The sequence below is a fragment of the Pelodiscus sinensis genome, chromosome 1 (assembly GCF_049634645.1).
Source record: "Pelodiscus sinensis isolate JC-2024 chromosome 1, ASM4963464v1, whole genome shotgun sequence".
NCBI classification, from domain to species: domain Eukaryota; kingdom Metazoa; phylum Chordata; order Testudines; family Trionychidae; genus Pelodiscus; species Pelodiscus sinensis.
In genome coordinates this window covers 127,421,718-127,565,896 of record NC_134711.1, presented here as the reverse complement: position 1 = coordinate 127,565,896, position 144,179 = coordinate 127,421,718, and the positions used below count along the sequence as shown (strand labels likewise).

At 46.0% G+C, this 144,179-nt stretch overlaps 1 protein-coding gene and 1 long non-coding RNA gene across 4 annotated transcripts; one reads left to right on the top strand and one right to left on the bottom strand.

Annotated features, from left to right (window-relative positions):
- Positions 1 to 33,706: 33,706 nt before the first annotated feature.
- GALNT8 (polypeptide N-acetylgalactosaminyltransferase 8) lies at positions 33,707 to 111,346 on the bottom strand. 3 transcript variants are annotated; one of them, XM_075900813.1, is made up of 11 exons: positions 110,357 to 111,346; positions 72,262 to 72,574; positions 69,374 to 69,540; positions 64,699 to 64,882; positions 61,014 to 61,211; positions 59,001 to 59,115; positions 46,994 to 47,179; positions 45,987 to 46,124; positions 40,655 to 40,750; positions 37,628 to 37,795; positions 33,707 to 34,421 (listed from the first exon to the last, which is right to left on the bottom strand). In XM_075900813.1, the coding sequence occupies exons 1-11, from the start codon at positions 110,472 to 110,474 to the stop codon at positions 34,263 to 34,265; spliced, it is 1,842 nt and encodes a 613-aa protein (XP_075756928.1). In that variant the 5' UTR covers positions 110,475 to 111,346; the 3' UTR covers positions 33,707 to 34,262. The 3 variants fall into 3 exon arrangements, with proteins under 3 accessions (XP_075756928.1, XP_075756910.1, XP_006115536.2); XM_075900795.1 differs by lacking the exon at positions 110,357 to 111,346 and adding an exon at positions 81,856 to 82,581 and having other exon boundaries at positions 72,262 to 72,577; XM_006115474.4 differs by lacking the exon at positions 110,357 to 111,346 and adding an exon at positions 81,856 to 82,577 and having other exon boundaries at positions 33,709 to 34,421.
- A 5,439-nt stretch (positions 111,347 to 116,785) lies between these two features.
- On the top strand, positions 116,786 to 143,351 carry LOC142818804 (uncharacterized). The gene is made up of 3 exons (XR_012896454.1): positions 116,786 to 117,606; positions 136,953 to 137,146; positions 143,120 to 143,351. It is a non-coding gene; the product is annotated as an uncharacterized LOC142818804 (long non-coding RNA).
- The last annotated feature ends 828 nt before the right edge of the window (positions 143,352 to 144,179 follow it).

Sequence of the window (144,179 nt, the reverse complement as noted above, 5' to 3'; positions counted from 1 at the left end):
ACCTGGGAAAGAATTCTCTGTAGTAACTCAGAGCTCTCCCCATCTTGTGTCCCATTGCTGGCTGTTGGAGACACTTCCTAATAACAGTCCCACATGGACCTTCATCCTAATAGGCCATCTCAGACAATCACCTATAAAAATGTATCTTGCTGAGGTGAAAGCAAGATAGGAGTTTTGTGCCCACTGGGATTGTCCCAGAACTTCAATCTGACCATTAGAAACCTTTATCTGAACCTGCTCTGAGCCATCAAAAGCAGGTTACCTTCTGAGGGAGCATTAAGATGTTGTGACCTCATCTGGATGTCAGAAGTTTCAAGACATTACCTACTGATAAAACTGCTTATTCTATAGGGTCTGAATTGACTACCCACCAGGATGGACAGGTGATTGTGAAGAAGTTTAGTCCTGGGCATAGCCCAGCTCCTTTGAAATGTCACATTCAGTGAGAAGGTGAGGTCTCATAGTCTTAGCTGGATCTACATTTCATTCAGATTGAAGTGGGATCCCATTGGGACAGGAAGCTTTGGTCAGTTTTCATGGGAAAGGTGGACACTTTGGGGTCTCTCCTCCTTTTACATATCTCATCCCTTTGTGTCCCAGGGAGAAAAACCTTGGTATCAAATCCAAGGAAAGAGAAGAACCAGGTCTTTGCTCATTTTGGTGACCACTACATCTCAGATAGTCACAACTTTTGACTACCTTTTTATTGCGTTGAAGGAGCTGCACACCCAAGCAGACTAACAGCAAGCTGTGTTGGTGTAATACAAGAGGTGATATGGGCAGCACATGCAGCCTGAAGTAGAAAGAGGGCAAATAGGGAGCATTCCAGTACAGAGAAACAAGGGTTGTGGTAGACATGTGTCTGGTACATGTCATTCCATAACTGAGCTCTGAGGCTTTTACCTAGAGCCCTGCACACACACATACAAATACAACACAGAGCTGATTCCTTAACTAACAATATTTTGTGGGGTAGTAGATAATCCTCCAGGAATCAGGCCCATCCCATGAGAATCAGATCATTTACCCACCTAGCTGAACTGGAGCCTCCTACAGCCACATACTGCTCCACCTCCACAGCCTCTCACCAGGTTTCAATAACTAATGCTGAATGATCCTCAGAGGATTTGTAGAGATATTTAAATTCTGGCTGAATCCACTATGATCTGAGACCCCAGACCAAACAGGCCTTAACAAACAAACAAAAACCCAAACCAAAAAAACCTCCCACACACACAACTCACACTAATTAGGGCTAAATCCACTAGTAAAGCGTCACAGAAGAAGCATGTTCAGGAACCATGCACAAAGGCCTTACCTCAGGAACCAGTTCTGTACTCCTCAGCTCAACATTCTCCAAACAAAACCTCTGGGCCTGGCCAGCATTGTCTTTGGAAACAGGAGGGAAGGATCACCACCATCACTCAGTAGCTTCCCATCCCCATTCCCCTGCTGTTCAAATAGGTCAGGCCTAGGATGGAGTAAGGAGCATCCTTTCTTACAGCCAGGCTGTCCTGGGTATGAGCTCCTGGCTGACCCTTAAAGGCACGGGAAACTCTTTCATAGTCCTCAATCTGCCATTTAAAAAGTCTATCAACTGCTTTACTTGGAAACAAAAATCACAATAACTAATAGTGAAACATCTTTCCCGTGTTCAATAAACTACTGAAATAAGCCCTTTTCCGGAGAAATAAGAAATCCTCCGGAAAAGGGCTTATTTTCCGGAGAATCGCATCTAGACTGGCGCTTTTCTCCGGCTTATCTCCAAGCCGGAAAAAAGCGGCAGCCATGTAAATGCAAATGCCGCGTAGGATATTTAAATCCCCCGCGGATTTGCAATTCCGACTTGTCACATTAGCATCCCTTTTCCGGAAAGGGATGCCAATGTAGACGTAGCCTACCTGTAAGAAATATCAGTGTGAGGTGGAGTGCAGGGGGAGGGGGTTCAGGTGTGAGGAGGACACAGGAGTTATAGATGGGGATGGGGATGCAGGAGTCAAGGTTGGGGTATATGTGGAGGGGGCTCAGGGCAGAGGGCTGGGTAAGTGCAGGGGACAGGGTGCTGCAACTGCACTTACCCCAGTTGCTGAGTGTTTGGATTTTTTTCCTTTTTGCTGACTAGGGAGTGAAGCAAAGGGCACAGCCTGTGTCCTTCCTCCTCTGCCCTCCCCTGGGCATCTAGGAGCAACAGCAGGCTGTGAACTTTGCACTCACTCCCTTGCCAACAAAAAGGAAAAAAACCCCACTCAGCCACCAGGGTAAGTGTGGCTACAGGCCTCCTGGACAGCCCCTGAATTAGTGGTAGGAGTCATGTGGCTTGGGCAGTCCCAGACATCCACCTCCCCCATCACCCAGCCAGCTCCTCTAATCTGCCAGGATTATCCTTCCTTTGCACATTGCACAGAAAGCTGAATGTTTGATTTGCAACTGCAGAGGTTGTATTGACTTGTGTCTAACACCTGCTCTGTCCCATCTCCTGACCTAAAACACATGCAAACATGTCCGACATGCCTGGTTCTCCCCTGGGATCCTGCCCACAGAAAGGATAATGCTTTTTATGTTACCTCCGCAATGCCAGTTCTGCCCTGCTTTACACAACCAGTGGTGAAGCAATGAGACTGTCACTGGATTCTAAGTATGGAATTTTCAGGTGATACCATCATTTAATGATGTGATCATGTCTTTCCCCAGCACTTTGTGGGCTCTTCTGGCCGATAGCTCTGTGGAGAGGTCATGAAGGAGAATTATGAGAATTATATCTTGGGCTCAGATTTTGATTATTTTATTGGAGATTCTTAAGTCCCTCCTGTATGGGGCTTATGTAGTGGGAAGATCCCCTCGGTTTGATGGCTCAGGCCTGTTACTCTCCAGAATCTGTGTATAAGAAGCCATCCTCTCCCTCCTGTGCAGAGATCCAGTGCTAAAATTTAGTGATCAGGAAGAGTTGTCTGTGGATGCAGAAAACTCCTCATTGGTACTTGTGGTCTCGCCTATGGGCACATGCTGGTAGCCCAGAAATGGGACATAATGGCCCATTTCCCCAGTGCGGGTGGAGAATGAAGACTTGGAGAACACCACCCAGTACTTTGCTTTTCCAAAGTCTCTCTGGCAATAAGCTAACCTTGTTCCTGCTGCATGCTAATTTTCCTCTGCTGTCCCACATGGATAAATGAGCAGGTGCAGGGTCCTGTCTGGTGACTGTCTAATCATAAGAACATAAGAATATACTATCTCCAGGGACAACAGTAGTAGTGCAGGCTTCCTGCGGGATGGGGGGAAGTTCTGCAGCTGCGAGCCCGGTCCCAGAAGTGCACGGGCTGCTCTTCCCCCCCCCCCCCCAAAAAGCTGGTGCAATACCTAAAACTCTGGTCCATCACATGCTAGGTACTTTCTTCCCCTGCTATCTTCCTGTGCATGGCAGAAGGAGGGGAGAGGGAGTGGGAGTCTGGGACTGCTCCAGCTCTAACTGCTTGTGCAGCGCGTGCTGCTATGGGGAGCAGTGGAGCAAGGCATGCGCTGTCTGAGCAGTTGGAGCTGGTGTAGTCCTGTTGTGCTTAAAAGAAGCACTCGGGATCTTTTTCAGAGGGATAAGGCAACACGCCACTTTTATTGAACATATATATAGATTAATCAATACTTATCATATACATATGATATATATATATATATATATCACTCATGCACTCTCTCTTTCACACACACACAAGCACACTCCGTCTTGCTGTTGTTACCAACTAGTTGCTCTCCTTAACTTCACTGGCCAGGTGAGTTAGATGGGGGAGGGGTGGAGCCGGGCTTCTGCCAATCTGGATTGATGCTCGATGGTGACAAGACGAGACCTGGGGTCCTCTGCAAGACACCTCACTTTTATAGCAGCTTCCCTCTCATGCAAATCTATCCCAGATTCAAAATCTGGGTCTGTGTCCATTGGTCCTTTGTGCTGCTTCTCTCTGGGTGTTGTCCCGATGCTATTCAGAGAGGGTATTTTCCAAAGAAGGTGCTTGCTTCTAATCCCCAAGGCCATAAATATGTCTGCTCTTCTTTCTGGAGCCCACTTGACAAGTTTTATTGTCCTTGAGTCTGGCTTCCACCTCCTCTTCAACTGTTGTAGCTGTCTGGAGGTGCTTGGCTTCCAAGTCTTACTCATTCACACCTCATTCATTCAACAGGGCAATTGATTACAGAGTGGGGGGGAAGATCTTATTCTACGCCTAGCAAAAAGACATTTTTCTTCCACTTTAACTATATACAGTAAACTTCTGATAATCCGGCACCTTTAGGAACCAGGGGGTGCCAGAGTATCAGATATGCTGGACTACTGGAAGGGGGGGGTTATGAGGGGTCTGGGGTGGGGTGGGGGGATGCCACCCAAGACCCCTCATAGCCCCCCCTTCTGATAGTCCGGCTCTGCCCCTAGTCAGTTTCAGCAGCGGCTGAATCGGGGATACCTTGGACAGAGCAGCTGGGGTGCTGCTTGGTTGGTCCCACAGCTCCAAGGAGTGGCGCTACGGGGCCAACCTGGCAGCACCCTAGCTGCTCTGCTCCCGGCTTCCCCGATTCAGCTGCTGGTCAGTTTCAGCAGCAGCTGAATCGGGGAAGCCGGGCACAGAGGAGCTCCAATTGTCCGACTGCCTGCACTTCCGGCTTCCCAATGGCGCCAGACCATCAGGAGTGCCAGAGCATTGGATGCTGGACCAATGGAGTTTTACTGTACCCAGTTTTCTACACGTTTTCTATATAGGGTTCTAATACAAAATTACAAGGTTTTATGGATTCAGGTTCTAATACAAAGTTACAAGGTTGTATGGAATAATATACTTAATATATAGATTTATCCACAGTCTGGGACTTCCTCTCCCCACACTATCCTCCCTCCCCCACACAGGAAGGCAGCAGACATGTGACGGACCAGTGTTTCAGGTACTGCGCCGTTGTTTGGGGGATGGAGGAGCAGCCCATGCACTTCCTGGGCCTTGGTGTGCAGCTGCAGGATTGCCAGGTACCGGTGCCTCCCTCTTCCCTCCCCTCCCCCTACCCAGACCCCTACAAGTACCCTGTCCGCTGCCCCAGCACCCACTGGCACCCTGTACTCTGTCCCGGCACCCATTGGCACCCTGCCCCAGCACCCACCGGCACCTATTGACAACCTGCCTTGGCACCCATTGACATCCTGCCCCAGCACCCTGTCCCCTGCCCTCACCAGCACAGTTTGGGCCACATTAGTGAGGCTTGAGGGATTTGGAGGGGTTGTGTTTTTGTCTCTCACTTGTGTGGCCCCAAGTGACGTTTCTATAGGTCAGTGACCCCTGACTCAAAACAGGTTCCCCTCCCCTCGCATAAATAAAGACAATGCTGAAATCTTTTGTGTTTGACATAATATTGTATTTAAAAATGAAGCCTGGCCAACAAGCCCCCAGTTGGGGCCAAGCTCCCATCTGGCCACAGCATCATAACACTCCTGTACCCCCCATCCTGACCCCAAATCTGAGGCTGTCATACACTAGAACTCCCTGTCCTGAGCCTCTCACATCCCCAAACTCCTGCACCCCCACATCCTCAGTCTTCTGCCACACCACTCCTGCACCATCCACACACTGAAAATCTGTGTCCTAAGCCCAACATACTCCCAACCTCCCTGCCCTGAGCCCCTCACACATCCCAACCCAAACTTCTGCATCCTCACAGCCACAAGCCTGTAGCTTGCTCAGCACCCCAACCCTCCACCTGAGCCCAACACTCACCAGCCTGGAGCCCCCTTCCTGAGCCAGCATCCCCTTCTTCACATCCTCCTGCATCCAAATTCCCTCCCAGAGCTTGCACCTCTCACCCTTTCCCACACCTACACCCCTCATTCCCACCCCAGAGCCCTCACTTCCCATCTCAACTTAGTGAGGGTACAGCTAGACTGCAGGAGTTTATCTGGCAAACACACTCTTTTGCCAGCCTCAGTATTCCTAGATCCAACAGAAGGGGTTTTCCCAACATTTGGCCCCGTCTAGATGGAAAAATCTTTTCCAACAGAAGGATTGAAAAAAAGTGGCAGTGTAGCCATACCCTGAGAGTGTCTAAGGGCAATCCATAGGTAAAGCTGGAAGTAAAATCTGTGATTCAATCTGGCCCCAGTAAAGTTGACTGAGATCTCTGCCCCCGTTATGTTAATTTTTAATAAATCTTTGAATATTGGGGACATTCAGAGGCCTGGAAGAGTGATAGGGTCAAAGCATCCAATGCATCAGGGAAGGGCAGACAAATAACCAGTGGCAAATTTTTAAAGTGCTTGTACAGAAATGCTAGGAGTCTGACTAATAAGATGGGTGAACTAGAGTACTTCGTACTAAATGAGGCGATAGACATAATAGGCATCACTGAAACCTGGTGGAATGAGGAAAATCTGTGGGACACAATCATACCGGGATAAAAAATATATAGAAAGGATAGAGCAGGCCAGGTGGGTGGTGGAGTGGCACTGTATGTGAAAGATAATGTAGAATCAAATGAAATAAAAATATTCAGTGAATCAATATGTTCCATAGAATCGCTATGGATAGAAATTCCATGCTCCAATAATAAGAAATTAGCAGTAGGGATATATTACCGACCACCTGACCAGGACAGCGATACTGACATAGAAATGCTGAGTGAGATTAGAGAGGCTACCAAAATAAAGAACTCTATAATAATGGGGGATTTTAATTACCCCCATATTGACTGGATACATGTCACCTCAGGAAGAGAAGCGGAGATAAAATTTCTCAATGGCTTAAACGACTGCTTCTTAGAGCAGCTAGTGCAGGAACCCATAAGGGGAGAGGCAATTCTCGATTTAGTCCTTAGTGGAGTGCAGGATCAGGTCCAGGATATAACCGTTACAGGACCGCTTGGGAATAGTGACCATAATATAATAACATTCAACATTCCTGTGGTGGGAAGAACACCTCAGCAGTCCAGCACCCTAGCATTTAAGGGGAATTACGCAAAAATGAGGAGGTTAGTTAAACAGAAATTAAAAGGCACAGTGACTAGAGCCAAATCCCTGAAAGCTGCATGGAAACTTTTTAAAGACACCATAATAGAGGCCCAACTTAAATGTATACCCCAAATTAAAAAACATAGCAAGAGACCTAATAAAGAGTCACCGTGGCTTAATCACCATGTAAAAGAAGCAGTGAGGGACAAAAAGGTATCTTTTAAGAAGTGGAAGTCCAATCCTAGTGAGATAAATAGAAAGGAACATAAACACTGTCAAATCAAGTGTAAATATGTAATAAGAAAAGCAAAAAAGATTTTGAGGAACAGCTAGCCAAAAACTCAAAAAGAAATAACAAAATGTTTTTTAAGTACATTAGAAGCAGGAAGCCTGCTAAAAAACCTGTGGGTCCCCTAGATGATCGAGCTATAAAAGGAGTAATCAAGGACGATAAAGCCATTGCGAAGAAACTAAATGATTTCTTTGCTTCAGTCTTCACGGCTGAGGACGTTGGGGAGATTCCTGAATCTGCACCGTCCTTTGTGGGTGATGAACTGTCCCGGATTGAAGTGTCATTAGAGGAGGTTTTGGAACAAATAGAAAAACTTAAAGTTAACAAATCTCCGGGACCGGATGGCATTCATCCAAGGGTTCTAAAAGAACTTAAATGGGAAATTGCTGAGCTATTATCTGTGGTTTGTAACCTATCCTTTAAATCGGCTTCCGTACCTAATGACTGGAAGGTAGCCAACGTGACACCAATATTTAAAAAGGGCTCTAGAGGCGATCCTGGCAATTACAGACCGGTAAGTCTAACTTCAGTACCGGGCAAATTAGTTGAAACAATAGTAAAGAATAAAATTGTGAAGCACGTAGAAGAACATAATTTGTTGGACAAAAGTCAACATGGTTTCTGTAAAGGGAAATCCTGTCTTACTAATCTGCTAGAGTTCTTTGAAGGGGTTAACAAACATGCGGACAAGGGGAATCCAGTAGATATAGTATACTTGGATTTTCAGAAAGCCTTTGACAAGGTTCCTCACCAAAGGCTCTTGTGTAAATTACATGGCCATGGGATAAGAGGGAAGGTCCTTTCTTGGACTGAGAACTGGTTAAAAGACAGGAAACAAAGGGTAGGAATAAATGGTAAATTTTCAGATTGGAGAGGGGTAACTAGTGGTGTACCCCAAGGGTCAGTCCTGGGACCAATCCTTTTCAACTTATTCATAAATGATCTGGAGAAAGGGGTAAGCAGTGAGGTAGTAAAGTTTGCAGATGATACCAAACTGTTTAGGATAGTCAAGACAGAAGCAGACTGTGAGGGTATGTCTACACTACCCTCCTAGTTCAAACTAGGAGGGTAATGTAGGCATACCGCACTTGCAAATGAAGCCCGGGATTTGAATTTCCTGGGCTTCATTTGCATAAGCGGGGAGCCGCCATTTTTAAAACCCCGCTGGTTCGAACCCCGTGCAGCGTGGCTACACGGGGCACAAACTAGGTAGTTCGAACTAGGCTTCCTAGTTTGAACTACCGTTACTCCTCATTTCACGAGGAGTAACGGTAGTTCGAACTAGGAAGCCTCGTTCGAACTACCTAGTTCGTGCCCCGTGTAGCCGCGCTGCACGGGGTTCAAACCAGCGGGGCTTTAAAATGGCGGCTCCCCGCTTATGCAAATGAAGCCCGGGAAATTCAAATCCCGGGCTTCATTTGCAAGTGCGGTATGCCTACATTACCCTCCTACTTCGAACTAGTGGGGTAGTGTAGACATACCCTGAGGGACCCCAAGAAGATCTCACCAAACTGAGTGACTGGGCAACAAAATGGCAAATGAAATTTAATGTGGCTAACTGTAAAGTAATGCACATCAGGAAAAATAACCCCAACTATACGTACATTATGATGGGGGCTAATTTGGCTACGACAAATCAGGAAAGAGATCTTGGAGTTATCATGGACAGTTCTCTGAAAACTTCCACACAGAGTGCAGCAGCGGTCAAAAAGGCAAATAGGATGCTAGGAATTATTAGGAAAGGGATAGAAAATAAGACCCAGAATATCTTACTGCCCCTGTATAAAACTATGGTACGCCCACATCTTGAATACTGTGTACAGATGTGGTCTCCTCACCTCAAAAAAGATATTTTGGCCTTGGAAAGGGCTCAGAAAAGGGCAACTAAAATGATTAGGGGTTTGGAACGGGTCCCATATGAGGAGAGGTTAAACGACTGGGACTTTTCAGTTTAGAAAAGAGGAAACTGAGGGGGGATATGATAGAGGTCTATAAAATCATGAGTGGTGTGGAGAGGGCTGATAAAGAAAAGTTATTTATTAGTTTCCATAATAGAAGAACTAGAGGACACCAAATGAAATTAATGGGTAGCAGGTTTAAAACTAATAAAAGAAAGTTCTTCTTCACACAGCATGTAGTCAACCTGTGGAACTCCTTGCCAGAGGAGGCTGTGAAGGCTAGGACTATAACAGAGTTTAAAGAGAAGCTAGATAAATTCATGGAGGTTAGGTCCATAAAAGGCTATTAGCCAGGGGATAAAATGGTGTCCTTGGCCTCTGTTTGTCAGAGGCTGGAGAGGGATGGCAGGAGACAAATCGCTTGATCATTGTCTTCGGTCCACCCACTCTGGGGCACCTGGTGCTGGCCACTGTCGGTAGACAGGATACTGGGCTAGATGGACCTTTGGTCTGACCCAGTACGGCCGTTCTTATGTTCTTATGTTCAATAGGCAAAAAAAAAAAATGGCTAGAAGGGTAACTTGGGTAGTTGGATGTAATGAACCTAATATCAATCATAGGGAAAATGGAAAAAAGGGTAGGGAATTCAGTTAAGAAGGAATTGAAAGATGGACATATAAAGTGCCAATCAATATGGTTTTCTGGAAAAATAGGTCCTGTTAAACAAACCAAATGTAATTCTTTGCTTAGATTACAAGTTTGATGAAGGCAAGTCTGTAGATGTAATAATCTTTGACTTTATAATGCATTTGATTTAGTACTACACTTTATTTGGATTTAAAAGCTAATACTACAATTGATCAGTGAGACACACATTACATGGATTTAGAATTGACTGCTAGCTCTTCAAAAGGGGATGGTTCTGGGGAGCAGGAGTTCTGCAAAGCCCTGATGCTCTTCAACATTTACATTAGTGATCAAGAAGTAAAGCTGAAATCACGGACGATGAAGTCTGCAGATGACAAAAATTGACGCAGCGACGACAGGACAGTCTTAGGGTATGTCTACACTACAAAGTTAATCGAACTAATGGACGTTAGTTCGAATTAACTTTCATAGGCGCTACACTAGTGCTCCGATAGTTCGAACTTAATTCGAACTAGCAGAACGCTTAGTTCGAACTAGGAAAACCTCATTTTACGAGGATTAAGCCTAGTTTGAACTAGCTAGTTCGAATTAAGGGGTGTGTAGCCCCTTAATTCGAACTAGTGGGAGGCTAGCCCTCCCCAGGTTTCCCTGGTGGCCACTCTGGCCAACACCAGGGAAACTCGTCTGCCCCCCCTCCCAGCCCCGGACCTCTTAAAGGGGCACGGGCTGGCTACGGTGCCCGTGCCAGGTGCAAGCCTGCCAGCACCCAGCCAGCAGACCCTGCACCTGGCACGGATCGAGCCACCCACCCGATGCTCCCCAGACCTACCCCTCTTCCCGGGACCAGGCTGGCGGCTCCCGGGTGCTTGCCTGGGACCGCAAGAGGCGGGCACCCGCCTAGGCTAGTGCAGACATCGTGGACCTCGTCCACGATCTCCTCACTAGGCACAGGAAAGTGGCCATCTAGGGCAGGAGAGCTGCCAGCCTGGCCACCCAGGAGCAGGTGTGCAAGAGAATCAAGGGGGTCCACTGAGACCCCTGACCCTGAGACCTGAGCTTACAATGGCCGTCCTGGGTCAGACCAAAGGTCCATCTAGCCCAGTAGCCTGTCTGCCAACAGCGGCCAACCCTAGGGATCCTGGAGGGGATGGACCGAAGACAGTGACCAAGCCATTTGTCTCGTGCCATCCCTCTCCAGCCTTCCACAAACCTTGGGCAGGGACACCACTCCTACCCCCTGGCTAATACCACTCCATGGACCCAACCTCCATCACTTTATCTCACTTCCCTTTAAACTCTGTTCTAGTTCTAGCCTTCACAGCCTCCTGCAGCAAGGAGTTCCACAGGTTGACTCTTTGCTTTGTGAAGAACAACTTCTGTTACTAGTTTGAAGCCTGCTACCCATTCCATTCCTTTGGTGTCCTCTAGTCCTTCTTTATGGGAACTAATGAAGAACTTTTCTGTATGCACCCTCTCCACCCAACTCCTGCTTTTATAGACCTCTATCCTGTCCCCCCTCTGTCTCCTCTTTTCTAAGCTGAAAAGTCCCAGTCTCTGTAGCCTCTCTTCATATGGGACCTGTTCCCAACCCCTGATCATTTTAGTTGCCCTCCCCTCTCCCAGCCTCTCTCTTCCCCTCTCCCACCTCCTTTTCCCAGTCTCCCCCAGTTTTGTTCAATAAAGACACATTCCATTTTGGAAGATACGTTATCTTTATTTTGTACATCAAGAAGTGGGGCTAGGGAAGGGTAAGTGGAAGGAGGTGAGGGAGGATTGGGGCACGAGCCCCCGATGGGGAGGACTGGGCTGGCTCTGCGGGCTTCTGGGGGTGGAAGCTCTCCTGCAGCCCCCCAATTGCCCCCTCTTCCCAGATGGCAGCCTGCGGCAAGTGCAGCCGGGCTGATGGCTGAGTGCTGTGATGTGCCCAGTGTGGGTAGTCCGGACACTCCAAGCCAGGACTGCTTTGCAAGCGGGGCACCCCTGAGAACTATCTGTCCGGGGTGGGGGTCGGGATCCTTTAAGCACAGCCCTCGGCTTGCCTGAGACAGCATCTCCACGCTCTAAGTCCTCCTCTGATGCCCTGCCGGCACTGCTTCCAGCCATTCTTAAGCCCGGTTCAGGGTCCACTTAACGTGGACATGCTAGTTTGAATTAGCAAAACGCTAATTCGAACTAGTTTTTTAGTCTGGATCCGTTAGTTTGAATTAACTAATTCGAACTAAGTTAGTTCGAATTAACATTGTAGTGTAGACATACCCATAGAGAGTTATCTAAATTGCATTGTAAGATAACAATGCAAAGTGCAAAATGCATTTTTTTTATTGTAGCCAAATGCATAGTTAGCCATCTAGGGAGAAAGACTGCAGGCCAAACCTTCAGATGAAAGATGCTGTCTTGAGAGGCAGTGACTTTGAAAAGGACTCAGGCACTGTGATAGATAATCAACTGAACATGAGTTCCCTTGCTATGCTATACGTGTAAAAGGATCCATGCAATGAGTACAGAAAAAGGGAGGTGATTTTTTTATCTTTGTATTCAGCACCAGTGAGGCCAGTCCTGGGGTATTATATGCTGGTGTCAGAATTTTAAAACAGATGTTGAAAAATTGAAGTGAGTGTAGAAGGGGGCCACAGAGATTATGTTCAAGGTCTGGAGAAAATGTCTTACAGGGAATCTTATAGAATTTGCTTAGTGTACCAAAAAGATCAAGAGGTAACTTGACTACAGTGTGTAAGTATCTTCACAGAAAGAAAATACTAAGTGCTAAAAGGCTCTCTGAGGCCATGTCTACTCTAGGTGATTATTTCGGTTTACTAAGTTTGACTTTTAGGCATCCGATTTTACAAATTCAAAGTTCCGTGTCCTCACTACGGGGAAGAATTGAATGTAGTCTGAGGCAGGCTCCGTTAATGTGGACGTGTTACCTCAGACTCAGAGGAAGCACTCTGGGGAGCTATGGGAGGCCAGTTAGTTCAAATTAGCGACACCAGAGCATCCACACTATCATTATTTCAGACTTACAAGTTTGGGAATAGTATTATTCCTCGTGAAAATCAGGACTGCAGAGTTCAAATTCTGTGGCCCCTTATTCCAGAACAATGGGCTCGCTAGTGTGGACACATTGCTTACAAATTCAACTTGGAGGACTAATTTAGGACTAAAGTCCTAGTGTAGATCAGGACTACTGGAGAGAAGTAGAACAAGAACCAACAAAGCCAGATAAATTCAAATGACAAATAAGGAACAAATTTTCAGTGTGAGGGTGACTAATCATTGGCATGAACAAGCTAAGGGAGATAGGAGTTGCTTCATTTTTTCAAATCCAGCAGGATGCCTTCCTCTAAGGTACATTTTAGCCAAACAAGATATTGGACTCTACACAAAGGTAATGGGATGGAATTATATGGCTTACGATATACAAGAGGTCAGATCAGATAAAGTAATGGTCCTTTCTAGCTTTATAAAGCTAGGAATCACCTGCTCACCATTTCCCCCCTTCATTTCTTTCCCTGCCTCCTTGAAGTCCGATATGGCTCTGTTTGTCAAGGATCTGATTCATAGTACTTTGCAATCAAGGGGAGTCTTTGCATTGACTTCAACTAACTTTGGATCAGAATTCTTCAGTTTATCCACTCTTGCTCCCCATCACCAATTGTCATAGGGAAAATTGTGCCTTTAGGCCAATTGTACTGTCCATGTATCTCAGTGAATCAGGCATTGTGGGCACATGAGCACAGAGATAAGAATGCTCATCTAAAAGCACACATCCAAAATATAGCAACTTTTAAGATCACAGTGGATTTTCCATTGTTGTTAAAAAGATATTGAAAACTTGAGTTAAAGAGATGATTTAGCTCAAGTAAATTATGTGTTTGAGACAAAAAACTATATTGGGTGAGGTTCTACAACCTGTGCTTTGCAGGTGATCAAAATCAATCATAATGGCCCCTTCTGGCTTTGCACCACATGAAAGCTAAAAACAAATGCTATGCCTAAGGAGAGCTGAGATTCCCAGCTTCCTACTTTAATATAAGCAGCAATTTATATCCACAGATGATTCATGATACATCACACTTTTAGCTACTTGTTAGTCCTATAGACAAAGCAAAAATACAGACCACCACAGGCCTATGATGCTTTCTGCCTCTGGATAGGACCACAGCTTGATTCTCGGAGATACGCCATTGTGCATGCAGAAGCGAGGAAGTATCTATATCCCAAGTCAAGAAAATAACAATTTAATTTTCTCAGGTGTTACTTGCATCACCTGTGTTAATGCCGATAATGTCATCCTCTCCATCCTAATTGAAAACACATGTCCTTAGTGATTCTCTCAGAGCCTCTCATGTGGTATTTAGATTCTATGTCTGCATTATATGGCAGGTAAAGGCATTTATTCATCTAGATGTTGGTTTAGAATCAGGCCTGGCTGAAAATCAGTCTCTCTCTTGCTTTGGGATCAGTTTTAACTTGTCATTTTCCATCTGTCCACATGATGTCTCCTGTTCTCTATAGCTGATGTTTTCTACCTCCTACTAACAACTGATTAGTTCTTTGTAAAACCTGCCAAAGTTAATGAAAAGAATCACTGGTTTTTAAACAAATGTAAGAGGAAAATTTGCTACTTAGTCTACTCAGAATCTCATATCAAAGTTTGTAGCACTACAATCTTCTTTTCCTACCTTTGTTAAACACAAAATTATCTTCCTGCTTGCATGAAAGACCCACACAAACGTGGAAACAAACTAATGAAAATAACTGTAAATTACTACACAAAGCACACTGGGAAAATAGATATACATATATTTTTCTGAAATCTCTTTTAGCTATGGTCATGTAGATAATTATTAACTTGGTCCACAATTAAGCCTCATAGAAAGTAAAAAGATATTAATAGGTGGTTACAAAAGTTCATAGGTATAACTTCTGAAAGCAGCATGGCAGTGACAATACAGACTTTCTCAGCCAACCTGCATCAGTCTTGGATGGCCCACTTTAGGTGGAAGGAATAGTTCATTCTTGCTATTGGTCTAGCTGGCCTTGCCACACAAGGGCCAGTTTGTGCCAGTCAGAAAACTGGGGCTGGAAAGAATCTTGGAGAAGTAATTTAGTCTACTTCCACCATCCGGAAGCATGATTAAAACATTCCTAATCAATGTTTGTCTAACCTACTTATAAACTTCAGTAACAGGAATTCAACAACTTTCCCAGGTGACCAGTTGGTTTCCTCGTGCCAGACTTTCTTGTCACTTTTCCTCTTAATGTGGTTGTGACGGAACAGGCCTGCACAGTGCGGAGGGCACCCCCCCCCGAACGGCGCTGTACGGCGAGATGCCGGGCGTCAGCCGGCTTTGTCCGGGTTGCTCGGCAGCCGTGCAGAACGCTCCGGCGTACAGCGCATCGGAAAACATCTGCCGGAGCCCGTGGGGGCGTGGGGCACGGCGCTGTGGCAACGGGAGGCCATCCGGGCGCGAGAGGCGGGGCCGCTGGGAAACGCTGGGGTCACGGCCCTGGCGCCAGATTGAAAATGGCCCAGCGGAGGAGAGACAAGGGGGGAGCGGAGGTGCTTGCCTCTGACGGAGGCTGGCAGCTGAAGGAGCGGTCAGTGGACCCATCCCTCGGTCCCCCTGAGTGGGCACCGAGTATCGACGGTGAGCGAACTGTTCGGGAAGGCCAGGTGCCAAGTGGCGCTGGCGTGAGAAGGGAAGGAAGCAGCCCAGGGCAGAGTCAGGAATTGACTGGTGGGCTGACTCATTAAGGGTTCACGCCCCGTCAGCTGGGTCGGGTCAAACTGAACCCGAACCCTTAGGGCCTTGGGCTGGGGCCCGTGAGAGTAGGTGGGCCCGGGCCCCCCTTCCCCTCCCGCCTTGCTAGGAAGTGGGAAACTGAAGACGAACGCGTCTGAGAGGAAACTAAAAGAAGTGGTTCATTGTTCTAGGGGAGTGAACCCGGGCGGGACGCTGCAGGGCGACCTGGGGCATCACAAAGTGGTGGAGAATGTGGGTACATAGGAGATCCCCGTTCCTGGCATAAGGGGTGAGAGAGGGAGAGAAAAAAAACAAAAAAACCCAGAAAGGTTTATCCTGCGGTTTTGTTTTACACGGTTGCTGGGACAGGGGGTACCCCTCCCTCCAGGGCGGATCGGACATGGATCCCGCACAGTTTATGAAATGGGTAAAGGAGACCCAAAGAGAAAACCAGCAACAGCAAACGCTGTTAATACAGCAATTAGCGGCCCAGCAGCAGGAGCAGCAAAAGCAGTTAATCCGCGAGGTGGCCAAGCAGATGAAGGCGCAGCAAGAAGAGTGGATAAGACACTTCCCACCCACGGTGTTTCCTCCCATGAGTCTAGTGAGCACAAAGGAGGAAGGACCCGCGATGGAGGGAGAAGTGCCGCGACTACCCATCCGACTGACAAAGATGGGCCCCGCCGATGACCCGGAAGCCTACCTGGCTACCTTTGAGAGGGTGGCGACCGTGGCCCGATGGCCAAAATCCCACTGGGCTATGCTACTGGCCCCATACTTAACGGGCCCAGCGCAGATGGCGTATCGGAGCTTGAGTGACCGGGAGGCCCTCCACTATTATAAGCTTAAGGAGGCCATACTAGACCAAATGGGCATCTCCCCAGAGACGCACCGTCAGAAGTTCCGGGGAGAACCGTATAGTCCCGACGCCCGCCCGAGGGTCATCGCCCAGAGGTTGAAGGAAGCAGCCTGGCGCTGGCTAGAACCCGAGCAACACACCGGACCCCAAGTGGCAGAACAAGTCGTCTTAGAATAATTCGTTAATATCTTGCCATCGGGCGGCCAGCACTGGGTACGCTGGCACCATTCCTCTACCCTTGCCGAAGCCGTGGACCTAATGATGGATTATGAGGTCGCCGAATGGGGAGACGGGAAGGACCGGGGAAAGAAACCTCCTCCCCACCCCCGCGCAGATCCAGGAAGGGGGGCGCGGGAAAAAGAAAACCCCGAAAAGGAGTGGCGGCGGAAATGGACGGGGCCATCTAGACCAGGAGGGCCACGGGAGGCTTCTTCGAGTATACCAGGACTGCAGGCTACCTCTTTGCGGGGGCAGGACCCGGTAACCCTGGCACGTGGGACATGTTTTCGCTGTGGCCAAGAGGGGCATTTCGTGAAGGACTGCCCCTATATGGATTGTTCCTACACCCAGACGTTGACCGGAACCGAGACAGTGCAAGACAACGGGCAAGGTAAGCTGCTGCGACCCATCGGGATAGGAGATAAAACCGTGATGGCGCTAGTGGACTCAGGCTGTAGCCAGACAATTATACGGGCAGACCTGGTCCCAGAGGGCTGCCCCAAGGGCCCGCCGGTGTGGGTACAATGCATTCATGGTGACATGCACCAGTATTTGACCACCTGGGTGCGAATTAGGGACGGAAATCTCCAGGAATGGTGCTATGTGGTCGTCGCCCCCAAACTAGTATACTCAGCCTTATTAGGACGAGATTGGGTAGGGTTTCGGAGAGCGCTAGATGCATGGAAAGGGGCCGAGGCTCTGGGTAAGACGGAGAGTATGGTGGGGGTCCGCAGGAAAGAAAACCAAGAAGGGAAACCCCCGACATTAGAACTTCTCGATGGCGACTTCCTGCAGGAGCAACAAGAGGACCCCTCCCTCAGGCACACCTGGAGTTCCGCACGAGATCCACAGGACGCGGAAGCCCCCTTGACCGAGGGGCCGATTGGCCCACATTTTGAGGTACACACCGATCCCTTGTACCGAGTGGAAAGGGGTCAGGAGGGGTACCCAGGAATCAAGCAATTGTTAGTAACAAGGCGGTATCGGCTTCGCCTCATGGAGCTGGCCCATGTCAACCCCTGGGCAGGGCATTTAGGGGCTGAAAAAACGGTACAGCGTATTATAAGGCATTTCTATTGGCCAGGAGTCTTTAGCGAAGTACAAGACTTTTGCGGGTCGTGCCCCGAGTGCCAAAAGATGGGGCCCCGGGGGGTGCCTAAAGCCCCCCTGGTCCCCCTACCGGTGGTGGGTGTACCCTTCGCGAGAATAGCCATGGACATTGTAGGACCGCTGGACAGATCAAGGACGGGAAATCAGTACATCCTAGTAGTAGTCGATTATGCGATGTGATACCCGGAGGCCGTGCCCCTCCAGAACGTGCATGCAACAACATTGGCCACCGAGCTCGTGAAGATTTTTTCCCGAATAGGGCTCCTGGAGGAAATCCTGATGGATCAGGGAACTAACTTTACCTCCAAACTAATGAACGAATTATGTAAGCTGTTAAAAATTAGACGGTTACGGACAGCAGTGTACCACCCGCAGACAAATGGGTTGGTAGAAGGTTTTAATAGAACACTAAAAGAAATGCTACGGAAATTTGTGGGCCGGGAGCCAAAAGATTGGGATGTATTATTACCCGCCCTCTTGTTCGCGGTACGAGAGGTACCTTAAGCCTCCACTGGCTTCTCCCCCTTTGAATTATTATTTGGGCGACACCGTCGGGGGATATTGGACATTATCCGGGAAGATTGGGAGGAACAGGGCACTAGAGTGAAGGGATCAACACAGTATATATTAGACCTCCGGGAAAAGTTACATAGGCTGGGGGAGTTCGCGAAGGAGAACCTGGCGCACGCACAGGAGAGGCAAGCCTGGTACTATAACCAGGGGTCTCGGTTGCGAGTCTTTGAGCCAGGGCAGCAAGCATTGGTACTGCTCCCTACCCCGGGCTCGAAGTTGGGACCCTTTGAAATCCAGAGGCGGATAGGCGAAGTGGATTATGAGGTGAAGTTGTCAGGCAAGCAAAAGGAGACCAAAGTGTACCATGTGAATCTGCTAAAAGCCTGGAAACAACGGGAAGCCTTCCTGGTAAACCCCTTGCCCCCCGATCCGGAGCTAGGTCCAGGGGAAATGCTGGGGGGCCACCCCAGGGCTTTCCCAACAGGAAACGAGCTGGACGAAGGCCAACAGAGGGAGTTGGAGGAGATGCTACAAACCTTCGCAGACGTCCTAACGGATGAACCAGGACAGACCACCCTTATTCACCATCATATCGAGACGGAACCGCGGAAAAGAATATGGGACCAGGTACGACCCGTGCCCTGGTGAATGTGGGATACAGTACACGAGAAACTGCAGAAGATGCTCCGCTGGGGGGTGGTGGAGGAATCCTTCAGTGAATGGCGTAGCCCCATAGTACTCGTCCCGAAGCCCGATGGGTCCACGCAATTTTGTATCGACTTTCGTAAGGTTAACGCTCTTTCGTGATTTGACGCGTATCCCATGCCCCGGGTAGACGAGCTGTTGGACCGACTAGGGGGGGCCCGTTACCTATCCACATTAGACCTCACCCGCGAGTATTGGCAGATCCCCTTGTCGCCAACCTCCCGGGAGAAAACGGCTTTTTCGACCCCTTTCGGACTATACCATTTTACGCGTATGCCTTTTGGATTACACGGAGCGACCACTACGTTCCAGTGCCTCATGGATCGAGTACTGAGGGAACAAGGATGGTGGGCGGCTGCATATATTGACGATATAGTTGTCTATAGCCAGACCTGGGAGGAACACCTGCAGAATGTGGAAGCTGTTCTGCGAGCCTTACGAGAGGCCGGACTCACAGTGAATCCTCGGAAATGCCGCTTTGGCAAAAAGGAGGTAGTCTACTTAGGGTATGTGGTGGGCCGGGGACAAATACGCCCCATGGTGGAAAAGATAGAAGCCCTGAGAAGCTACTCACCCCCAAAAACAAAAAAACAAATACGACAGTTCCTCGGACTGGCGGGGTACTACCGCCGGTTTGTCCCAAATTTCGCAACCATAGCCGTGCCTCTAACAGACCTGACCCGAGCCACGATGCCCCAGAAGGTGGACTGGACCCCGGAGTGTGAGGTAGCGTTCCAACGGCTGAAGGAAAGCCTTAGCCGGGACCCTATATTAGCTCAACCTGATTTTAATCGCCCTTTTTCCGTTCAAACAGACGCATCCAAGACGGGGATTGGTTCGGTATTGTCGCAGGGAGAAGGGAAAGACGAACACCTGGTGGTTTACATCAGCCGTAAGCTATTCCCGCGTGAATGCCGATACTCTACCATCGAAAAGGAAGCGCTCGCCGTAAAATGGGCACTAGACATGCTAAGGTACTACCTATTAGGAGACCGGTTTAGGGTAATCACCGACCACGCCCCCCTCTGCTGGATACAAACAATAAAGGACACAAATGCTCGGGTGATGAGATGGTATTTGGCCCTACAGCCGTACGCCTTTGAGGTGGCGCATAGGCCTGGCGCACAGCACCAAAATGCGGATTTTTTTTCGAGAAGATACGAGGCGGAGTTAGGGGAGGAGGGAGAGCAGTTAAAGGGGGAGGTGTGTGACGGGACAGGCCCGCACAGTGCGGAGGCGCCCCCCCTGAACGGTGCTGTACGACAAGATGCCGGGCGTCAGCCGGCTTTGTCCGGGCTGCTCGGCAGCCACGCAGAATGCTCTGGCGTATGACGCGTCTGAAGACGTCTGCCGGAGCCCATGGGGGCGTGGGGCATGGCGCTGCGGCAATGGGAGGCTGTCCGGGAGTGAGAGGCGGGGCCGCCGGGAGACGCTCGGGTCACGGCCCCGGCGCCAGATTGAAAATGGCCCGGCGGAGGAGAGACAAGGGGGGAGCGGAGGTGATTGCCTCTGACGGAGGCTGGCGGCTGAAGGAGCAGTCGGTGGACCCATCCCCCGGTCTCCCTGAGTGGGCACTGAGTATCGACGGTGAGCGAACCGTTCGGGAAGGCCAGGTGCCAACTGGCGCCGGCGTGGGAAGGGAAGGAAGCAGCCCAGAGCAGAGTCAGGAATTGACTGGTGGGCTGACTCATTAAGGGTTCACGGCCCATCAGCTGGGTCGGGTCAAACTGAACCCGAACCCTTAGGGCCCTGGGCTGAGGCCCGTGAGAGTGGGTGGGCCCGGGCCCCCCTTCCCCTCCCGCCTTGCTAGGGAGTGGGAAACTGAAGACGAACGCATCTGAGAGGAAACTAAAAGAAGTGGTTCATTGTTCTAGGGGAGTGAACCCGGGCGGGACACTGCGGGGCGACCTGGGGCATCACAGTGGTGTTATGGCTTTTTTCTTCTTCCTAGCTGTCATGTTGTTGCTGGTGGATCTGTAGAAATGTTGGCTTGGGGGCATGATTGGAACAGGTGGAATTAAGAACTTATAAGAAAGCATAAGGGTAAGAGAATAAGGCAAGTCTACGCTAAAAGCTTTTGCTGGTATAGTAATGTCAGGTAGGGACACAAATCATTTATAACAACGTTTCTTTACCAGAAAAAGCTTATACCTCTGAAGCTTAGTGTAGGACCCTCTACAGCCTGAGCTACAAAGCCAGCTGGCACTCAGCTTTGGCTGTAGAGCTCCCTTGTTCTTACCTCTCACTGTAAGTAGTCGAAGCACCACTACATGGGACAGTGAACTACACCTACCTGGTGCGTGGGACACATAAGCACTGCCAGATAACTACTTCATTTCCTAATTAAAATCAATATTTTTATATTCAAAAAGCTTCTTACATTAGTAACTGGTCATAGCATCTAATGGCCTGTCATTGTACGTTAAACATCTTACTATTCATAGAAGAATGGTGCCAGGAATCAGATACGGAGATGTTTGCATTTATATACAAAACATTTGCAAATAAATACTGCATAGGAAGTGTACACCACTATAAGTACTTGAGGGACAACAAAGGTTTTCACATTTAACAGTAAAGACGAGTTACAAGTAACCAATATTGTCTGTAAAACATTTCCCACACATAGATAAAGACGTTAGCACATGGGTGGACAATATCGTTTGACCGGAGGCCACTTCAGAAATTTTTGAAGTGGCCCTGGGCTGTTCTGGAAGGGGCAAGGCCTCTGGTGAAAGGGCAGGACCAGGACACTTCTGCCTGTTCCCCTGTCTGTAGGCCCTGATTGTCCTGGAGGCTTGGGAGTGGTAGGACCCCCATGGGCCAGATCAACCCGCTTGGTGGGCTGGATCTGGCCCGTGGAGGCCCTTTTGCCCACCCCTGCTATAGCATGTTTATAAAAGATCAGTTTCAATAGGGCTATGCGTAGAATTAATTCTTTGTGTATTTGAACTACTTTATCTTGCAAATAGGAGCCATTAAGGGGGTTCAATTTTACAACTGAAAGTACAGCTCTGATAATACATTGTAAAGATGACTCATTTTGAGGCTATTCTGAATAAAAAAATATTCTTACATTATTTTACAGTCTCCATGATCTTATAGACTTTGTCTTCGTTAGATAAAGATAACACCTTAATCAGAATGGTGTGTTGTATAGGACAGATGTTTCCTTTACTTTGATGAGATATTCTTTGGTTGATTGATTCCATAGCTCCTAGATTTACAAGCTGCCACGTACAGGACATTTACAACTTGTAGTTATAGATTCCTGTCAAATCCTTTATACTAGTTATGGGCAACCAAGCTTAAGAAGCTATGTCTACACAGCAGCATTATTTTGGAAAAACTAACATTATTGCAAAATGACATAGTGCACGTCTACACAGCAAGCCCATTAATTTGAAATAAATTTGAAATAACGTCTTCTTACTCCAACTCCCATAACCCTCATTGTATGAGGAGTAAGGGAAGTCAGGAGAAGAGTGCTCTCTTTTGAAATAACTGCTGCGTAGTCTGCGCCAAAAGTCAAAATAAGCTATTTTGACTTAAACTGGTGCAATTAGCGAAGCTGAAGTTGCATAGCTTATGTTGAGTTTAGCCCTGATGGGTAGACGTGCCCTGAGTGGCCCTCCTTCAACTCAGTGGGCTGCAGGATTGAAATCAGGCCTGTGCACTAACCATGACCCCAAGAATATGATTAAATCCATTGCACTTGATTTTCCTTCTTTTTCATGCCCTTTTCAATACAAAGAGATTCATTATTAGGGGTAAATTAAGTTGCCAGCAAAAGCGACATAAAAGAAGCAGAAGGTGCACATGGCTCTCACAACACTGTGTGTGACGAGCACACACCTTATACACATTTAAAGCGAGGGCATGTGCAACTTCTCATTTTGCTTGGGGCTGCTTGACCCTCCCCTCTGCTGCATTCCTTCCCTCAACCTCTCCCACTTTGCCTCTCTCCTGTCTCTTCCCCCATGTGTGTCCTATCACTACTCTTACTCTTCCCTCCCAGAGCCTGAACACCATGAATCAGATGATTCTAGCTCTGGGATGTACAAAGAGGAGCGAAGATGGGACATGAATCAGCTGATTTACAGCATTATGGAAGTTCTGGGAAGGAGGGGAAGGTGAAGGAAAGTACAGTGCTAAAAGGCATTTACTCATCTAGATGTTGGTTTAGAATCAGGCCTGGCTGAAAATCAGTCTCTCTCTTGCTTTGGGATCAGTTTTAACTTGTCATTTTCCATCTGTCCACATGATGTCGATTGTTCTCTATAGCTGATGTTTTCTACCTTCTACTAACAACTTAGTTGATTAGTTCTTTGTAAAACCTGCCAAAGTTTATGAAAAGAATCACTGGTTTTTAAACAAATGTAAGAGGAAAATTTGCTATTTAGTCTACTCAGAACCTCATGTCAAAGTTTGTAGCGCTACAGTCTTCTTTTCCTACCTCTGTTAAACACAAAATTATTTTCCTGCTTGCATGAAAGACCCACACAAACGTGGGAACAAAGTAATGAAAATAACTGTAAATTACTACACAAAGCACACTGGGAAAATAGATATACATATATTTTTCTGAAATCTCTTTTAGCTATGGTCATGTAGATAATTATTAACTTGGTCCACAATTAAGCCTCATAGATAGTAAAAAAGATATTAATAGGTGGTTACAAAAGTTCATAGGTATAACTTCTGAAAGCAGCATGGCAGTGACAATACAGACTTTCTCAGCCAACCTGCATCAGTCTTGGATGGCCCACTTTAGGTGGAAGGAATAGTTCATTCTTGCTATTGGTCTAGCTGGCCTTGCCACACAAGGGCCAGTTTGTGCCAGTCAGAAAACTGGGGCTGGAACGAATCTTGGAGAGATAATTTAGCCTACTTCCATCATCTGGAAGCATGATTAAAACATTCCTAATCAATGTTTGTCTAACCTACTTATAAACTTCAGTAACAGGAATTCAACAACTTTCCCAGGTGACCAGTTGGTTTCCTTGTGCCAGACTTTCTTGTCACTTTTCCTCTTAATGTGGTGTTATGGCTTTTTTCTTCTTCCTAGCTGTCATGTTCTTGCTGTAGAATAGTGATAGAAATGTAGCCGTGTTAGTCTGGGGTAGTTGAAGCAAAATGCAGGACAATGTAGCACTTTAAAGACTAACAAGATGGTTTATTAGATGATGAGCTTTCGTGGGCCAGACCCACTTCCTCAGATCAAATAGTGGAAGAAAGTAGTCACAACCATATATACCAAAGGATACAATTAAAAAAAGTGAACAAATATGAAAAGGACAAATCACATTGCAGAACAGAAGAGGGATGCGGGGGGGGGGGGGGGGGGGGGGGGGGAGGAGAAAGGAAGGTAAGTGTCTGTGAATTGATGATGTTAAAGGTAGGGAGAGTGGGATGTTTGTGAGTTAATGGTATTACAGGTGATAATTGGGGAAACTGTCTTGGTAATGGGTGAGATAGTTCAAATTCTTGTTAAGTCCTTGTTGGCAAGTGTCGAATTTTAACATGAATGACAGTTCAGAGGATTCCCTTTCAAGTGCAGATGTAAAAGGTCTTTGTAGCAGAATGCAGGTGGCTAAGTCATTTAGAGAGTGTCCTTTCTGGTTAAAGTGGCAAGAAACTGTTTTCTCTTTGTGATCCTGTCTAATATCTGTTTTGTGGGCATTAATCCTTTGGCGAAGTGTCTGAGATGTTTGTCCAATGTACATAGCAGACGGACACTTTCGGCACATGATAGCATAGATTATATTTCTGGATGCGCAGGAATATGTGTTCTTGATCTTATAACTCACTTGGTTAGGTCCAATAATGGTATCAGCAGAATGAATATGTGGACAAAGCTGGCAACGGGGTTTGTTGCAAGGGAAGGTACCAGGGTTGGTATTAGTGTGGTATGTCCTGTGGTGGTTGGTAAGAATCATCTTGAGGTTAGGTGGTTGTCTATAGGAGACAGTGGGTCTGTCTCCCAGAGCCTCTTTGAGTATGGTATCCTGTTCCAATATAGGCTGTAGTTTATTGATAATGTGTTGGACAGGTTTAAGTTGGGAGCTGTAGGTGATGACAAGTGGTGTTCTATTGTTGGTTTTCTTGGGTCTGTCTTGAAGTAGATGGTTTCTAGGTATTTGTCTGGCTCTTTCAATTTGCTTTTTTCTTTCTCTGGGTGGGTAGTTGAGATTTATAAATGCTTGGTAGAGATCCTGAAGCTTCTGGTCTCTGTCAGTGGGATTAGAGCAGATGCGGTTGTATCGAAGGGCTTGGCTATAGACGATGGATCGTGTGGTGTGTTCTGGATGGGAGCTGTATGCATGTAGGTAACTGTATGAGTCGGTGGGTTTTCTGTAGAGAGTGGTGTCTAATTTTCCATTGTTGATTTGTACGGTGGTGTTCAGGAAGTGGATCTCTCGTGTAGAATGGTCCAGGCTGAGGTTGATGGTGGGATGTAGGTTGTTGAAATCTCTGTGGAATATCTCCAGTGTTTCTTGGCCATGCGTCCAGATCATAAAGATGTCATCGATGTACCGTAGGTAGAGGAGGGGTGAAAGGGGACGGGAGTTGAGGAAACGTTGTTCTAGGTCAGCCATAAAGATGTTAGCATACTGTGGGGCCATGCGTGTACCCATGGCTGTGCCGCTGATCTGGAGGTATAAGTTGTTCTCAAACTGGAAATAATTATAAGATCAAGAACACATATTCCTGCGCATCCAGAAATATAATCTATGCTATCATGTGCCGAAAGTGTCCGTCTGCTATGTACATTGGACAAACATCTCAGACACTTCGCCAAAGGATTAATGCCCACAAAACAGATATCAGACAAGATCACAAAGAGAAAACAGTTTCTTGCCACTTTAACCAGAAAGGACACTCTCTAAATGACTTAGCCACCTGCATTCTGCTACAAAGACCTTTTACATCTGCACTTGAAAGGGAATCCTCTGAACTGTCATTCATGTTAAAATTCGACACTTGCCAACAAGGACTTAACAAGAATTTGAACTATCTCACCCATTACCAAGACAGTTTCCCCAATTATCACCTGTAATACCATTAACTCACAAACATCCCACTCTCCCTACCTTTAATATCATCAATTCACAGACACTTACCTTCCTTCCTCCCCCTCCCCCCCCCCCCGCATCCCCCTTCTGTTCTGCAATGTGATTTGTCCTTTTCATATTTGTTCACTTTTTTTAATTGTATCCTTTGGTATATATGGTTGTGACTACTTTCTTCCACTATTTGATCTGAGGAAGTGGGTCTGGCCCACGAAAGCTCATCATCTAATAAACCATCTTGTTAGTCTTTAAAGTGCTACATTGTCCTGCATTTTGCTTCATGTTGTTGCTGGTGGATCTGTAGAAATGTTGGCTTGGGGGCATGATTGGAACAGGTGGAATTAAGAACTTATAAGAAAGCATAAGGATAAGCGAATAAGGCAAGTCAACGCTAAAAGATTTTGCTGATATAGTAATGTCAGGTAGGGACACAAATCATTTATAACAACGTTTCTTTACCAGAAAAAGCTTATACTTCTGAAGCTTAGTGTAGGACCCTCTACAGCCTGAGCTACAAAGCCAGCTGGCACTCAGCTTTGGCTGTAGAATTCCCTTGTTCTTACCTCTCACTGTAAGTAGTCGAAGCACCACTACATGGGACAGTGAACTACACCTACCTGGTGCGTGGGACACATAAGCACTGCCAGATAACTACTTCATTTCCTAATTAAAATCAATATTTTTATATTCAAAAAGCTTCTTACATTAGTAACTGGTCATAGCATCTAATGGCCTGTCATTGTACGTTAAACATCTTACTATTCATAGAAGAATGGTGCCAGGAATCAGATACGGAGATGTTTGCGTTTATATACAAAACATTTGCAAATAAATACTGCATAGGAAGTGTACACCACTATAAGTACTTGAGGGACAACAAAGGTTTTCACATTTAACAGTAAAGACGAGTTACAAGTAACCAATATTGTCTGTAAAACATTTCCCACACATAGATAAAGACGTTAGCACATGGGTGGACAATATCGTTTGACCGGAGGCCACTTCAGAAATTTTTGAAGTGGCCCTGGGCTGTTCTGGATGGGGCAGGGCCTCTGGTGAAAGGGCAGGACCAGGACACTTCTGCCTGTTCCCCTGTCTGTAGGCCCTGATTGTCCTGGAGGCTTGGGAGTGGAGGACCCCCATGGGCCAGATCAACCCGCTTGGTGGGCTGGATCTGGCCCGTGGAGGCCCTTTTGCCCACCCCTGCTATAGCATGTTTATAAAAGATCAGTTTCAATAGGGCTATGCGTAGAATTAATTCTTTGTGTATTTGAACTACTTTATCTTGCAAATAGGAGCCATTAAGGGGGTTCAATTTTACAACTGAAAGTACAGCTCTGATAATACATTGTAAAGATGACTCATTTTGAGGCTATTCTGAATAAAAAAATATTCTTACATTATTTTACAGTCTCCATGATCTTATAGACTTTGTCTTCGTTAGATAAAGATAACACCTTAATCAGAATGGTGTGTTGTATAGGACAGATGTTTCCTTTACTTTGATGAGATATTCTTTGGTTGATTGATTCCATAGCTCCTAGATTTACAAGCTGCCACGTACAGGACATTTACAACTTGTAGTTATAGATTCCTGTCAAATCCTTTATACTAGTTATGGGCAACCAAGCTTAAGAAGCTATGTCTACACAGCAGCATTATTTTGGAAAAACTAACATTATTGCAAAATGACATAGTGCACGTCTACACAGCAAGTCCATTAATTTGAAATAAATTTGAAATAACGTCTTCTTACTCCAACTCCCATAACCCTCATTGTATGAGGAGTAAGGGAAGTCAGGAGAAGAGTGCTCTCTTTTGAAATAACTGCTGCGTAGACTGCGCCAAAAGTCAAAATAAGCTATTTTGACTTAAACTGGTGCAATTAGCGAAGCTGAAGTTGCATAGCTTATGTTGAGTTTAGCCCTGATGGGTAGACGTGCCCTGAGTGGCCCTCCTTCAACTCAGTGGGCTGCAGGATTGAAATCAGGCCTGTGCACTAACCATGACCCCAAGAATATGATTAAATCCATTGCACTTGATTTTCCTTCTTTTTCATGCCCTTTTCAATACAAAGAGATTCATTATTAGGGGTAAATTAAGTTGCCAGCAAAAGCGACATAAAAGAAGCAGAAGGTGCACATGGCTCTCACAACACTGTGTGTGACGAGCACACACCTTATACACATTTAAAGCGAGGGCATGTGCAACTTCTCATTTTGCTTGGGGCTGCTTGACCCTCCCCTCTGTTACATCCCTTCCCTCAACGCCCCCACTTTGCCTCTCCCTTTTCTCCTCCCCCATGTGTGTCCTATCACTACTCTTACTCTTCTCTCCCAGAGCCTGAACATCATGAATGAGATGATTCTAGCTCTGGGATGTACAAAGAGGAGCGAAGATGGGACATGAATCAGCTGATTTACAGCATTCTGGAAGTTCTGGGAAGAAGGAGAAGGTGAAGGAAAGTGCAGAGCTCCCTAACATGCGAGAGAAAAGGACAGAAGGGGGTTGCTGTAGCCCTCTGATGGGCTGCATGTGGCCTGTGGGTTGCCCCCCACTTCTCTATAATAAAGCATGAATCATAGTAACTATACCCATTTATATCTTTCAAAAGTAACATAAAAGAAAATAGAAACTATCATAGCAAAACGGAAGTTTTAAATGTAATAAATATGGTTTTGTGGTTATTCTGACACATTTGTTGCCTGTAGCCAGGAAATTGCAATTTGTTGAACATTTAGTTTAATTGAGTAAGCAACAAGGTCATAAGCATGTGAGCTATAGGTCATGTATATGAAAATAACTGTTTACTGCTAAAACTCAGTAAAAGCAGGCCAGTAGTAACCTAAAATTTTTTATAACCATTTTTGCATCAATACTGAGATTCCTGCCCTTTACCATGGAAATGCAAATCTAGTCACTGCTGCAGCGTGGATGTGCTGAAATCACATTCATTGTAATGGTGCTATGTCATATTGGCAATTCTCCAGTGGAGCACCCCTTTCAGCCAGGACATGACATTGCAAGAATTCTTCCAATATAGTGCTGCCTTTTGTATGTCATTCTGGTTCTGCAGTGTTATTGTCTTCTGAAGAATTTCAGCCAATTGGCCAGGTCATACTTACAATGCTGTTCCCTCCCAGCGCAACACAACTCCACCTAAATACCAAAAACAAATTCTTCTGCCCCACTTGTAATTGAGCCCTATCTCCCAGGGGTTTCTCCCGGGAGGCCCTCATCCCCAGAAGGTTCCACTGACTTCCCTCCTAGGAACTACTCTGCTTCCTGCCTCAGGGCCTCCCGCAGAAGCCTAACCAACTCCCTTTGGGTATGTCTACACTTCTACCCTAGTTCGGACTAGGGTGGCTAATGTAGTCATTCGAACTTGCAAATGAAGCCCGGGATTAAAATACCCCAGGCTTTATTTGCATCTTCCCGGGCACCACCATTTTTAAATGCCCTGTAGTTCGAACTCCCTGCCTGTGGCTACAAGCAGCACGGACTAGGTAGTTCGAATTAAAGCTCCTAATTTGAACTACCATTAAACCAAGGAGGGAAATCCTAGGATGTTTAAAGGTTGTTCGAATTATGAGCTTTAATTTGAACTACCTAGTCTGTGCCGCGTGTAGCTGCGGGCAGGGAGTTCTAACTATGGGTCATTTCAAAATGGCAGCGCCTGGGAACATGCAAATAAAGCCCAGGATATTTTAATCCCGGGCTTCATTTGTAAGTTCAAATGCCTACATTAGCCACCCTAGGGTACGTCTAGACTACATGCCTCTGTCGCCAGAGGCATGTAGATTAGGCTACCCGACAGAGTAAAATGAAGCGGCGATTTAAATAATCGCCGCTTCATTTAAATTTACATGGCTGCCGCGTTGAGCCGACAAACAGCTGATCAGCTGTTTGTCGGCTCAGCGCGATAGTCTGGACGCTCCCCTGCCGACATCAAAGGGAGTTGTCGACAACCCAGGTATGCCTCCTGGGATGAGGCATACCTGGGTTGTCGACAACTCCCTTTGATGTCGGCAGGGGAGCGTCCAGACTATCGCGCTGAGCCGACAAACAGCTGATCAGCTGTTTGTTGGCTCAACGCGGCAGCCATGTAAATTTAAATGAAGCGTCGATTATTTAAATCGCCGCTTCATTTTACTCTGTCGGGTAGCCTAATCTACATGCCTCTGGCGACAGAGGCATGTAGTCTAGACGTACCCCTAGTTCGAACTAGGGTGGCAGTGTAGACATACCCTTTGTTCTTATCACAGTTTCCTCCTGACACGGATTTCTCAAGCACTATTACTTTGAGCTCCGGGAGTTTTCATGTCTGACCTCATTAGCCCTGCCCTCTCTGGCTGCAAGGCAATTACTAGTTACGGCAGAGATCTAGCTAGATCCATTGCTCCCTAAAGGGGCCAGGCATACTACAACAGTGGAGTGTTGAAACATGGTCTATACCAGGGGTCTCCAAACTTTTCTGCCCGAGGGCCGCATTAACTATCAAACAGCAGTTCGGGGGCCGACTACACACTTGAGGTCCAAATAAAAAACAATCAAAAAATGGATGTTGTTTTAAATTATTGATTTAATATTATTTTATTCAGTTATTATTTAATAACACATTGATACACTACACATGAACACCTGTATTAGTGTGAATGGTGAAATTGTTTCCTGGATGCCAAAATAGCAGACATTTCTGGCTTTAGAAATCACTGTTTGAAATTGGGGGTGGTGCTTGTCCTAGTCCTGCAGGAGGGGCTCCAGAACGGGGAAACTGCTGAGAACTCATTTCCACCTGCGCAATGTGATGAAAATTGCAAGCAACATAATCCTGGCAATATGTTCAGCCTAAGACACTCACACTTGAAGAGATGTGATCGCTCTCCTATCATGCAGGGAATGAGGTGACAATTTGTAACATAGCCCCATGGAACAAGGGGCATGCATTTTAATGGGAAAAGCTGGTTTGAAAGCAGACACGTTATCACTTGGTAAAGGAAATTGGAAAGCAGTGCCCAATGCTCCCACAGACTGATATCCGGCAGGGCGGTGCTGCTCTGGGTTGTGGATGAGAGAGACCAGTCGTGGAAGGGAGAGGGATGTTTCTTCAGGGCGCACTGCAGGGACCAGGGCAGTGCGCTAGGCATGGCACAGCGTCACCCAGAGGCTGTGCCACAGCAACCAGACCGCCTCCTGCAATGGGCACCAGCTCCTCAGCCCCGCCCCCGGAGAAGTAGCCCCTCGCTCCTAGCCCCTGAGAAACCACCGTCGGGTTTCCTCCCCTCCGTCCAGCCTCCCGCGATCCTCTGCCGCCGGGTCTGATCCGGAGCCCGCCTTCGAGACCCCCCTTTTTCGCCCGCCCGGCCAAGCGGCACGCGGAGCCATCCCTGACCTGGGCTACCTGCTGTCCCGTGCGCGCGCTGGGGCCTCGCGCAGCCGCCTGCGAATCCGTTTCTCCCGCTGACACCAATGCTCGGACTCAAGCGCCTCAGGGATAATCTCGCCGGCATGCGGAAGAAGGCGGGGCCAGACAAAAAGGTCTCCACGGGCCGGATGAGAGGGCCTCGCGGGCCGCATCCGGCCCGCGGGCCGTAGTTTGGAGACCCCTGGTCTATACAAACAGGATTCCAGGCATGGAGACAGATCCACACGTACAGTAGGAAAATTATCCATTGCTGACCGGGTTGCAACTGATTAGGGTAACTGCAGCAAAGGCCAAATAGCATTCAACTATGATGGTTTAACCAGCTTTTACGTGTGTGGTTTCTGATATTCTGAATGCAACTTGTCCTTGGCTATGCTTGGTAATTAAACAACATGCAGCATCAACATAGTTGTCCCTATGGCTAACAGCTGGTATCTACAATTGACTTTTCTTCACATAAATGAAGTCCTACCGAGCTGGAACCATGATTCCTAAATGCAGACAAGGTTTCAGGTACAGAGAAGAGGCTACCAGGAGTTCAGTTGCTCTGCTGACCCTATGAAGTACTAGTCTCACTGGTCATTCATATGTGTGTGCCACTGTCTATGAACTGCTTTTCCCTGAAGCAGTTCAATTGTGCAACTGGTGTTTCTTATGGTTTACCATGGCATGGGGCAATATTAGCTCTCATATCCCCCATGTCCCACATTTATCATTGACTGTCTTGATTCCCAACCAAAGAGCTGACAAAACTTAATATGCAAATAATACATGTATTAATTAGGTGAAACTATGTAGTGTCAATCTATTACCCACAAGCAAAATTGATAAACTTAAGATAACTCAGCTGCTAATTCCCTGACTGCCTCTAGAATGTACAGCCCAGGTGACTAGAGTGTTGGCCTTATAAAACCTCCTGTTGTCAGGCAGATTAGCCAGTCACATGTCCTTTACATTTCCCGCCCTCCTGCTAAAAAAGCACCAAAATCAAAAAGGGCATTAAACCTGGGTCAAGAAGGCGACAAACATGGAGGCCAAATAACACATAAAACCCAAAATGGCCTGCTAGGTAATAAACTTTAAAAGCTAAACCTGAGTGAAGAAGGGGAACAAATACGGACGCTAAAACAACAATACATAATAGTCAAGATGGCCTACTAAGAAATAAACTTTTAAACCCAGAATTTTTCCCACATTACCCTTATTTAAATAAACTAACAATACAAGGGTAAGGGTGCTAAGGAGGCAAACATGCTACAAACTCAAACTTGGCATGAGCTGGAGTACATGGCATTAAATGAAGCTATTAATATAATAGACATGACAGAAACGGTGCATGGGGAATAATCAATGGGATGAGGTGATAGCAGGGTACAAAAGATATAGGAATGACAGATTGGGACTAGTTCATGCAAGCTAGGACGGGGGGGCTGGCACCCTCTATGAAAGACAGCATAATGTCAAATAAAGTAAAAATCTGAAATCACTCAAACTGTATCAAAGAATCTCGATGGATATAATTTCCATGCTTGAACAATAAGGCTGCGTCTAGACTGGCCGCTTGATTTTGCGCTAAAGCACTGACGTTCTACTGTCTGAAATCAGTGCTTCTTGCGCAAATGCCCATCCGGGCAAAAGCTCTTTTCTGGAAAAGTTTTTGCACAAGAGGGCCAGAGTAGACAGCTAAAAAGTGTTTTGCGCAAAAAAGCCCTGATGGCGAAAATGGCGATTGGGGCTTTCTTGCGCAAAACCGCGTCTAGATTGGCACGGACACTTTTCTGCAAAAAGTGCTTTTGCGGAAAAGCGTCCGTGCCAATCTAGACACTCTTTTTCGCAAATGTTTTTAACGGAAAACTTTTCCGTTAAAAGCATTTGCGGAAAATCATGCCAATCTAGACGTAACCTAAGAGCATAATATTCGGCATATACTGCTGACCACCTGATCAGGATGATCATATTGACTGTGAAAGGCTTAGGAAGATTAGAGAGGTTACAAAGCAGAAAACACAGTAATAATGGGGGAATTTAACTATTCTCACGGTGACTGAGTAGGCAGAGGGAGAGAGAGATAACATTTCTAGACACAATAAATGACTGCTTCTTGGAGCAGTTCATCCTGGAACCTGAAGAAAAGATGCAATTCTTGATTTAGTTATATGGATAGCGCAGAATTTGATGTAAGAGAGTAATATAGCTGAACTGATTGGTCATAGGGAACATAATGTAATTAAATGTAATATATTTGTAGGGGAGGGAATGATGAAGAAACCCACCACAGTAGCATTTAATTTCAGTTGAAATTTAATTTTTTCAGTTGTTCACCATGACAAACATTTGCATATGACAAACAAATACAAGCAGTAAGAATGATTAATACAAGAGGAATTACAGCTGACCCTAATCAAACAACAAATGTACAGCAGAAAATGAAGCAGTGTTGTGCTGTCCACTTGACTCACACCAAAAAGCCTAATTTGCCTGAAATCACCTCTGTTTATCAGGGGTGAGGGAATATGGTATCTACTTATTCAAATACATTTACTCGCCACCATAACCAAAGAGGGAGGCAACAGCATGAGGCCTCCATACCAATAATATGTTCCCCAAAAAGTTATAAAGTCTACCTGAGATAATCTCCATCGTTTAATGTACCTAGCAGCATAGAAAAAAATTCTGCACAACATTTTTTCAACAGAACTTTTATTCTTCTTTGGAAAACTCTGAAGAATATGTTTTCCTGGTGACTCCAATTTCCCCACTTCCTTGCATCAATACTTTGAAATAAATAAGCTAACTTGAGATTCCATCATCTCAGAGTACCTGTCTTGCCCCAGTCCTTAACTGTGTATTGAATATTCCATTTTTGTCCAGTGCAGTTCTGCATTACAAGCCTGTATGCTGAAGATGGATTATCCTTTACAATTTCGAGGCATCTCTTAGTTTTCTTGTTCATTACGGATGATCCCTGTAAAATGAAACAAGCACAAGCATGTTGCTGTCTATGTTTCAGAACTGAGTGCCTACACAGTAAACAATTATGTATGTGATGTGTTAGGTCAGTGAAAATGTTCTCTGCACACAGACAGAATACATTTTTGTCATTGAATTTAGCTTGACTGTGGTCAGAGGTTGGAAGTGACTGAGTGAACCAAAAGATGCAGCTTTAGAAGGTGGAAAGTTATTACCCTGGAGTGAAATTAGTATCAAGATACCAGTTAGAAATAAATTAGTAACAGAAAGAATACTTTGGTCTCATTTCGGTTGCTGGATTAGTGGGGAGGTGCTGCATGCAGCCCAGAGCCTGCTGACCAGGAGGTTAGATTCGGTGACCTAGGGATTCCTTCTGGGTCTTAAAAATCTGTGCCTCCATAAGTTAGCAAAGACAAGGACAAACCAGTGAGATACAAAAGAATGATCAAGTTATTCAAGTTTTCAAAGACTAGATGATATTTACAGATGTAGTCCCTATAAATTAATCTGAGATACAACATATACACCTCCAGTCTTTTCTGGTAAACAGAAGAGTCTTCATATGTACTGACAAAAAGGAACCTGTAAGCTATGTCTTGACTACAAAGAAAAGCAGAAAAAGATATGCAAATTGCAAACCTCAATTTGAGTATCTTTTTCTGCTTTTGTTTCGAAAGAGGCTTTTCCAAAATTTGGCACGTCTACACAGCACCAAATTTCGGAAAAACCTCCTTTTTCAACACATCCCCTCTTCCTCATAAAACGAGGTTTACAGGGATATTGAAAGAATGCGTCTACTTTTCCAAAATATTTTTTTGGAAAAGTGGACGCATTCCTTGGACACGGCATTGCTTTTCCGGGATACCTCTGGTATCCCGGAAAAGCTCTGCTGTCTAGACGTAGCCTTAAAAGGAAATATCTAAAGCCTATTAAAATACAGTTACCTTTTTTTGAGTTCAGATAAACCACTCAATAGCACATGTTGCACAAGCATCACCCTAACATCAAAGGGATGTATTTTCTCAAGGCGATACTAGAAAGGGAAATGTTTTGTATAGGGTGGGGTAGTATATAGAAGTAAATCTCAGAGATATCAATACACTGCCAAATCTTAAGGATTGATATACTCTGCTTCAATGGACTCCACTACGAAACTCAACTTTTTGTGTGTCCCAGGATAACCTAGTTAGCAAATGACTTATATGAACTAAGATGGGTCTGGCAGCTTTTCAAAAATATTTGTTCATAAGAACGTAAGAATGGCCATACTGGGTCAGACCAAAGGTCCATCCACCCCAGTACCCTGTCTGCCGACAGTGGCCAGTGCCAGGTGCACCAGAGCGAATGAGCCAAACAGGTAATCATCAAGCGATCTCTCTCCTGCTATCTATCTCCACCCACTGACAAACAGAGGCTAGGGACACCATTCCTTACCCATCTTGGCTAATAGGCATTAATGGATTTAACCTCCATGAATTTATCTAGCTCTTTTTAAAAACTGTGCTATAGTCCTAGCCTTCACAACCTCCTCAGGCAAGGAGTTCCACGGGTTGACTGTGCTCTTTGTGAAGAAGAACTTCCTTTTATTTGTTTTAAACCTGCTGCCCATTAATTTAATTTGGTGGCCTCTAGTTCTTATATTACGGGAACAAGTAAATAACTTTTCCTTATTCACTTTTTCTATACCGATAATGATTTTATATACCTCTATAATATCCCCCCCTTAGTCTCCTCTTTCCTAAACTGAAAAGTCCTAGTCTCTTTAATCTCTCTTCATATGGGACTCGTTCCAAACCCCTAATCATTACACAGTATTCAAGATGTGGGCGTATCATGGATTTATATAAAGGCAATAAGATACTCTCAGTCTTATTCTCTATCCATTTTTTAATGATTCCTAACATCCTGTTTGCTTTTTTGATTGCTGCTGCACACTGCATGGATGTCTTCAGAGAACTATCCATGATGACTCCAAGATCTCTTTCCTAATTAGTTGTAAATTAGCCCTCATCATATTGTATGTATAGTTGGGGTTATTTTTTCCAATGTGCATTACTTTACATTTATCCACATTACATTTCATTTCCATTTTGTTGCCCAATCACTTAGTTTTGTGAGATCTTTTTGAAGTTCTCACAAAGTTGGTCTTAACTATCTTGAGCAGTTTAGTATCATCTGCAAACTTTGCCACCTCACCGTTTACCCCTTTCTACAGATCATTTGCCTTTCAAAAGTATTTGTTCCCTACTTTAAATTGTCTCCAGCTGTGCTCACAGACCAGGTTAAGGACAACATAAATCTGTTGGAATCCCACCCTTCACTCCAGATCTGTAACGTTTCTGAGGTGGGTGATCCAGAATGTTTCAAAGCATTCTGTCCTGGGAGCAGCCTAATTTGGGGGATGGGTAGTAAGAGGCTGGCAACTAGTGGACAGCTGGTTGAGAACTTTGGGAAGCAAAGCCAGGTTGGACTGATTTCTGACTGGCCTCAAGTCCCTCTGCCAAGAACCTGTCAAACTCTCCAGCAGGCCCTTCTCTCTCTTCTCCATCTATGTTCTTATACCACCCATCACAGTGGTATCTGAATGTCTCTGACCAGATTCCCAAAGAAGCAGAAGGAGGCCATGTGACCAGACCTTGCGTCTTTCTAATGCCTGGAGGCCTGCTATCACTACGGTGTTTAAGGATTATACAAAATTAAGGAATTCAAATCCCAAATCAAAAGGCATTTTTTCTGGGTCAGAGGAGTGTGGCTTTATTTGGGTAGGGCTGTTTTGCCTTTCAAAGACTGTCAGTCCTGGGTGAAAGCTTTACCACATCACTCTGTACTGCGCACAATCAGCCCACTGTGATCTCCTCTGACAAGTAGTTCCACAGCCAAGCTCCTGCTGCTGAGAATGTCCAGACCCTATTGAGTGATGGTCAGAATCCAAGTCTGTCCTGCTGGGGTGACCCTAAGGAGGTGGGGTCTTCTTGAGAGATGGGAGGATAAAATGGAGTTTGAGATACACAGGTCCTGATCCATTTGATGTGGAGGACCTACTGTTCTCAATGACATCAGCGTGGTGCCTTAAATTGCAAGTGCAAATCCTACTGCTGGGGCTTCCCTGTGTGAAAATGTATCCTCTTGTGTGTAAAGCCTTTTAGGCTCCTGCTGGATGAAAGATGCCATTGAAACATAAGGACATAGACATTGACTTACCTGCTTAAAATCCCAGTGCATATTCAGTCCCTTTTTCACAGCCTCGTTACATTGCTCTATGAAGGGCAGGTCCCCCGTTCCAGAATCAGTTAGGCACCGATCTACTGTACTCTTTCGAGACCGTAGGCCTCCTATATATATTTCTCCAGTGCTGAGGTAAAACAAGTGCTGGAAGGGAACAATACATTGGAGTAAGTGAGCTAAGACTCTGACAAAATCCCAAAAAAGGGATTTGTAAAACTGACTAGCATTAGATACATGGGGCCAAATTCACTGTTGTCGTTTAAGTTAAACGAGGATGAATTTGACCCCTCCCCCCGCCTCCCAGGGTGCTTATGACACTACTCCTGCTCTCCTCTGTTCGTGCAAAACAGGTAGATTATAATGGTAGAACTGTAATCACTAGCTTCCTGCCTCAGGGCCAAATGAGAAGTGAAGAGTGAAGACTTCAGTCTGCATCACATTCAATCCTTCGCCTGTTGGCTGAAACTACCACCCGCAAGAACAATGACTGTCAATGTGTGGAGAGGAAGGGAGGTGGCCAGTAAGATCACTTCCCCATAAAGCTGGAAATGACTTAATGTATTTAAAAGCTTCAGAGGGGTAGCCAAGTTAGTCTGTAACTAGAAAAAGTTAAACAATGAATAGTCTAGCAGCACCTTGAAGACTAACAAACAATGTAGATGGAATCACGAGCTTACATGGGTACATCCCACTTCTTCAGATGACTGGACATTAAAAGTCCAGATCCAAGAATAAATAAGGGTATAATAAGGGTCCCTCCCCTTCCCTTATTTATTCTTGGATCTGAACTCTTAATACTTCAGTCATCGGAAGAAGTGGGTTTTGCCCACGAAAGCTCATGATACCATCTACATGTTTTGATAGTCTTTAAGGTGCTATTAGACCAGTGGTCTCCAACCTTTTCACACCCAAGATCACTTTTTAAATGACAGACCAAGCCAAGATCTACCACCCCGCCCCTTCCTTGAAGCCCCGCCCTCTCTATTCTCCTCCTCTCCATCACTTGCTATCCCCAATCCTTATACTGCTGCTTATTTTTTTATTATTATTATTATTCTGTAGGAAGAGGTTTTTCCAACATTTGGCCTGTCTACCCTGGACCAAATGTCAGAAAAAAACCCCTTCTTTTGGAAGCCACCTTATTCCTTGTGGAAAGAGGAATATAGGGGTGACCAAAAGAGCCTGTTTGCTCTTCCACTAAAAAAGTGGAAGAACAAACGCAACCCTGGATGCAGAAGAGTTTTTCTGGGATATCTCCAGAATCCTGAAAAACTCCTGCAGTCTAGCTGGACCCTTGCTGTGTTGAGACAGGATGTGTAGGCTCTGGGGTGGGAATGAGGGATTTGGGTGTGGGAAGGGGTGAGGTGTGCAAGCTCTGGGAGGAAATCTGGATGCAGGAGGAGGTGGAGAAGGGGACACTGGCTCGGGGAGGGGGCTCCAGGCCAGGCAGTGTTGGGATACTAAGCAAACCACAGGCTTGCAGATGTGAGGGTGCAGGAATCTGGGTTGGGGTATGTGAGGGGCTGAGGGCACGAGGTTCCAGTGTTTGATAGGCTCAGATCTAGGGTCTGGGGAAGGGGGAATGCAGGAGTGGTTGTGGCCAGATGGGGGCTTGGCCCCAATTGGGGGTTTATTGGCCAGACTTCATTTTTAAATAGAATACTATGTTAAACACAAAACGTTTCTGCATTGTCTTTATTTATGAGAATGGCAGGGAACCTGCCTTGAGTCAGGGGTCACTGACCCATAGAAAAGTCATTTGGGAGCAGGGGACACAGTACTGGGGAGGGGTGCTAGTGGGTTCTGGAGCAGGGAACAGGGTGCCAGTGGGGGCAGAGGAGAGGGGGCAGGGTGCCAGGACAGGTTTCTGCAGCAGAGGTCAGGGTGCTGGGGGGGACAGGTTTCTGTAGTAGGAGACAGGGTGCCAGAAGGAACTGGTTTCTGCAGGTGGGGCAGGGTGCCAGGGGACAAGTTTCTGCAGGGGAGAGCAGGTTTCTGCAGCGGGGTCGGGGGGGGGGGCAAGGGAGAGGGAACAGGGGGCCAGGAGGGCGGGACACAAGTTTGGGGCAGAGGAGAGGGAACAAGGTTGGGGGCAGGGAGTTCCCTACCCCAGCCACGGAGGGAAGCCTCCGACCCGCGCTCCCTCCGGACTGACCGCAGGGCAGCTGGGCTGGAGCGAAGAAAAGTGGCTGCCCAGCCAGCTGGCCATGGTGCTCAGCCAGGGTGCCATCAAGCTCCACATGGGCAGGCGCAGAGGGGAAGCTGCCCAATCAGCTGGAGTGTGGTTCAGCCTCCTCTGGGCTGAACGTCACAGCCAGCAGACCAGGCAGCTTCTCCTCTGCGCCAGCCCACGTGGAGCATGGTGCACCATGGCTGAGCGCCATGGCCAGCTGGCCGGGCAGCTGCTTCTCTTCCCTCCAGCCCGGCTGCCCTGCGCTTAGCCCAGGGAGGCTGCGCCTAGCTCCAGCTGTGAAAGCCACAGTCAGCTGGCTGGGGTGTTTCAGCCCTCCCAACCTCCCAGCTCCCACCATTCCTCGCAGCTACTCACCTGTGTTGTTGCTCAGTGAGTAGCTGCTCCTCAAATGAGGAAATCTAATGTAAACATACTGTGCAGGTGCGCAGTTCAGAGAGGGCTCAAGAGCTACTTTTAGAGCCCCTGAGATCTACCGGTAGCTCATGATCTACTGGTTGGTGACCACGGTATTAGACTATTCATTGTTTTTTAAGTTTTTTTAATGTATTTAGACCATGATGGAATCTGCTGTAACCTGCATTGCGCAGAAGGTCACATTAGATGGTCATGATGGCCTCTTCTGACCTTAAAGTCTCTGAGTCTACTGCCATTCATTTTTATGTGGAATATTATTTCTTTTACTTATATAATGAAATTTAGTTTTCTCTGCATGACAGTACATAAAGAACAATTTTAATTATCTAGTAAAGAATGCACAGCAAAGTCTAATAACAATTTCTAATTGCAGTGAAACAACATGTTTGTAATACCTGTGGAGAGTAAGCATGACAGCCATACATTATAGGAGTGTTTCCAGGGACTGGGCCTTGATCTATGCAAATGTTCTCATTCAGAGTGTTTTTCATCTACAAAGATAAATTAGGCATGTTAATGCATGGAATAACTACTACATCTAGCTGTTCCTACGACTATTTTTATAAACTCTACTCAGAGCTATGCCTGTTTGCAGTTCTGCCTGAGAGTTCTGAAATTACAGGACAGCACAGGATAGATTTAGAAAGAACCACAAAACAGTTTCAGAGTTGACTTCATCCTAGAAAACACGAGAGGCAAATCTAAAGGCTTTTCTAGTGTCTATACATCAGAGAAACAATGGCACTTGGTCTACAAAGATGTGCTGGCAGAGCTATGTTAGATATAAGGATGAACAAAATCACATCTACCAGCTGTGTTGGGGTGTATCTACCCCGCACTAATGGGTACTACAACTACTACTACTACTGCCGCTGCTGCTGCCGCCACCACCACCACTGCAGTCACAGTTGCCCCAGCAGCAGCAACCCCAGCAGATGCAACAGCCTCAGCCGCAGCAGCCACAGCCCCGTGACCGCCCTGGCCAGGGAGGCCATCCAGGAGGCCCCGACTCGCTGAGCAATGCCGCGAAAGCAGGAATCGCCGCTGAGCAGACAGTGAAATCCGGCACTGCCAACAGGGCATTGGGCTAGGACCCAGTGGAGTAGGAGGGCCCAGGTCCCTCTCCCTCTCCATCCCACAACAACCCAGCTCCCTAGCATTCTGGGAGGTTTCCCTTTGCACTAGGTCTCTAGGCCCTAGTGACTCTGGGAGAGCGGAGTGTGTTTGAGACTAGGCCATAAGGCTGTAAATACCCTGATAGCGGGAACTGTACTTTGGAACTAGGCCTGCAAGGCCATACATTCTCTGATAGAAGGGACTGTACTTTGAATTAGGTCTGCAGGCTGTATATACCCTGATAGAAGGATATTAGCTACAGACTGAGTCTATGGCCCTGCGGAAAAGGAACCCTAACCCAGACTTCGGGGACTTCTAGATCATTGAGGGGGCCTGCCCCTCGACACCAGATGACGCAGGTATGCCAGCAAAACCCCTCTATAGACACAACTATGCTGATCAAAGGGTGCTTAGCTTAGCTCATCTCATCTCATTAAGTGTTTTATCTACACTGGCAAAAGAACTCATTCTATTAATGTATATTACTTCTCCACCAGGGGTTCTGGCAAAGGCTTTTTTGTGTAGATAACACCTCGGGTTGGGGAACCCCAGTATAACACATTTTTTTTCACTGACAATATAATCATGTAGCACTATAATCCACATCACTATCCATATAATCCACATATAATCCACATATAATCCATATCACTACCCATATAATCCACATATCATCCCATATAATCCACATCACTACCTGTATTACTAATAGCGGTCTGATTTTTTTTTTCCATTGAAACTTTTTGGAAGTGTCTTTTTGACCAAAACAAAGCTTTTTTCATTTGATTGGATTTTTAGAAACAATTGTGTTCCTGTTTCATTGTGCACAAAACAAAGGTTTGCATGCATATGAATTTGTATGTATTACAATCTGCATGAGCCTACTTCAGCCAGATGAGTGTTGAACATATAGTCCATTGTTTTTAATTATTTCTTTCAGAGTCTGTATATTTTACTCTTTTTTTTAGCTATTTCCCCCCTAAATTCAGTACAATCAATTTAGGACTGAATAAGGCCCTTAACTGGTTAACACACTACAACGGCAATTTCCCCCCTCTTGATATTCACATCTCTACCTCAAATGCCCTGAATGAGTCACACTCGCCCTGACTTAATTAGCCTCATTAACACTGGTTCTGCACTTGAAAAGTAACTTTTTGTTGTTCATATATACTCCCCTACCTCAGTAAGGGTATGTCTACACTACAAAGTTAATTTGAACTAACAGACGTTAGTTCGAATTAACTTTAATAGGCACTACACATACAAACCGCTAGTTTGAACTTAATTCGAACTAGCGGAGCGCTTAATTCGAACTAGGTAAACCTCATTATACGAGGACTAACGCCTAGTTCGAATTAAGTAGTTCAAATTAAGGGCTGTGTAGCCACTTAATTCGAACTAGTGGGAGGCTAGCCCTCCCCAACTTTCCCTGGTGGCCACTCTGGGCACCACCAGGGAAACTATTCTGCCCTCCTCCCGGCCCCGGAGCCCTTAAAGGGGCACGGTCTGGCTATGGTGCCCATGCCAGGTGCAAGCCTGCCAGCACCCAGCCAGCAGACCCTGCACCTGGCACGGCACGAACCAGCCACCTGCTGCCACCCAGCCCTCCGCCTCTTCCCAGGACCAGGCTGGTGGCTCCCAGGAGCCTGCCCGGGGCCGGAAGAGGCGGGCGCCCGCCTGGTCTAGTGCGGAGATCCTGGACTTCATCCAGGTTTGGGGGGAAGCTTCCAACGTCCACGAACACCGCACTAGGCACAGAAAAGTGGCCGTCTAGGACAGGATAGCTGCCAGCCTGGCCAGCCAGGAGCAGGTTTGCATGAAAATCAAGGTGGTCCAGTGAGACCCCCAACTCTGAGCCCTGAGCTTAGAACATAAAAACATAAGAACGGCCGTACTGGGTCAGACCAAAGGTCCATCTAGCCCAGTAGCCTGTCTGCCAAAAGCGGCCAACACCAGCTACCCTGGAGGGGATGGACCGAAGACAATGACCAAGCCATTTGTCTCGTGCCATCAATCTCCAGCCTTCCACAAACAGAGCCAGGGACACCATTTCTACCCCCTGGCTAATACCACTCCATGGACCCAAACTCCATGACTTTATCTCACTTCTCTTTAAACTCTGTTCTAGTTCTAGCCTTCACAGCTTCCTGCAGCAAGGAGTTCCACAGGTTGACTATTTGCTTTATGAAGAAGAACTTTCTGTTATTAGTTTGAAGCCTGCTACCCATTCATTTCATTTCGTGTCCTCTAGTCCTTCTATTATGGGAACTAATGAAGAACTTTTCTTTATTCACCCTCTCCACACCACTCGTGCTTTTATAGACCTCTATCATATCCCCCCTCAGTCTCCTCTTTTTTAAGCTGAAAAGTCCCAGTCTCTTTAGCCTCTCTTCATATGGGACCTGTTCCAAACCCCTGATCATTTTAGTTGCCCTCCCCTCTCCCACCCTCTCTCTTCCCCTCTCCCACCTCCTTTTCCCAGTCTTCCCGAGTTTTGTTCTATAAAGAGAGTTTCTATTTTTGAACACACGTGTCCTTTATTTTGTACATCAGGAAGGGGGGCTAGGGAGGGGTAAGTGGAAAGAGGTGAGGGAGGAATGGGGTACAAGCCCTGATGGGGAGGACTGATGTGGCTCTGCGGGCTTCTCGGGGTGGAAGCTCTCCTGCAGCCCCCCGATTGACCCCACCCCACCCCCGGATGGCAGCCTGTGGCAAGTGCAGCCGGGCTGATGGCCGAGTGCTGTGATGTGCCTAGTGTGGGCACTCAGGGCACTCCAAGCCAGGACTGCTTTGCAAGCGGGGAACCCCTGAGAACTGTCTGTCCGGGGTGGGAGTCGGGTCCCTTTAAGCACAGCCCTCGGCTAGCCTGAGACAGCAGCTCCACACTCTAAGTCCTAATCTGATGCCCTGCTGGCACTGCTTCCGGCCATCCTTAACCTCGGTTCAGGGTCCACTCAATGTGGACATGCTAGTTCGAATTAGCAAAATGCTAATTCGAACTAGTTTTTAGGTCTAGATGCACTAGTTTGAATTAGCTTAGTTTGAATTAAGTAATTCGAATTAAGTTAGTTCGAATTAGTGCTGTAGTGTAGACATACCCTAATTTCCACTCCAACTCATCTGATGAAGTGGGTTTTATCCATGAAAGTTTATGCCCTAATAAACCTGTTAGTCTCAAAGGGTACATCTACAGAGCAGCATTATTTCGGAATAACGGATACTATGCAAGCACCTACACAGGTGGCTTATTTTGGCATTTGTAAACCTAATTTCACATGGAATAATGCCTCTTCCAAAACAGCTATTTCAAAATAGCAGTACTGTGGACGCTCCACTGCTGCTGTTTCAAAATAGCTCCTCCCCAAAGCCATTCAAAGTAATTACTCCCCAGGGCCTCCTGGGGCTCAAATGGAGGTAGCACGTCCACATTAGGGGAGCCTGCCTCGGACTAATTTCCAGGCTTCCCTGTAGAGTAGATGCGCTATTTTGAAATAAGCTGTTTTGGAGCATATCTTCCAGAATCGCTTATTCTGAAATAATCGTGCAGTGTAGATGTAGTCTAAGGTGCCACAGTCCTCGTTCCCTTCTATATGACATTAATGATTATTGTTCCAGTCCAAATTAAAAAAGCAACTTAACTGTGAGTGACTAAAAGATGCCACCTTCCCTTGATTTATAGGCAGGACTCACCGAACCCGGCTCTTCCGGGTTGCACTCTACTCGCCAATAGCAAGTAGATTGTATTATTTGTCAAGCCCTATTTATAGGTATACAGTGGACAATGATTACTTTGTTGAACTTATTTTCTTTGATGTATCTGCGTAATATTCTGTTGAACACTGTAGTCAATTATAAGGAGAGATTTCATCCATTTTTGTTCCCTGCTCTATGAACATTCTTATGTTGCACAAAAATGTTTCCTAAATACCTTCCTATACTATTTTATGTTTATGTTGTAGACTAGCAATGGGCAAAGTATACATATGGGCTGTGTCTAGACTGGCCAGTTTTTCCGGAAAATCAGCCGCTTTTCTGGAAAAACTTGCCAGCTGTCTACACTGGCCACTTGAATTTCCACAAAAGCACTGACTTCCTACTGTAAGAAATCAGTGCTTCTTGCGGAAATACTATTCTGCTCCCGTTCAGGAAAAACTCCTTTTGTGCAAAGCTTTTTGTGTAGACAGCTCAGATTTGTTTTCCGCAAAAAAGCCCCGATCGTGAAAATGGAGATCGGGACTTTTTTGCGGAAAAGCTTGTCTAGATTGGCACGGACGCTTTTCCGCAAAAAGTGCTTTTGCGGAAAAGTATCCTGCCAATCTAGACGCTCTTTTCCGCAAATGCTTTTAATGGAAAACTTTTCCGTTAAAAGCATTTGCGGAAAATCATGCCAATCTAGATGTAGCCATGTAGTAGGTATAGAAAGTTTTGCAGAAAGATGTCACTGAATATACCTTTAAAATTTCTAGTGAATAATACCTGAATATGACCAATTTACAAGGGTAACCCAGGTTAGACTAGAAGAACATAGAAGAAATTGCCTTGAACATCCCTCATAATATTGGCATTATCTAACTATGGCATTATTCAGTAGACATGCACAATACTTACTGTTCCATAGCCAACAACGGTGGTCAAAGGTATTAAATTAGGATAAATGTTCTTTATGTACCAGTCAAAGCTTTTACAGTTGAGTTTCTTTCTAAGCTCCTTTCTGGAAGAAACATCGCCATAGTCTATTCCATGATTCTGGAAAAAACACATTTTTTTCAGAGAACATCTTTTTGTTCTATGTACTGTGCCTATCACTATGGCATTCTGGTCTATGACTCAAGCTTCTAGGCACCACAATATTATTTTTGAAGCGCTGTTGCCCAATTTTTATATTGTTAGTTATATGTTGATTACTTAAGAATTCCCAGTAATTACTTTGAGGGTTGATCAGTTCTTGACCCAAGATTATGCCTAGTATTATTTAAATTGAAAAATAGATGGGACCCTTGATGTGCATAGTTGCAACACTTACATGTTAGGATGCTTTTATATTTACAAATATAATTGTATTAATGCATTTAGCACAGTCTAATAGAAACAAATGATCAAACCCATAAGAAAATAAGAAACTTAGAAGAAAAGACCTATAATCAAGCAAACAGACTAGCCTATAGGCTACAGGACAAAACTCACAAATGAATCTGTTTGCTATGTCTGGCCTCATTATGAGCTATGTCTAGACTACCATTATTTTCAAAAGAGGATATGCAAATTCCTCAGGAATTCCTGGGGAATTTGCATATCTTCTTCCGATCTCACTTTCAAAAGTGGGTCTTTCGAAAGTAAAATGAATCTGGACATGTCTTTTCCAACCCCCCCTCCCGCCTTTTTAAAAAAACGCTCTTCCTTAAAAAATGAGGTTTATACAGTTTTTTGAAAAGGGGGGGGGCGAAAAACACTGCATCCAGGTAACTTTCACTTTCTAAAGTGAAATCGGAAGAAGATATGCAAATTCCTCTTTTGAAAATAAAGCGTAGTTTAGAAGTAGCCTTGGTCTGCTAGAACATTACTTTGTTCCCAAACCAATGACCATCTCAATGTAACAACCAAAAAAGCATCTACACCTCAATTGGAAGATTCCATGCAAAATAAACCATGTATTTATAGTCGTCCATCCACACTTCAGCCACTCTCAGGGCGTTGCGTCTCATCGCAATGCTCAAGTCCAGCATATAGGGTTTGTGCGCTCTTTCCAGATGAGCAATTCTTGAACAGGGCAAGACTTCTATCTGCCCTCCACACTGCCAAGCCTGTATGGATAAAGCAGGAGTTCCTATGAATGTGCAGTTGGACTGTTTTTTTTTTAAACATGATTGTATCCTACACAAATGATTAAAACTTGCATCTCCTTACTCAACAGATCCGCTCACTGTCGGCATTCAGGGTTAATTTCTCTGGACTCTGGCGATTTAGGGGAGTTTTCAGTATGTTTCTTTCAGGCCCCGCAGAGACAATGCAGGCACAGGAGAATGAGGTGGAGGCTGTTTAGTCTTTTGCATGACTATCAATTTCCAGTTACAGGACCAAGCAGTTACTCCTGCGTAAATGAGGCTACAGATGTGACAAAGTACAAAATGGACCCTACAGAGTGTTAATTATGATGAAGGTGAAGAGGAATGAAAGAGGCCAGGCTGACTTTCAAATCCCAGGCTGAATTTATCTAGAAATCCCCCCGTCACCTGTGAATCAGCTTATAAACTGAGTGCATTTTATACAAGAAATCACTGAAAGGCAATACAGAAGGAGCCTTACGATGCTATTTTTGAAGTCACTTTTCTGAGTAGCAATGTATTTAATGGGCCTGATTCTCTAGTACCCTTGTGCAGACAAATATACCGGCATGGAGAAGAGGTACAATGCTACCATTTGGATAGGGTGATGCTTTAAATGAAATGTGTGTGAATATACATATATCAGGACAACAAAGAATCTACCCTATTTGTTCCTCCCACACTTCAATCATTGATATGCAACCACCACCCTTCTTGCCACAGAAAACTGCCTGGGATTCCCTTCACAAGATACCCGTGCTGTCACATGAGTCACTGCAGCAGTTGTTGAATAAGACAAAACACATTCTGCCTGTAAATTATAATAAAAGACCTCTGGTGCCCTAGAAACAGTGGGCGCCTCACAATCTCTAATGTGTATATTCTCACAAAACCTCTGTAAGGCAGGATATTGCTGTTATCCTTATTTTACAGACAGGAAACTGAGGCATGGAGAGACTAAGAGACTTGCCCAAGTTCACACAGGACATATGTGGCAGAGCTGGGAACTGACTTTAGGTCTCCAATCATTACCTTGCTAGCCTGGGATGTGGGACTATTCTTCTAGTTTAATCGCTGTATGCATGCTTTCACCGCTGCGGCTAAACTTTAACTGGCCACCAAGGAATGGTTTACAAATCCAGCAGAGGTGTTTATCTGAGAAGAGGGGACATCAAATATGAGGAAAAGGGAACTTTCCTTTGCAAGGTTGGCATCTTCACAAGAAATAACTGTATCTGAAATGCTGTTAGTTGAAAACATGTGCTGCAGCAAGGAATGCTGGTGATTTAAGACTCAACAGTCTTCCTTTTAAATTAGTACTGAGCTAATACTGCTGCAGCAAGATGTTTGGGAGTCTTATGCAGCTAGAGGAACTTTAGACTGAGGTGGTAGTCCTCGGGTCCTGGCTAAATTCCTCTCTGAGTAATTACCTTCTGCCTTCCTAAATTCTTCCTTCAGAGTCAAGTTATATGGCATTCCAGCTGTCTGCTCCAGAGCAGGGTCATTTCCTCCTTTGGTTTCACGTCATGTACTACCCTGAGTCCCCCCACATGCTCCCCTCACACTCCTGCCTTGACCCCTCCACAGCCACATGCCCCGAGTCTCCAGTGCACCCTAGCTCCCTTCCCTGAGCTCACATACAGACACACCAACCCCCTGCCCTGGGCCTCTGGCACATCATCCTATACTTACATTTCTTACAGGTATTGTCCTATTGCAACCTCCCCCATCCCCCACTTCGATTCTCCCAGGGGGGTAGCAATAGAACAGCACCTTTAAGAAATTTAAGTTACTTTCATCCCTGACATACACCTTTTGCCCCATGGTGTCTGTGACAGGTTGGATCACAGCAGTCCCCTGGCGTATGTCTACACAGCAAGGCTAAAGTTGAATTACGCTATTGTAGCCAGACAGCCCCCCCATCTCATCCATCTTATTTGCCTCTCTGAAGCATACAGGACAGAGAAGGAGCAATAATATCAGCATAGTCTATGCTGGCTCATCTGATCCTGAGAAGCTGAAAAAACAGATATGTGGAAAGAGAGCAATTAAGTCAATCAGCATAGGCATTAAGCTTTGATCTGCTTTGATGCAAGATCAGGATATGTGAGTCTGCCCCGGCTGGCACCCATGTTGATTCGAACACACACACAGTCCCTGGGAGAGGAATTTCCCACTGAGAAAAGAATCCCCAGTAATTCCAATTTAGTTATCTCTCTTACAAGTGTAAATTAAGTTCACAACTCCCTTGTAAGAACTGGTCTCACAAAAGACAGACCAGCCCCATTTGGCATGACAGATAAGAAAGAGAAATACGTGACCCCATGAGTATAAAGGTGGTACAGCAACACACTCTCTTTTGAGTGTCATTCTACCCTCTACCTGCTGGTCGGGTTAGGTGTTTGACCTCCCGAGGTTCTATGGGGACGCCCACCTCGTATTTTCGTCTTTCCTAGGAATTGAGGGACAGGCCCTGGCCTGACATGCTGGAGTCGAGAGGCACAGAAGGGGGTAAAAATTGTACCTGGATGTGGTCCTCTGTCTTAAGTGTACACATAGAAAGAGTAAGCTGTTACTTGGTACCATTATTTCTATTTTTCTATCTTTATCTTCTTTGTAACCATTTTTAAGATCTATATTTTGCTAGTAGTTAAGAAATAGAACAATAGCCATTGTAACCATATGATTTATAAGCTTCCTCAATAAACCTGTAACTGTTTAAGTTTTAACCTGACTCCTTCAGTTGCTGTAACAGAACCAAGCACAATTTAAAAGAACTTCAGCCGGTCATAAAGGGACAGTTATAGGAAGAGCTTGGGCGTTTGGATCTGTGTCACTCCCAGGTGACAGGGTCCACTGGGGCACTTCTCAGCCTTTCCTGGGCTGCCCGCTGCGAAGGAATTATGAATTCTAGCAGGTAAAATCTGAAGTGTAATAAGCTCTTCCTGTACACACTGGGGCGTCTGTTAACCTGTTTGGCTACCCTCTGCGACGGGACCTCGGTCCTAGCAGTAAAGTCACAGACGTTAAACTATTTTTCGGGGCGCCCTCCAGCCTCCTAGGCTGCTCGCTGCAACGAGACTTTGTGTCTCAGCAGTTGAAGACTTGGGTGTAACACACACGCACACACTGCCCTGACCGTCGGCTGACAGAATTGGCGTAGTCGGCAGGATTGTGCTACTGGTTCACATACAGCAACATGAAGCCTGTCATGATAGACATGGATTTTAGTGGTATAGAGAAAGGGTTTGCCCAGGAAGGTTGGGGCAACCCAAAATGGGATAGAGAAATGTTAGAAAAGGATTGGGGAAATCCTGAGGAGTTGTGGGTGCAGTTCTGTAAGTATAGAACTGCCTGCAAGCTAAAGAATGGGACAAAGCCTGAGTCTGTGGAAAGGAGCCACTTTCCATTTAGCAAGGAAAACAGGATCAGGCCCAGACAAGCAGGCAGAAATGGAAAACAGGATCAGGCCCAGACAAGCAGGCAGGTAACAGATAAGATTGAAAGCCTTGTGGTAGAACTGAGAAAAAGGCAGTAAGTACTGGAAATCTAAACCCTTAAAACGTACTTACAAGAGTAATATCTGAAACAAGGCCAGTTTTTATTTTAGAGATAAGAAAGTGTTTTAAGAAAAGAGAAACACAGAGAATTTATACTGGCAGAGAATGGAGAGAATTGAGCAGTTGTGCAAATGCTAAAATGGTGTAGATAGAAAATTGTGGTTCCTTTGCAGCCATTCTGAAGGAAAAATGGGCCCTTTTTCCAAAGGAATGTCTGTAAATAATCCAGGCAAATTTGACTCAAATTCGTACATTTGATTAGAGAGACTGCTAAAAGAACTCTAAAGGGAGGGGGTTCTATTGGAACTGAACTACCCCATTGAATAAAAAGGGAATGTAATTGTTGTACAGCTATGTAGAAATAGTGTAAGAAAGGTTCAGAGAGAATGTATGTGTATCTGTGTGTAGAGATATATATATATATAGTGTAAATAATATGAAGTTTTCAAGGTCCAGTAATCTTGTTTGTAGGTTTAAAACAAATTGGTTTGGTAAGACCATTTTAGTCCAAGTTGTTTAATGAAGGTACAGGAAAACTGTAAGCATAAAGAAAGAGTTACACTCTATGCAAAGTTTAATGTGGCTAAGTAGTGTTGTAAACAAAGATTGCACATTTTCCTGTAACATGCTATGTACACTATAGAATGAGTAAAAACTGCAAACAAACTAAAATGCTGTGAAAGCTCCAGGAGCCACAACAGGTTGTGATTTCCTTTGTGGTGCAAATGCCCTAGCTGGCAGCACAAAGAAGCTTTGTAGGTAATAGCTAAGTTTGATTAGCAAACTACCTGAGATCAGAAAGTTCAAATTGTAGCCCTCCAGAAAGAAAGAAAAGGAGGTATTGGTATTGCTATTTTAGTCCCAATAGGAGGTTGGGTATACTAGAAAATGTTTAAATGTAAGCAGTCTTTTAAGAAGGCTCCCAGAGAGAAGACTGAGAAACTGGCATTGGAAAAAAAAAATGTTACCCCTTTTTGAAAAAAATCTTGCAAAGATTCGGGCATAGCCCTTGGTCTGATCAAGTGTTAACTGCTTGTCCATACAATTTCAGACCTAGAAGACTAATTGGCTAACTACGTGTGGATATGTAAACCCTCAACTCCAGTGAAGAGGGAAACAGATGCAGCTTAACTTCTATGGAAACCCTGTAATGAGGTGTTCTTCATATAAGAATGCAAACATGAAACTGCAAAATGTAAAAGCCTCTGCTGCAGAAGTGGAGAGGTAGAAATGCATGTCCCTCAGTACCCAGACAAGCTAGATTCCCTTAAGGATGGGTGCTGAGAGTTAAAGCAACTCTCAGATTTATTTTTTTCCTTCCCTCAGGAATATGCTTAAGAAAAGGACCAGGAGGTATGAGGCTTAGTGAACAAGCTCACCCTCCTTACCAAATTAATAATAGACAAACCTGTCTCATTTGGAAAAGTCATTTAGCAGGAATTAGGATGGACCAAAAAAAAGGGAAGGCAAAAAGTTTGGAGCCCTATGGGCATAGTTGAAGGAATAAGGAAAGTAGAGCAGACATTGGAAAGTTACTAGGAATGAGAAACATTTTCTTTGAAAGGACAAAGCAAGTGATTTGTGGGAGAGTGAAAAGAATTAAGTAATGGTTGTAATATGTGAAGGGAAATCTTGTTTTAAAAATGACACCTTGTTTCTTTGCAGCCTCTTAATGTGCAAACTAGCTATGCAAAGAAACAATCAAATGTAAACATTTTGTCTTTGCACACCTTTGTTAAATCTGCAAAGGAAAATTAGGGATTCTACTGAAACTTAATTGGTTAACTGCGTAAAGGAATGAGCTCTATATATTGTAACTCTATTTTGTGGGTTTCAAATGAACTAGTTTTATTTTGTTTTGGATAATGTCCTCTTGCATAAAATTGCAAACAGACAAGGCACAAATTGGTTAGTGCTTGTGTTGGGCATTCAACTCTTAAGGTTAAATTTAACTTTCTAGAAACCAAATTATTAGTTTAGAAATTCAAGCTTTGAAACTTAACTGTCTCTTTTCAAGGCTGAGTTGATAACACTTTTGGCTTGCTTTTAAATTCAACATTATATATGAACACAGGCTGCCTGGTTATTTCAAAGGAAAGTGGACAGAGAAGGCTGCTGCTGTCTCAGCAGACTTACACTAACTCCTGTGCTATATGGGCTGGAGCCACCCAGTGGATAACTAATTGGAAGAACAACAACTGGGAAATAGGAAAGCCTGTTTGGAGATTGGAATACTGGAAATGGATATACCAGCATGCAACCCAACATGCCTTAAGCATAAGTCATGTGTCCAAAAGAAACAACACCCTGGCTGCACAGCTAAATAACCTAGCAGATGCAGCAGTACAAATTTTTGCTGCCCAGGTGTATTGGGAACGCCTGTACATTTGGCTACATGAAACCTTGGGACACACAGAAAGCGATGAGCTGGTGCGGCAGGCACATGCCAGGGGGTGGCCTATCACCCACAAACAAGCCAAAGATCTGGTACAAGCTTGCACCCTATGTGCGGAACTCAGGAAACATATAGCAGAAGGACAATGGTTTGCCAAACTAAAAGATGGAAAAGCACTATGGGCAACCTGGCAAGTAGATTATATTGGTACACTACCCACCAGTAAGCAAGGGTGGAAGTATGTTTTAACTGGAGTGGAAATTGTTTCAGGAATTGGTTTTGCTTACTCAACCCCAGTGGCAACAGGGTTGTTTACAGTCATGGGACTAAACCGCTTAATAGCCCTTGTCCCAACACCCCAGTTTGGGAACACAAATCCATTTACTGCACTCCTACAAGGGAAAAGGAGTCTGGACCACTGCAGATGCTGGGCTAACACCAATAACCATTACTGAGGCTTGGATTGTATCCAAGACCGGCGAACCTTATGTTTTATCACAGGAAACTGAGGCAATATCCCTGAACAGCGCTCCAGTGGGATGGATCCCTCCCAGTGCTGGTGTGGATCCGGGAAACCACCATGAACTTTTGTATGTATATATATATATACCGCTTGCTGTTGTAGCGCTTGCAACCACTGTTGTTAGTTACAAACTATTGAAAATGAGACATGGTACTCCAACTCGCCATGGTCTTCTTCCTCATCCCAACTGCTACTGCTGTACCAGAACACCTTACTTGACTCCTCCACTGGACTGGGAATCGAGTTTGTCCCTCTCAGCCCAAATGAGTGGTGAAAAAGAGTGACATTTTCAGATGGGGACCGGTATGGTTCGATGACAGCGACTACCGCAGTCCTCAAAATAATTTTGGGGGGAGGCAAGGGAAGTAGCAACGGACGGTATGGGATAAGACATGCTGTAACTAAGAATGTAAATAACTCATGGCTAACTTGGTTAGCCCAACAGCTAAAACTTTCCTTAACTCCTTTCCTACACTCTATTATAACCACTGTTTTAATTGTTTTGATTGTTGTACTCCTTTTCTGCATAAGCCTATGTATTGTGCAATGACTAGTTATTGTAGTTATCTCTTGTGTGCACATTCGATACACAGCACCAGGAAAGGACCCTAATCAATTTCTAGATCCTAAACCCTCTAATCAGGCCATTGGGTACTTTTAAATTCCTCCAAGGTGGGCAAGAGGTACTGGCAAGCCACCATCTTGCATTCCTGGGACGTGGTGTGTCGTATCAGGGGGTGGAATGTAGCCAGTCAGCCCCCCCCATCTCATCCATCTTATTTGCCTCTCTGAAGCATAAAGGACAGAGAATGAGCAATAATATCAGCATAGTCTATGCTGGCTCATCTGATCCTGAGAAGCTGAAAAAACAGATATGTGGAGAGAGAGCGATTAAGTCAATCAGCATAGCCATTAAGCTTTGATCTGCTTTGATGCAAGATCAGGATATGCGAGTCTGCCCCGGCTGGTACCCATGTTGATTCGAACACACACACAGTCCCTGGGAGAGGAATTTCCCACTGAGAAAAGAATCCCCAGTAATTCCAATTTAGTTATCTCTCTTACAAGTGTAAATTAAGTTCACAACTCCCTTGTAAGAACTGGTCTCACAAAAGACAGACCAGCCCCATTTGGCATGACAGATAAGAAAGAGAAATACGTGACCCCATGAGTATAAAGGTGGTACAGCAACACACTCTCTTTTGAGTGTCATTCTACCCTCTACCTGCTGGTCGGGTTAGGTGTTTGACCTCCCGAGGTTCTATGGGGACGCCCACCTCGTATTTTCGTCTTTCCTAGGAATTGAGGGACAGGCCCTGGCCTGACATGCTGGAGTCGAGAGGCACAGAAGGGGGTAAAAATTGTACCTGGATGTGGTCCTCTGTCTTAAGTGTACACATAGAAAGAGTAAGCTGTTACTTGGTACCATTATTTCTATTTTTCTATCTTTATCTTCTTTGTAACCATTTTTAAGATCTATATTTTGCTAGTAGTTAAGAAATAGAACAATAGCCATTGTAACCATATGATTTATAAGCTTCCTCAATAAACCTGTAACTGTTTAAGTTTTAACCTGACTCCTTCAGTTGCTGTAACAGAACCAAGCACAATTTAAAAGAACTTCAGCCGGTCATAAAGGGACAGTTATAGGAAGAGCTTGGGCGTTTGGATCTGTGTCACTCCCAGGTGACAGGGTCCACTGGGGCACTTCTCAGCCTTTCCTGGGCTGCCCGCTGCGAAGGAATTATGAATTCTAGCAGCTAAAATCTGAAGTGTAATAAGCTCTTCCTGTACACATTGGGGCGTCTGTTAGCCTGTTTGGCTACCCTCTGCGACGGGACCTCGGTCCTAGCAGTAAAGTCACGGACGTTAAACTATTTTTCGGGGCGCCCTCCAGCCTCCTAGGCTTCCCGCTGCAACGAGACTTTGTGTCTCAGCAGTTGAAGACTTGGGTGTAACACACACGTACACACTGCCCTGACCGTCGGCTGACAGAATTGGCGTAGTCGGCAGGATTGTGCTACTGGTTCACATACAGCAACATGAAGCCTGTCATGATAGACATGGATTTTAGTGGTATAGAGAAAGGGTTTGCCCAGGAAGGTTGGGGCAACCTAAAATGGGATAGAGAAATGTTAGAAAAGGATTGGGGAAATCCTGAGGAGTTGTGGGTGCAGTTCTGTAAGTATAGAACTGCCTGCAAGCTAAAGAATGGGACAAAGCCTGAGTCTGTGGAAAGGAGCCACTTTCCATTTAGCAAGGAAAACAGGATCAGGCCCAGACAAGCCGGCAGAAATGGAAAACAGGATCAGGCCCAGACAAGCAGGCAGAAATGGAAAACAGGATCAGGCCCAGACAAGCAGGCAGAAATGGAAAACAGGATCAGGCCCAGACAAGCAGGCAGGTAACAGATAAGATTGAAAGCCTTGTGGTAGAACTGAGAAAAAGGCAGTAAGTACTGGAAATCTAAACCCTTAAAACGTACTTAAAAGAGTAATATCTAAAACAAGGCCAGTTTTTATTTTAGAGATAAGAAAGTGTTTTAAGAAAAGAGAAACCCAGAGAATTTATACTCTGCAGAGAATGGAGAGAATTGAGCAGTTGTGCAAATGCTAAAATGGTGTAGATAGAAAATTGTGGTTTCTTTGCAGCCATTCTGAAGGAAAAATGGGCCCTTTTTCCAAAGGAATGTCTGTAAATAATCCAGGCAAATTTGACTCAAATTCGTACATTTGATTAGAGAGACTGCTAAAAGAACTCTAAAGGGAGGGGGTTCTATTGGAACTGAACTACCCCAATGAATGAAAGGGAATGTAATTGTTGTACAGCTATGTAGAAATAGTGTAAGAAAGGTTCAGAGAGAATGTATGTGTATCTGTGTGTAGATATATATATATATATATATATATATATAGTGTAAATAATATGAAGTTTTCAAGGTCCAGTAATCTTGTTTGTAGGTTTAAAACAAATTGGTTTGGTAAGACCATTTTAGTCCCAGTTGTTTAATGAAGGTACAGGAAAACTGTAAGCATAAAGAAAGAGTTACACTCTATGCAAAGTTTAATGTGGCTAAGTAGTGTTGTAAACAAAGATTGCACATTTTCCTGTAACATGCCATGTACACTATAGAATGAGTAAAAACTGCAAACAAACTAAAATGCTGTGAAAGCTCCAGGAGCCACAACAGGTTTGCTCTGGCAAAGCCTCAGAGGCGCGGGACCCCCCCGCGGCTGCGGCTTCAGTCCGGGTGCCTGTGGTCTGCTGGGGACCGTCCCCAGCAGACCACAGGCACCGGGTCTCAAGGGGCAGCAGCAGCGGTTCCCGCGCTTCTGAGGCTTTGCTCTGGCAAAGCCTCAGAAGTGCGGGAACCCGCCCGGTGCCCCTGGTCTGCTGGAGACGGTCTCCAGCAGACCAGGGGCACCGGAGCAGCTTACGAACGGGGCTTTCTCGCCCCGACTTCCGGGGCGAGAAAGCTCCGTTCGTAAGTGCGGATCCGACATAAGTCGGATCCGCGTAAGTCGGGGACTGCCTGTATACAGTCCTCTCCTCCCAACTTCTTCCCACACTCAGTCATCACCTATCCTTCACATTTCTTTTTGCATATGTATTTGCTGTATCCTCTCTCACTGTATTAAAAACCTAAAATAATAATTTATCTGCCACATGTCACTGCTCAGAAAGCCTGTGTGTTGATACATAATCTAGTCAAAGTGCAAAGTCAAACCTTGCCTCTGCTTTAGGAAAATAGGAAAGGTGGACTTGTGAAGTTCATGGCTGTTGAACTTATGCTTACCAGTTTCAAGGCTAACATCTGGAATGTTAGTCTAGTTCTGCTGTTAGGTTAGCAAGCACGCATCATAGTAACTTTGCACGGAGAGTTGTACATCTCACATTTGGTAGTTCTGTATTAGCTCACTAGGCCAGATTTACAAGAGAGCTTAGTTCCAATTTTTTTTTGAATCAAAACAAGGCCATGTTGCATTTGTTCCAAGAGCTTCTAGTTTATCTACATGGCAATTTACTGTGTAAAAAGTCAGGGTGTGGCTCTACTATGCACCTGCTTGCCATGCTACAACACCCCATGTGGACAGTGCTATACTACAATAAAGGCCTGGAGTGTGGCACAACTACTTGAAAGCATAATATGCCCAGCTGCACATCAGAAGTTCCAGTGTTCCTTAGCAGTGTCTGTGTGGGATGGTATACCACAGCAAAGTAGTAGATTGTAGATTCACAACCTGCCTTTGTAACCCACACACCTTGGCTACGTCTACACTGCTTCCCTCTTCCACAAGAGCCCATGCAAATTAAGTGCAGATTAGCATATTGCCATGCTTCATTTGCATAATTAATTAGGGGCTGTTTTTGCACAAGAAGTTTTTGTACAAAAAGGCTCCGTCTACACATTTTTTCAGGAAGAATGGCTCTTGCGCAAGAGAGAGTTTTTGCACAAAAAGGCTCTTGTGCAAAAACCTCTCGAGCAAAAAGGCTCCTAATTAATTATGCAAATGAAGCATGACAATATGCTAATCTGTGCTCCATTTACACAGGCTCTTGCAGAAGAGGGAAGGAGTGTAGACGTAGCCCTAGTGTGGCTCATCGTCCCATGTAATGGCACTTAGACCACTTACAGTGAGAAATAAAAACAAGTGAGCTCTATAGCCTAAGCTGAGTGCCAGCTGACTTCATAGTGCGAGCTATAGAGGCTCCTACACTATGCTCCAAAGGTCACAGGTTCAAATCCACCCCATAGTAGTTACACCGTGCTGCACAGTAGCTAGATATGTAGACAAGGCCTCAGTCTGTCAGGTGCTGAACTCTTTAGAATGTACATCACAATAACAGCTGTAAGTAGGGTTGCCAGGTGTCTGGTATTCACCCAGACAATCTGGTATTTTTGCCTCCTATCTGGTAAAAAAATTCAGAGAATACTGGACACCTGAGATGTCCGGTATTTTCTGAATTTTTCCCTGGAAAGGAGGCAAAGATGCCAGGCACCTGGCAACTCTACAAACACTCAGCACCTGGCCTCAACAGAATTTTTTCCCGGTGTTTTTTTTGGGGGGGGGAGGAGGGAGGTGTTCGGTATTTTTGTTTTAGTCATCTGGCAATCCTAGCTGCAAGATACTCAGCGCTTTTGGAACTCTGCCCATTTCACTTGGGTTCCCAAATGGGAACAGAGCTCTTTAATAAAAAAAAAAAAAAAAAAAAGGCACATTTGTCAGTGTTGAACATTTTGAAATCTGGCCCTGGCTTCTTTTGCAAACTTGTCTCACAATGATGTAGGTTATTTTGTAAGAGAAGGAGAATTAAACATACCCGCAGGCCAAGCTCCACATTTTCCCCTCCATATATATGCATTCCGCCATCCAGTACCCCAATCTCTCCCAGAAACTCTCTATGTGCGGCAAGTATTCCCATAATAGATGGGCTCCTGGGAAAGAGAACAGATACAGTTGAAGAGAAAAAAAATAAACTATGAAATAAACAGGAAGAGGAATAAACAAACATTTGAAAATTAAATATGCTAATTTGCATTTGCTGTTGAGTATGAAACTGACTATTTGGACACTTCTTATTTTGTTTGTGCTAGTTTGGGGACCCTTAAAAAATTGTTTTTTTTTTACTTAGATTTGGGTTCTTCCCATCTCACTTTTTACCACTGCCGTCCTATATTTACAGTAGACAATTGCATAATGCTTAGAGTGCCAAATTCTGCCCAACCTTATCTATCTGGGCATTTACCCATTGCCAAAGTGTCTACGTGTGTAATCAATTTACTCAGAGTGGAGTTATGTTAGGATTAGTGCATCCTGTATTTGTATGCTGCTTTGTATAGAATTTGGATGGTAAATGCCTCATAACAGTTTATACAGTACTGCCTACTCTGTCCATCATGTACTACTTTAACTGTACTGTGAAGGACCTGAAGGATGCCTGTCATATCTCAGTTTCAATATGTAATGTTATGATATTGTTTGCTACCTGGCTATAAGGTGCTATGAGGTGTTAGATCCCAGGAAAGATTCAGATGAGTCCTTCAGCAAATGTCAAGGGCAACTGGATCTGCTGAGGAGTCAGCAGGAGTGCAGAGACCTGCAGGCTAGGACTCCTGTCAGAGTGGGAGAATTGTGAGATTCCACCCCAAGGAGGTGAAGGCACAAAGCCTGTCATTTGGAGAGATTGCACTCTAGCAGAGTTCGGGTAGGTCTATACCATGATTCAAATCTTGTGGCTGGCCTGTGCTGGCTGGCCCATTCCAGCTGATTCTGGCTAGAGGGCTCACGATAAGGGCCTATTTAATTGTGGTACACATTTTCAGACTCAGGCTGGACTCTGGGCTCTAGGACCTGATGAGGTGAGAGGGTCCAAGAGCTTAGAATGAAGCCCAAGCCCCATAAGCCTCATATTTACACTGCAGCTAAACAGCCCCTTAGCTTAAGCCCCATAAGCTCAACTCAGCTGGCATGGGCCAGCCCTGGGTATCTGAGGGTACATCTAAACTACATGGCTCCATCGACGGAGCCATGTAGATTTGTTTGTTCGGCAAAGGGAAATGAAGCGGCGATTTAAATAATCACGGCTTCATTTAAATTTACATGGCTGCCGCGCTGAGCTGACAAACAGCTGATTAGCTGTTTGTCGGCTCAGTGCGCTAGTCTGGACGCTCCCCTGCCGACATGAAAGCCCTTTATCGACCTCCCCGGTAAACCTCATCCTACGAGGCATAACGGGGAGGTCGATAAAGGGCTTTCAGGTCGGCGCAGGAGCGTCTAGACTAGCGCACTGAGCCGACAAACAGCTGATCAGCTCTTTGTCGGCTCAGCGCGGCAGCCATGTAAATTTAAATGAAGCGACGATTATTTAAATTTATTTATTTATTTCCCTTTGCCAATCCGCCTAATCTACATGGCTCCATCAATGGAGCCATGTTGTTTAGACACACCCTGACAGAAGAGTAGACATATCTTTAGAGAACAGTCAGAGGTACAGCTAACTCTCAACTGTGACCGCACATAAATATTATTACCCATTTACATAGAGGGCGAAACATGGACAGACAGATTAAATGATTAGCCCAAGATTGCAGTGGGAGAAAAGTTTAGGAGCAGAATTAGAATGCAGGAGAACCTGGATCCCGGTCTTCTACACAGACCACATGAGATCTCTAATGCTAGTACAGCACTCTCAGATCCAAACCAACAGTTTCAACTTATCTGCATTTTGCAGATACCTCACTGACACATGAGAAAACCCTGTCTTTGTGAGGTGAGCCTGAAAACAGCTCACATATGGATTTTTTGTTCCCCCAAGAATACCATTCAGACTTACCGGACTGGAGCAGTTTCATCTTTGAGCTCATACCACTCTTTAGGTAATGGTTCATAGAGGCACCATAGTGCCCAGTCAAATCCATCTGCAGCCACAGAATACTCAAGAAGCTTAAAGTCATCAAAGCGAATATTGTCAAACACTGGTGATATTATAACAGTGCGATCCTCTTTGATTCGAGACAGAATAGGCTCAGCCCTAAGATAAATGAACAAACGCATTATTTTCACCTTGCTGAGAGTATGAACCAAAGTGCAGGGCACCATAATGCTGACATGCGCAGCCCATTTCTTACAACTAAGACCAGAGATGTTTGAATTTTGGTTCCTGTCTCAGCAATGCCAGGTTTTATGTCCAACAGCTTTACGCTGTCTCCCAGGCTATGCCAGCAGTTCATGTGCTTTACCCACTGCTAATTACACTAGCCACGATCACCCCTCTGTTACCATGCCTGTCCCTTATACCCCCCTTTTGCCTCTCACCAAAGGCTTGTATTGTAAACTATTGGGGTCAGGAGTCTTCTTTTCATAGTATGGGCACAGCACCTAGCACAATGGGCCCACTCAATGCTGATGCAATAAAAACAAACTAGAACAAATAGGCGTTGCCCCTGGTTGTGCTATCTGTGATGAACAAAGCCATCATGATCTGGGGCAGGTGGCATGGGTGTTGACTCCATGAGTGCCCCAACACTCGAGCACCCTTGGGAAAACAATTGAAAAATAGTTCTGAGCAGCCAGGAGCCAGATAATGAGGGTGAAATGTGATGAGTTCTGTGCTGCTTCCAGCTTCTGCCCTTGGGACAGGGAGTTTATTTATAAATAGAGGCAGGGTGAGTAAGATAAAAAAGGCTTATAATTAAATTAAGGCTCTGTAGATGCTTACATTTAAGGATTACATTTAAATTAAAGATCCTAAGTAAGACAGTTTCATCCAGAAAACCACAGAGAGACAAACTGGGGGCATTAGTGAAGACAGCTTGTGGGTGACTGCAATAATTTTCATATACTGTAATTAATGGTAATGTAATTGTGTAGTTCAAAGCAAATGAGCAATTATTAACATAAAGGTACTAATGACAGATTTAATAACCAGAATACGAAAGTGCATAAACACTCTGAAACTAGCCCTCCCCCACAAAACTGACAGCATGCCCCCCAAATGACATCGTTAAAAACAACCACCAGCAAAAATATAAGTCACTGCCTATAGTAGGTTGAGATTAGAGAGGCAATACAGTTTCAGAGGTGACACGCTACCTGCCAAGGAAGTGAGACAGTAAGGAAAGTGGTCAAGCACTGAAATTGACCAACCGGGGTAAAGGTATGTTAGGCTATGTCTACACAGCAGAGTTATTTGGGAATAACTGACGTTATTTTGAAATAACATAGTACGGTATGCATCTACTCTACAAGCCTATATTTTGAAATAATGGCAAGCTGGAGGAATTCTTACTCCAACTCCTGTAACCCTCATTATACGAGGAGTAACGGAAGTTGAAGGAAAAGCGTTCTTCCTTCCACTTGCTTTTGTGTAGACAGAATTAAAAGCCGAATTAAGCTATTTTGACTTCAGCTATGCAATTGATCTAGCTGAACTTGTGCAGCTTAATTCAAGTTTTGCCCTGCTGTGTAGACGTTCCCTTAGGGAGAGGTTGTAATGAATGGGAGGAACACTACCCTTTTATGGATATTCCAACCATTCAGTTAACTAAATTGCCTGTAAGGGTTAAAAATCTACAGACGGTAAGTCCAAGAGAGTATTCAGGAATACTGGGGAAGCAAGGACAGCCAACTAAAAGAGTGTGGATTTTATAATTGGAAGCAGGACCTTCCTGCTTCAGTTTTTGTGTGACCAAAGCAGATCTGAATAGAAATGAGGTAAGCCAGGAAAACAGGAATGGAATATTCAGCAACATCCCTGACTCAGGAAGGATTAAATCTCGAAACTACAGAGATGTGAGCAGAACAGAGAATGTTTAGTTAGATGCGATCAGGTTATTTTCTTTATTTTGGGGGTTGTTGGACTTCTTTGTGTTGAGCCCATGTTAATTCTCCCACCACCCTGTACACTGTGACTTTTAAACTGAATCCCAGGGAAGCAATTCTCTGTGCCCTTAATCTTATTTTCAGTTGCTTTGTAACATCAAGCATCCAAATAATGTTTTGCCAAGCATGTTTTCTTTGTTTTTGTTAATAAAATCACCTTTTAAAGACCATGATCTGATTCCTGTGTCTTAGATGGCAGGCGTTCTGTGTGCATGTGTCTAAGGGTGCGTCTACACTGCATCCTTAGCTTGAAATAAGATATGCAATTTGCACTAAGCAAATTGCATATCTTATTTAGATTTTTTTCAAAATATGCTATTTCGAAATATGGCATATTTATACAGTGCCAAATTTCAAAATAATACAGTATTTCGAGACATCTCTTATCCCTTGTGCAATGAGGTTTACAGGTATGGCGAAATGATGCATCCACTATATTTTGCAATGGCGGACATGTTCAAGAGACGGGGGAGGAAGGGTAGCGATTTTGGGATACCTCTGATATCCTGAAATAGCATTGCAGTGTAGCTGTACCCTAAGACAGCAAATTAAGCTGTTAAGGTTTCTTTTTCAATCTCTCTCTCTAGAGGGAGGATTAAAGAGTTTGAAGGTACCATACAGAAAGAAATTCCTAAATGCACCTTGCTGGGTCCTCAAAGGGGTTTAAAAACATAAGCCTTTAGTGGCAGGATATTTTAAAGTCTCTTGCGGGCCTGCACCTTCTGCACTTGAAGTGCCAGAGTGAGAAACAGCCTTGGCAGAGATGGTATAAAAATGGGAAGGTAAATATACTGATCTAAGATAGATTATAAGTGCTTGTTACCAGGGATCGTGTCTTGATTATCTCTGTAACAGGCCATGCACATCTAGATTTTTTTATACAATCATTCCTTCATAATAATAATTAACAATGCTCAATAGACAACAGGTACACATTTTTTTAGTTTAAATTCAGTTTAAAAGTCAATGCACTTTATTGCTCTTTAGGAATACCCAAAAAATGACTTTATTTTCTTTCAATGATGATCTGCATAAGTTCTGATTGGATCTTATTTTGCATACATAGGGACAAATATACATACAAAGAAGCTAGGAACTGCTTACCTGCTCTTCTTTAAACAACCTATTGTGTTATTTTACCAGCTTCACTCATTTGAAAGTGCCAGTTCTTTTTCAAACTGTGCTTCCCTTCTCCAAACAAAAGTAGACATCCAGCTACTGGCCTCAACTTGTCATATGCAACACCACGGCAGTGTTGAGTGAGGTAGAAGAAAAACCATGCATCTCAGCTCCACAGCTGGGGCCCATCTACAGAGCAACATTATTTCAAAATAATAATATTATTTTGAAATAACTTAGTCCGTGTCTACACAGCAGGCAGTTATTTCAAAAAAAATGTTGAAATGCTGGAGGACTTCTTACTCTGACTCCTGTAACCCTTATTGTACGAGGAGTAAGGGAAGTTAGAGGAAAAGTGCTGTCTCTTGAAATAAGTCTGTGTAGACGCTCCCAATTTTGAAATAAACTATTTCAAAATAAGCTACACAATTGATGTAGCTTATTTCGAGTTAAGCCCTGTTGTGTAGATGCACCCCTGGAGTCCTCCCTCCCAGAAAAGTAGTCCTTTGTGATCTTACCATCCAATATTCACTTCAATATGGGCATCCAAGATTGCGACAACATCGGCAGTGGATGCTTCCCAGCCTGAAATCCGAGCTTGTGTTAGGCCTTCTCTCTTCTTATGTCTCACAATTTTTAGCAGTCCAGGATGTTTTGCATTGAAATTTTTGATCTGTTCATCCAAATGTCCTTTTAGATCCTCTAAAAATAATATGGAATATTTCAGTTTTTTTAAAAGTTAATGGAAATTGTTGATATTGGGAAACAGAAAAAACTAATGAAATAACATCTTTTCCAGCTCCTCACAGCCTAAACATCAATACAAATTTCTTCCTTCAAAAATAGTGGCTAGAATTACTCCAAAGAACTCCACAAGAGGTACCCTATGTCAGGGTTAACAGCTCATCCAGTATGTAGTGGACCTGATTTTTAAACCCAGTTCCTGTTTTGTGGTCCACAGTTTTGTGCCCAAACTTAATTGCACACACAATAATTATGGACACATATACCAGACCTTAGACCTCTAACTACCTGAGTGTGCCCAAAGAGCTGCTAATGAGATGTCTAACTGCTAGGAGTTGTGTCAACAACTAATGACACCTGCAAAAGAATGAATAAATATGGAAATGCTAAGCACAGTTTTATTTAATACTAGCAGACTTGATGGGTCCTTCAGGACAGGGGGCTAATGGTGTGGGAGCGGGGAAGGTGCAGGAGTCAGGGCAGGGCCTTGGGAATGTGGAGTGGAGAATGCTGGAGGCTAAAGGCATTGAGGTTACAAGAGTGACGGGTGAGGAGGGGCTCAGGGCAGGCGGTCCCATCCATCACAGGTATTTTCTCTCCCTGCAGCCTCCTTCCCCGGCCACCAGGAGTCTTTTTTCCTCCTTCTCTCCCCTCTCCCTCTCCCCTCCCTGCCCCCAGGTGCCCCTGGCCACCAGGGGCCTTCCCAGCTCCTGGCACCTCAGCCAAGGCATGAAAAGGAGGGAAAGAGTTTAGGGCAGTGGTGCTACTTACTAGTGAGCTAACAGGCAAGATGGCAGAGCCCCAGCATGGGCAGCTGGTAGCCCAGTAGCCGAGGCAGGGAAGGCACTGCCTTTCCAAACCTCCAGGCATGGCTCTGCCCATACTCTGCTCCCAGAACACCTGCTGTAGGCGTACTGAGGTGGAGTGTTGTTGCTCCTGAATGCCTGCCCTCCCTATGCTCTGAGGCTGGAGCTGCGTGGCTTCCTCCCTACCTGCAGTGCCAAACTGGGGAGGCTTGTGCCACATGTCCTCCTCCCTCTCCAGTACTCCGGGACTGGGGAGGCTCAACTGTGCGGCCTCCTCCCTCCCTGATGCTCTGGGGCTGCATCACACTGTTGACTCATGTTTAGCTTGTGGTCCACTATGACCCCTGGATCCCTTTTTGCCGTTCTCCTTCCTAGGCAATCCCTTCCCATTCTGTATGTGCGAAACTGATTGTTCCTTCCTAAGTGGAGCACTTTTCATTTGTCCTTATTAAACCTCATCCTGTTTACTTCTGACCGTTTATCCAGTTTTTTAATTATGATCCTGTCCTCCAAAGTACTTGCAACCCCTCCCAGTTTCGTATCATCTGCAAACTTAATAACCGTACTCTCAATGCCAATGTCTAAATCATTGATGAAGATATTGAACTGAACCAGTCGCAAAACAGACCATTGAGGAACCCCACTTTTCCGGAAAAGCAAGCGGCCAGTGTAGACAGCTGGCAAGTTATTCCGGAAAAGCGGCTGCTTTTCCGGAATAAGTGGCCCAGTGTAGACATAGCCTGAGCTAGTGTGTGTGTGTGTGAGAGAGAGAGAGAGAGAACTGATGTGCTCTCTGGAATAATCACTTCCCTTGATCTGATGACAATGCTCCTACTTATGCAGCCTAATATGCAATTAGCAGTTTTTGCAACAAGGGCAAACTGACATAGCCAACTTCTGATCCACTGTTATCCCCAGGTACTTTTCTGCAAAACTGCCACTTATCCAGTCAGTCTCCAGCCTATAAAAATGCTTGGAATTATTTCATCCTAAGTGCAGGACATTGCACTTGTCCTTGTTTCATATTTTTATTTATGGGAGACAGGTGTTAGTTGAAACTGACTATACACAGCTTATTTCTATGGCAAAAGGAGCCTGGAAAACAACTCAGAGAACACAGAGGTGACTTTTCAGGTATAGATGTCTGATTTGAAATTCAGTGCAAAACTGCGAGAGATTTGGTTTCTGCAGACATGCACACACTACAGAGCTTTTGATTAAAAAAAAAAAATACCGTGGAGCAAGTCCAGAGCTAGACATTGTAAAACTTTAATTTAAAAACAAAATTACCCTGTCAAATATCTCATGAAGTGCGGATTGTAATTGTTAGAGTTACTACTCAGGATGAGACGCTACAGAAAATTAAGGCTATAGGCTGGGACAGCGTGTTCCCAACCCCTTTCACTGAGCCAGGGGAAGTTTTCAGTTTTAGATGGGATTACTAAACTGTTACAGAAAAATCAGTTTAAAAAGATACATGTTGGTCTTTTAAGGACTGATTGAATCAAAGGGTATATCTACACTTGCACCCTCTTTTGATAGACAGATACAAATGAAGACATTCGAAATTGCAAATGAAGCCAGGATTTAAATATCCCATGCTTAATTTGCATAATCACGTTATGGCGCTATTTCAAAATAACAAATGCGGTGTAGATGCAGTTATTTCAGGAGAACACCCTTCTTCCAAAATAACCCTTATTCCTCATAAAATGAGGTTTAAGTTATTTTGGAAGAAGGGTGTTCTCCCAAAATAACCGCATCTACACCACGTTTTGTATTTCGAAATAGCGCCATAACACGATTATGCAAATGAAGCACAGGATATGTAAATCCTGGCTTCATTTGCAATTTCAATTGTCTTCATTTGCATCCCTCTATCGAAAGAGGGTGCAAGTGTAGATACATCCAAAGAGAATTGTGAGAGACAATTTATACTGGCCTTCAATGAGCAGCAATATTGAGAAATCTCTCAAGGCTTATTCCATCTGCTGGCAATGCAGACCACATCAAACAAAAGAGTTATGTTGGCAACACAAAAAAAATCTCACCTTCTGGAGCACCGCAGGTGTAGATTTGTTTATGGTAATGGGAAAATATATATACTTGTTCTGGGTTATGGGAAGATACGACCGTTAAACACATGATTAGCAAAACCAGATTTGACAGACATGGTATATGTGAAATAGCAAAGCCTGACAATATGGCTGCAATTCAGCAAGCATGAATTTAAGTAGTTTCCATGGCAGTTTGGTTTAGACATGGACAAGTCCTCCTGATCCCCAGGCCAGTGGGCTGGTCAAAAATGATGTCAAAATAATAAAGTCACTGCTGCAAAAAGTGCTTTGCACTGTCACTTCACGAGTTTATCACCTGCAGACGTTTTGTGTAACAAAGCTGAAAACTAGAACACCTGGAAGCATAGAAGCTGATGTCAGACAAACTGGGAATTTGCAGATGTATAAAGAAACAGGTAGGGCCGCCAATGGGGGAAGAAATGGGTCAGCTGCCCCAGAGTCCAGTGATTTCAAAGGGTCTGGGGCTCCCAGCTGTCACTGCTATAGCAGCAGCCAGAAGTCTGAGCTCTTTTAAATCCTTGTCAGAGCCCTAGGCTGCATGGTCTGACCAGTGCAGAAGGGCTAAAGGGGAGAGACTAGCCCCTATCCCATCCCTTCTACTTGAGGGCTGGCTCCTTCAGGGAGAGCTCAGAGCCAGCTGCGCTCCGCCCCCTTTCCCAGGGCCCCCGTTTCTGTCCTCAGCCCTGGAAATATAAAAAGCAACAAGCAACATCACATGAATATGACACACCTTTGACAGTAATCAGTGATCTCAAAGAAAAGTGATAACTGCAGGGCAATCCCTTGTGACATCTAGGCAGATACATATGGAGGAGAAACAAGCAACACTTTCTTCAATGTACAGAAGGCTGTGAAATATAGCCCTGAGTTCACACTTTTTACTCAGCGAGGCAACAACCAGATGAGGTTAACATGACTGAACCTGCCCCCCCCCCCTCCGCCCCAATACTGCCAGAACAGATACACTCATTGCCTCCTGACAGCAGTAGCACTGATATTTCAAGAGAAACCTGCAAGTCCAAGCGGTGATGCAGGGTGTCTCAGAGGTTAACTGACTACGGTTATAATCAACCTATTAATTGCACTTAAGCTTCTTAGAACTGTCTGTTATTTCAATGTTGTTTAAGTGTTGTTTAAGTGTTATTGTTAAATTTGGCTGGGAAAGGGAGATGTGCTATCAGGAATTGTACCCATAAATGTGATAGCTTCCCAGACAGGCAGTCTGTGAGAGGGGTGCTTCAGAAGCCCATAATCAGTTATGCACAAGCATTTTTGACTGGGTCACTGAATACAGAAGATCTCCGTCAAGCATGTTGGGCTCAGAGCATTTCCTGAACGCCACTTTCCTCAATGTTTCAACTTTTCAAATAACTTGTAGACTGTCAATGTAGTCTCCTCTTAGTTGTTTCTTCCCAGGCTACATAGCTTTATTTCTCCTCAATCCCTCTCCTCATCTTGGTTGCTTTTCTTCAAAACTTGCTCCGTTGTACCAATATCTTTTAGTTAGCATGCCAAGAGCATTCAGAAGGAAAAGAATATGTCTCTGCCTTTACAGTGTCACTTACCATTTGAACTGTAATCATCTACCAGGACAATTTCTTTCAACAAACGAGGAGGTGTTCGGTTAATAATACTGGTAATTGCACGTAAGATGATCGATATTGCCTCATTCATAAATATGAGAACGACGCTAAGTGTCGGGAGGTCTTGGGGATATTTTTTCACTTTACAGCTGTAGGAGTGAGAAGAATATTAGTAGAATTCCTGAAAAGACACAGTGGAGAAGTAGCCAAGTGAAGGGAGCATCTTCATTTTTCAGGGTTAGGCCCAACCAGCACAAAGGGGGAAATTGTTCTGAATAGTGGCGACTCACGGAAAAGATCCTTCAGGGCCTGATTCTGTAGAAAGGGGCTTTCATAGGTGTGATGACGTGTCGGGGTTCCCCCAACCCTGCACCCCCGTACCAGCAAGAACAGACTCCGCCAGCCAGTAGAATAGAGGGGGTTTATTGCTTCTCCAGGATACAGCACAGCATAGATGTGATGTGTCTACAGAAGTCTGGACCAGGATGCCTCAGACCCCTTGAGATGGGGTACCTGGTCCCCTAGATTCCAGCCCCTCCTTAGTCTGTCCCCTTCATGGTTCCAGCCCAAGACTCCCTTTCCCCGCATGCTCACTTCCTTTTCCATCCCGTCCCTTAACCGGTAGAACCGGTTCCGTCACTGTCATGGGGGCCCTCAAGGTGCCCCCTGCTGGGCAGTGCTTACAGACAGAGGCCAGTCATCCACAGCCCTCGGCCCAAGCATAGCAACCAGCAAGGTACTGACACTAGATCACAATAGGACTGAGAACCAGGCCCTTGTCTTTTCGAAGATCTTGCCTCATCACAGAATCACAAGTATTCTTTGCCAGAGCAAAACATAGACATGTGAATTTCAGTGAAATCAAAAGCACTGGTTTCTTGTATCTGTTGGAGTAGATTCAAAATAATTCCATTTTACTTTCATTCTAAATTTCTACTTGAATGTAGGTCTCAGGTATACATTCTGTGTCTTTAAGGGCAGAGCACATGTTAAAAAGAAGGGGGATCAGCTTAGGAAGGCCAGATAGAAGCCGTCTAGAGTCAGCTTCACTAGATGCGCAGCTAGGAGCACCCTGCTGTCCTTTGTCTTATGTAGTCCTGATTTAGTTCTTAAGAGTCCAAACTATGCCTCCATCTTCTAAATGCACAAGACCAGACAGTGGATTCACTTTGTAAGCAAACGTGGCACCTGGCAATCTTCTCCCTTATAAAACAGAGCATTATCTATCTGATTCCTCTGTATCTTTCAAGTTGGCACCATGTAAGATGCTCTGCCACAGTATAAGATAATGTCTCATTCCTTACACTATTCACACATTCTTTGCTCTATTACTCTTTTAGAGGAAGATTTCACCTGCTTGTTGTACCCATTGCAGCTGGCTCAGTCTACTTCTCAGGATACAAATCGTTCCTAGCTAGCCACAGCAATGACGTAATCAAGTTATAATGAATGAATAGGGATGATGAGATAAGAAAGAATTTATCTTTTTTCCACAGGTCCACATGACCAATTTGCAGGGAGATTAATAATTTTCCTCTTTGCTGCTATTCAGTATTTTTTTTGGGGGGGGGGGGGGGCGGGACCTGTTATTGAGATAGGAACTTGGTGTCCACATATTCATTCAGCTCTGAATTCTCCTAAAGTTCAAGAGAGGTGGTTCTGTATCTTTAAAACAGCCCGCTTGCAGCTTTTGGGACCTCTGAGAAGAAAATCAGTGGAGAGCCTGCAATGCTCAGACATTATGGTGGGGGGTGAAGACACCTCCACAGATTGATAAAGTTTATTCCGATCCCATTTATACTTGAGTAAATCATGATTCAGGCTTCTGAAATCAATGAACTTCATTTAGAGCTGATCAAAAATGGGAACTTTTTTCACAAAACCATTCAAATAATATGTCCCTGGTTTTCAATAAAAAAAGTCAAAATTGGTTGACCAGCTGTAGTTAAAGTTGAGTAAGAATGATGTTTATGACCAGAGCATCAAGTCTATGAACTTGAAGAATGCACTAGGGAAAGGGAGAAAGCACTCAAGGATTTTGTAGCACATTGCCAAGGATTATACAAGCCCTGGTTAACTGTTTTTTAGCCAGACTTTTGTCCTGAGTGCTAACATGTTCAGTCTCTCCATTTTCATGAATCTCGGCTCAACCTATCATTTATCATAATGCTTCTAAAGGATACTAGGCTTAGTGTCTCCTGCCATTAATAATACCTACGTAACTCCAGATATCTTTTTCTCCAAGTACATTACAAAGATATGTATGTGTTAATTTTTAACATATTATTATGAGATGGAAAAGGGGAAGAAGAGAAAGTCTGAGTGACTTGCACAATATCCCACAGTGAATCACTGGCATGAATTTCACATCCCCTAACAGCTGGGCAGTGCCCTAGCCTTTTGGTTACACTGTCAGCTTCGTATAAACATAATAAAGCTGCCTTGTCCTTTCTAGATTTTTTCTTCCCTGAGCAGGACTTGTGCACAGGGAACAATTTCTCAGATCACAAGTGGAGCTTAAAATACAGCACAGGGTAGAAGGCCTTTTGAATGCTGCTTTTATTTCCCCCCTGTGCTAGCACCATTGTTAAGAAGATCCTACTTTACTTAAAACTTCCCTGTTATATTTTTTGTATACATCTCCTACAAGGTCTGCCGTTCTGACGTGTATTTTGTGTGTACTGAGAATTATCCACTGCTCTTTGTAAAATTCGGAAGAAAGTGAATGAAAAAAATCAAACTAACTGCAGCTCAAATTCAGATCTGCTCAAGGATACTTTATTAACTGCCATTCCAAATCAGCCTGGGGCCTTGGATAGCACCTCTTCAAATTCATTTGCCTATGAATGTATGCAAAGTTCATACTGCACCTGGGATATCTGGTATCTGGAATAGGCCGATCCAGAGGCAGACCGTCACTGAGATAAACATTATACCCATATTTAATGAATAGATCCTGTGCGGTGGTTTGTTGCTCTTCTGTTAAATCTGCACCCCAGCGCTTGAACAGACTTGAGTCTGGAAAAAGCTTTCGGTGCACAACCTTCTTTTCCATTTTCATCTTATCGTCTTCCTTTGCTCTCTCAGCCTGGCGCCCTTTATCTTTTGACTCCTCTGGCAGCTTTATTTCATCTTCTTTCTGTTTCATTCTCTCATTATGAAAGGGCTTTTTCATGGAATTTGCTGCTTAAAAAGAAAGTATATTTAGGGTCTGTTGACAAGAGAGAATAAAGATAATGGGCCAGATTCTCCTCACAATGGTTTAAATCAGGAATAAATCAATTCAGTTACAATTACTATGAAACCGACATGAAAGGAAAATCAGTTTCTAGCTTCTTAATAGAAAGGACTTTGTAAAGAAAAAATCCCAAAGGTCAGCCCTAACAAATTCAATATTATTAGTCACATTCTGCTCTCAGTTTCCCCAGTGTGCATAAAGAAAAACTCCATTGAAATCAGTGGAAAAATGCAGAAAGAAAACTAGTGCACCAATGATATAAGAAGCAGGACTCAGTATTGTTAGTTCTGGAACACCGAAGTAATTAAAATCAGAATCTGGCCTTACCTGAACCATGTTGTTTATGCAATATGGGCTAAGAGATTAATTCTAAGCATAAAGAACAAACAGCCTCTCCATCTTGTCCCCATTACATGACTGCGTAATACATCTCCCTTGCCTAGATAAACTTCTGGGCTGTGTCTACATTGGCATCCCTTTCCGGAAAAGCGATGCTAATGAGACACTTCGGAATTGCAAATCCGCGGGGAATTTAAATATCCCCCGCGGCATTTGCATTTACATGGCTGCCGCTTTTTTCCGGCTCGGGGTTTTTGCCGGAGAAAAGCGCCAGTCTAGACGCGATTCTCTGGAAAATAAGCCCTTTTCCGGAGGATCCCTTATTCCTACTTTCAAGTAGGGCTTTCAAGTAGGAATAAGGGATCCTCCGGAAAAGGGCTTATTTTCCGGAGAATCGCATCTAGACTGGCGCTTTTCTCCGGCAAAAACCCCGAGCCGGAAAAAAGCGGCAGCCATGTAAATGCAAATGCCGCGGGGGATATTTAAATCCCCTGCGGATTTGCAATTCCGAAGTGTCTCATTAGCATCCCTTTTCTGGAAAGGGATGCCAATGTAGACACAGCCCTGGAGAATTGGCAAATTAGGCTGTATGAAAAAGGCAGGGGATTCACAGGCACTGTCTATGGGCATATATCTTAGGTCTTTTAAATTTATTTTTGGACTTCACTAAATGTTTTAATATTCCCTTTTTATGTGTGGCTGATTATTTTATTGGATAATAAATTCCTGTATTTATTTCAAAAGGAAAATGTCCCCAAGGGCACGTCTACACAGCAGAGAAAAAGTCGAATTAAGCTACGCAACTTCAGCTGCGCAATTGACATAGCTGAAGTCAAAATAGCTTAATTCGACTTTTGGAGCCGTCTACGCAGCAGGAAGTCAAAGGAAGAGCACTCTTCCTTTAGCTTCCCTTACTCCTCATGAAATGAGGATTACAGGAGTCTGAGTAAGAAGTCCGCCATCTTGAAATTATTTTGAAATAACGGGCTTGTTGTGTTGACGTGCACTTTGTTATTCCGAAATAATAGTACTGTGTAGACATACCCTAAAGGAATTAATTGTATGCCACAGAGTCTTTGTTAAAGATATTTCCCCTTTTAATTTAGAATACACACAGTGTCTCAAATACTGAATGGAAAACACCTGGTACTTTTCATAGCTATATACAGCAATTAGCAGATATATCAAAGCAGCAGGTGCTCACCTGAATTGGTGTTATATTCTGTCACTAAAGGTGACGTGGTTATTGGGCCATGATAGCTACTGTTAGAGCTGGAGAGCAAAGGGGAGGGGGAACACACAAGTACTGAGTCACTTCCAGGGCTTCCTAAGGAAGGGCTGTTTTAATCTCTGGCTGGCCACTTGTGCTGTATATTCCTGCTCTATACCCCCCTTGCAAGCCTGTTTTACTGCAGAGTAAGTCTAGACCAGTGATAGAAATGTAGCCGTGTTAGTCTGGGGTAGTTGAAGCAAAATGCAGGACAATGTAGCACTTTAAAGACTAACAAGATGGTTTATTAGATGATGAGCTTTCGTGGGCCAGACCCACTTCCTCAGATCAAATAGTGGAAGAAAGTAGTCACAACCATATATACCAAATGATACAATTAAAAAAATGAACACATATGAAAAGGACAAATCACATTGCAGAACAGAAGGGGGATGCGGGGGGGGGGGAGGGGAAGGAAGGAAGGTAAGTGTCTGTGAATTGCTGATATTAAAGGTAGGGAGAGTGGGATGTTTGTGAGTTAATGGTATTACAGGTGATAATTGGGGAAACTGTCTTGGTAATGGGTGAGATAGTTCAAATTCTTGTTAAGTCCTTGTTGGCAAGTGTCAAATTTCTCACAACAAGCTTTGGTGGCCTCAGTGCGCAGCTCTCAGCTCTTTCTGGTGGCTGCTCTGACAATTTTTCCTGAAATACTTAATTAACTTTAGGGGGTAACAAATCAATATACACATATGCGCATTGGGACTTATTTGTGTGGTAGGAAGGCGACCTGCCCATTCAGCAGGCATGGACTCCTATTCTTGTGCTCGGGAGCATGTCACAGAGCAGGAGCCCCTCACCCTGCTGGGGAGCTGCCAAGCCCTGCGACAGCCCAAATCCATTGAACAAATGTAAACAGGGATAGTGCCGTAACTATCTAATTTTGCGCTTGAGGCAAGAAAATAAAATTGCACCCCCTCCTGTGTATATATTCATAGTAGTTATTTTGTAGAAAAAGGGAAAATACATAAATAATAAATCATAATAACAACACCACAACATTTATTATAGTTATGAGAGATGCATAAACAATCAATTCATACATATATACATATCATTATAAAATATCACCATGTCAGGTACTATTAGGTATTTGTTTATAATTGTACTTTGCACACTTTTAGTGAGGCAAACTCATCAATAATTGTGTTGAAATTAATATTAGTCGCTACCTCATGTTCTGTTGATAATATGGACATATTTGATCATCTCTCCTGACCCGTGGATGCTCAAAGGTAGTTCTTAATTAATTTTAGTTTACTCAAACTTTTTTCGCAAGAAGCCACAGTCACTGCCTCGTCCCCTTGGTTTGTGTAGCACATTCAAAGCACTTGGCACAGGCGGCTCAGCAGCATGTCTCCAACAAGCTAAGGGCCTAGATCCCGACCCATAGAATCCAGGGATAATAACTCCCAGACCCCCAGCTCTAATCACATACTCCTAAGACCTAGAACCACTCCCCTGGCCGAGATGAGACAAGACTCAGGAGTCCAGGCTCTCATCCTGACACCCCCACCTCACCCCCTGCACCTCTGTCCCTGTGCAGGGCAATCTGAGTCCCTTCTCCTCCGGCCCCGCACCTGGGAACTGTGCTAGGGCACCTTAAGATGGTGCTTGGTGGGGCTGAGCCGGTTCCCAGCCTCCCACACCACTTGGAAGCAGCTGACATGCTGGGCAGCTGCCAGGGCTGGTGATGGTTGGATTGAAGAGCAACAACATGCAGCCTGAAATGTAAACTGTGGCCCGGCCGATGCTAATAGGAAGGGGAGGGAAGGGGCGCTGTCTTAAAATAAGTAGCTGTCTTAAAATAATTTGTTTTCTATATTATATTTCTGAGCCCCCTCAGCTATGCGCCCGAGGCAAGTGCCTCACTCTCCTAGCCCTAACAGGGAGTGTGACTCCAAGCAGGGAAAACACCTACCCATCTCTCTGTCCCTATAGCCTCCCTCTCCCTGGGATGGCACTGCCTATTCTTGAGCAACTTCCCAGTTTCAGTCAGCTCTGCTCCCTTTTTGGAGCAACACAGCCCTTGGGCTGATTTCTTGAGCTTCTGGCAGACAATAAAAGCTAACTCCACTCCCAGGGGCTGACTGGCAATCAAAATAGGCCTGGGAAATGGGTTGAGAACAGTCTACTTTTTCACATCAAAGAATGTTTTTAAAATTTACTCTTTGACCCCCAATAGCCACACCTCTGGCCCCTGTTAACCACGCCCCGGAGCCCCATTAGCCACACCCCCTGATTCCTATTAGCCAGGCCTTTGGAGGTAACTCTCTCAGGGCAAGATGGACACATGACCAGAAGTAAAAGGTGTCATGTGACCCCCCCCTTCCAAGGACTTTTCCCACCATCCTCCTACCAATAGGTATTAGTTTGGCCCCAACCAAGCCCTGCTCATGCAACTATCCTGCAATTGCATTAACCCAACATGTGTGACATTAACTTGGGGGCGGAGAGGCTGGGGGAAGTGTTCCCTCTAAGAGTTTCCTCCCATGAGCAGAATGAATTTTGTGTTGTGCACCAGTATTGAGTTCATGTGGCTTGTTTGGATGTGCCACTGTGGCACCCAAGTTATTAATAAATATCTTATAAACCTCTACCTTTTCCCTCTGCTGCCATGTCTCCTCCCCTTGCTCCATCAGCTCCCCTGGTGCCTGCTGCCCCCAACCCCTCACCCTCCTCTGCTGTCCTGACTCCTGCCCTTCTCACTGCCCTCAGCCCTCCTGCGACCTGCCCCTTCTCTCCCCCCTGTACCCACTCCTCCAGTACCCCTCCTCATCCCCTCTCCTAACACTTCCCTCTACATTCCTGCCCTGCCTATCTCCTCTAGTGCTGGTCCCTCCCCTGCAGGTGTCTGCCCTTCTGCTTCACCCCCAGAATCCCCTGGTACCTGCACCTTCCCTAACCCCTGCACCCTCCTGGTGCCCCCCTTCCCTCACTGCCCCTTTCCCCTTTGCCCTCTTTTTCCCTGATGCTCACCCCCTCACCACTCTCTGCCCCCGTTCCTCTCATGCCCCTGTGCCCTCACACATGACTTGCTCCATCCCTGCCTTCCTCATGCCCATCCCTTCTTTCAAGCCTTCTCCCAGCACCTCCCTCTTCCCTCTCTAGCTCCCAGTGCCCTTCCCCTCTCCTCTCCCAGCATCACCCTGTCCCCCCTCCCACTGACACCTCCCCTCCTGCCCTTTCCCTCATTGTCTGCACTTGGCCCGCTGGTATTTGTCTCTCCTCCACCCTGTCCCTTGGTGCCTTCCCCTTTCTTCTCCTGACCTGCCGCCCTCTCCTCAGCACAAGCCCTTTCCTCTCCCATCCCTTCCTCCTATTTTTCCCCCTTTCCCTCCTCTCCCCCACCTTCTGCCTTCCAGTTTGTGGCACTGGAGTCTGTGATCGGGCCCCAGAAGTCCCCATAGCCCTGGCCCCAGCTGCTTCCAGGGCTCCAGGCCACTTGCCGGGCCTGGTGCTGGGTCGCGTGGTGCAACTCTGGGCCGGGCGGCAATAATGTTACACGACTTCAGGGCTGAAAGTTTGTTTTAATCCCACCCAAGTAGTCCCCTCAGTGGTTTAACCTAATACCAACACTTCAGTCATTTCCTACAAGGCCAGGCATTGAGTGTTCTCTGAGCCCTAGAGGCCACAGCTAGCCCCCAAACACAAACTTTTGCTCCCAGTGATGCTAAGTTTTATGCATCAGGGCCAGGATCACTTACCCAAGCTCACTGGGCATAGTCGCCACACACTCTTATCTAAGTCTTCTGGACTTTGGAATCACTTTGCCGTCTCTGCTTGCAGATTATATACTTCAGTCTCAAATTTGAGAGTCATGAGGAGTAAATGTTCTCTGTTCTCTTAAGTGAACTGGAGACCTGTGGCCATTTTTTTCTTTCTTGATCTTTAGGCTCTGTAATTTGCTTTTCTCTGATTTCAGTTGCTCTATAAGGTCACCAGGACTTTATAGGGGAACCATTAAATAGATCTGTGCTACCTCTTTCCTTGCATGAGAGCCCTGTTTCTCCCCGTCCCCGTATTGTTGGAGTAGTGCTGTCTGAAGCCCCACACTGGTTCATTTTACAGGTAATTCAGCCTGGGTCCACATAGTACCCCAGCTCCCTAATCATTTTCATTGCCCTCCACTGAATTCTCTCCAATTTGTCCACATCCTTTCTGTAGAGGGAGGCCCAAAACTAGACACAATACTGTAGGTGTGGCTTCACCAGTGCCTAATAGAGAGGAAGAATCACTTCCCTCAATCTGCTGGCAAGGCTCCTACTAATGCAGCCCAATTTGCCGTTAGCCTTCTTGGCAACAACTGCACAGTGTTGACTCATATCCAGCTTCTCATCTATTGTAATCCCCAGGTCCTTTTCTTCACAACTGCTGATTAGCAATTGGCTCCTAGCCTAAAGCAATACTTGGGATTCTTCCATCCTAAATGTGGGACTCTGCACTTCTCCTTGTTGAACCTCATCAAATGTTTGGCCCTTCCTGCAATTTGTCTATGTTACTACCCTATCCTTATCCTCCAGTGTATCTACCTCTCCCCCTAGCTTAGTGTCCTCCATGAACTTGCTGGGAGTATAAAACCAACCCATCCTCCAGAGATCATTGGTACTTTCTAAGCTGATCCCTCAGTCCTAAGGAAGGTTGTGACCTCTCCCTTGGTCTCCTTTTGCCATCTTGACTCCAGCCCCTAGCCCTCTTATTTCTTTTCCTAGTGAATGTCAAACCCTCCTGGTCATGGCTGTTGTTCTAGCCCCTGTTGGATGAGAGCTGGGATGTCCATCCAATCTCGCCACAGAATTGTGGACCCAGGCAGTCCTTTGACCACGACAGTGTACAATCAAGCTCTTGGACCCCAAACCTTCAGCTCAGCTTCTTTGATGGGATAGATGCAGGTCTCACCATAGGCTCAGAGCAGTGCTGGTCCAGGCTACTTATCCCCACCTGATCTTCCTGAACCAGCATGTGCATACAACTTGAGTCTACAAGTCCCTTGACTATCATTCCCCCACCCTAATTTCTACTACGTGCAGTGGGACTCTGCTGACTTTGGGAGTGCCCCCCACTGCTTGGTCCCACACTAGCCACAGTTTTACTGTGCCTGACTGGTCACACCTGAAGCAAACCACAGCACCCTCTGGTTCCCTCTCACCACTATTAGCAATTAACTGTCCTCTTGTAGGTCTTGCATGTCCCCGAGTCTTGGTCACTCAAGACCTTTCCTCCTTGTGAGCTCCCCCTACTGAATTCCCCTCAGTTTATCATAGTGCCCTGAACACTTACCTCATTTCTCCTCAAAGAAAACTTCATCTCATTCCACCGCTTCCCTCACGAAGGCCAGCTCTGTGCCCCCCTGAGTAGAACTTTCAGGAATGGCTCCAACATCATCTGATCCAAGACTTTCTCCACTGAACTGATCTCAGCGTCACAAGGTCCCATAATTTCTGACCCATGCCTGCCATCAGGCCCTTTGTAAGAATGGTTCTACCCACAACCTGAGATTATATGCCTCAGGATTCAGCCCTAATCAGTCCATGATGGCAACCTTCAGAACTGGATAGGAGAGTTCATCAGCTCATCTCTTACTAACAGCTAAGCTTCCTGCATCTTACCCACTAGGAAGATGCCATAAAGCCACCCTAGTCAACACCTTCCAATCTGCCACTTTTGCCACCCACGCAAATGTTCAGAGGAAGGCCTCAGCAGCATCTTCCAGACCAAGTTTCTCCAGGCCCAGGACCAACCAGCCTTTAGTCCCATGTGTGTTACCAGATGTGGCTCAACCTAACCTTTTCTGTATTCACTCTTGTTGTCTAGAGTGAAATTCTTCACACTTTTGTTATGCAGCAAACTGGGCCACCAATTATATCAGCAGGGCCTGGTCTGCTGTTGTTGTCCTGCCACTAATGAGTGGTTTTTAGTGCCTCCGTCTTTCCCCTTATTCGAGGGTGGGCTGGCCACCTCACTCCTGGTACCACATGTTACCAGGTCAGGCGTCTACCCAGTGCCAGAGCATGGAATGCCACGTCTAGTCTTTCACAAGGCAGTTTATTTCTTTCATGGAGGTTTAGCAAACAAACAGGGAAAAAAAAAAAAAAAAAAAAAAAAAAAAAGCTCATTCAGTACCCTCAGGCTTCAGGGCCTCTCCTTAGAAGGATCTTTGGCACGCCTGCTTCTGAGCAGTTTCCCATTTTCAGTCAGCTCTGCTCTTTTCTCGGAGCAACCCCGCCCCAAGGTGCTATCCCCAGCCTGCTGTTGCTTTCCCTCCTCAGGACACAGTTTGTCTCCATCCATCTCCTACCTGCTCCTGAGCAGCCCTATATAGGTCCAGGTACTGGGAAGCCCTTTTTAACTGCCTGGATTGGACTCCCTTGCTTTGGTCCAGGGGAGCTGGACTTTTTCTATCTACTTGGACTAGCTACCCTGTGACACAGGGATTTCCTTCATCGTCAGTCCCAAAGCCCCAATTGCTTCTAAACGATTGTTTCATCCCATTCAAGACTGCAGCTAGGAGGGGTAATTCTCAGCTCAGGCAAATGTACACATGCTAAAACATATTGGGCACTAAAAATAGAAGTGTAGGTATAGCGCATAAACAGCAGGTAGGGTTAACCAAGTACATGCCTAGGCTTCAAACAGGATCATACTCAGGGCAGTTAGCCCCTCCTGAAGCTCCACTGCTTTGTTTAACGTGCTATTGCAGGTGTGTCTACCTGAGCTGAAAATTTGCTTCAGATGTTTCTTGCCACGTTCTGAGTTCTCAGGGTTGAACAACCTTCCCTTCAGCTCTCATTTGGTGCTGCTTTTGTACACTTCTCAAAAGTCTCAGAGGGGTATCTGTGTTAGTCTGTAACTTTAAAAACGAGTAGTTGTGTCCACATGCTATAGATTTTGTTAGTCTCAGGTGCCACAGGACTACTCGTTCTTTGGTACACTGGTCAGTCAGCTGGTATCCCCAGCTTCAGCAACCCACTTGGACAATATCACCTCTGCCAGTGCTTTCTAGCTTAGGAAATCACAACAACAAAGAAAGGGCCTGGTCATGCTTCTCCATGTTCAAACCTTTTGCTTCCCAGGACAGCGGAGACCAGGAAAAATGAGCGAGGGGAATTGCAAGGCCACCCTTCCCTTCCAAACAGGCACATTCCCCACAATAGATTTCTTACAGCACCAAAAAAATCTAAGAAATTATTTTTTCTTGTGAGTCATGACTAATCTGCTAGTGTGATCAGCTCTGCCTACTGTTTCATATTTGATCTTAACTGCAAACTACAAATCTGGCTGTTTCTGACATTTACAGCTATGAACCCCTAAATGATAAACCCCGTTCAATCCTAAAAGAGAGTAGGGCAGTACCAGGCTAGAAAGAAAAGCAGGTAAAACAGCTATCAATGAGAAGCTATTCCCTGTAGATGGGACAGAAAAACACTCAAATCTTTTCTTAAATCAGAATGTTGCAGAGAAGACGTGTCTAGACCAACCCAGGAAACACACAAAAATATAAATGACTTCTACAGTGCTACAAAGTACCCCTCGGGCAGAAGAACAGAGAGACCTAATTAATTCTAGTGAAGTCAGAACTTGTAAATCTGCTGCTGAACAGTGAAATGATTTACTTACAGAAGTTGTGAATGTACATCTCCAAGTGGTCCAGCCGCTCAATTACTGCATTTTCTTGGCTAACAAATCGGGGTTGAACCTCTAAGTATCCACTGCTCCCCTTTTTCAGTTGATGCATTACATTCCTCACATAAAACACAAGGAAGATATTTGCAGAGGATACAAAAAATAGCATGGTTGGAAAGAGACCTGGTAACCTTCTCCATGACACCATTCTCTCTTTCTCTCTCTCTAAATATCTCTCTGTCCTGGAAGTGATTCTTTTTCCGTTGCAAATCGTTGCTGCCCCCAAATTAGCTCCAAATAGACCTCTTTGGAGCAGACATCAAGACTGCTCAGGTGGAGCAATCTCTTTGAACTTGAATGTGTCGAGGAGCAGGCAGCAATTATTTACAGTTCCAGGAAGGGATGGGCGTTTTCAGCCTTTTACCAAGACTATGTGCTATGCAGGTTAGCCTTCAGTGGAAAGGTACACAGCTCTAACAGACTTGCCTAGTAAGTTAAAGGATTTGATTGCTCTCATGTAGCACAAGTTGCAGGAGGTCTAGATAGAACAGGTGAAGATAGAACAGGTGGAGTGAGGTTATTGTGTATCTCCAGGGGGATTTAAGGCTCCAAACAACTGCAGAAGAGCAAATAGCTTAAGGACATTTAGGAAGTATAACAAAAGGGAGTGCATGTCTCAAGACTCTGAGAGATGGCATAGTGCTCGGCTACGTCTACACTGGCCCCTTTTCCGGAAGGGGCATGTAAATTTCACTAGTCGTCGTAGGGAAATCCGCGGGGGATTTAAATATCCCCCGCGGCATTTAAATAAAAATGTCCGCCGCTTTTTTCCGGCTTTTAAAAAAGCCGGAAAAGAGCGTCTAGACTGGCCCCGATCCTCCGGGAAAAGTGCCCTTTTCCGGAGGGTCTTATTCCTACTTCAAAGTAGGAATAAGACCCTCCGGAAAAGGGCACTTTTTCCGGAGGATCGGGGCCAGTCTAGACGCTCTTTTCCGGCTTTTCTAAAAGCCGGAAAAAAGCGGCGGACATTTTTATTTAAATGCCGCGGGGGATATTTAAATCCCCCGCGGATTTCCCTACGACGACTAGTGAAATTTACATGCCCCTTCCGGAAAAGGGGCCAGTGTAGACGTAGCCCTCGTGTTTGTGTCCTGGCTCACTCCACTCTCTGTACAGTGTGAGATCCTCAGACATTAAGTAGCTGCATTTGGAGCCACTTAAATTCACCCAAGAAGAGTTGTGGGTGGTTTCCTACCTGACCTAAATACTGGTAAGGATTACAGCGCTGTCCTGGATTTCCATTTGAGATGAAGCTTCATAGATTAATGGTCTTGTTAAACCTGAGAGGATACTGTCAACTCAGGTAGCTGCCAACTGAAGAAAGATTTTCCATTTGTACACGGAAAAGGAAATTTAACTCAGCGGGGAGATCAATTTTTCTCAGGATGGGAAAACAGTTTAACGATCACTAGAATTACATCTCCCAGTTCTTCTGGAGAAGCCTGCCTGCATCGCAGTCCAACCGTAAGGAGCAGGGCTGGTGGGCCCCAGAACAAGAGGACAAACTGTGAGACTCCAAGGAGTGGTAGGGGAGGGGAGCTCCACGGGGTGGGATGGGGTGGACTGGAGAGGCCTACTTGAATTCCAGCACAGCCCTAGGGTGGGGCCTTTGAAACTAATTAACCGAGCGGAATGATTGGAGAGTGTAGGGAGAAAGAGCTGACCTGTAGGAAAGACTCCCTGGAGAGGCGAGGGACTCTAGTGGTACTAGCAGAGCTGCATGGCTGAAAGGAATCTGGCAACCTGAAATCTTGAATCAGGGATGAATTGGGAACTGCCTGATGCCTGAGTAAAGTTCCTCACTCCTGCCACGACACTCAACCTTTTCTACCCATCCCACACCCTTTTATCTACACACACATACACCACCAGAGCCATCTGCGCTGAGGGTTGCCAACAGTCCCATATTACAAGGGATGCCTTTTATTTAAACAGAAAATTGCCTGTCACATACTAAATCAGTATAGGACCCATATTTCAATATCCCATATTTGAACATATTTTTAAAAAAATCATTATGCAAAGCCAATTTTATTATTACTTTACTATCATGGCACACATACCTCCATCTCCCCCTGTGGGGTGAATTGTGAATGTGGTAGCACGACATTTCCAGCCTACCAGGCTGCCCTTAGACTCAAAGATAGTGTGGCTCAAAGTCCACAGTGCCTTGGGTTCAGAGCCGCATGGTTGCCCTTGGATTCCGAGATGCACAGCTTACTGGTCAGAATCCAGGGCCACCACCCAAGAGGGGCAATTGTGGTGGCTGGGGTTGGGGGAGCTGGACCCCCCTGCTCCACTGATTCCCAGACCAAAGCCCTGGCACTGATGAGTGTGTCTGCCACTCAGTTAGCAGGAATCCCATTACAACGCACTGACTGCTACAGTCAGGTTACAACTAGCTCCTCCCTATTTCATCTCCTGAAGCCGGGGTCCATATAGCAATGGGATCTCTGGACTCCTCAGCACAGGCAGCTCCCTGGGATTCCGACTCTAGCTGGCTGGTGACAGGTAACAGGTGTCTGGTCTGGTTCTTGGGATCACCAACTCCTGCAGTCAGAGGCTGTGGAGCTTCTGTGCTAGAGCCTCCACCAAGCATCCTTCCTTCTTGGTAGTCAGCCTCGTCTGAGCTAAGCTGCTCCCTCAATTACTGGAACAGCGGCTGGAGCATGTCCGGCACAGTATGGAGGTGGGATTTTCTCCACCCTTAGTGTGGGGCTAACCCTTGCTTGTGGAGTGCAAGGTACGCACTCCTGTCACGCTTGCCTTCCAGTGTCAGAAAGTTTGTAAAATTAGACAATGTAGTAGTGCAGAACGGATCCCATGACTTACTGATTCAATGTACTTAGAGCCCAGAGATTCCCAAAGTACAGGATGCAGCCTTCTGGAGGGGATGCAGTAAGGTTACCGGGAGGCCCAAAGACTTGATGGAGCCACACTGAAAGGCTGCAGTCAGGAGGGGGCTCTGTCTGGCAGAAGAACCAGACAGGGCTCTGTGCCGATGGTTTTGAATGCTAGGTGTAGGCTTCATCTGCTGGGGATGTTGGCAGAGACTCTTCCAGTAAGGAGGCTAGACCCACATGCAGAGCCCCTTCCTGACCCTGGCCCTTCAGTGCATCTTACTCAGACAGACACAGCCTGCACAGGGAAAGCAGATGGATCTGGTCTCAAAGCAGGGGACCCTGTTCATCAGGGGGACAGAACTCATGAATGCATCTTCCCACTCCCCTTCCAAACCTTCAGTGCTGCCCTCTTCACTTCTGGAGCTGGAGCCCAGCTGCCAAGACTTCCTGACTACTGCAGGGAGCAGAAGGTTTCCTCAACTACCACTTGGTTAATACCCTCCTCCCCACTCCCTGTGGTACTGGGCCCACCATGCCTGGCTGCCATGGATACAGGACACGCCTCCCTCATAGGGATGTACAACAGGATGTAGCAACCCCGCACTGGGCCCAAAGGGGTTAACTTGGCTGACCTGTCTGAGAAGGCCCCACCCCCACAGCTGTGCTGAGCATGCTCCAACTGGAGGCTGGCTATAAAGGCCTGTGGAGCAGCGCAGATGGGGCTGATTGCCACAGGGGAAGAAGGGGCTGCAGGAGCTCATGGGGAGGAAGCACAGCTGGACCAGACAGCAGCAGCCAGGCTGAGAGAGACTGCATTAGAAGCCTCTGGTCCAGAGCAAGAGGATGAAAAGGACTACCTACGGGATACAGACTGGAAGTATCCCAGGTCAGGGAATTGTTCTGAGAGCTCGGCATGTTGCAGGGGGATTTCCTGCTGAGTTAGCAGTAGATTACTCCACCACTGACAGGGCCCTGGGCTGGGATCTGGTGGAAAGAGGGGGCCAGGATCCCCATCCTCTCCTCCTCAGATACCCCCACGCAGGGGAGTTTGTCTATTACCGTGGTCCCCAATGCGGTGCCCACAGGCGCCATGGCGCCCGCCGGGGGATTTCTGGGCACCTGCTGAAACATCTGGGCTGGCCCCGCCCCCGGCGCGCGGCACATGCATGATGCCGGCTTCAGGCGTGGGACGCATGGGCGGCCCCTCCCCTGAGCGCACAGCACATGCACAGGGCCGGCCCGGGGCGCGTGGGCGGCCCTAGCCCCGGCCCCAGGGCACATGTGCGGTGCCGGCCCCCGGGCGCGCGGCTCGTGCGTGGCCCCGCCCTTGGGCGCCTGGCACATGCGTGGCCCCGCCCCCGGGTGCCCGGCAGGCATGCAACATTGGGGACCACTGGTCTATTATATATTGATTCTGTGGCCAGTGTGCTGTACTACCCTGATCCTGGAGGGACTGTATATTGACTGTGTGGCCACTAGGCTGTGTTACCCTGAACACAGATGGGGGAGCATTTAGGCTCTGTGGCCACTAGGCCGTACTGCCCTGTATGCAGGTTGCAGTGCATAGACGCTATGGCTGATAGCCCACCCTATCCCAAGTGGAAGTCCAAGGGGCTGCAGCGGACCTGTCACCGCCTTCTCTGGGGGGGCAGACAAGGTGCCAAAAAACCATCTGGTATTTTTGAAATACAATTTTGGCAACCCTGCCTGCATTCCATCCAAAACCTCTCCTCTCACATCCTCTAACTCTCCCACCCAAACATCCTCTAGCAATAACACACTTTTTGAGGCAAACTGCAACCAACTAGGCCATCCTGATCCATCCTGAACATACATTGCAGGGACACAGGCCATGCCATGGTTTTACAAAAATAGTTTGTGTGTATTCAGACGTTCTCATTCACTTTGGCCCTGTTCGTGTAATTGCTTTGACATCGCCAATTCTACTCTGCATGGGGTTGTGAAATTAGTTTTGCATTTGTGAATATAATTCTGATCGATGGATAAGCAGTAGTTGTGAGGGGTTCCCCATAAAGTGTCACCTGGAACTGGGATAGCAGTAAGCCCACCTGACCCACCAGTCTGGGTTCCCTAAAGTACTGCTGTGGCCAGTTCAGCTCTGCACGGGAAGGATTCAAAAGAACTTCCCAGGCATGCACCCCCCCCTTGGGAGTATAAACCCAAAATTATGCCATCTTGCCATGCACCAGGAACTTTACAGTGTACGCTCATGAACTTTGCCCCCTCCCTCAATGCAGAAAGGAAATATACAACAGCATCCTGCACCGAGTTATGACTCTAATACAAATTGGTTTGAAATAAAGCAAAAACAAATGTATTAGTTACAAATGTAACCCTTCTGCCAGGTAGTGCCAGCAGCAGCCAGAGCCAGGTTCAATATCTAGGGGTCCCCTTTCAACCATCTCACACAGAACTGGCTCGAGCCCCCACCCAGTAGCCTGGGAAATTCACACACCTCTGGGTGCCTCTTAAAGGCAATGCTTCCCCACTCACAAGCACAGCGTCTGAGTGTAGAAAAGAAACGTTTAATAAAAGAGGGAGAGAAGTCACATGGCCTTGGCTTGGAAAAATACTACAAACATAGTTTCTAACCCCCCACGAGTAACCGTCCCAATTCAAATGGACTGAGCAATGTCCTTTGCCCCTCAGGCTCACAAGTCCAACAAGGTAAGGGTTCTATTCATTTACCCAAACTTTCTCCATTCCCCACTTCAAACGCTCCATCTACAGCTCTGTCCAGTCAGTGCAGACCCTGACCCATCACCCTGATGACTCCACTTATTGAGCCTGAGGCCATGCCATCTTTATGCTGCTCCTGTGGTCTGCTGGCGTCGCCTTCCACTGCTCCTGCCGGCTGCCCGCCGGTCATTCCCACCACCGCTCTGCTGGCCACCTGCTGCCACTCCTGTCAGCCGCCCGCCGGTCGCTCCCGCCAGCAATCTTGCTGGCTGCAATGGGTCTGGCTCCAGGCCAAACCAGTGATTTCAGCTCTTAGTGATTTCAACTCTTTAGCCACCACCTAGGCTGGCAAAAGATTCCAGCTTCCACTGGACTAGCAACAGGGGCAGATGACCGTTTTGCGGGGCCCCGGGCAGCATAATTCCACGGGGCCCCCCCTTTGCCACGGCGCATGTGCAATGACGCCATGCGCAGCAGTGCCACGGCGCATGCGCGGGGCTTTCTGAAGCGCAGGGCCCGGGGCAGTCGCCCCGTTCGCCCTGCCCTATATCCGCCCCTGACTAGCAAAAAGACTTCTGATGGAGTCTGCTTTAGGTCTATCCTTAAAACAAGGGGGGGAAGGTAGGTTGAACCAGTCTTACAGCTCACGCCTGGCGGGCATGAAGCAGACTGGCTCAAGCCCTTCCCCCCCGCAGCTCTGGAAGGGGGAGGTTTGTTCATTTGAGACCTCTTACAATGGTGGTGTCTCTCCTGCAAGCACTGGTGTCATATTTTACAGTTCCCACATTTAGGGGTAGCATGATTTGTGACCCCCACAACAGCCCAAATTAGTTATAATACATCACATTCCATTCTAACAACTGATCCTCCATCAGCCCTGGCTGAATTGGATTTACATAACCACACCTCGGATTCCTTCCTCATCCTGACATGAGCTATATTTACATATGAACAGTTAATTATCTTGCAGAGCTAACCAATTTGAGTGAGCATATCCACCCCTTCGGCAGCTCTCTCCTTTTAGCTGACTGATAGCAAGCAGTAGTTCAGTCCCTGCTTACACAAAGAATAATTTTTAAGTGATTATAAGAGATAGCAAGCAGATCACCTATACATAAATAAATAAAATAAATAAATAAAAACATAAGACCGGCCATACTGGGTCAGACCAGTGGTCCATCTAGCCCAGTATCCTGACTTCCAACAGTGGCCAATGCCAAATAACCCAGAGGGAGGGAATACAACAGGTAATCCTCATGTGATCCCTCCCCTGTAACTCATTTCCAGACCAACAGAGGCTAGAGACACCATTCCTACCCATCCTGACTAATAGCCATTGATGGACCTAACCTCCATGAACCTATCTAGTTCTTTTTTCAACCCTATTAAAGTGCTAGCCTTAACCACATCCTCTGGCAAGGAGTTCCACAGGTTGACTGTGTGCCGAGTGTAGAAAAACTTCCTTTTGTTTGTTTTAAACCTGCTTCTTATTAAGTTCATTTGGTGACCCCTAGTTCTTGTGTTATGGGAACAAGTAAATAACTTTTCCTTATTCTCTTTTTCCATGCTAGTCATGATTTTATAGACCTCTATCATATCCCCCCTTAGTCGCCTCTTTTCTAAGCTGAAAAGTCCAAGTCTTTTTAACCTCTCTTCATATGAGATGCATTCCAAATCCCTAATCTTTTTTTTTTTTGTCTTTTTCTGAACCTTTTCCAATGCCAATATATCTTTTTTGAGATGGGGTGACCACATCTGCACGCAGTATTCAAGATGTGGACGTACCATGGCTTTATATAGAGGCAATAAGATATTTTCTGTCTTATTCTCTATCCCTTTTTAATGATCCCCTTTAAAAAATAAATACATAAAATCACAATCTAAGCTTAGTATACAAAAGAGATTGATATGAGTAGCAAATTCTCACCCTAAGGCTGTGTCTACAGTGGCACCCTTTTCCGGAAAAGGGATGCTAATGAGACCAGTCGGAATTGCAAATGCCACGGGTGATTTAAATATCCCCTGCGGCATTTGCATGAACATGGCTGCCGCTTTTTTCCCGCTCGGGTCTTTGCCGGAGAAAAGCGCCAGTCTAGACGGGATCTTTCAGAAAATAAAGCCTTTTCCGGAAGATCCCTTATTCCTCTTAAAATCAGGAATAAGGGATCTTCCGGAAAAGGATTTATTTTCCGAAAGATTCCGTCTAGACTGGAGCTTTTCTCCGGCAAAGCCCCAAGCCGGAAAAAAGCGGCAGCCATGTTCATGCAAATGCCGCGGGGCATATTTAAATCCCCCGCGGCATTTGCAATTCCGACTGGTCTCATTAGCATCCCTTTTCCGGAAAAGGGTGCCAAAGTAGACACAGCCCACGTGATTATTTAAGTAGGTTCGAGAGCAGCTAAGAATCATAGAATTATAGGCTGGAAGAGACCTCAGAAGGTCATCAACTCCAGCCCCTTTCCCAAGGCAGAACCAATCCCAACTAAATCAACCAGCCAGGGCTTTGTCAAGCTGGGACTTAAAAACCTCTAGGGATGGAGATTCCACCACTTCCCTAGGTAACCCATTCCAGTACTTCACTACCCTCTTAGGGAAATAGTTTTTCCTAATATCCAACCTAGACCTCTCCCACTGTAACTTGAGCCCATTGCTCCTTGTTCTGCCACCCGTCACTACTGAGAACAGCCTCTCTCCATCCTCTTTGGAACCTCCCTTCAGGAAGTTGAAAGCTGCTATCGAATCCCCCCTCACTCTTCTCTTCTGCAGACTAAACAAACTCAAATCCCTCAGTTTCTCCTCATAGGTCATGCGCTCCAGCCCCCTGATCATTTTGGTTGCCCTCTGCTGGACCCTCTTGCTTGCAGCTTAAAAAACCCACATGTTCCTTTCACAGGCTAAGCACTCTCATCCTGACCCCAACCCCTGCTATCCCAGGGTGTGTCTAGACTACTGAGTTTTGTCGACAAAAGTGGACTTTTGTCGACAAAACTATACCAGCGTCTACACTACCGCTGAGTTCTGTCGACATAACGTCGACAGAACTCAGCAGTTTTGTCGACGCTGGTATACCTCATTTTATGAGGCATAACACCTTCTGTCGACAGAGTTCTGTCGACAGAAGGTGTTATTGCCTGTAGGGTTGCGTCTAGACTACAGGGTTCTGTCGACAAAGCAGCTTGCTTTGTCGACAGAACTCAATGTGTCTGGACGCTCTTTGTTGACAGAAGTTTTGTCGACAGATACTGTCGACAAAACTTCTGTCGACAAAACCTGGTAGTCTAGACTTACCCCCAGTTTAGTCTTTCTGTCTCAGGGGTTTTCAGGAGTCTTCTTTGGGCAAGGAATCAGTGAAGAGCCATGATAATGTCACTCCTTTGTCTTAAATATGGTGGCATTCTAGGGGAAAAATTAAAGAAGTGACATCTAATGCTAAATTCATTCACTCCTGCATTCATCATGAGGCATTAGTTGCCAAAGAAAAATTTTAAAGGATGTCAATCTGAAAGTGGTTCTGCAGCAGGTTGCAAAGGTGGTCAAGTTCATTAATGCATGAGTATTGAACCCTTGCTTGTTTTCAGTTTTCCACATTGACATGGGAGGTGATAAAAAAAATCATCTTCTACATAGTCATCTTGTTTCTCTAACAAATGTTGACTCATCGCATTGAACGTTGTTCTAATGAACAAGTTTTCATTGATGTCATTCTCTTTTGAATGTGCTGACTGTGTTGTGGATGAATTATGACTGCCATGACTAACTAGTTTAGTTGACTTGCTCAATATTATTTTACAAAAACGTATACTTTTTACTGTGCATGCCAAAACAAGGGAAGGATCCAGCAGTTTATGGCATGAGGAGGAGAAAGGGGGAAATTACTAATTATTCCCAACCTTGGAGACATTTTTTTCAACTCTGATCAACATTAAAAAACAAGGCATATGGACACCAGAATCATCTTCAAGAATGGAACCCTACAGGCAACTATTTACAAGAAACCCATGGATCACCACACTTCACAGACCCAACAACCAACCCAAATACCTCAGGAAATGTTATCATCTAGACACTTAGGACATGTTTACACGGCAGGGCTAAAGCCAAAATAAACTAAGCAACTTCAGCTACATCAATTGTGTAGCTTAAGTTGAAATAGCTTATTTCAGCTTTTGGTGCTGTTTACACAGCAGGAAGTCCAAGAAAGAGCACCCTTCTTACTCAGGCTCCTGTAACCCTCATTGTACAAGGAGCGAGGGAAGTCGGAGGAAGAAGTCCTCCTGCTTGACATTATTTCGAGATTATGTCAAAATAACTGTTTGTGTGTAGATGCACACTATGTTATCCCGGAATAACGTCAGTTATTCCTAAATAATGTTTTTGTGTAGACATAGTCCTAGATACTACAGAATATGTTCCAAGAAGAAAGTCTCAGATATATACCATAAAACATATAATATCACCATCACCAGATGAGGCACTCCAGAGAAAAAGAATGCCTCAGGGAACAAGCCACCAAAATACCCAGTGAGAACACACTTCAATATAGTGTGTGGGGATGGGGAGGGGAGGAAGAGAGAACCTATGACTACACATACCTAGTTGTTAAATATCACTACTACAACCTACATCAGGAGTCAGCAATCTTTTTAAAACAAAGAGCCAAACTACATCAAAATTCAGAACAAGTGGTCAATATGGAGCTGTATAAGAATGCCCAGTTGCATGACTGAAAATACACAACTTAATATTGATAACTGACATAATGGTTAATAATAGCATAAATGAAACATTGTACCCACAGACTTCATTTAAGGGGACTTCTGCTGCTGCATCTTTTTGCACATTTCTTTGAAGTTTACATTATAACTGGTCAAATCCAGGATCTGTATTCAGGCTGTCTTCTGTCAGTCTTATGGCAAGGGGCTGGGGATGTAGGGGTGCAGGAGTTTGGGGATGTGGTGTTTGAGGGGTTCATGGCAGGGGATACAGGTGTATGGGGTGTCAGGAGGTGCAGGAGTATTATGACACTGTAGCTAGATGGGGGCTGGGCCCCAATTGGGGGCTTCATTTTAAAATAAATATTATGTCCAACACCAAAGGTTTCAACATTGTCTTTATTTATGGCAGGGGTGTGGAACTTTTTTGGGTCAGGACTTACCGACCCACAGAAAAATTAGCTGGGGACCACACAAGTGAGAAACAAACAAAAACCCCTTCAAAAACCCCCAACCCTCACTGATGTGGCCCCCAATTGAAACACCTCACTCCCCTGGTGCTCTAGCCCCATGATGGGGGGAGGAGCAAGGAGGACTAAGGTTCAAGGCCTTAGGCCAGATTTACTCTTCTGGGGTTCCAGGGTTAGTGGATTTTGTGTGCCCCCCTAGGCTGTGGGGTGGGGCCAAAATGAGGGGTTAAGTGTGCGGGACAGGTCTGCCAGTGAGTGGGATAGGAATGGGGGTGCAGGATCTGGGCAGGAGGTGGGGTGCAGGAACAGGCTGAGGGCAGGGTGTCTGGCCAAGGGGGAGGGGGCAGGAGCAAGGGAAGGGGCAGGAACAGGCTGGGGGTGCGAGATCTCAGCACGAGGGTGAGTGAGGGAGTGGGGGTGCGGGGTCTGGGCATGAGGCAGTGGGGGGGCACTTGCTTTCATGCCACATTGCAGACACTGTGTAACAGCCTCCCACTGCTCCCATTCACTAGAAAAAGCCTCCAGGAAGGATTTGCAAGGGAAGCCTCCTGGAAGTGTGTCCGTCCCTGCAAGGCTGTCCCCCAACTGGGTGAAGGAAAATGGCAACGTGCAGAGACTTTTTGGTTCCGCTTGTTCCTCACATGCCGGATCTGGCAGGGAGGTTTGGGGCTTTCTCCCCCCACAGCAGGAAGCCAGCGCTGGCATCCAATCTTGTGGGGGCCATAAGGCTGTAGCACCAGTGCTGGCACCAAGCTGCAGGAGGTGTTGGGGAAGCTGAGCTGGAGCTCCAAAAGAGCCATATCTGACTCCCAAGTGAACCATATTTGGCTCACAAGCCATTGGTGGCCAACCCCTGCCCTACATTAAACACAACATGGGAGATCATCAAATAATTGCAAACTTGATGAGAACCATATTCTGAAAAAATCTTTCCCAAACCCTATTTTATGGCCTTCAGACAACCCCTCAACCTCGCTAAATTCATCATGAGGAACAAGCTCTCCACAACCAGGAAACACCAATCCAAAGAGGCACCAAAATTCCAAAGCAACGGATGCAAACCAGCAAATATATCTCCATTGCTAGGATGATCAACACCCAAAAGATACTTGGAATATAAACAAACTATAGAACCTCTTAATTTTCCATCCTGGGCTGTCTCTCAAAATGTTTTGCCAGTGACAAGCAGCAAAGCCCAGTTGTTGCTATCACTCAGCCACTAGTATGCAGAGGCACAGCCAATTAAGTTGCATGTATGCTCTCCAAGCCATTCATGAACTAGACACATGAAAACACCAGCATATCTACCAACCTCTTAATCTTGCACCACAGAAATATACTGCTATGCACTGCTCAACATTTTCTACTAAACAGTGTGAGATCATTAGTTAGTGCACCACTTTGTCAAAGGAAGGTGGACATGCAGTAGCCTTTGTAACCAAGCACTTCAGACAGACTCACTGGTAAGGATAAAACATTAATGTAAATGTATTGACTATGGAAAGATATGCTTTAAGTGATTGCAAGAGGTAGGCATAAAAGTCAGAGTTTTGAAACTTCATCAGATTAATCAGTATTTTTGGATCAAGCAGTTTTATTCACCCCACTGGATGTTGCAAGTAGGCTACAGTCATTAATATGCAGGCTTTCCTTTTCAGCCTGGGACCAGTCTTCTCAGTTCAACTCTTTTTCTTCCCAGTAACTCGTTTAACAGCGTGGGGAGGAGAAAGATCATTAGATGATGCTGCTGTCCCTTCTTTTTATGTGCCTTCCAATTCCTAATCCAGATAAATCCTGGTGGGTTTTGCTAGGTCACAGAATTATACAATGCCCATTGTATAATACTTACGCAACTCTCTTACAGAACTGTAAAATCTAATTTACAGTCCCTTGCTGATTATTGTTTGTTTGAACGCCTGCCTGGCTTGGATCAAGAACTAATAGTGGGTAACTCCCAAGCTCACAACATATTTCAGTAACCATAAATTACCTCTACCTACGCTACATCGATGACATCTTCATCATCTGGACCCATGGGAAGGAAACTCTGGAAGAATTTCACCATGATTTCAACAGCTTCCACCCCACCATCAACCTCAGCCTGGAACAGTCTACACGGGAGGTCCATTTCCTGGATACCACAGTGCAAATAAGTGACGGTCACATAAACACCACTCTATACCGAAAGCCTACCGACCGCTATGCTTACCTGCATGCCTCCAGCTACCATCCCAGACACAACACACAATCCATTGTTTACAGCCAGGCACTGAGATACAACCACATATGTTCCAACCCCTCAGACAGAGACCTACACCTACAAGATCTTCAACAAGCATTCTGTAAACTATGATACCCACACGAAGAAGTGAGGAGACAGATTAACAGAGCCAGACATGTACCCAGAGGCCTCCTGCTACGGGACAAGCCCAAGTAAAAAACCAACAGAACACCACTGGCCATCACCTACAGTCATCAACTAAAACCTCTCCAACACATCATTAGTGATCTACAACCCATCCCTCGCTTTCACAGGCCTTGGGAGGCAGGCCAGTCCTTGCCCACAGACCACCCGCCAACCTGAAGCGTATTCTTACCAGCAGCTATACACCGCACCAGAATAACGCTAACTCAGGAACCAATCCTTGCAACAAACCTCGGTGCCAACTCTGCCCACATATATACACCAGCAACACCATCACAGGACCTAACCAGATCAGCCATACTGTCACTGGTTCATTCTTCTGCACATCTACTAACGTAATATGTGCCATCATGTGCCAGCAATGCCCCACTGCTATATACATCGGCCAAACTGGACAGTCCCTATGTAAAAGAATCAATGGACACAAATCAGATATTAGGAATGGCAACATACAAAAACAAAGACTGTGAATGGCTCGCTAACTACAAAAGCAGCTTCTCCTCTCTTGGAATTCACACCTCCAGATCAGCTACTAGAAGTGGGCCTCATCCTCCCTGATTGGATCCACCTTGTCATCTCCAGCCTGATTCTGGCCTGTATATTTATACCTGCCTCTGGAAATTTCCACTACATGCATCTGAAGAAGTGGGTCTTTGCCTACGAAAGCTTATGCTCCAACACTTCAGTTAGTCTATAAGGTGCCACAAGACTCCTCGCCGCTTTTGCAGATTCAGACTAACATGGCTACCCCTCTGATACTTGAAACCATAAAATAGAATCTCATAACTTCATACACACTAACAATATGCATATTTTGTCAGAACAATGAGTTTTAGCAGATCATGACCTTTCACATAATTATGTTACATGGCATGATTTGTATGAAATATCACAATTATGTATGAATGAAGATTATTAGGGCTACAAGGAGCTACTTTAGAGTACAGTGTATCATACCTCCCTCTTCAGTTTACTGTAAAAAGTTTAGTCACTAACTGAAAGACATTATGTTTTAGGAGTCCTTTTGAGCTTCAACAACATAATTTCCAAGGGTTGCTAAACCTTGGCGTGTTACCCACATATGCACTTGCAAAATTTTGTGCATCTTTTAACTTTTTGCAGAGGATCTCATAAGTTACCAAGTGTGTTTTTCTCTGGCTTAATAGAAAGTGTCTACTTCTACCTTTGCTTTACTCTTAACACTTCTGCTTCCCTGATTGGGGTTAACTCAGTGAGGGTATGTCTACACTGCCACCATAGTTCAAACTAGGGTGGCTAATGTAGGCATTCGAACTTGCAAATGAAGTCTGGGATTTAAATATCCCGGGCTTTATTTGCATGTTCCCAGGCACCGCCATTTGTAAATGCCCCGCAGTTCGAACTCCTGCCCGCGGCTACACGCGGCAAGGACTAGGTAGTTCGAATTAAAGCTCCTAATTCAAACTACCATTACTCCTCATTGCAGGAGCATGAGGAGTTTTAATTAGAACTACCTAGTCCATGTCGTGTGTACCTGCGGGCAGGGAGTTTGAACTACAGGGCATTTAAAAATGGAGGCACCTGGGTTATTTAAATCCCGAGATTCATTTGCAAGTTCGAATGCCTACATTCGCCACCCTAGTTCGAACTAGAGTGGCAGTGTAGACATACCCTTAATGTTTTCGCTCAGGTGCTTACTGATTCCCATCTCTGCCTTCCTGTTTTTCCCTTTGATTTTCCATACCCTCTGCTCCTTGTTTCCAACTCCCCCCTTTTTTTCCTATTTATTTTGGGTCTGCACATCCTAAACTCAAAACTCTGGTCATCTGAAGAAGTGGGTTGTGCCCACGAAAGCTCATGATACCATCTACATGTTTTGTAAGTCTATAAAGTGCTACCAGACCATTTGTTGATTTATTGTGGTTTCTCTACCATGACGAGTGTTAAGTCTGTTCACAGGTAATAGCTAGGAAACAGTATTACTATAACCTTATAGGTGGATATGGAAGGAACACCTACCATATTATAGGTGTTCCATACCACTCCTAGCATGATCAAAGGCTTTTCCCGCAAAATTGTATCTTATCCCAAGGTTTAGCATGAGCATCAAAATCCTTAGCCCAAGGTTGGCCATTAGTACCAAATTTTTTTTTATCACAGATGGGTGTTTACAAATATTTTTATCATGCCACTCCTGTTCAGACAGTCTGGTTTTGAGACTGGTTTGTTCATGAGCCATGGAGTTAAATGACTCCCTCCAGAACTTTTGCATGTCATCAGTCACTAGCTTTCCCTCCCTCCTCCAGTGTTCCTTTCTATCTGGGTTTTTAATCTCATCCGATTTCTGGGATTTTAGTATTTCAGGGTCCAATGAGGTAAGGGTCTGGGAGAATCTGTGTATTGGCTAGGACTGCACATATGCAAAAAAAATCCATCTCCCTTCTTGGCACTATCCTAAGTTCCCCAGTCTAAGCACTGGGGCATTCTCTTCCCCCCTTTTCCTAGAGGGTTATGATTTGTTTTCTCTGTCTAGTCTTTGATAAGATGTCCTGTTTCCATCAACCATTTCTTCAGTTGCTCTCTATCTCTTAGCAGCCCCTCTTCCAGAAAGGTGAATTGCATGCTCACCGGCACCATCCTCACCAGCAGAACCTGAATCCTGTCTTCAATTTCCACAAGCACATCAAGACTAGGAATGTTAAATATCGGTTACTTGAATAGTTGATTAACTTCATGAATTCTTATCAGTTACCTGACTATTCTATAGCCCTCAGGGTTGGGGCCGGCAGCCAGTGTGCTCCAGCCCCACTCCAAAGGAGCTCCCTGCCATGCCACCCTGCTGCCTCTCTATCAGAGGCAACAACGTGGGGTGCCAGGTGGGAACTGGTCCACAAGAGGAACCAGTTTAAAAATCAGCTGCCTGTTGCCCCACATGGGGTGGCAGTAACCCCTGTTCAGAAAGGGGTCTGAGCTCCCAGACCTAATGCAAGCGGGAACTGAGCCGGGCTGCCTGCCCTCCTGGCTCCTAATACACTTTAAATGCAAAGCCACAGTGGGGCTAGGTCCCAGACCCGGTGCTAGCTAGGACTAAGACAGGCTGCTGGGCAACCTGCTAAAAAATGTACTGGTGGTGGGGGAGACATGCCTGTAGTCTATAGCATTAACCGATAAGCTTTTGCTTCTTGGTTAATCGACTACACTTTTACACCCCTAATCAAAACTAGTGCCCTGGAAAACTGAGACTCTGATTAGGGTACCACCCATCACCCCTCTTGCTGTCCCCTAGAAGTTTGCAGTATGGCTGCTCTCCTCCAGAAAGTCAATTTCACAGTCTGCTTTCTGAACCTGAGTTACAGATTGCTTGCCTGGATGAACAGATGCTGAGCCAGCTCCTTTGTCATGGCCATTCTCTTCCAAGTGTATCTCAGTGTGGACTCTATCCTATGCCTCCGCTATTCCTTCCCCATGATGCTGGCAAGGCAAAGCCAATCACTCATAAGAGTGCTTGTCTCCTACAGAAACCCTTTCTCCATTTTCCCTTGATGGAGTGCCCTCTAGCATACATCTCTCTAGAGAGGGATCTGTCCCTTGATCAACTGCAAATCTCTGCCAGCTAACAACTGGGTCAGTTTCTTTAGTTAATGATGACAACGCCTTTCTTGCTGCTGACTTTAGGGGTGTGTGCTTTCTGTTGGAGAGGAGCTGGTTTCAGTCCCTCCTAGACTTGGAAACATGCTACTTCCTTGTGTTGCAGAATTTGAGGAACCCTTATCCACCTCTTCAATGGCTTCCAGATTCCATCATATATCCCTGGGCCCCCCCCAGGGCATACCTCTCTATGGTCTCTTATGCATTTTTTAGATTTTCAGTAGAATTACAGTACCACCGCCTTTTGGGTCTGTCAGTTTTTTACAGGAGATTAGGGGTCAGAATTACTAGTAAATAGATGTTTTGGGGGAATGGAACATTTAGGCTCCCAACCCACTTCTTTCTTCCCACAGGTATAATGGGATCTTTCCTTCCCATCAGTTTAAATCCTTCTTACCGGGGTTCACTCTCAATAAAATGCTTATGTCTGCTGAAAGGCGTCAGCCAGAGAAGACACCTCCTACACAATCTTCACATCATTTTTATCCCACATAATTGTACATTTGTTTAAGAACTCTTCCTGAGCAACAAAATCAAATACTTATTCAAAACTCCTACCTCCTTTTCTCCTCCCCCATTTTTCCCATTAGATTTTTCATCCTTTATACATTTCCACAATTATTCAGACCAGCATTTCTCAAGATTTCTGGACTTTATCCTAACCATATCAGAGATAATTTGAAACCTTTTCAAAACAGCATTTAAAATGTGCAGTAGTCTAAAGCAGTGCTTCTCAAACTGCTCCCTGGAGCCCCAGAGGCTCCGTGAGACTGACAAACTGGAAACATCGATAGGTACAACACATACAGTCGGTGGACCGCTGGGGCTCCGCATACATTTTTACGCATGTAAAGGGCTCTGGAGCCCAAAAAGTTTGAGAACCGCTAGTCTAAAGCATCATCAATTGACATTTCATTGGTAAAGTTCTAATATTCAGTCAGTTAACTTTTCATGCAGGGTGGGGATTTCCTTGTCATCTGGAATTTCATAAACTGCACTCATTCTCTCAAAAGTTGCAAGATATTCTGAGAGACTGTCTGTCTCCTTCCATATAGGATATAACTGGTCCCAATTGTGCATTCTTGCAGTGATAAGAATCTTGGGTCTGTGGTTTCTGGTGCTGCTAGATCAAATTAGTGTTTTAAAATTGGTCTCCTACTGGCACACTGAAGCCTTCCCAAAGTGCAGAAGAGCATGTTCTGCCAGCACAGTACTGTCCACACTGGCCCTTTTGTCTGTTCAACTTATGTTAGCCAGAGGAGTATTTTTTGAGACCCCACGTGAGCTGGGGTGCTTGGCACAGCCGCTCACATGATCAGAGTGGGGCTACTGGAGGAGTGGGCACAGGGGGGAGAGAAAGGCTGGTGGAGGGGGGCAGGTTGCAGGAGGGCTGAGGGCAGTGAGGAGGGCAAGAGTCAAGACAGCAGAGGAGGGTGAGGAGTTGGGGGGCAGCAGGCAGCAGGGGAGATGATGGAGCAAGGAGAGGAGACATGGCAGAAGAGAGAAAAGGTAAAGGTTTATTAAATATTTATTAATAACGTGGTATGCTGCCCACGACCAGTTTGTTTGCGCCCCACGGTGCAGGTTGGGTTTATGTGGGGATCAACAAATGGCCAGCGAGTGGGAGCCAAAACAAAAAAGTAGTCATTGTAACGATCTTCTGTTGATATGTGTTTTAGTAGTTAAATTCTTGGACTGTTATTGCTCATGAAAAATGCTGTCACATGGGTAGAAATCGGGTAAATATTGCATTTTATTAATATCAACAGAACTGACTTAAATGAGGCCTGTGTGTTGTGTAGTCTTGCCTTAATCTTTGTATTCATGCTTGTCAGTGTGAGAGATGCTATATATTGTATATATTTGATTGCATATGCAACCACACTTAAGTTGAGGCCCTCAGCATGTTCTGTAAGTATCAGTGTGGCCTCTGGGGCTTCCAAAGTTGAGTTGCCCTAGCTCATCCCTGACGGGTGTCTGTCTAACCTGGTCTTAAATATCTGCAATTTAAGCCCATTGCTTCTCATCCTGACCTCAGAGGCCAAGCAGAACAATTTTTCTTCCTCCTCCTCATGATAGTCTTTTAGATACTTGAAAGCTGCTCTCGTGTCCCTTTTCGGTCTTCTCTTTTCCAAGGTAAACAAGGCCAATTTCTTCTTCGGGGATGTCCCTGTGGGTGCTCCACTATGGGTGCTGGGCTTGCCCCGGCGCCGCAGACGGAGACTTGTCATTAGCAGTGTCTGGCCGGACCACGCATGTGCCGCAGGCTCGCGGCTTTCGCGCTCCTTCTGTCGTGCAGTCCGGCCCCTCCGCCAGTTCCTCTTCACCGCCTCAGGCTGCAGACACCTGTAACCACGCTCCTCTCTCCTCAGAGCTAGAAAGCTTCTAGTTCTCCCTTTCTACATATAAAATCTCCTTTTCCTCCCTCTCCCCTCTCTCCCCATAAAGTAAAAAAAAAAAAAACTTTTCTTCCAAGAGGGGAAGGACAAACAAGAACTATCGGGAGTGAAAGCGGAGACCGCTCTTACCTCCCGCCTCTCAGCTGTTCTCCTGTCAGCTCCTCCCTATAGAGCTCCGTTCACTTAAAAAAAAAAAAAAAAAAAAAAAGACAGACTGTTAAGATATCAAGAACAAAAGATAGCTATCAGCTTTAACAACCAGAATAGTGATAGAAATGTAGCCGTGTTAGTCTGGTGTAGCTGAAGCAAAATGCAGGACAATGTAGCACTTTAAAGACTAACAAGATGGTTTATTAGATGATGAGCTTTCGTGGGCCAGACCCACTTCCTCAGATCAAATAGTGGAAGAAAGTAGTCACAACCATATATACCAAAGGATACAATTAAAAAAATGAACACATATGAAAAGGACAAATCACATTGCAGAACAGGAGGAGGATGCGGGGGGGGGGGGAGGAAGGAAGGTAGGTGTCTGTGAATTGATGATATTAGAGGTGGAGAGAGTGGGATGTTTGTGAGTTAATGGTATTAGAGGTGATAATTGGGGAAGCTATCTTGGTAATGGGTAAGATAGTTTGAGTGCTTGTTCATTCCTTCTCGGAGAGTGTCGAATTTTAACATGAATGACAGTTCAGAGGATTCCCTTTCAAGTGCAGATGTAAAAGGTCTTTGTAGCAGAATGCAGGTGGTTAAGTCATTGAGAGAGTCTCCTTTCTGGTTAAAATGGCAAGAAACTGTTTTTTCTTTGTGATCTTGTCTGATATCTGTTTTGTGGGCATTAATCCTTTGACGAAGTGTCTGAGATGTTTGTCCAGTGTACAAAGCAGACGGACACTTTCGGCACATGATAGCATAAATTATATTTCTGGATGCGCAGGAATACGTGTTCTTGATCTTATACTGTTCAAAACCAACAACAGATAAAAAGCAGTGAACTCCCGACAAATGTCAGCTACCGGCTTTAAAAAATGCGGCTCCTGCCGGGAGGCAATGCCAGCCTCTGACGGCCATGCAGACTGTATTCGTTGCCTGGGGGAGTCTCACATCCCCCAAAAGTGTCACCATTGCCTAAGGCTCAACTCCAGAGCCAGGAAAGACAGGGAGAGGCGCCTCCGTATGCTGCTCTTTGATACAGCCTTGCAGCCACAGCAAGCTGACTTGAATCAGCAGCCTCTTAAGCGCCGGGCTTCCTCCCCAAGGCCGTGTCCACACTCAGGGGTTCTTTCGAAAAAAGTAGCCTTTTTTCGAAAGAACTTCCCCTGCGTCCAGACTCAAGCCGCGTTCTTTCGAAATTAAATCGAAAGAACGCGGCTTTTCTTTCGACGGCGGTAAACCTCGTTTCACGAGGAAGAACGCCTTTTTCGAGGGAGATCCGTCGAAAGAACGTGAGTCTGGACGGGGGGAGCCCTTTCTTTCGAAATTATTGGCCTCCAGGAACAAGCCCTGGTGGACAATCTGGGCCATGGGTTGCACGTCTGTGGTTCCTGGCTGCAGCCATTCCTTAAAGGGACAGGCGCACCCTCACAGCCACTTGTTGCAGACAAGGAGCCAGAGCACACGGCGACCTTGCTGCAGCATGTCACAGCCCCAAGAGCGTCCTGGCCCTTCCTCCGAGCCTTCTGGGGACCCAGCCAAGGGCTCCAAGCGCCGGGCACCATCCTGGTCCGGCGCAGAGATAAAGAGCCTGCTGGAGCTGTGGGGAGAGGAGGAGGCCTTACAGGCCCTCAAAAGCCGGCGGCGAAATGCTGACATTTATGGCCGCATGGCTGAAGCCCTGGCCCAGAAGGGCCACTACCCCCGCACCCAGGACCAGGTGCGCTCAAAGGTAAAAGAGCTGCGGCAGGGCTACGCCAAAGCCAGGGAGGAGAGCTCCCGTTCTGGGGCAGCCCCCCACTACTGCCCCTACTACTCCGAGCTGGACCAGATCCTGGGTGGCAGTGCAGAAGCACGCACACCACGGAGGTTCGTGCAGTCCGGACTGGCAGACCCGGTGGTGGACGCTCCAGAGCGGGAGCTACAGCAGTCTGGAGACGGGGACATGGGCCCAGAGGAGGAGGACACCGAGGAGACGGCGACCCTCACCCTGGAGCCAGTCACCCAGACCTCTGAGGCCTCCCAGGCGTCATCTGGCACGGGAGAGGAAGCAGCAGGTGAGTACAGTGAGTTTGTGTCACACCCGGGGGGGGGGGGAGGGGAAGGTAGGTGGGTGGGTGCACAGTGGGTGATGCACAAGGGAAACCTGTCATGCTCATGCTGATGCCCAGGTCTCTCTCACACACACACACACACACACACACACACACACACACAGTGTGACCTTCAGAATGTCTGCTTCCCCTGTCTCAAGGGAGAGGGCATGCCCTTTTGGACAGCTGTTGCACACAGGACTGATTGTGATAGAAATGTAGCCGTGTTACTCTGATCTGAGGAAGTGGGTCTGGCCCTGGAAAGCTCATCCCCTAATAAACCATCCTGTTAGTATTGTAAGTGCTACAGAGTCCAGTTTATAGGACTGATTGTGTCTTCTTCTTTTCCTCCACAGCCGGACCAGCCGTGGAAGAGGGCCGCAGCACCCCAGCCCCACCTCCATCTCCATCTCCACCTCGGAGACATGGGAGCCGCAGACACGCCTGAGGGAGGTCAGCGGCTTGCCTGCTGCTGTGCCTGGTCCTGCTCCTCCAGCACCCCATGACCCCACCCCACCAAACCCCCCTTCCACAACAGCAGCCCTTTCCCCCCTTGGACCTCCCTCTCCCCCAGGCCCCCCAGCTCCCCAGCCCCTCTCTCCCCCTGGCCCTCCTCTCCCCCAGGCTTCCACGTCCCAAGAGCCCCCCAGCAGCCAGCCAACCGACAGGTGCATCACCCGATCCCGTAGCCGGGGAGCACCCCAAACACGAGGCCCAGCCAGGAAAGGGAAATCTGCCAAGCCCCGTTCAACCTGATCCCCTTCCCCCCTTCCCCCCTCCAGGTTTCCAGGCCCCTTCCCCCCTCCAGGTTTCAATCACCCCCATCACCCCAGTTAAAGCACAAACAAAGGGTTAAAGGCACTGTTTGTTTATTGTATATAGTTTGGCAACAACAAAAATGAAGAAAATTTTTGTTATTTTGCCACATTGTTGGATTATATGTACAAAATTATAAATAAGTAAAGAGAACATTTTATTTTGAAACACACCCTGGTGTAAGTGATGTGTCCAAACTGGGTCAGGAGATGGGTTGTGCAGTGAAGCTTCTATTGGGGGCCAGGGCCCAGTCCCCAGGCAGAAGCCCCTCAGTGCACTCAGTGGCCTCCACTGGAGAATTGCTCCCGGAGGGCCTCCCGGATGCCAACTGCAGACCGGTGAGCCTGGCGGATGGCAGCTGTCCGGGGCTGGGCAAAGAGCCTCTCCTGGGCATCAGCAGCTCTCCCCCACCCTGGTAGGAAGGCCTCCCCTTTCCTCTCCACGAGGTTATGGAGGACGCAACACGCGGCCACCACCTCGGGGATGTTGGTCTCCCCCATGTCGAGGCGTGTGAGCAAGCACCGGAATCTGCCCTTTAAACGGCCAAACGCACATTCCACCTGGTTGCGAGCCCGGTTAAGGCGAGCATTAAACTGCTCCTTGCTCGCATCCACCTGGCCGGTGTAGGGCTTCATCAGCCACGGCATCAGGGGATAGGCGGCATCAGCCACTATGCACACCGGCATGTGCACATCCCCAACCGCAAACTGGCGATGGGGGAAAAAAGTTCCTGCCTGAAGCCTCCGGTACAGGTACGAGTTCCTGAAGATGCGGGCATCGTGTGCCCGCCCTGACCACCCAACACAAATGTCTGAAAACTGTCCACGATGGTCGACCAGGGCCTGGAGGACCATAGAAAAGTAGCCCTTTCGATTGATGAATTGGGCTGCTCGATGGGGCGGTGCACGGATGGCAATGTGTGTCCCATTGAGCGCTCCTCCGCAATTGGGGAAGCCGAGGGCAGCAAAGCCGGCCATGACGCTGTCCAGATCCGGTAGACAGATGAGCCTGTTGAGCAGCTCCGAATTGATGGCCCTCACCACCTGCAGAACGAGACAGACAACAAAGTGTTAGAAGGGGTGCCTTATGTCTTAGGAGGAGAACCCACCGCCCACCTTCCCTCTCAAACAAACAGCCCGGGAATCCCCTCCTCAGAACCCCCCCCCCCGCCCCCCAATTCAGGGTGAGTGGAGGAGCTCCCTCCCACTCCCACTCCCACTCCACTTGGCCCTTCCTGACAGTCTCCCTTCCCCCCACCCCAAACTGTGACTGTCCCCAGACAATGACTTACCTCCATCAAGACGGCCCCGACAGTAGATCTCCCCACGCCAAATTGGTGTCTCACGGAGCGGTAGCTGTCAGGGGTTGCCAGCTTCCAGAGGGCAATGGCGACCCTCTTTTCCAGGGGGATGGCGGGCCGCAGGTGGGTGTCTTGCCGTTGCAGAGCAGGGGCGAGCCAGGTACAGAGCTCCTGGAAAGTGGTCTTTCTCATGCGGAAGTTCCGTAGCCAGTCTTGGTCATCCCAGATCTCCATCACGAGCCGGTCCCACCATTCAGAGCTGGTGTCAAACCTCCAAACACGCCTGTCCACGAAAAAGTTCGGAGGCAAGGGCAGTGTGGCTGCCGGACGGGGGAACCCCTCGTCCCTCTGGTCTGGGTCCAGCTCGGGAAGGAGCCTCATGATTGTCTCACGAAGATGCAGCAACAGCTGCAGTATGGTGGTGTGGGGCCCTCGCCTGCCCAGGGGCAGCTCTGGCTCCATGCCACAAATAAGGGTCTGCAAGCAGAAAAACCTCAAAAGAAAAAAGCTGCTGGGGTGTCCCAGGAAGCTGAGCACTCCAAAGCAGCACTGCAATGCCTTGCAAAATTCCTCAAGGGACAGCAAAGGCAGCTGCAGGAGCAGAGCAACGGGTGTTCAGGAGTGTCCCTCTCACCACGCGTCTCTGCAAAGGGCAGGCAGGCAGCACCCGGAAGGAAATGCTGCCCCCATGCCCTGGCAGAAGCAGTTCCAGGTGGCTTTCAATTTCGAAAGAGCGTCCAGCAGTCTGGACGCTCTTTTTCGAAATAGCGGATCGATCTTTCGATCCGCGCATTGTAGTCTAGACGCGCTCTTTCAAAAGAGCCTCTTTCGAAAGATGCTTTCGAAAGAGGCTCTTTCGAAAGAAGCCTGCAGTCTAGACACAGCCCTACTGTGGGACTGCAGAAGAAAATGGCATTGTCCCCAGCAAGATCCCTGCCAGCTGCCTTGAATGGCAGGGACAGCCAGGCACAGACACCGGAGATCTCTGGCATTCCAAAGCCATGTCCCCCTGCCTCAGGGGCTTCAAAGTCTAAGCGGCCACGGGAGCCTGCAAAGACGTCAGCTCCCCAGCCGGCTTCAGTTCAGCCGCTGCCTCCTCCTCCGGCGCCGAGCGTTGAGCCGGCGCCAAGAGCAGCCCCGGACCCGATCACGGCACCGGCTGCAACACTGCTTGGTTACTGGAAGGCGGTGCCGGACCACACGGCGCCGACCCGTTCTGGGGCGAGTGCGGTGCCGATCGCTCCTGCTCCGCCACACCAGAAGCTAAGTAATTCAGCGGCTAGTGCTTCAGCGCCTGCCGCACGTCAATCACCCCAGAGCCCTGCTGCTGCTGCTTTCTATTCCCCACGCTGCCGCAGCTGCTCCCACTCCTGCTTCTTCTCCCCAGCACAGTCCTCTCCTCTGCCGGCGCTGCGATCCCCACGCCGGTCCTCTCATCGGTGCCGCTCTCCTCGCACCTCGTCGAGACTGCCCTCCCCGTTTCTGGCTGCTGCATCTCCCCATCGCAGGCACCAGTACAGGCATCTCTCTGCCTCTCCTGCCTCCTCCAGGACATCACACCTCCGCTCCTGCTCGCCCTGCTCCCCGTACCATTATTGGTACGGCAGCCGCTCCAGCTTCAATTATGACTATTCGCCGCGTCATGGCGCCTACCATCGCGACGACCGTGACTATCGACATTCCCATAGCCGGTATTCTTATCGACCACGATCCGTCTCCGACTACGCTGCACACAGGCGCTCTCCAACCCCGGCTCCCCTTACTCCTCCACATCATGCGCCATCACCATCTCACCACTCTTCAGAGCCGGAACATACTCCCTTCGTGCACCATGCCTCGGGGGTCTTCCATTCCAGTCTCATCTCCTCCGGAGGATGCAGTGAACCCCGACGACAGCTCTCCTCCAGACGACCTCCGTCAATTCCAAGAATTATTTAAGCGGGTATCAATTACCCAGGAGATTCCCCTACAAGAGCTCAAAGATAAGCAACACAAGCTTTTTAGGAATCTCCAACCACGACACAGTTCATGCCTCGCCATCCCTCTCGACGAAGGCATCCTGGAACTGGCTGACGAAGTGTGGCATGCTCCAGCGTTGGCCCTTCCCACCAACAAAAGAGCCGACAAGAAATATTTTGTGCCACCAAAGGGCATGGAATTCCTCTTCACCCCTACACAGCCTAACTCTTTAGTAGTTGACACAGCTCAGCAGAGATCTAGAGCCCCTCATCTCAAACACCAGGGCTCTGATAAAGACGTAAGGAGGCTTGACGTCCTGGGCAGAAAGGTATACACCTCAGCGACTTTACTCCTCAGAATCGCCAATTACTCAGCGCATCTTTCCAATCATTCCTTTGACACAATTTCACGCCTCACTCCTCTCATGGATCATCTCCCTGATTCAAAAAGATTGATCCTGAGATCAGTCATCCAAGAGAGCTACACATCAGCGAGAACGTCCCTCCAGATGGCCATGGACGTGGCTGATACTGCTGCTCGCGCTGCCGCTATGGCTATTGTTATGCGTAGAGCTTCTTTTCTTCAAGCGGCAGGAGTTCCAAAGGAACTACAGACGAAGGTCGAGGACTTACCCTTCGACAAGGATAAGCTCTTCGCAGAGACCACGGATGCAATCCTGCACTCCTCTAAAGACTCTCGGACAACCTTGCGAACTCTGGGGATGTATACGCCCCCCTTTAAGAGACGTCGGTACTCACCATATCAGCGCAGATATGATTACCCCTACATTAGATACCAGTGGCAGCAGCACCACCAATAACAGAGGCCTTTTGACAGCCAGCGTTCTCTCCAGAGGCCTCAACGACGCCGAAACCTGAACGGCAGAACGAACATGCCTTCCAACAGCAAGCAACAGATTTGCTGTGTTGGTCGAGGGCGAGCACACAGCCACAGGCAGCACCGTGAATCGTTCAACCCAGCTATTCCACTACCATCTAAGACCCTTTCTACATCAATGGGCAACAATCACCACGGACAAATGGGTCCTCGAGATTGTTCAGTTCGGCTATCCTATCCCTCTTATAGCCATCCCACCAACCACCCCTCCCACCCCATCCCTCTTCAGGGACCCCTCTCACGAGACTCTCCTCAGACTAGAGGTCGACCGCCTTCTCTCTCTGGGTGCCATAGAGCCAGTTCCGAAGGACTTCAGGAACAGGGGTTTTTACTCTCACTATTTCCTCACCCAGAAAAGGTCCGGAGGCTGGCGTCCTATCCTAGACCTCCGTCGTCTAAACAAATATCTCAGAAAACAACGATTCAAAATGACAACATTAGCTGCCATAATCCCGATTTTAAATCCACTGGACTGGTTTGCCGCCCTCGACCTCCAGGATGCCTATTTCCACGTCTCTATCCACCCTGCTCACAGAAGGTTCTTGCGCTTCGTCATGTCGAAGGACCATTTTCAATACAAGGTCCTCCCCTTCGGGCTATCTTCAGCCCCCAGGGTGTTCTCAAAGGTCCTATCCGTGGTCATGGCCTTTCTCCGACGCCAAGGGGTGCTCATCTTCCCTTATCTGGACGATTGCCTGCTCAAAGGCGCTTCGGCACACGAGGTCTCCCACATGGTTCACCTCACGATGCAAGTCTTCCAATTGCTCGGACTCCTCCTCAACAAGCAGAAGTCCGTCTTGCATCCCACTCAGGACATCGAGTTCATTGGGGCCCGTCTGGACTCACTTGCTGGCAGAGCGTTCCTACCGTTGCAGAGGTTTCAGGCCATCCAGGAGCTCATTTGCACCATCACCATGAGCCCCACCGTTCCACTCATCACATGTCTCAGACTCATGGGCCACATGGCCGCCACAACGTACGTCGTGAAATACGCCAGACTACACTTGCGTGCCCTTCAGCACTGGCTGATCCTCGTATACCACCACACCAGATACGATCTCCACAGGCCTGTTACACTGCCACCGGCCATTCTTCAATCATTCCAATGGTGGACCAGCCACACAAACCTGCTATCGGGCGTACCATTTCACCCGCAGCAGCCTCTCCACCAAATCACAACGGACGCCTCTTTACTAGGCTGGGGGGCCCACATGGGTTCCCTCTCGGTACAAGGCCAATGGTCCCCACAAGAAGCAAGGTTGCACATAAACCTTCTAGAGCTTCGTGCTAATTTCAACGCATGCAAATCCTTCCTCATCCACATTCGAAATACCACTGTGATGATACTTACAGACAACATCGTAGCCATGTACTATGTAAATCGCCAGGGCGGCGCTCGCTCCCGTTCCCTATGCACGGAAGCTATCCGCTTTTGGAACTGGTGCATTCACCACGGGGTGACTCCTTTGGCATCCTACTTACCTGGCACCACAAACGTGACGGCAGACTTCCTGAGCAGACACTTCCACTCGAAACACGAATGGGAAATGCACGACGACATATTACGCGACATCTTCCAACGTTGGGGGACTCCCCGAGTGGACCTCTTCTCAACTCCCGCCAACACAAAATGCCACAAGTTCTGCACCAGAGCGGGCCTGGGCTGTGCATCTCAAGGGGATGCCTTCCTCGTGACTTGGCGCGGACCCCTCCTTTATGCATTTCCCCCCATACCTCTCATTCCCAAGGTCCTTCAGAAGCTGAAGGCGGACTGGGCTACGATAATCCTCATAGCCCCAGATTGGCCTCGCCAGCACTGGTTTCCATTCCTGCATCGCCTCTCTGTGCGGACACCGATCCGCCTTCCGCCTCTCCACGACCTCCTCACACAAGCCCGAGGACGCCTGAAACATCCCCAGATACAAATGCTGAACCTAACAGCATGGTTCCTAACTGGCTGAACCCATGTGAATCTCTCTGCTCTGCCACAATCCGAAACGTCCTAGTACAGAGTAGGCGACAAACCACGAGAAAAACTTACCTTCACAAGTGGAACAGATACTCCTCCTGGTGTACCTTGAACCACCACGATCCGACACGCCCATCCATTTCCTCCGTACTGGACTATGCACTGCACCTAAAAAACAAGGGTCTTGCATTAGCCTCCATCAGGGTGCACCTCGCAGCAATATCGGCATTCACATCACCTATAGATGGTGTTTCTATCTTCGCCCATCCTACGACTAAACGATTTCTCAAGGGCCTTATCAATATGGACCCACCACGCAACCCAGTCCCTCCTGTGTGGAGCCTGGACGTGGTACTCGACGCCCTAATGAGGCCGCCGTTCGAGCCTCTGGCGACCGTATCCTTACAATTCCTCACTCTGAAAACAGTTTTCCTGCTCGCAATAACCTCTGCACGCAGGGTTAGCGAGCTTTCCGCCATGATGGCCATTCCACCATATACAATTTTCCGTAGCGATGGGGTAGTCCTGCGATTACATCCGAGGTTCCTACCCAAGATTGTCTCCAATTTCCACGTTAATGAACCAGTCATCTTGCCAACCTTTTTCCCGAAGCCCCATGCCTCGCCACGGGACGTGGCCCTACATTCCTTGGACATCCGCAGGGCCTTAGCATTCTACATAGATCGTACTAAACCGTTCAGGCTTACGGACCATTTATTCATCTCCCTGGCACACAGGTCAAAGGGTCAACGTCTATCTTCCCAGAGAATCTCCAATCTCATAACCGCATGCATAGTGCAATTGTACGCAACAAGAGGGTTGCCCCTTCCATCCCAACCTCATGCTCATTCCACTAGAGCCATGGCCACATCTACAGCGTTCCAGAGGCGTATCTCTGAAGAACATTTGCAGAACGGCGACCTGGTCCTCATGGGACCTTTGCTAAGCATTATTCTATCTCTCTCTCTCATTCAGATGGGGCAGTGGCGACTGCGGTGCTCTCCACGGCGGATAAATAGAGTCTCCTTGCCCTCCTTCCGCTTTTGGCGACTACCGCTACGCAGTCACCCATAGTGGAGCACCCGCGGGGACATCCCCGAAGAAGAAAGCGAAGTTACTCACCTCCGGTGCAGTAACTGTCGTTCTTCGAGGTGGTGTCCCCGCGGGTGCTCCACTACCCGCCTGTAGCCAGACACAAAATCCCATCTTGTTTTTCCACGAACCCCATCTTGTTTTTCCCCCCCCACAGAGAGCAAGAGAAAGGCAGTCAGCCTTTGATGCCCTGGGAACACAGGTGTGCTGCCTGTCCCTGACTCTACCATAAACAGAAACCAGACAGTAAATGGGCTAGCTGACGACCCGGGGCCTCCTGTCGCCCTGATGGCTAGTACCAGTAATTGACACGCCTGCACTGTCCCAGGAGAGGAATCTTTGCCCATCACATACCAGAGGTGCCCATTGTCTGCATTTTTCCCAGGTGTGAATTATGCTTTGCACCCTTCGTGGGAAACTTGGTGTTCAAAGCCATTTTTCCTAATTGGCCACTTAAAACCAGGAAGAAGCCTACATGACCCAAGGGGTATAAAAAGAGGTTCAGCCGCCCACCCCATTTGAGCTCCAATCATCTATACCTGCTGGCAGGTATTGATTGTCTCCCGAGGCCTGTGGGACGCCCAACCTCGCCCTACTTCTTCCCGAGGGATTGAGAGAAAGACGCTGGCCATGCCAAGTCTGGAACGCAGGGGTGAGAATATATACCTGCTATGTGTCTATTTTGCATGCATTTAATAAGAGCTCAGAGAACCAAAAGGGTTTCATGGTACCTGTAAGTGACTTATTAGTGTAATTTCTGTCCTGTCCTTTGTAGTGTCTGTGTTATCTGTAACACAGTAGTAGCATTTAACAGCTAAGTTTACCCTGTAACAATAAAATAGTAACTGTTTAAGCTTTAACCTGACTCCTTCAGTTGCTGTAACAGAACCAAGCACAATTTAAAAGAACTTCAGCCGGTCATAAGGGACTCACTGCCCTGACTGTCGGCTGACAGAATTGGCGTAGTCGGCAGGATTGTGCTACTGGTTCACATACAGCAACATGAAGCCTGTCATGACAGACATGGATTTTAGTGGTATAGAGAAAGGGTTTGCCCAGGAAGGTTGGGGCAACCCAAAATGGGATAGAGAAATGTTAGAAAAGGATTGGGGAAATCCTGAGGAGTTGTGGGTACAGTTCTGTAAGTATAGAACTGCCTGCAAGCTAAAGAATGGGACAAAGCCTGAGTCTGTGGAAAGGAGCCACTTTCCATTTAGCAAGGAAAACAGGATCAGGCCCAGACAAGCAGGCAGAAATGGAAAACAGGATCAGGCCCAGACAAGCAGGCAGGTAACAAATAAGATTGAAAGCCTTGTGATAGAACTGAGAAAAAGGCAGTAAGTACTGGGAATCTAAACCCTTAAACATACTTACAAGAGTAATATCTAAAGCAAGCCAGGTTTTTTTTATTTTAGAGATAAGAAAGTGTTTTAAGAAAAGAGAAACACAGAGAATTTAAACTCTGCAGAGAATGGAGAGAATTGAGCAGTTGTGCAAATGCTAAAATGGTGTAGATAGAAAATTGTGGTTTCTTTACAGTCATTCTGAAGGAAAAATGGGCCCTTTTTCCAAAGGAATGTCTGTAAATAACCCAGGCAAATTTGACTCAAATCTGTACATTTGATTAGAGAGACTGCTAAAAGAACTCTAAAGGGAGGGGGTTCTATTGGAAGTGAACTATCCCATTGAATAAAAAGGGAATGTAATTGTTGTACAGCTATGTAGAAATAGTGTAAGAAAGGTTCAGAGAGAATGTATGTGTATCTCTGTGTAAATATATATATATATATATATATATATATAGTAAATAAATGAAGTTTTAAGGTCCAGTAATCTTGTTTGTTTGTAGGTTTAAAACAAATTGGTTTGGTTTACTTTTAGTCCAAGTTGTTAAATGAAGGTACAAAAAAAAACTGTAAGCATAAAGAAAGAGTTACACTCTATGCAAAGTTACTGTGGCTAAGTAGTGTTATAAACAAAGATTGCACATTTTCCTGTAACATGCCATGTACATTATAGAATGAGTAAAAACTGCAAACAGACTAAAATGCTGTGAAAGCTCCAGGAGCCACACCAGGATGTGATTTCCTTTGTGGTGCAAATGCCCTAGCTGGCAGCACAAAGAAGCTTTGCAGGTAATAGCTAAGTTTGATTAGCAAACTACCTGAGACCAGAAAGTTCAAATTGTAGCCCTCCAGAAAGAAAGAAAAGGAGGTATTGGTATTGCTGTTTTAGTCCCAATAGGAGGTTGGGTATACTAGAAAAGGTTTAAATGTAAGCAGTCTTTTAAGAAGGCAGAGAGAAGACTGAGACAATTGGCATTTGTAAAAGATGTTACCCCTTTTGAACAAAATCTTGCAAAGGTTCGGGCATAGCCCTTGGTCTGATCAAGTGTTAATTGCTATCCATACAATTTCAGACCTACAAGACAAATTGTCTAACTACTTGTGTATATGTAAACCCTCAACTCCAATGAAGAGGGAAACAGCTGCAGCTTAACTTCTATGGAACCCCTGTAATGAGGTGTTCTTCAAAATTGTCTGAATATAAGAATACAAATATGAAACTGGAAAAATGTAAAAGCCTCTGCTGCAGAAGTGGAGAGGTAGAAATGCATGTCCCTCAGTACCCAGACAGAGCTAGATTCCCTTAAGGATGGGTGCTGAGAGTTAAAGCAACTCTCAGATGTATTTATTTTTCTTCCCTCAGGAATATGCTTAAGAAAAGGACCAGGAGGTATGAGGCTTAGTGAACAAGCTCACCCTCCTTACCAAATTAATAGTAGACAAACGTGTCATTGAAAAAAGTCATTTAGCAGAAATTAGAATGGACCATATGAAGGAAAAAGCATGCAAAAAGGGGAAGGCAAAAGGTTTGGAGCCCTATAGGCATAATTGAAGGAATAAGGAAAGTAGAGCGGACATTGGAAAGTTACTAGAAATGAAAAACATTTTTGAAAGAACAAAGCAAGTGATTTGAGGGAATGTGAAGATAAAGGTGGACTCCATGGGAGTGTGGAAGGAATTAAGTGATGGTTGTAATATGTGAAGGGAAATCTTGTTTTAAAATGACACCTTGTTTCTTTGCAGCCTCTTAACAATGTGCAAACCATCTATGCAAAGAAACAATCAAATGTAAACATTTTGTCTATGGACACCTTTGTTAAATCTGCAAAGGAAAATTAAGGATTCTACTAAAACTTAATTGGTTAACTGCATAAAGGAATAAGATCTATATATTGTAACTCTATTTTGTGGATTTCAAATTAACTAGTTTTATTTTGTTTTGGATAATGTCCTCTTGCTTAAAATTGCAAATAGACAAGGCACAAATTGGTTAGTGCTTCTGTTGGGCATTCAACTCTTAAGGACATTTAACTTTCTAGAAACCAAATTATTAGTTTAGAAATTCAAGCTTTGAAACTTAACTGTCTCTTTCAAGGCTGAGTTGATAACACTTTTGGCTTGCTTTTAAATTCAACATTATATGTGAATACAGGCTGCCTGGTTATTTCAGAGGAAAGTGCACAGAGAAGGCTGCTGCTGTCTCAGCAGACTTACACTAACTCCTATGCTATATGGGCTGAAGCCACCCAGTGAATAATTAACTGGAAAAATAATAACTGGGAAATAGGAAAGCCTGTTTGGAGATTGGAATACTAGAAATGGATATACCAGCATGTAACCCAACATGCCTTAAGCATAAGTCATGTGTCCAAAAGAAATAATACTCTAGCTGCACAGCTAAATAACCTAGCAGATGCAGCAGTACAAATTTTTGCTGCCCAGGTGGATTGGGAACGCCTGTACATTTGGTTACATAAAACCTTGGGACACACAGAAAGCGATGAGCTGGTGCGGCAGGCACATGCCAAGGGGTGGCCTATCACCCACAAACAAGCCAGAGACCTGGTACAAGCTTGCACCCTATGTGCTGAACTCAGGAAACATATAACAGAAAGGCAATGATTTGCCAGGCTAAGAGATGGAAAAATACTATGGGCAACCTGGCAAGTAGATTATATTGGTCCACCACCCACCAGTAAGCAAGGGTGGAAGTATGTTTTAACTGGAGTAGAAATTGTTTCAAGAATTGGATTTGCTTACCTAACCCGATGGACAACAGGGTTGTCTACGATCATGGGACTAAACCGCTTAATAGCCCTTGTCCCAACACCCCAGTTTGGGGACACAAACCCATGTACTGCACTCCTATAAGGGAAAAGGAGTCTGGACAACTTCAGATGCTGGGCTAACACCAATAACCATCACTGAGGCTTGGATTGTATCCAAGACCGGCGAACCTTATGTTTTATTACAGGAAACTGAGGCAATAGCCCTAAACAGTGCTCCAGTGGGATGGATCCCTCCCAATGCTGGTGTGGATCCGGGAAAACCACCATGAACTTTTTGTATATATATATACCGCTTGCTGTTGTAGTGCTTGCAACCACTGTTGTTAGTTACAGACTATTGAAATAAGACATGGCACTCCAACTCGCCATGGTCTTCTTCCTCATCCCAACTGCTACTGCTGTACCAGAACACCTTACTTGACTCCTCTACTGGACTGGGAATCGAGTTTGTCCCTCTCAGCCCAAATGACTGGTGAAACAAAGAGACATCTTTCGATGGGGACCGGTATGGTTCAATGACAGCGACTACCACAATCCTCTAAATAACTCTGGGGGGAGCTTAAGGGGGGAGGCAAGGGAAGTGGCAACAAACGGTATGGGATAAGACATGCTGTAACTAAAAATGTAAAGCCTCATGGCTAGATTGTCTAGCCCAACACCTAGAACTTTCGTTAACTCCCTTCCTTCACTCTATTGTAAATACTATATTAACCATTTTACTTGTTGTAATTGCTTGCTGCATGCTTCTATGTATTGTTAGGCATTTTGTGTACACTGCTACCTCCTCTGCACAAATCTGGTATATGGCGTTGGGAAGCGATCCTAATCAATCCCTTGATCCAAATTATCTGATCAGACCCTGCTGATAGGGCGATTTTAGCTTCCTCCAAGGAGGGCAAAGGGTGCTGGCATCACCGCCATCTTGCGTTCTGGGACATACTGAGGCGTGTCAAGGGGGTGGAATGTAGCCAGACACAAAACCCCATCTTGTTTTTCCACGAGCCCCATCTTGTTTCCCCCCCCCCCCCCCCCCACAGAGAGCAAGAGAAAGGCAGTCAGCCTTTGATGCCCTGGGAACACAGGTTTGCTGCCTGTCCCTGACTCTACCATAAACAGAAACCAGACAGTAAATGGGCTAGCTGACGACCCGGGGCCTCCCGTCGCCCTGATGGCTAGTACCAGTAATTGACACGCCTGCACTGTCCCAGGAGAGGAATCTTTGCCCATCACATACCAGAGGTGCCCATTGTCTGAATTTTCCCAGGTGTAAATTATGCTTTGCACCCTTCGTGGGAAACTTGGTGTTCAAAGCCATTTTTCCTAATTGGCCACTTAAAACCAGGAAGAAGCCTACATGACCCAAGGGGTATAAAAAGAGGTTCAGCCGCCCACCCCATTTGAGCTCCAATCATCTATACCTGCTGGCAGGTATTGATTGTCTCCCGAGGTCTGTGGGATGCCCAACCTCGCCCTACTTCTTCCCGAGGGATTGAGAGAAAGACGCTGGCCATGCCAAATCTGGAACGCAGGGGTGAGAATATATACCTGCTATGTGTCTATTTTGCATGCATTTAATAAGAGCTCAGAGAACCAAAAGGGTTTCATGGTACCTGTAAGTGACTTATTAGTGTAATTTCTGTCCTGTCCTTTGTAGTGTCTGTGTTATCTGTAACACAGTAGTAGCATTTAACAGCTAAGTTTACTCTGTAACAATAAAATAGTAACTGTTTAAGCTTTAACCTGACTCCTTCAGTTGCTGTAACAGAACCAAGCACAATTTAAAAGAACTTCAGCCGGTCATAAGGGACTCACTGCCCTGACTGTCGGCTGACACCGCCCTCCTCCCCGCTTCGGAGTCCTCTCTCTCTCTCTCTGCTTGTCTCTTACAGACTCCGAGGCGGTTTCGAGGAACTGGCAGAGGGGCCGGACCGCGTGACAGAAAGAGCACAAAAGCTGCGAGCCTGTGGCACATGCGTGGTCCGGCCAGACACTGCTAATGACAATTCTCCATCTGCGACGCCGGGGGAAGCCCAGCACCCATAGTGGAGCACCCGCGGGGACACCACCTCGAAGAATGACAGTTACTGCACCGGAGGTGAGTAACTTTGCTTTCTTCAGCCTTGCCTCATATCTCATGTTCTCTAGACCTTTCCTCATTTGTGTTGATCTTCTCTGGACTTTCTCCTGTTTCTCCACATTTCCTGAAATGTGGCGCCCAGAACTGGACATGATACTCCAGCTGGGGCCTAATGTAGATGGCTCATTCCCTGCCTAGGGGACATGAGACTGGGCGGGTTAATTTCCAATTCTCCTGTTTATTCCTTTCCTAAGCCAGGGCACAGTAGTTCGGATGGGGGTTGGAGAGGGGATGGAAGCCAGATCCAAGATCAATGAGTCCTGGGAAGTGGGCCCATTGAAAGGAGACTGGACCTGTGGATGCCTTGGGGGTCAGCAGCAAGGGCCTGCTTTTGGAAGCCCCCTCTTTGGAGGCGAATGGGGCAGCATTGAGACACCACCCAGAAGCAGGCACCACAAACTCTAACTTCAGATTCATGGGATGGCTCTCTCAGATCTTGCACATGCATAAGATGTTAGATCTGCGGGGGGGGGGGGGGGGGGGCAGTGGTGTAGAGAGGGGGCCGGAGGGGTCAATTGCCCCTGGGAGAAAAATAATATAAAATTTAGCTAAAAATAGATGTCACACATTTTTAAAAGGAATACCATATCTCCTGCCTTTTGTCTCTTTAGGTCCCCAGTTAAAATTTTTAAAAGCACATGAGTGACTAAAGTCATTTTTGATAATTGGACTTGGAAATCTAAGCTCAGATTTTCAAAGGTAATTAAGCTCCTAAAGAGACAGTTGCCAACTCGGATCTGCAAAGATATCTATCAGATCTTTACACACCTTTGAAAATCTGGTCATAAGTGTCCTAGTCAGTTCTGAACGTGAGATGTAGTAGCCCAGTCCTAATTCCTTCATGCTTTTTTTTTCTACACTAATTCCCCTCCTTTCTCTCTCACTATCCAATAAATGCATGGATCAAAATTAAAGGGGCTTTGTGAATATGCTGACTTGAGAGTGGAAAGATTTCATATTGTCATGTATGATTCCTAGTAACCCATCTCAAATATGAAAAACTAGGTTGATACCTGTTCATATCAGGAGCTGTTGAATTCAGTTTATCATTTGCAGTATCTCATTAGGATGTTTAGTGGAGAAGATATTAGGTTTTTTTAATTTATTTATACTGTGGGCAAAGCATCGGCTTACAAGAATTCCTCCATTGTTTTACCATGAGTCTCAAAACATTTGGTGTTTTTCTAAAGGCCTGGAGTCAATTGATTATGTAGGAATCTCAGCTTTCATTTTAAAAAAAGTTCTCTGTACTTCTGGGCCTTACAGCTAAGGAGGAAAGCTTTAAAAACATGAACCCTAAATACTCAAGAAACAAAAGGCCAATAAAAATCCAACATGTTTTAGTTTTAAAAAATCTTATGATTTGTAGACCATTCTCATAACTTTGTGTAGGCATTCCTTGTGATTTTTGGGTTGGCAATACTGCTCTTTGATTGGTGAATTTAGAGAGGTGTCTCTCTTCAGTTTCCCTTTCCACCCTCCTTTTTTGTCACAGGTCATCAGAGAATCATAGAGACAATGGAGAGTAGGGTGAGTCCATGACTATGGTTAATGACTGGTCAGGGTGACTAACTATTATCAGCCAGTGGTCTGAATGAGCTATCTACTGCCATCTGTTAATCAACTGTAGGAAAAGGCTTCATGAGCAGACCTTATTTATATAGACATACCTACTTTGCCACAGAGATCAGTAGACACACTTGCTTGTCAAGGTGATCAATTTTGGCTCTTTTGGGTCAAAATTCACTTAAGACTTGGAGCTGGGAGAATGAAATGTTTTAATACATATTGTATGATTAAAAGGTAAAAGACCTGAACTTAATAAGACCTGGCTTAGGGTCTACCATAACTTGAACACTAAGCAGAGGATAGTGAGTCACATCTAATTGAAAGTCACAGAAGATGGAAACAGGTTTTATTTCTGGTGGTGTAGAGTCTATTTGGGAGTCCTCAATTATATCTGACACTTTACATCCAGGCTACATCTAGACTGGCATGATTTTCCGGAAATGCTTTTAACGGAAAAGTTTTCCATTAAAAGCATTTTTGGAACAGAGCGTCTAGATTGGCACGGATGCTTTTTCACAAAAGCACTTTCTGCGGAAAAGCATCCATGCCAATCTAGACATGCTTTTTCCGCAAAAAAGCCCCGATCGCCATTTTCGCGATCGGGGCTTTTTTGCGGAAAACAAATCTGAGCTGTCTACACTGGCCCTTTAGCGCAAAAGTTTTGCGCAAAAGGACTTTTGCCCAAATGGGAGCAGCAGAGTATTTCCGCAAAAACACTGACAATCTTACATGAGATCGTCAGTGCTTTTGCGGAAATTCAAGCAGCCAGTGTAGACAGCTGGAAAGTTTTTCCGGAAAAGCGGCTGATTTTCCGGAAAAACTGGCCAGTCTAGACACAGCCCCAGTGTTTAAAGGCAGAGCTGACTAGAATCAATTGAGAGTCCTTGTCTTGTCTCAGTGATCGCTTGAGCAAAAATCATTGATAAAATCTTGTGTAGACGAACCTTGGATTCAACATGCAGGCAATATGTGTTGAAGGGCAGTGCAAAGGAGGCAATGGTGGTGAGGTACCATATTACCTAGTGAAATCACTGGTGCTGAAATCACTAAGGACTGGAATTTGACCACAGAACTGACACTTTAACAGAGACTCAATTTTTGCTATTTAAAAAGTAAATCAATGTAACAGAAAACTGCAATGCTCTCTGATAACTTTTTAAAAATCAAACTTTATTGAAAAGATTGGAGAGTCTGCAATTGAAAATATTTGACCTACACTAAAGGCAACTTATTTAATTTTGTGTAAAATTTTGCATCATAAAGGATAGCATTTTTTAAAAAACATGTTCAACTATATTGATCAGATCTACTTCTGATGTGATATTTACGTGTGGTTGTGGTGCTTTTTTTTTGCTCAACAAAAAATCCTGGGTGGGGGAGACCCCGCCAAAACTGTTCGAATTGGGCCCCACACTTCCTAAAGCTGGCCCTGATGGCACTGATCACTCAGCAAAAGTCATTGCAGAGCTTGCAGAGTATTGTGCTAAAGAAGTTTGATTTTCAAAAACAAACACAAAAAAATCCCAGCTGGCTCAGCAGATGCAGTAACATGGTGGAAAGGTATTTGCTATGGATCAAAATTAGGGAAAGCAGTGATCAACATATTGAATATGCCACCAATTACGGCAGCAACTGAAGAAGTTTCAGTACTTACAGTATCATTCATAATGCAAAAAGAAACAAGCTAACGCAAGAAAGGGCAGGCAAGCTGATATTCACAGCCCATAATATAAAGCTTCTTAAAAACCTAAATGATGCTCCGTTGAAATCCCCAAGAGAAAAAAGGAAACAGAACCAGAGAAATGAGGAAAAAGAAATTGATGATGCTGAAGAGAAAAAAGAAGTTGAAGAAGAGGATATGTATGAGGAAGAAGAGATAGAAATATATGAGTCAGATTCGGAAAGTGCAGATTCTGATTAGACTTGTATTCAGTCCAGAAAGTTAAAAATATTGTATCCTGCAACAGATTTGTAATAAAAGTTCTACTAATTTGAACCTCTATCTTTTTTTCTTTACTTTCCCAAATTTTCATTTTAACAATTGGAAACTTTTATGATTCTTGAAGTTTTATTAAAGACATTATTATAAACAGTAAAATTCTCTAAAAACTAACAAGTATTTAAGAAAAAATTCTCAAAAATTCTTGCATTGGAGAATATTCTCAAGAACATTCTTGAGAATATTCTCTGAAAGTTTATTTCAGAGAATTTAACATCACTACTCACCACCCACTGCTGAAGCCAGAACCTAAGCTGTGTAGTTTCTCAAGACAACCGTGGAATGGGTTCCAATGCAGTTGCTGTGTTTGCTACCCCCTAATATTGGCCTGGCTTTTATATGCAAAAAAGCAGTAGTTGTGGCACAGGTGGGTCATAGAGATTTTTTAGCATGCTGGAGGGCCTCAGAAAGAAAAGAGCTGAGAACACCTCATCTATTAGACAACCCCTTGTGAGGGCTGGAATATGCTCTCCAGCCACTCAGTCCCTGGACACAGTTTTGACCCCTTAGACTGCATACATTTGAACACACCCTCTTCCAGAGTTACAGTTTTAGTGTGTAGTCCTTGTGAAACATAACACAAAGGCATTTTGCATGGAATTCTAGCATCATTACTCTCTTAGGGTATGTCTACACTTGCACCCTCTTTTGAAAGAGGGATGCAAATGAAGACATTTGAAATTGCAAATGAAGCACGGGATTTAAATATCCCGTGCTTCATTTGCATATTTACGTTATGGCACTATTTCAAAATAACAGATGCTGTTAAGACATGGTTATTTCAAGATAAAACCCTTCTCCTGAAATAACCCTTATTCCTCATATAATTAGGTTTACCAGTTTTTTCGTCTTAACAGTGTTTGTTATTTCTAAATAGCGCTATTTCAAAATAGCGCCATAATGCAACTATGCAAATGAAGCACAGGATATTTAAATCCCAGCTTCATTTGCAATTTCGAATGTCTTCATTTACATCCCTCTCTCAAAAAAAGGGTGCAAGTGTAGACATCCCTTACTTAACAGAGCACAAAAGCGTACAGAACATATAGAAAACAACAAAGGTCCTAACTGCAATACCACTCATTTGCTCACTCTTCCCTCGGGGGCATGGTGTATTCAGGAAGATAGCCAGCATACTCTGCCTCATCTGGCTTCTACATGCTGGGTTGTTTCTTCCTCCTCTTGAGCTGGGAAAAAATGTCCCCGAATAGATTATCTGTCTTTCTATAACCTTTCAGCTTCCTCTGTCAAGTCAATGATTCCCCTACCAGCCTCATCATATGATTAGAGATCCCTGCTACATTACTTTATTGCCAAGTGACCTCTCCCCGGTTCTCCTTGGAAATCAGTCTGTCTTGAGAGTGATGTTTCAGTAATCGAGCACTGAAAATTGAGTGACTCTATTGTTAGGCCTGTTCACCTTCCTTTTTTGGAATTTTATTCAACATGGAGTTGAAAAGGCATCTGAGATGAGAAAAGGCTGTATGTTCAGAATGGAATTTGGAGCTGGATACACACAGAGGTGATGCATAGTTTGAAGGGAATAAGCATATGAGTAAGCAGAGTCTGTGTCTACATCTCTGTATGTTCAGCCATTGTATCATAGACCATCCGACACTGTTTTGGCAACAATTAGCTCCTGGGAACTCAAACTGTGCCAGGCAAACATCTGCTGGGCAAGAGGATGCTATTCGGTGATACGTAAAATATGGTCACTGCAAATGGAAGAATTGTTTTTCAATCATAGATATCACAAGACTTAGCACTGCTATGCGACTTCTTCTCTCACACTGGCACATTTTACTGTCACCCACAATTAATATAGCGTGCAGCATTATCACAGCTTCAAAACAATGTAAACATATGAAAGGCCACTTTATCCCTCATTTGATTATGGGGACTGAAAATACAATGACGATGGATTCATGGAATGTCTGCTTGATTATCCTCACTGGCGTCAGTGTATGATTCCCCCTCCTGTAGTAAGACGGTTTGTGCTTAAGGGCTGGGACTCAGGAAATCTGGGTTCTATGGCCTGCTCTGCCATCTACTTCCTTCGCAATCTTGGACTGTGTAGGAGAGCCTGAACTACCCTGCCTTGGCAATAAATGGTGATGTCTGCCTAAAAGCAAACCCCAGGCCTGGTTCAAGTCTGATGAACCCAAAGCACGCAGGCAAGGCTTGGGTTGAAGGAAGCTGTGAGAGTCAGGAATTGTTTTGCATAACAATGCAGACTAAGTATGGCACGTGAGACCACATCAAGAACACAGGGCAAGTGGCCTTGTACTGGTACTTCTGTTTCTGATAAGAAAAAACTACAGATACAGTCATAAAACTGTCAACTACGCATATAGTTTTAGGTAACATCCTGGGTAGCAGGATGAACCCCAAATAGGGGCATTGGGCATTTTACGTATCCTACACAACACATAATCAATTGGTAAATATTATTAGAATGACCAAGTCTCGCTTTGCTATAAATTGGATTTAGTAAGAACAATTGATGGGAGGGAATGGGCAGGATTGACCCACAGATCCTGCTTGATGTAACTAGAAGTAATTAGACCCTTCACACTGATGGCCCAGTGCGTGGTGCTCCTACGTGTGGGAAGAAATGGAACCACGACCTGCTACCTGGCATTGTAGGTAGCATATGGGTGAAGTGTAAGTGAATTAGGCTTTATTATTGTATATAGTAGATCTTTTAGTAATTGCTTTTGCATTGCTTTGCACTGTATTAATTGCTTTAGAATTTATAGTATTTAAGCTTTAAATTGTGTAGTAATTGTTTTAAGGCATGTAAAACTTAAACAACTGTATTAACTGCTTAAAGCTTGTAAAAATAAAAAAGTGGTTAAGTAACCCTGGCATGTCCCAGTTTCCCTTGGATCTAAAATAAATCGAACCACATGACAGACTGACCTTCATTCTAGATTTGGTGGTGGTGGCAGGGTGAGAGAGGAAGGGTCTGCAAAGGATTGTACCAGAACAGTAGTGTTATAGAAGTAGTGATTACCCTTCCTGACACTGTTGTGACGCTACACCCTCATACTTTATGGAAATTTGTTTTGAATGAGAATATGCCTAACTTAAACATGCTTTATGCAAAACGGGGCAAGTAACCCATCATTCATGAGCTTGAGGCCCCTAAATGTGTATATTCTATTTGTGTGCATTTATCTTTCCCTTATGTGAATTTAGAAATATGAAGAGTAAACTTGCTTACTAGTGTAAATCTTTTAGTGAAAGCCATTAGTGGTACTTAAGGAACTTAATGGCCTGGTGCTCAAGGCAATGATCTGTGAATGGTCTTATTTTTTCTTGTAAGCCTAAACTGTGGTTGGCCCTACAAAGACATATGGCCATGCCACCTGGTGCTGGAATCTCTCTCTTGAATCTGGTATTTTTCCACTGAGGTGGGGAGAATAGAACAAAGATTTCCTACCCAGGGGAAATTCTGTTTAAGGAATGGGAAGCAATCAATCAGTCTTCAGCTGAATTCATAAACTGCTCCCCATGAAGAGGATTAGAAACAAAGAACTAACAAGGCAGGGGGAGGAAGGGAAAGCAGCTGGGTCCAGGTCAGAAAAAAGATCAGCTCTAGCCTGAAGCACATTACCTGAAATAAGGATTAGGGTAAGAAATTATGATTTGCAACAACTTCTTGCAGTGCCAAATATCAGAGGTGCGACTGGGTTAGTATGTATCTGGAAAAACAATGAGGAGTTCTGTGGTACCTTAAAGACTGTCAGATTTAATTGGGTATAAACATTCATGGGTAAAAACCACTTTTTCACATGCATCTTACAAAATGATTTTTATCCATGAAAGATTATGCCCGATGGGAAGTGATTTGAATAGGAATCTGCCACCTCCCTGGTGCCTGTCCTAACCAGTGGCAATATTCCCCTGGCATATTATGATGTAGCGCTCTCTCAATCTACCCTGTTGAGGCTATTTCAGTTTGTATACATAATTCAATATGCAGTGGGCCATAGAGCACTGAGAATGACTCCAAGGGACCCACCTCAAAAGGAGGGTGTGATCCAGAGTACCCAGAGCCATAATTGAAAATGCCAAGGTCGGGGCAGACTGCAAAAAGGAGAGCAGATTCTCCCCAAAACTGGTGATTAACACTAAAGTTGGACTCACCAACCGTGCTCCTGATTCCTCTCACCCCTTCACTAATTAACAAGAAGGTGAAAAACAAATTGCACAGTCTACTTTGTTGCATTTCAGTTCGTCAGTTCAGGGCAGTGAGAAGGGCTCCGCTTATTATACAAGATGTTCTTCTGACCCCAAAGGTCAGACATTAGCCAGTTAATATTAGTTTGGATCTTACCCCAAAATACTGTGTTGCAGCCAATCCGTTAGTATCTAACACTTAAAGCTTATTATAAAAGAAAAGAACAAAGAACATTGTTAAATAGTATCAGAGGGGTAGCCGTGTTAGTCTGAATCTGCAAAAGCGGCGAGGAGTCCTGTGGCACCTTATAGACTAACTGAAGTGTTGGAGCATAAGCTTTCGTGGGCAAAGACCCACTTCGTCAGATGCATGCATCTGACGAAGTGGGTCTTTGCCCACGAAAGCTTATGCTCCAACACTTCAGTTAGTCTATAAGGTGCCACAGGACTCCTCGCCGCTATTAAATAGTAAAACAATCAGATACATACATAAGACTTCCAAGTCCATATAGCAGGTTCTTAGCAGTTTTGGTGATCTGCTGGCTTCAAAGTCCCTGAGGAATACTTCCATAGCTTGGATGGAGCACTCAGACCTTTGTTCGGTGCTACAGTTTTTAGAAAAATTGCTCCAGTGGAGAGAAGCAGGACTGAAGGCAAAATGGAGAAGATGTAGCTGCCATTTTATATTATTTGCCATGTGGTCTGTACTCCCTTTGTCCTATACACAGCTTCACAGCACATGGCATGGGAAAGCCTTAAGCTACGTCAACATTGGCAGAGATTTTCTGCTGAGAGTCTTTAGTCAATGGGCACTTTCTTATTTGGCACACACATGCTGCAGGTTTTTGCGTGGCGTTTTCAAGAACATATCTGCAGAAGCACAAGTAAAAATAAACAGAAGCCCTATTGTTATCACAAAGCAGCGAAACACTACATTAAAATGCAACACTGATAACATATCTGTTTTCTCGGTGACCCTAGGCAAGTACACGCGCTGGTAAACACCATGGCCCGGACATTTTTGTTTGCTGAAAAGTGAAAAGGATGTATGGTACTTATGGGGGAGGGTGCACACTAAACTTTTCAACAGGCACAGGCCATTATGGATGTTATCTTCCTTCTGAGGATAAGCATGGAAGCTAAGCTTCATCTACTACATGTTTGTGGTTTCCGCCTCAGTCTCTATGCTGTTCACTTGTGGGCTGCTTGGTCCCTCCACAAGTGATTGCAGAGTGGGGCAGGAAAGTGTCCCTCAATGGGGAGAGGAACAAAGCAGCTCTACCAATCCTCTGCCAGAGATTCTTTGGCAATTACCTCAAAGAAACCTTCCTAGAAATCTCTCTAGAGGAGTCCAGTGAAATCTCAGAGTGAATCAATACCCTGTTCCATCATAGTGACTGGATGCTGTGAGGAGCCCGTGCTGAGGTTGCCCCATATCTTCTTCTGCCTCTTTCTCTTCATCAATGACTTCCTCCTCTGGGTTAGGTCCACTTTCCACTGGCTCCAGACCATCCAAAGCATCCACAGTGCTCTTGGCAGTGGAGGTGGGATCACCACCTAGGACAGCATCTAACTCCTTATAAAAACAACAGGTCTGGGGCATAACTCCAGAGCAAGTGTTTGCCTCTCTCACCTTCTGGTGAGGGTGACTCTGCTCCTTCACCTTTTCTCTGCACTTCATCATCTCCTGATCACAGCTCTTTTTCACACAACCTATGCACACTATGGCTGTAGGTATCGACATTCCTATAACTGGAGTGCAGACAAAACTGGACAGTCTCCTCTTCCCAAATAGTGATCATATCCAATAGATCTATACTGTAGTGCTGCAAGTGGGAGAGCGTTTGCTGCTGGGAGCCACCTTGATCAGCTTGGAAGATACAATATAAGCACCCAAGCAAACAGGGAGGAGGATTTCAAAATTCCCAGGGATTTAAGGGGGGGAGGGTTAGAAGGTTGTATGCCTAGCAGCAGGGCAGCAGAGTTGAGACTGCTAAGAAGAGTGGTCAGGATGGGCATTGCTGGACACATTCTGGGATGCAATTGCAGCAATAAAACCAAGCATACTGTCTTTGGTTTGCTTAAAAAGCCTTGTGACTCTTGTCAAGGTGCTTTTGTCATATCACTGAAACAGAGGAATTTCATCAGCAGAGGTGGCTTTGCATCTGTACAATTCTAGCCATAGGCATGTCATCAAACAGGTTTAGTGCTGATTCCCATCTGTCTGAGGGTATCACCCAGAAACACAGCACAAGTTTTGAACTACAGCTATATGCCACATAGTTGTATTATACAATAAGAGGTGATACAGACATATATGCAAGACGAGTATACTTGGCAAATCATAACATTTTCACTGACACCTTACACAGGAATTCTGGCATGATTCATTGAAATTTTATAACATTGGTAATAATAATAATATAAAGTGTCTCCCAATTCTATACATCATCCCATGGGGGACCCCTGTTCACACCCCTTCTCATCGAGCTAAGGGGGAGGATTGAACTATGATCTTCTATATCGCAGCTGCCCGCCCTCTGGACTGGACTAAAGGTTATAAAGTGAAATCATCGCCTTCACCAATCATGGGTCATGGCCTCCATACGTCCCAAAAGACGGTGGGATGCAGCTTTAAGCTGGTCGATTTTTACAATGTTTTGTGTGGCTCAATAGACCAATGAGAGAAAGGCATGTTCGGCTGCAGTAGGTACAGCTCCATGCTGTAGTAGTGTTAGTTATCATCATCCGTTCTTTCCTCTTCATTCTTTTCTTGTTTTGGTTTTCCACCAAAGTTTTGTGGTAGTGCTTGCTTTTGTCCTTGGTGGAGGCGTTGACGCCAGGTATTTCTATCTATTGCCAGGTTTTGCCCAACTATCAATGTCTATCTGAAACTTTACCAAAGCAGCTTTGCAGTAGCCCTTGAAACAGAGTTTAAGGCGTCCTCTGGGTCTTGTTCCCTCTGCCAGTTCTCCATACAAAATGTTCTTTGGGATGCGGTTATCATCCATTCTCTTCACGTGACCCAGCCACCGTAGCCTTCTGTTATGCAGAATGGCTCCCATGCTTGACATTCCAGCTCTTTCTAATACTTTCTCATTCGGGACTTTATCTTGCCATTTGATGTTCAAAATTTTGCGTAAACAATGGAGATGGAAAAAGCTAAGTTGTTTTTCTTGGCTTGCATAGGTAGTCCACATTTCTGATCCATAGAGAAGAACACTCAGCACACACTCAGTCTTTGCTCTAAATGTGAGCTTTGAGTTTGCCCAGGCACATTTTGGTAGTCTGCTGAAAGTAGTAGCTGCCTTTCCAATACAAATATTAATTTCTGCATCTAACGACAAGTTGCTAGTTATGGTTGAACCTAAGTAGCAGAACTTCAAAACTACTTCCAGAGGGTTGTTATTTAGCATAATACATGGTGGAGTCATGTTACAGTGTGCAAGAACCACAGTTTTCTTAACGCTGATGGTAAGAGCAAATTGTAGACAGGTTCATGACAGTTGTGCCATAAGATCCTGGAGTTGTGTTTCATTATGAGCTACAAAAGCAGCGTCATCAGCCAAGAGCAGTTCTCTGATAAGCACTTTCTTTATCTTGCTTTTCACCCGCAGTCTAGCTAGATTGAAAAGTGATCCGTCAGATCTTGTATGGAGGTAGATGCCTCCATGTGAGTTCTTGGAGGACTCAGGACAGCTTAGGAGGACTGAGAAGACTATTCCAACTAGGGTTGGGGCAAGAACACAGCCCTGCTTTACTCCCATGTTCACCAGAAAGCTACCTGATGTATATCCATCAAACTGGATAGTAGCTCTCATACCCTCATGAAAAGCTATGATCAGCTGCAATAAGTTTTGGTGGGCAGCCTATTCTCTCAAGTAGAAGGTAAAGTCTTTGTCTATTAACAGGGTCGAACGCCTTTGTGAGGTCCACAAAAGAGATATAAAGTGGCATATTTTGCTCACAGCACCTCTCCTGTAGTTGGTGAAGGGAGAAGATCATGTCGATGGTCGATCTTCCTGTATGAAAACCACACTGTGACTCTGGATATATGCGATTAGCCAACAGTTAAAGGCGTCTTAAAATGACTTTTGCAAAAGCTTTACCTGCGATGCTAAGGAGAGATATGCCACGATAGTTGTTACAATCTCCCTTGTCTCCTTTGCTCTTATATAAGGTGACAATATTTGCATCTTTCATATCTTGTGGTATTTCCCCTTTCATCCAGCACTTCAGAAGAAGGTCATAAAGAGGGGGAATGAGACAGTCTTTGTTGTGCTTGAGTACCTCACCAGGAATGCAATCTGTGCCTGTCGCTTTTCCGCTTGACAGTGCGTCTATCAGTTCCTGCTTGCTTGGCATGGCATCAAGTTCTTGCATTTGTTCCATAGAGGGAATGAAGTCTCCGGTTTCTGACATGATGTTTCGTTCCTCTGAATACAGCTCTGAATAATGCTCAATCCATCTGGCCATTTGCTTGCTCTTATCTATAATTGAGAAACCTTCCTTAGTTTTTAGGGGAGCAATCTTGGTAATGTTGGGACCTAAAGCTTTCCTAAGGCCTTCATACATTGCTCTTGCATTTCCTATATCAGAAGCAATCTGGATATTACTGCAAATATCTATGCAAATATCTCTCTCTTTGCATGCTGTAGTTTGACCTTCATGGTGTTAGATGGATTCTTGATGTATTCAAGATATGCTTCGTTCTTCTGCTTTATGAGGGGCATCAATCTGTCAACATTTTCCTTAAGCCAGTCCTTATTGGATAACTTTTTTTCGCCAAAAGCTTCACGGGCTGCTTCATAAATAGTGCTACGAAGGGTTTGCCATGTTTCTTCAACTGATTCTACACGTGAATTCTCTTCCCACTTTTTTGCAAAAGCTTTGGCAAAGTCTTCACATTTAGCACTATTCCTTGCGTTCACACAGTTAATTTTTGGCTTTTTGTTCAGTGTGGTTCGAAGGAATTTTTTCACTTCTAGTTTTGTTTTACTGACAATGAGGGAATTGTCTGTGTCACAGTCAGCACTATGATAGGTAAGTGTGGACTTTAAGCAGTTTAGGTCCTTTCTTCGCACGAGGACAAAATCCAGTTGATACCAGTGGCCTGACCATGGTAACTTTGTGGCACTCTTTTCCAGGGAAGAAGGTGTTTGTTATGCAGAATTCATTAATAGAACAAAATTCAAGTAGCCTTTGGCCATTCTCATTCATTTTTCTGATGCCATGATGTCCCAGGCAAATAGGCCATGATGAAGTATCAATTCCCACTCTTGCATTGAAGTCTCCCAGGATGAAAAGTTGTTCACCTGATGAGACAGAATCAACTATTTTCTGCAAGCTTTCATAAAAGTGATCTTTATCTGCACTATTTGTTGTCAGAGTTGGTGTGTAGACACTGATGATGTTGACATAGCCTGATTCAGTTAATACTTAATGAGCTATGATGCACTCGGATTCAGTACTAGGCGTATCTATTGACTTGAGCAGCGAGTTGTGAATGGTAAAATCAGCTCCATGCAGGCGTTTCTCATCACTATGTTTTCCTTGCCAAAAAAAGGTGTAGTGGGACTCTCTTATGGATCCAGAATTGGCTTGTCTAGTCTCTTGAAGAGCAGCAATATCCATGTTCAACCTGATGAGTTGTTGATCTATTAGCCCAGATTTTCTGATGATTATGGTCATATCGTCAGAATCGTTATTATGTCCTGGACACATGTTCCTTATGTTCCATGTTCCCAGTCTGAAATTTGAGGTTTTTCTATTACTGCTAGGCATGTGATTTCATCTGCTTTTTGACTTTTGGTCTAGTCCCATGAGCCCAGTGAGTGGCAGGTCAGCACCTAACTGTCCGGGGACTGCTCGGCTTAAAGCGGGCAGTAGCTGACCAGTGGAGTGTGATTACTCCTCCCACCATCAAAAATGACCCCTAGCATCTTCCTCTTCACCAATTTAGGAAGGCTTATAACCAGTATCTGCCACTTTCCATGTTATGACCATGCTTAATAGCAAGGATGGAGTGTCCTCTCCATGTTGTGTTCTGCCGCATTGCCTGGGCAGATAATTTGGGATCGTTCATTGCCCAAGGACACTATCCTCCTCTCGATCCTTCCAGTTAAGCCCAAAGGAAAGACAAAAGTCTATATATTTGGAACTGGACTGGTTGTAGGAGATGCCCGAAAACAGATTGGATGCGTCCTTCCTGCTAACCACCTTAGGGTCTCCGCTTCTGATTTTCTGTTTGGGTTTACTCCTGTAGCCTTTGATTCTCCTGAAACTACTCGCAAGGCAGTGAGGGATTTTCTTTCAGGGGTTTCGTTCCCTTAGCCTTCCACCCTCTCAGGCTAACCCACAAGGCAGTGGGGGCGGCAGCCTTATTTAATGGCAGGCTACACTCGCCATGTCACAACACTGTCACTGGGAACATGTGATTTTTGATCAGTACAACGGATGCCAACCGATGTCCCATCACACCCTGGTAGCATTGCCACTGCTGGTCCACAGCTGCATATTAGCACGATGAGACATTCGTATTTTGCAGCAGACATCTCACAAGAGAGGCCACCTCCTATCCATCACCTGGAGACATGCCTGGTAGCAGGCAGCTCTGCTCTTCTGTTACCAGGGACCCGATAACCATGTTGAATGGCATGAGGCAAGCACTGGTGCTGTCCTTGCACGAAACAGGTTGTCTGCCTGACTCCAGAAAGGGGTTCCTAGATGTGGATCCCAAGCATAGATAGGCACCTAAACCCCTAGGAAGGGGAGGGCTTAGAGTGCACCCTTTTCCCTCGTGTCTGTGATTGGATCTCTTATGCCACCCCCTAAAACTAGAGGCTCCTTTTCGTGGATCCCATCTTCAGGCATTTCTCCCCATGCATTGTATAGGGAGCCTAGGTGCCTAGCTCAGCATTAAGGAATTCCTTTGGATAGCTAGGCACCTACAAGCTAGGCACTGCCATTCCATGCATTGCAACACCTACAACTGGACTTCAGTTCCTTTTTGGTAATGGAGAAAGGTGAGGCACCCTTGTTGTCCTCAGCACCTGACTGTTGCTTCGCTTGCATGACAAAGAACACTCCTTTTTTTCGTAACCTATCAAATATAATTACATGTTATTTGCTGGCAATATCTGGCATAATCCAAATAATTGATGGCTGTGTCAGAGCTGCACACAAGCCCATTTCTAGATGGAAGTACCAGATTAGAAGGCAAGCACAAAGCGATTATTTCCCCATATCTATTGCAGTTTGGAATAATCATTTAGTCATTTAATCTTCACACTCTTCTGCTTCCCCACATACAAAATAATGAGAGTACCAATTTGATCACAAAGGTGATGTTCATGAACGTTTTCACGACACTTTGCAATTCTTGAGTGAATGGCACAGCAGTTGTCGCCTCCCCCTGACGACAACCTTATATTTCCCAACTTGTACTGAAAAAGTAAGGGAATCAGCTAGCTATCTCATGTGTCTGTACATTTTAACATTACAAGCAACCTCCCTCTCCAAGATGTTTGTAACTCTGAGGTCCTACTGTATAACGCCTTTTCTACTGTAAACAAAATCCCTAAGCATGTTTCAGAAAAACAGGAAAATGGCTGCTGTATGAAATTTGAAACAGCATTGAAAAATAATTCATTGAGCTTGTTGTGTTGCTTAGGGACCAGACTGAGCGCCTCTGTGCCACTGATACCCAGGTCTACTAGGAGCTCTATCAGATCCTCCAAAATGGCTGCACTATATGCAGTATTTTTTAATCCTTCCACAAACCCAGTCCGCAAAACTCAAAAAGGCCAGTTTTGAGCTCCTCTTGGAAGAGTGGCCCCCTCTCAAGAATGACATTACCTTGATGGGCACACAAAAACCTGGTTGCTATGTACGTTAGTGCAAGCAATTTAAATGCTGAGCTGGTGAAACCAGATGAGTTCAAAAACTCAGCAAGCTATATAGCTTTGGGGGGGAAGGAGCTTACAAATTGCAAGATATATCAGCTGAGGAGTTGCATAGGGTTGTCCCTGTGGCTGCACCATTTCAGGTAAAGTTGATAGTTGAGGATGAAGAACTTCCTGAAGAGGAAGATCCCAAGCCCACAGATGAGCAAAGGTCCCCTCTGCATAATTCTTCCTCACCAGATGGGAGATTCTCCTCCCAGAACTCTTCACATACTCAGAGGAGGCATTCTTGGAAGCTGAGACCTGTCACCCCACCCATAGCACTGGGAACCATGGCTGTTCCCACCACTTCCATACCCTCCCCCTCCTGCAGCAGTGGTTGGCCATGCTGGGACCCATGTTCCTCCTACATACAGCACTACACTACAGTATCTGAAGAGAGATTTAAAAGACTTGCACTTTTCACCTTAGAAAAGAGGAGACTAAGCGGGGGAGAGAGGGGCGGGAGGAAGGATACGAGAGAGATCAATAAAATCATGACAGGTGTAGAGAAAGAGAATAATGAAAAGTTATTTACTTGTTCCCATATGTGACTGTGCCCGTGTGGGTGAACCCGATGTCTCGAGTCCAGCACCATCCTCTTAAGTCCAGCCGACCAGCTCCTCCTCAGCTGGCGGTGTAACTCGCTCGTCAGGCGTCTCGCTGCGGTTTGCCTCCACCTGAGACGGAGGAGAGAGGGGGGCCCGGGCCTGCCCTCACTCGCGGGCCCCAGCCCAGAGCCCTAAGGACTTGGACCATGCTGCGGTCCCAGTCTGGCTAACGGGGTTGTAACCCTAAATGCGTCAGCCCATGGGCTAAATTCACTGCCCTGCCCTGGGCTACTTCCTCTCCCCTCCTCCGGTGCCGATCGCTGTCCCCAGTCGAGGTGAGCCCTTCCAGCTCCCCCGTTACTCCCTGCGGGGTTTCACGTGGCGCTCTCTCCCCTTATCCTCACCTGGGTCAGCGTCTTTCACTGTCCCTGCCTCCCTTGGCGCCCCTTGCCTGCCCTTCCCCCTTACTCTGTACCCGGGCGGCTTTTAAATCTCCCGCCGACTAGGATGTCAGGCCGGACATCACCCTGACATCATCGGCGTAGCCCTGACCCTACGCCAACGTGACGCGGGGTCGACTCCTCCCCCTCTCCGTCTCTGGGCCCGTGCTCCTCAGTCGCGCTGCGGCACTGGTGCATCCGGCGCACGTCCGGTAAGGACTCCCCGGCTGCGCCAACAGGGCATTTACTCCCTGGGCTCCAGTGCAGGGTCTCGGGGCCCCATCACACCATAACAAAAACAAGAGGTCACCAAATGAAATTAGTAGACAGCAGATTAGGTTTTTCTTCATGCAGCACATAGTCAACCTGTGGAACTCCTTGCCAGAAGACATTGTAAAGACCAGGACTTTAATAGAGATCAAAAAAGAGCTAGATAAATTCATGGGATTTAGGTCCATCAGTAGTTATTAGCCAGTATGGGTAGGAATGGTGTCCCTAGCCTCTGTTTGTCAGGAGCTGGAAATGGTTGACAGGGGAGGGATCACTTGAGGATTACCTATTCTGTTCACTCCCTCTGGGACATCTGGCATGGGCCACTGTTGGAATGACAGGATACTGAGCTAGATAGACCTTTGATTTGATTCATTTTGGCCTTTTTTATGTTCCGTCAACACCATGGCCGACACGCTAGCCATCTTTGCCCCAATCAGCACAAGTGGGAAATAGACACTACTGTTCTTCACAAGATCTTTCACAGCTGGGGACATCCTCAAAAATTGATCTTTGTGATGTGTTCAAATTGCAAATGCCGCCAATTCTGCTCCAGGACGGGCCTTGGCAGGGGATTGCTCAGCGATGCCTTCCTTCTCACATAGAAAGCACCTGTTCTATATGCTTTCCCTCCGATACCGCTCATACCAGGAGTCACCCAAAAGCTACATGAGGACCAAGCACACCGTATACTCATAGTACCCTCACTGCCTGGTCAGACTTGGTTCTTCTACCTCAAGTGCTTGGCGCTCTGCAATCAGCAAGTGCTGCCACATAGCAGATTGGGGCAATCTCAACCACATGGTCATATGTTGCATCAAGATCCAACAATGCTTCACCTCAAAGCCTGGCTGCTGCATGGCCCCATAATACTGAAAGCATCTGCTCAGACAGAATAAAGCAAATGTTAATAAATAGCTGTCACCCCATTGCCAGGCAGTCCTACCTAACCCAATGGAAGCGATTCTCAGTTTGGTGCCAATGAAGACGACAGACTCCAACTACAACAGTACCTTTTCTGCCCACTGTACTAGGATATTAGATTTAAAGGAATCCGGCTTATCCTTTAGCTCATTAAAGGTCCACTTGGCCACCACCACAGTGTTTCACTACCCAAAAGACAGCTCCGTGCTTTGTTCCCATCCCATCACAAAACGCTTCCTCATGGGCATTCAGAAAACATAACCCAATGATTAGAGCTCCTACTCCACCCTGAACCATGTCCTCAAGAGCCTCACAAGGGTCCCTTTTGAGCCATTGACCACATGTTCTGTCCATAAAAGTGGCATTCGTTGTGGCCCTCAGGCGGACATGTTGGAGAAATAGTGGCCCTCATGGCTGACCCTCCCTACACTGTCTTCGCCAAGGATAAAGTCACCTTAAAACCTCACCCAAGTTCCTGCCTAAGGTGGCATCCACCTTCCACATCAATGAGCCCATCCATTTAGTTACCTTCTTTGCTAACCCACACGAACATGTACTGCAAGCACCTCCACATGCTCAGTGTCTAACATGCTCTCTCCTTCTATACCCTGGTGAAAATCCACTAGACTCTTTTAGTGCATAGCCAAATGCTTCAAGGGTAAAGCAATCTCTTCCCAATGGTTTTCCAAATGTATCTCCTTGAGAATCTGTCATGGAGAAGTGGGGAGTCTCTGGGCCCTGCACCCCCTCTGCAGCCAGATGTGAGTCTCAACCAGCAAGCAGAGCAGAAGGGTTATCCATTCACAAGGATACAAGCACAGACTTGTTCGTAGCACAGGAACTAGGAGCAGTCAGTACAATCCATCGTGGATTCATAACAACCGTCCACCACAGAACTGTAGCAGTATCTACAGCTTTCCTCAAAGATGTTCCACTCATTGATATGTGCAGAGCAGCCACCTGGTCCTCTGAGCATACCTTCACTAAATACTATGCCATTACCACCAGGCCAATCCCTACAGACATATTAGGACTAGCTGACCTTTCAAACACATCCAGGACATGGCCCCAAAAGCCTACATCTTCACAATGGACACTGCTCTACAGACACCTTAAGTGGTACACCCACACCTGTGGGTGCTCCACTGCCCTTCCTCCTCCCCTACTTTGGGGGCCATGTACCGGTTTCCAAAAGAGAGAAGGAACAGAGGGAGCTGCACCGTGTGGGCAGTCAATGGGCGACAGCAGCACCAGTGGGTGCCAACTGAGCATGTGTAGTATGGTGGGGCACTCCTATGAAAAGTCTGGATGATCAGCTTAACAACTTGTAAAGAGCCTTGCTTGCCCTGTAAGTCCAAAGGTGATTGGATTAATAAGACATGTGACCAGATCACCTGATACTGGGATTCTATTTTTGAAACAGGTAATTTTCTAAGGAAGAGGAAATGCAGAACAAAAGATTCCCACCCTGGGAGAAGAATATTTAAGCAAGGGAAAGTTAACCAGTCTCTGTCTTCAGCTGGCATGACATATTCCAAGAGGGCTGCAGATCTAGCTCAGAGTGAAAGATCATCTCTGACCTGAAGATTATGCCTAGGACAAGAACAGCTCTGTAGGGTAAGAATCTGCTTGCAATAAGTTTTTTAGTGAATTATAACTGTGTGTTTTCTTTCCATTTTTTAGTAACTTACTGTGATCTGTTGGTTTTCACTAACAACTGCTTAAATCCTTTTTGTACTTAATAAAAAGAAGTTACTCACCCTGTGTAATAACGATGGTTCTTCGAGATGTGTCCCCGTGGGTGCTCCACTCCAGGTGTCGGGTCCCGTCCCGGCGCCGCTGGTCGGAAAACTTCCATAGCCGTAGCCGGGCCGGACCGCGCATGCGCGAGCGCAGCGCGCGGCGTTCGTGCCTTTGCAACGGTCCAGCTCCCCCTCGTCAGTTCCTCTCACCGCTCGGTCCCTGGAAAACAAAGCAAAGAGACCCGGAGCGGGGAGGAGGGTGGGGCGTGGAGCACCCACGGGGACACATCTCGAAGAACCATCGTTACTACACAGGGTGAGTAACTTCTTCTTCTTCTTCGAGTGGTCCCCGTGGGTGCTCCACTCCAGGTGAGTACAAAGCAGTAACCCAGAATGTGCTCCGGGTCAATTATTTTCTACTGTGGACAGGACTGCAGAGGCTACCGCGGTATCTGAAGCCCACCTCTTAGTTATGGCATAATGACGTGCGAAAGTTGCGCTAGAGGCCCAGGTAGCTGCACGGCAGATATCTGCAAGGGGAATTCCCTTTGCAAAGGCAGTGGTAGTCGCTACTGCCCATGTAGAGTGAGCCCGAGGTAAAGCAGGGAGAGGTTTGTTCCTAATCGAGTGGCATTTCGTAATACAGAGAGTAATTAGTTTTGCAATGCGTTGAGTGGAAAGTGCTTCGCCCTTTGATCTAGGTGCCAAAGATACCAACAAGTCTGTCTGTGCGTCGGCATTGACGTGTTCTATCTATATAGAAAGAAAGCGCACGCCGGACATCGAGCGTGTGAAACAGAGCGTCCCTAGTTGAGGAATGAGGCTTAGGATAAAAAGTCGGGCGGACAACAGGCTCGTTAATGTGGAAAGAACAGACTTTGGGAATAAAATCTGGGTGTAATCGCAGCGTTACTGTATCTTTGGAAAAAACCGTAAAAGGAGGGCTTGCCATCAACGCCCCCAGTTCACCTACCCTTATTGCTGATGTAATTGCAAGGAGGAAGACTGTTTTCATTGTTAGCATATGTAGAGAAACTGATGTCAAGGGCTCAAAAGGTGGGTACATAATGGTGTCCAATACTAAATCAAGATTCCAAGAAGGGGAAGGCGCCCTTCGTGGTGGATGTAAATTTAGGAGCCCTTTCAGGAACCTCTTTGTAATTACATGGGAGAAGAGCGAGGAACCTTCTATTGGCTGGTGGAAGGCACTGATGGCTGCCAAGTGCACTCTTAGGGACGATAGTGCCAGTCCTGAATTCCGTAAGTGAAGGATGTAGTCCAAAACGTGCTGTAGAGGAGATGAGAGAGGGTGTATGTTGTTCTGAATGCACCAGTTAGAGAATCTCCGCCACTTTGCAAGGTACGTGTTCCACGTAGAGTCTTTCCTACTGTGTAGAAGTATTGTCTTGACCTGTTCAGAACAGAGATTTTCATCCCCTTTTAACCACTGAGGAGCCACGCCGGCAAATGCAACGCCTGCAGTCTGGGGTGTAACAGCGTGCCTTGTTCCTGAGTAAGGAGATCTTGATGGAGAGGAAGAGGGTAAGGTGGTTGAATTGACATCCTGTGTAAGAATGGATACCAGGCTTGCCTGGGCCACGCTGGCGCTAGCAAAATGACAGTCGCCGCTTCCAAGCTGATTTTCTCCAGTGTCCTGGAGATAAGAACCGTGGGGGGAAACGCGTACAGAAGTGCCTTCTTCCATGTGATCAGAAGCGCATCGCCGAGGGAGCCCTTGCCGAGCCCTGCTCTCGAGCAATATAGGCGACACTTCTTGTTGCTGTATGTTGCGAATAGGTCTACCAGTGGAATACCCCATCTCTGAAATATCACAGAAAGTACATCTGTCCTTATTTCCCACTCGTGATCCGTGGGGAATTGTCTGCTGAGAGAGTCTGCAATTACATTGGCGGTGCCAGGTAAGTACGATGCTGTTATGGTTACGTTGTTCTGTATGCACCAGTTCCAACACCGCACTGCTTCGGCGCATAGGGAGCGTGATCGTGCTCCTCCTTGTCTGTTGACATAATACATTGCGGCTACATTGTCCGTCAGTATCCTCACTGTAAGACCTCTGATCTGGGGAAGAAAATGTTTGCATGCGTAGAAGATTGCCCGAAGTTCCAACAGATTTATGTGCAGACGCCTCTCGCTGAGAGACCATTTGCCCTGGATTCGTTCGCTGCCCATGTGGGCCCCCCAGCCGATGAGTGAGGCATCCAATGTTATCTGTACCGATGGTTGTTGCCGATGGAATGGAACTCCTGGCAGAAGGTTTTGCGCTTTTGTCCACCACTGCAGAGATCTTTGGACATGCGGAGGTAGGCATACTACCTTTTGAATGTCGTACCTCACAGGGACATAAACCGTGGACAACCAATGTTGGAGGCCCCTCAGGTGGAGGCGCGCATGAGGAACTACAGCAGTGGCCGCCGCCATGTGACCCAGGAGACGAAGGCAATTGTGTACCGATACCATCATGTTGCCGGTGAGTATGGTAACGAGATCCTTGATCGCTTGAAATCTTTCTTGAGGTAAGTAAGCTCTTGCCATGCGCGAATCGAGGTTTATCCCTATAAACTTTATGAATTGCGTCGGAATAAGTGTTGATTTTTGCTTGTTGAGGAGGAGGCCGAGTGATTCGAACGTTTGCTCGACCGTCGCCACCATCTTTGACGCCTCTCGCTGCGTGGCACCTTTTATTAAACAGTCGTCCAGGTATGGATATATTATCACCTGTAACCGACGCAGATGAGCTGCTACGACAGCCAGGGTTTTTGAGAACGCTCTGGGAGCTGAAGCAAGACCGAATGGTAGAACCCGATACTGAAAATGATCGTGGCCTATCACAAATCGCAGAAAACGTCTGTGAGCGGGATATATTGTGATGTGAAAATACGCATCTTGTAAATCGAGGGCAGCGAACCAATCGTTGATATCGAGGGATGGAATTATGGAAGTCAGGGTCACCATTTTGAAGCGCTGTCTGCGAAGATAACGATTCAAACGTCTTAAATCGAGAATGGGTCTCCAACCCCCCGTTTTCTTTTCCGTTAGAAAGTATCTGGAATAGAAACCTCTTCCCCTGAACTGATCCGGGACCCTCTCTATCGCTCCGATATCCAGGAGGTGATGAACTTCCTGTCGCAGGAGATTTTCGTGAGATGGGTCCCTGAAAAGGGACGGGGAGGGTGGGGTGGTGGGAGGGATGGAAGCGAAGGGAATGGTGAAGCCGCTGTTTATGACTTCCAGTACCCATTTGTCCGATGTTATTTCGACCCATTGGTGATAGTAAGGTCGTAAGCGGTGGTGGAAAATGGGTTTTGCCTGTGCAAGAACGATTGGTAGGATGCGCTTGCCCCCGACAAGGGAGTCAAACTTGCTGTTTTGAGGCGGGCGTGCCCGTCACTCTAGGTGGTGGTGGACGCCTTCGTTGAGGGCGCTGTCTAGGTCGCGATTGGTCGAACGGGCGATTTTGCTGTCTCTGAGACTGATAATCATACCGTCTTTGGTATGGAAAATAACGACGGCGGCGGAATGGCGGTACGTACATCCCCAGCGTACGAAGTGTTGTTCTTGAGTCTTTTCCGGTATGAAGCACCTCATCTGTCTTCTCTGCTAACAACTTCACCTTGTCAAACAGGAGGTCTTCCACCTTGGAGTGCAACTCCTTGGGCACTGCCGCCGTGGCGAGCCAGGAAGAGCGCCTCATGGACACTGCTGTTGCCACTCCCCGAGCTGCTATCTGAAGATTGGCCTTTGAACATGCATAGCCCTCTTTGAGGATTGATCGTAACAGTTCTCTGTCCGCCTCCGATGATCTTTGGGACAGCTCTGTAAGCTTTGCTATACTATCGAAGCTATGATTCGCCAATAGAGCTGTATAATTCGCTATGCGAAGAAGCAATGTGGCCGATGTATAAACCTTTCGGCCAAATATGTCTAGTTTCTTTGCCTCTTTATCAGCCCCCGCATTTTTCAGCTGTGGGTTCTTAGCCCTTTGGAGAGCTGCGTCGACGACCAAGGAGTTTGGTTGCGGGTGAGTAAACAGAAATTCTGAGTCTTTAGATGCTATAAAATAACGCTTCTCCGCCGGTTTCGAAGTTGGTGGAGTCGAAGCCGGGGTATTCCAAATTTCTGTTGCTGATTGGAGGATTGCCTCGTCCATAGGAAGGGCAACCTTAGATTGTTGCTTAGGGTGTAAATTTCTCCAGTGTTTAAATTGCTTCGTTGGAGTGTCTGCTATCTGAACGTCTTGAGACTGGGCTACTCTCCTAAAAAGGTCTTGAAAGTCCTTTGTGTCGTCCGGGGGAGATGGATCCCCTTCAAACACTGCATCGTCTGGGGAAGATGACGAAATATCTTTTTGAGTTACAGACCGTAATTGATCGTCCGTGTCTGATATCTGTCCTTCCTCGGGCTCAGATAAGTGAACTGAAGGCGAAGGATTCTGTTGACTAGGCGATGCCCTCTTCCAGTTTTGAATTGGAGATGATTGTCGTGCTTCATGAGGAGTACGGCAGCAGCAGTGATGAGAGCGAGAGTGAGGTCTTCCGTATCCAGAGGATGATCGATGGCTTCTATATTCAAAGTGGTCAGGGGAAGACCTTCGCGAGGAATATCTGCTGACATACCGCCTATGATAAGATCTAGGCGGGGAGTAGCTTGGTGAGCGGGATCTGTATGATGATTCCCGATGGTAACAATGATACCGTTCACGATGGTCAGAATAACGAGACCTTGACCTCCATCGCGGGAAAGGCATTGTTGGGTTATGAGACAACGCAAGATGACTGACCCTCGGTGAATGAGAGGGAGAAATTGAAGGCTGAGGTGAAGGTGAAATTGAATGCCTTGGTGCTGACTTTCTAGCAGCCTTTGTCGGGACTGCTGAGGCAGGGGGAGCCTCCCTCCCTTGCACTGATAAGGAACAATTGGCAGGGGGAGGAATAATCTCGGCAGCATTATCTGATTGCAGTATCATCCTGCCCGGCACCGCAGGCAGTTGCTCATCCGGTGCGGCTGCGAGAGTAGTATGATCCGTCGGTGCCGACTCGGCACGGTGGGGGGCGCTCTGTCGGCCCCGTTCGTTCCGCTCCCCGGTGCCGTCTGGCAATACGGCATCCGGTGCCGAGCACGGTGCCGGCTTGTCTTGGCTCACAGTAGCCGTTTGCGGTGCCGCTCGTTGCGGCTGGACAGACTGTCGCGGCTCCAGCCCCTGTGGCGGTGCCGAGCGCTCTGCATCAACCGTGCTCTCGGCGGGGCGCAGAGCCGATGCCGATAATGAGCGGCTTGGTATCGCCGCTTGCGGCTTATGTGACCTGCCTGGTTGTGTTGCCGCCCCGGAGACACCCGGCTTATGTCCCTGACCAACTCGGGACAGCGAGGGAGGCGGGAGAGAGCGGGTGGGGGAAGCTCTCTTCTTTTTTGACCCCATTGCCGCTGGGGATTTTGATCTTTCTCTGCCCTGCGGAGGACTTTGAGACCTGCTGCTCCGAAGGCTGTAAAGCCTTATCGCACAGTAGCAGTTTCAGGCGCATATCCCTTTCTCTGCGTGCCCGCGGAGTCAATTTAGCGCAGTGAGTGCATTTTTGTGGCACATGCGCTTCGCCTAAGCATCTCACACAGGCTTCGTGCCCGTCAGATGCTGGCATGGCTTCTTTGCAGAGAGCGCACCGTTTAAACCCCGGTGACCCAGGCATAATGTTGTCTTTTTCTCTTTCTTTCTTTCTTCTTCCCTTTTTCTTTTCTTTTTTTTTTTTAACCTAACTAACTATTATTATCCAATTTGACTAACTATCTTTCTTTTCTTTTCTTCTTTTTTTTTTTTTTTTTTTTTTTTTTTTAGTGACGGCTTCTGTCTGAGGAGACAAACGGCATTCCGCCAGCAACCACGGGCGGCTGAGAGGAACTGACGAGGGGGAGCCGGACCGTTGCAAAGGCGTGAACGCCGCGCGCTGCGCTCGCGCATGCGCGGCCCGGCTACGGCTATGGAAGTTTTCCGACCAGCGGCGCCGGGACGGGACCCGACACCTGGAGTGGAGCACCCACGGGGACCACTTGAAGAAGAACACCTTTGTTCCCCCCAACTAACAATTACTTACACTGGGCTTGACAGTACACAACCAGTGTGCACATCTCTTATTGATAAAGAGGGTGAACGTCCTCAGGAGCTTTGTGTAAAACTTTTACACAGAGAAAGACCAATTTATTTGGGGGTTTGATCCCTTTTGCATGGTGGTTTCCTGGGTGTTCTGCCTTAGAACTGCATTCTCCCAGAGCTGAAGTGGTTAAATGTCAGCATTGCTCTTCGGGGGGAGGGAAGGGTTAACCCCAACTCTATGCCTTGTCTAGGGGAGTCCAGAGGCTCTGACCCAGCAGGATAAGGGGGAGGATCCTCAGAGAACAAGGCATATCACTGGCATAATCAGCTCACCAGAAAACAATCCCAAGGGGCCTTCTGTGACCACACTGTGTGAGAACTGTTAGCTTGGGGGAAGGGAGGAGGAAGGAGTCTGTGCATCTCTCTTTACATTGAGAAAGAGTGAATTTCATGATATTATAGTGTATAGATCTCTATACAGTATAAAATAGACTTATGTCAAGTTCAGCTTCTAGAGGGGCTCTGTTCTTGAGTGCTTGGAAAAAGTCTCACATTGCACTGCTTACTGTGTGCATTTATCTGCAGCCTTCAGGATGGGGCCCCATCCATGTCTGTGCTGAAGCAGGCTGGAGATCGGGGCTCAACAAGACAAGGTTAACAGATTCCCTCCCCGCCATTGTTTCAGGAAATGAAAGGACCAATAAGGGGAGCTCCATCTGCTGCCAAGGATGGTAGAGAAGGAACTGAAGTACTGCGTCACGTGCCTAATGGACACCAACGGCACAAAGAAATGCTACCGTGTATG

Excerpts from the sequence above, each read along its gene's own strand:
- GALNT8 (XM_075900795.1), bottom strand. The coding sequence starts at position 82,069 with ATGGTGTCATGGAGAAGGTTACCAGGTCTCTTTCCAACCATGCTATTT. Across the intron at positions 37,796-40,654 it reads GTCATGCTTACTCTCCACAG|CACTTGTTTTACCTCAGCAC; the intron begins GTATTACAAACA and ends GTTCCCTTCCAG. Across the intron at positions 34,422-37,627 it reads TGCACTGGGATTTTAAGCAG|GGATCATCCGTAATGAACAA; the intron begins GTAAGTCAATGT and ends TTCATTTTACAG.